The sequence below is a fragment of the Microchirus variegatus genome (genome assembly GCF_963457635.1).
Source record: "Microchirus variegatus genome assembly, chromosome: 5".
NCBI classification, from domain to species: Eukaryota; Metazoa; Chordata; class Actinopteri; order Pleuronectiformes; family Soleidae; genus Microchirus; species Microchirus variegatus.
The window spans coordinates 32,475,332-32,606,772 of record NC_139806.1 but is presented as its reverse complement, the minus strand read 5'-3'; the positions used below and the strand labels follow the sequence as shown (position 1 = coordinate 32,606,772).

Below are 131,441 nucleotides of genomic sequence, written 5' to 3'. Positions count from 1 at the left end.
AACGCAGACTGTGTTTAGTGTCCACATCTCCACTTCAGCATATGATGCAGACTCTGTCCTGATGCAGTAGAGAAAGAACAGGTGTTTGTGGAATTGTATATTGATCGACTTCTAAAGGTACAGTTTGACATTATTGGTTAATGATTTCTAAATATCCATTCAGCATAATGCATATCAGGTCATCTTGGAGCGACAATGACACTAATGGTAGGGGTTTTTGCTATGAGTGATGCAGACCTTGTAGCTTATTTGTTGTTTCTGCATAAAAATGTATGAACTAAATATTAAATACATGAAATATGTCATCAACAGTTGTTTTAATCAACTTACTGAGAACATAAAGATGCATCTTGTAGAGCTGAAACGATTAATCGATGAATGGATTATTAATCGATTACTAAATTAATCGGCAACTATTTTGATAATCGGTTTGAAGCTTTTTCCATGATTAAAACAAGATTTCTGACCGTTTTAGCTTCTTAAATGTGAATATTTTCTCAGTTTCTTTGCTCCACATAACAAAGAAATCATTAAAACTGAATCATTTTGGTTTGTGGACAAAACAAGACATTCAAGAACATCGTCATTTCCAGGTTTGACGAATACTGATCAACGTTTTTTTGACATTTTATGGACCAACCGATTCATCGATTAATCGAGAAAATAATCGACAGATTAATCGATTACGAAAATAATTGTTAGTTGCAGCTCTAGCATCGTGTAATTGTCTGATACCAGTTTTGTTTTTTTTTAAATGTCAAATATTGGCCTGAGAGTGAACACTGCAGTCTGACCTAAAAATAGTAAAGAATGATGGAAAGTCCAACAAAAAAATGCATGTAAACATTTTCAGAGAGCTTCAGAGATAGAGAGGTTGTCTTGGGACATCTGTCATGTGGAGCAAGTGCATTTCCATCATGGTTCGGTTTGGTACAGTACAGTACAGTACAGTAAAGCCTATAGGGCTCGGGCATGTGATGTCATTACTTGGCGTGGCCGCCATGTTGGAGGCTTTCTTTACTTCCTGTACTTCACTACTACTACTTGGACCACTGCGCACTGTAGACGTACTCTTCTCAGTCGTCGTTTGCTTAATTTGGCGTTACTTACCAATCTCGACCATGGTAAACCGTAAATGTGCATTAAATACAGCCATAAGTGTCTGTTGCGTCCTGTGAGCTTCCCACTCGCAGTTCGTTCCGGAAGGACGGAGATACGTGTTGTTTTGGGTAAATAGTCCGTTTATTGTTGGCGATAACGAAAACAAATGAACACGGCTGTTTCTGCCGCAGTCTGCGCTCCGTTTCTCTCTCTGTCTCTCTCTCTCCACACATCCATACCCACAATCTGGTAAATTATTTCAATACTATAAATAAAAAGGTATCTATACAATATATAATATATGTATTATGTGTATATATATGTAGTACTTGTGAGTAGAGCTGCAACTAACGAATATTTTTGTAATCGATTAATCGGTCGATTATTTTCTCGATTAATCGATTAACCGTTTGGTCCATAAAATGTCAGAAAATGTTAAAAAACGTTGATCAGTATTTGTCAAAGCTGGAAATGATGATGTTCTAGAAAGTCTGATTTTGTTCACAAACCAAAATGATTCACTTTTAATGATTTCTTTGTTTATGTGGAGCAAAGAAACCAAGACAATATTCACATTTAAGAAGCTGAAACAATCAGAAATCTGGTTTTAATAATGAAAAAACTGATTATCAAAATAGTTGGCGATTAATTAAGTAATCGATAAATGATCGATTCATCGATTAATCATCGATTCATCGATTAATCATCGATTAATCGCTTCAGCTCTACTTGTGAGACTGTTACAATGTGAGGAGATTTAACAGCCATAACTGTTGAGGGCTGCGGTTTGGAGGCATCTTATGTTTAGTGGCGGCAAATAAACTCAGGGAGTGCCAATTTTGTCTACATACCTGTCGCTGGCTTCCTTATATATGTCCCGGTAAATTCCACAGCCTTGCAGCCTTTTCCTATTGCAGCTTTAAGTCAAACCCGATCATAAAAAGTACCCTGTGTTTGTTAAACCCTCTCTATATTACAATTATACTGTAGCACAGGTTCCTTGTAAGCCATGACAACTAGCATCCAATTTACCATTACAGTTGTGTCTAACAACAACACTTTCCCGTTGTGTCCCACTGCCCTGTTTGTGGTACAGAGCAGTGGCTAAAAAAGATGAGAATCCTTAAAACATTTGACTCGTGCTCTTGAAGGAGTGTTAATGTCTCGTTCATGTCCCTGCAGCTGATTGGAAAACTAGAGGAAAAGTGCCAACTGCTGCCACTGAGCTACAAGAAGGCGCTGTCTGCAGACCATGATGACATCATGTACACGACACCAGGAGATGTGGGAATCTACTACGATGATAATGGTCTCTGTGACTCTTTATTAACTTGGTAATATTATGAGTAGGGCTGCAGCTACCGAATATTTTTGTTATTTTTGAGTATTCAACCAATTATTTTTCCATTAATCGAGGACGCGAAACGCAAAATTATTATTATTATTATTATTTAAATGTTTTATTTTTTTCGATTACTTGATTCATCGGTAGAATACTACTACTGAAAAATATTTGATAGCTGCAGCCCTAGTAAGTTGCATCACATCAGCTAACATCAGTGTTTACGTTAGCATGTGCCGGAAGCATTAGCAGCTGGATGCTTCAGATGCTGAATAATTGGACTTTTTCTGCCTTTTTACGTTCTGTTTCACTCTCCGTCTCCACAAATCGCGGCAGTTGAAATCCGGATGTGCGTCTGCTAAAACGGTCCGTGTGGAAGAATGATCCCTGTGCTGAACAGGCCACGCAAGATAGGAATTAAACGAATACTTGAGGCAGAGTTTTTGCCTCGAGGAATTTTTATAATCGAGTTAATCGAATCACTCGAGTAATCGTTGCAGCCCTAATTATGAGTAGAGAGTCTGCACTAAATTAGTGAGTACCAAAATATGGATAAAATATGGACAAACGGTGCTGCTATCAATATTTTTTGTTACGTTTATGCAATTTTCCAATTCCCAACAATCCTGATGATCAAGCTACCAGGGGCCCGTTTCAGAAAGCAGGTTCAACAAACTCTGACTTAAAACCAGCTCTGAGCTGTCAAACTCTGAGTTTTCAATTCCAGAACAGGTGATGAAACGTAGTTCAACTCTGAGTGAAGCCTGTGCACGAGGATATAAAAAGCCCTCATCAATAGAACACAGATAACATGATAATCACTATGGCAAAAAGTGATAAGAAGGCTCGATCCTCCTACTTCTCCCCGGTGGAGTTGGAGATAATGAATGCATATGCAGAAAGTCAGCATATATGTATTTAAAATCAATCTGTGAGTATTAACTGGAGCAAAAAGAGAAATGTTTTTCCTTGAATGTTTCTCTGTCACGTAAGTGACAACAAACAGTGACTGTCAAGTGTTTCTGCTGCTCATAGCAGAATGACATCATAGTGTAACCTCCCAGCTGTGATGCTGAGAGACATTTGACCATCACTGTGTTGAGATGTGTAGCTGCTCACGTAAATCTCTGCTACATCACTTGTACCTACATCCAGAGAAAGCAGGGATTAAAATATCATGTCTTAATTTTGGCTTATAAAGGTTAATACGGAGAAGTATCTGTATTACTCATTAGAAGTAGTGATAAAATCCTCATACCCGTCCCTAATTATAAAAACAGTGTCAGTATTGATTGTGTTTGTTTCTCATCAGGGAGGAAGTTTGTCAGTATTCTGATGCGCTTCTGGTATCTGACCAGTGCAAACCTTCCTGATGAATCTATAGAGGGAGCTCGACTCTTCAAGGTTGCCATTGGTGGAGAGGGAGAAACAGAAAAAAAAAGACTGCTAACTGCAAACTATGAGTGAGTATATCTGTGCACGTCTAACAGTGAGAGAGCAAACGATCAGGTTTATGTGACTAACTAACGTGTGTTGTCTGCTCGTCGTCCTGGCAGATTCCAGAGGGAGTTTACTAAAGGGGTGCTACCAGACTGGACCATTACGAAGATAGAGCACTCGAAGCTTTTGGATTAAGCTGTGCTTTTTTGTTTTATTTAAGGCACATGTGCCAGTGAAAACTGGTCAAAGACATTTAATTCTCTTCAGTATTTGGTTTCATTGGAGAAGTCAGAAGAAAACACCTAAATAGACTTTGATTCATCTTCTACGTGCTCTCTTAGATGCTCTCCAGACACTTCTGCAGTGTGCCAGTGGTTCTGATTGTTTATCACACACGGACACTAATATTAATAGTTGGACTGGTTTGTGATAACAGTTGCTGCTTTTCTTTCTTTGATTAAATCTATTTCCCTTATATATAAAGGATAAATCACCACAGAAGCTAATGTCTCAGGACACTTTGCAGTCATGTACTGTATGTGGTTTGTAATGGTTAAGGCAGCTGTGAACAGTGACTGTTTTATTAAAGCTTTGAGAATCAAAGTGGTGTTTAGACGTGCTCTACTTCTTTGGGCTTCTCCCTTTAGGGGTCACCACAGCGGATCATCTGCCTCCATCTGGTCCTCGCTCTTGTGTCCTCTTCTGTTGCACATGGTTCATGTACTCTATGTGTAAATATGATGTTTTATTTGTAAATCTGCTGAAATTGTCCTCTGTAAAACTACAGCACATCTGTCCTGTTCGTCCCATGTCTCCCCTTTTTGTTTTGTGGAGTTTTTCCTCCAGGGTGAGGGTCTAAGGCACATGAGTTTAACTCGGTGGCCTGCCACGTCATTTTATGAGTGATTAATTGGTCTTAAAAATCAGTGTTAGAATAGGTCTATGCTGCTTTAAGGCATGCGTTGACCATAAACTACATTTCCCACAATGCATGGTGATTGTGTTACCCACAAAGTGACGGCACCGCCACTAGATCGCAGGGTATCATTGTATATGCATCATGCGACGAGTGACATTGAATAAGTAATAAATACAGAAAGTAATTTTGCAATATTTTACAGAGTAGTTACCTTTATATTACATTATATTTGGTTACATTTAGTTACATTTATTCTGTATGACAGTTACATCTGGCCCTTTGAGGGTAACCATTATGCTGATGTGGCTCTCAGTAAACATTAGTTTGACACCCCTGCTCTAAGGATGGAGGATGTCACCTGCGAGGTAAACTGCGTTGTTGTGCTATAAATAAAATTGACGTGACTTAATTTTGTACAAAAGAGAAATGTGGCCTCATCCCTGGAGATCTGCCAACTCTGTCGCTTTCTAAAAAACATACATTGCGTCAGTACCGCTTCCACACCGCTACGGGGCAGCAATGCACCGGACGTGCCCAGTTTGCCGGAAAGCACTTCTCGGTACCATGGATGTAATAATATGAACTGGATAGAGCTCCGCCCCTTCGCTTCCGTTCATTCCTATGAAGCTGCTCACCCAGCGCATATGCCAAAAAAGTTTTTGACTTCCGCGTTTATTTCCGGGTTACGGGGCCCATAGAGCATGCGCAGTAGTGTCCCTACCATCATTCCTCTCGGCTATGTGAACGAGCCGTCCGCGTTATCGACTTGCTCGGCGCGTACATGAACAGCGAAAGGCATGATGGGAGTACGCTAATGACGTGAGCTAGCGGATTTCATGAATACCGCCGTCACGTTAACTTCGGCTTTAAACCATGGATTTGTAAATAAATGCAAAATCAACGATATCGAAGTGAATATAGTGAAGCTGAAAAGTACAATGACGGAGTTAAAGATTAAAACGATCTATAAACATGGTTTATTTGGGTTAGGACCGTGACTATTACTTTATATGTGTTACAGGAATCGTGTTGTTTTTATCTGATTTCCCTTATATACTTATATAATTATTATTAGGAACAATAACAACGTGTTAAAGTAGGTTTATAACTCCCGATTCTTTCACTCAACACGTTTGTATTCAACTATAATTCGCGTGTTCATTACATTTAACAGTAACTTCATGATCCGATAGTGACGATAAGACTAACATCCTCCCCGGGAATCAGTGGTGAAGTGACCGCAGGTCTCAGTGCATCACACGGTCACACCTCCGTAGTCCACACCGTCATCAGAGTCACGATGTCCGGGACTGAACACAGTGATAAAGTGCAGCATGTCAGTCTCCTCTCCTCAATGAACCCACAAAGCAGCTCGTTAATACATCGATAATACGTTATAAAATAAATGTTAATGAGCGCCGAATAAACAACTAAAACCTGCTTTGTCATAATATTTAAAAAATGTAAACGAAACCCCCTCATTGTCTTCATTTATTCACATTTCTCATGAAGTTTTCATATCGTACGGTTCACTGACAGCAGCGCTGTTCCCGAGACGCCACATGAACGCGCTTGGCTGTGCCTGTACACAGCTGTGACGTCACTCTGAGAAATACGATTTGTCTGTGCTTTTTATGGCCTTTAGGAATGTTTTTCAAACATGAAACTCCATGAATTAAAAAAAATAGAATATAAAGATTTATAAAAGCCCGTGTCCATGTCTCGAGGTGTCCTGTGGACACTTTTACAGGCGTCTCTTTTACTATTGCGGTCAATGGGAAAATTGCTTTTTGGGCGCCATGGGATTTTTTGTTGCAGTACCCACAGTGGCCACCATGCAAAAATTGTCTTCAAGGCAGAGGGGGCGGTGCTCTATCCAGTTCATATTATACATCCATGCTCGGTACTTCCTGGATTTTCAGTACTTCCTGGATTTTCAGTACTTCCTGAACTAACCCTCATTTCGACTGACTGAAGTCCACGGTCCACCGTCTTCGATTCATCCGCAAAAATGTCCAGAACCAAAGTTTTCTTCGACATCACTGCTGACGGCAAAGCCATTGGCCGGATCGTGATGGAGCTTCGTGACGACGTGGTGCCCAAAACTGCCGAGAACTTCCGCGCCCTCTGCACCGGAGAAAAGGGCTTTGGCTTCAAAGCTTCTGGCTTCCACCGCATAATTCCTGGCTTCATGTGCCAGGGCGGTGACTTCACCAGGCACAACGGAACCGGTGGAAAGTCGATCTACGGCGAAAAGTTCGCGGATGAGAACTTCACCCTGAAGCACCTTGAAGCCGGTACTCTGTCCATGGCCAACGCCGGACCGAATACCAACGGATCCCAGTTCTTTATCTGCACAGCAAAAACATCATGGCTCGACGGGAAACATGTGGTGTTCGGCACCGTGGTGGAGGGAATGGATGTGGTTAAGAAGATGGAGAGTTATGGCTCATCAAGTGGAAAACCCTCAAAAGAAATTAAGATCGCCGACTGTGGGCAGCTCTAAGTCCCTGCAACTGAGCTGATCTGCGGCTGCATTTGTGCCTTTTGCCTCTGAAAGTTTCTTTTGCGTCGATTTCCTCTCTTCAGACCTCTCTCCATTTTTTTACGAATACAAATCGTTTTTTTGTTTGTTTTTTTGAATTGAATCGTAAGTGGAACTTTGGCAGAAAAGCGAATTAAAAGACCCCTGAAGAATTGAAAGAAGAAAAAAAAAAAGTGCACGCTCATCCCGGAAATCCACATTCCACAAGAAGCTCCTTCTAACTTCACTTCATGTTCGCCTGAATAGAAATCTAGCTAAAATGTTGTATACACTGTAAAAACATTCAGTAAATTGTACTGCACATGTATTTTGTATTTCTGTGGAGTTTGTCCTTTAAATATTTTTGATTTAGTATCATTTTGATTTATTTACCTCGAGGAATTTTTATAATCGAGCTAATCGAATCACTCGAGTAATCGTTGCAGCCCTAATTATGAGTAGAGAGTCTGCACTAAATTAGTGAGTACCAAAATATGGATAAAATATGGACAAACGGTGCTGCTATCAATATTTTTTGTTACGTTTATGCAATTTTCCAATTCCCAACAATCCTGATGATCAAGCTACCAGGGGCCTGTTTCAGAAAGCAGGTTCAACAATCTCTGACTTAAAACCAACTCTGAGCTGTCAAACTCTGAGTTTTCAGTTTCAGAACAGGTGATAAAACGTAGTTCAACTCTGAGTGAAGCCTGTGCACGAGGATATAAAAAGCCCTCATCAATAGAACACAGATAACATGATAATCACTATGGCAAAAAGTGATAAGAAGGCTCGATCCTCCTACTTCTCCCCGGTGGAGTTGGAGATAATGAATGCATATGCAGAAAGTCAGCATATATGTATTTAAAATCAATCTGTGAGCATTAACTGGAGCAAAAAGAGAAATGTTTTTCCTTGAATGTTCCACTTATTCATGAATTCTATTCCACACGTGTGTTTCTCTGTCACGTAAGTGACAACAAACAGTGACTGTCAAGTGTTTCTGCTGCTCATAGCAGAATGACAACATAGTGTAACCTCCCAGCTGTGAAGCTGAGAGTCATTTGACCATCACTATGTTGAGATGTGTAGCTGCTCACGTAAATCTCTGCTACATCACTTGTACCTACATCCAGAGAAAGCAGGGATTAAAATATCATGTCTTAATTTTGGCGTATAAAGGTTAGTACAGATAAGTATCTGTATTACTCATTATAAGTAGTGATAAAATCCTCATACCCATCCCTAATTCTAAAAACAGTGTCAGTATTGATTGGGTTTGTTTCTCATCAGGGAGGAAGTTTGTCAGTATTCTGATGCGCTTCTGGTATCTGACCAGTGCAAACCTTCCCGATGAATCTATAGAGGGAGCTCGACTCTTCAAGGTTGCCATTGGTGGAGAGGGAGAAACAGAAAAAAAAAGACTGCTAACTGCAAACTATGAGTGAGTATATCTGTGCACGTCTAACGGTGAGAGAGCAAACGATCAGGTTTATGTGACTAACTAACGTGTGTTGTCTGCTCGTCGTCCCGGCAGATTCCAGAGGGAGTTTACTAAAGGGGTGCTACCAGACTGGACCATTACGAGGATAGAGCACTCTAAGCTTTTGGATTAAGCTGTGTTTTTTTGTTTTATTTTAGGCACATGTACCAGTGAAAACTGGTCAAAGACATTTAATTCTCTTCAGTATTTGGTTTCATTGGAGAAGTCAGAAGAAAACACCTAAATAGACTTTGATTCATCTTCTACGTGCTCTCTTAGATGCTCTCCAGACACTTCTGCAGTGTGCCAGTGGTTCTGATTGTTTATCACACACGGACACTAATATTAATAGTTGGACTGGTTTGTGAACACTTCAGACAAAAACTGTAACAGTTGCTGCTTTTGTTTCTTTGATTAAATCTATTTCCCTTATATATAAAGGATAAATCACCACAGAAGCTAATGTCTCAGGACACTTTGCAGTCATGTACTGTATGTGGTTTGTAATGGTTAAGGCAGCTGTGAACAGTGACTGTTTTATTAAAGCTTTGAGAATCAAAGTGGTGTTTAGACGTGCTCTACTTCTTTGGGCTTCTCCCTTTAGGGGTCACCACAGCGGATCATCTGCCTCCATCTGGTCCTCGCTCTCGTGTCCTCTTCCGTTGCACATGGTTCATGTACTCTATGTGTAAATATGATGTTTTATTTGTAAATCTGCTGAAATTGCCCTCTGTAAAACTACAGCACATCTGTCCTGTTCGTCCCATGTCTCCCCTTTTTGTTTTGTGGAGTTTTTCCTCCAGGGTGAGGGTCTAAGGCACATGTGTCAAACTCAGTGGCCTGCCACGTCATTTTATGAGTGATTAATTGGTCTTAAAAATCAGTGTTAGAATAGGTCTATGCTGCTTTAAGGCGTGCGTTGACCATAAACTACATTTCCCACAATTCATGGTGATTGTGTTACCCACAAAGTGACGGCACCGCCACTAGATCGCAGGGTATCATTGTATATGCATCATGCGACGAGTGACATTGAATAAGTAATAAATACAGAAAGTAATTTTGCAATATTTAACAGAGTAGTTACATTTATATTACATTATATTTGGTTACATTTATTCTGTATGACAGTTACATCTGGTCCCTTGAGGGTAACCATTATGCTAATGTGGCTCTCAGTGAAAATGACTTTGACACCCCTGCTCTAAGGATGGAGGATGTCACCTGCGAGGTAAACTGCGTTGTTGTGCTATAAATAAAAATTGACGTGACCTTAATTTTGTACAAAAGAGAAATGTGGCCTCATCCCTGGAGATCTGCCAACTCTGTCTTTTTTAAAAAACATACATTGCGTCAGTACCGCTTCCACACCGCTACGGGGCAGCAATGCACCGGACGTGCCCAGTTTGCCGGAAAGCACTTCTCGGTCCCATGGATGTATAATATGAACTGGATAGAGCTCCGCCCCTTCGCTTCCGTTCATTCCTATGAAGCTGCTCACCCAGCGCATATGCCAAAAAAGTTTTTGACTTCCGCGTTTATTTCCGGGTTACGGGGCCCATAGAGCATGCGCAGTAGTGTCCCTACCATCATTCCTCTCGGCTATGTGAACGAGCCGTCCGCGTTATCGACTTGCTCGGCGCGTACATGAACAGCGAAAGGCATGATGGGAGTACGCTAATGACGTGAGCTAGCGGATTTCATGAATACCGCCGTCACGTTAACTTCGGCTTTAAACCATGGATTTGTAAATAAATGCAAAATCAACGATATCGAAGTGAATATAGTGAAGCTGAAAAGTACAATGACGGAGTTAAAGATTAAAACGATCTATAAACATGGTTTATTTGGGTTAGGACCGTGACTATTACTTTATATGTGTTACAGGAATCGTGTTGTTTTTATCTGATTTCCCTTATATACTTACCTTACCTATATAATTATTATTAGGAACAATAACAACGTGTTAAAGTAGGTTTATAACTCCCGATTCTTTCACTCAACACGTTTGTATTCAACTATAATTCGCGTGTTCATCACATTTAACAGTAACTTCATGATCCGATAGTGACGATAAGACAAACATCCTCCCCGGGAATCAGTGGTGAAGTGACCGCAGGTCTCAGTGCATCACACGGTCACAGCTCCGCAGTCCACACCGTCATCAGTGTCACGATGTCCGGGACTGAACACAGTGATAAAGTGCAGCATGTCAGTCTCCTCTCCTCAATGAACCCACAAAGCAGCTCGTTAATACATCGATAATACGTTATAAAATAAATGTTAATGAGCGCCGAATAAACAACTAAAACCTGCTTTGTCATAATATTTAAAAAATGTAAACGAAACCCCCTCATTGTCTTCATTTATTCACATTTCTCATGAAGTTTTCATATCGTACGGTTCACTGACAGCAGCGCTGTTCCCGAGACGCCACATGAACGCGCTTGGCTGTGCCTGTACACAGCTGTGACGTCACTCTGAGAAATACGATTTGTCTGTGCTTTTTATGGCCTTTAGGAATGTTTTTCAAACATGAAACTCCATGAATTAAAAAAAATAGAATATAAAGATTTATAAAAGCCCGTGTCCATGTCTCGAGGTGTCCTGTGGACACTTTTACAGGCGTCTCTTTTACTATTGCGGTCAATGGGAAAATTGCTTTTTGGGCGCCATGGGATTTTTTGTTGCAGTACCCACAGTGGCCACCATGCAAAAATTGTCTTCAAGGCAGAGGGGGCGGTGCTCTATCCAGGTCATATTATACATCCATGCTCGGTACTTCCTGTATTTTCAGTACTTCCTGGATTTTCAGTACTTCCTGAACTAACCCTCATTTCGACTGACTGAAGTTCACGGTCCACCGTCTTCGATTCATCCGCAAAAATGTCCAGAACCAAAGTTTTCTTCGACATCACTGCTGACGGCAAAGCCATTGGCCGGATCGTGATGGAGCTTCGTAACGACGTGGTGCCCAAAACTGCCGAGAACTTCCGCGCCCTCTGCACCGGAGAAAAGGGCTTTGGCTTCAAAGCTTCTGGCTTCCACCGCATAATTCCTGGCTTCATGTGCCAGGGCGGTGACTTCACCAGGCACAACGGAACCGGTGGAAAGTCGATCTACGGCGAAAAGTTCGCGGATGAGAACTTCACCCTGAAGCACCTTAAAGCCGGTACTCTGTCCATGGCCAACGCCGGACCGAATACCAACGGATCCCAGTTCTTTATCTGCACAGCAAAAACATCATGGCTCGACGGGAAACATGTGGTGTTCGGCGAGGTGGTGGAGGGAATGGATGTGGTTAAGAAGATGGAGGGTAATGGCTCATCAAGTGGAAAAACCAAAGAAAAAATTACGATCGCCGACTGTGGGCAGCTCTAAGTCCCTGCAACTGAGCTGATCTGCGGCTGCATTTGTGACTTTGCCTCTGAAAGTTTCTTTTGCGTCGATTTCCTCTCTTCAGACCTCTCTCCATTTTTTTACGAATACAAATCGTTTTTTTGTTTGTTTTTTGGAATTGAATCGTAAGTGGAACTTTGGCAGAAAAGCGAATTAAAAGACCCCTGAAGAATTGAAAGAAGAAAAAAAAAAAGTGCACGCTCATCCCGGAAATCCACATTCCACAAGAAGCTCCTTCTAACGTCACATGTTCGACTGAATAGAAATGTAGCTAAAATGTTGTATACACTGTAAAAACATTCAGTAAATTGTACTGCACATGTATTTTGTATTTCTGTGGAGTTTGTCCTTTAAATATTTTTTGATTTAGTGTCATTTTGATTTAGTATCATTTTGATTTATTTACCTCGAGGAATTTTTATAATCGAGCTAATCGAATCACTCGAGTAATCGTTGCAGCCCTAATTATGAGTAGAGAGTCTGCACTAAATTAGTGAGTACCAAAATATGGATAAAATATGGACAAACGGTGCTGCTATCAATATTTTTTGTTATGTTTATGCACTTTTCCAATTCCCAACAATCCTGATGATCAAGCTACCAGGGGCCTGTTTCATAAAGCAGGTTCAACAAACTCTGACTTAAAACCAACTCTGAGCTGTCAAACTCTGAGTTTTCAGTTTCAGAACAGGTGATAAAACGTAGTTCAACTCTGAGTGAAGCCTGTGCACGAGGATATAAAAAGCCCTCATCAATAGAACACAGATAACATGATAATCACTATGGCAAAAAGTGATAAGAAGACTTCTATTCCTCCTACTTCTCCCCGGTGGAGTTGGAGATAATGAATGCATATGCAGAAAGTCAGCATATATGTATTTAAAATCAATCTGTGAGTATAAACTGGAGCAAAAAGAGAAATGTTTTTCCTTGAATGTTTCTCTGTCACGTAAGTGACAACAAACAGTGACTGTCAAGTGTTTCTGCTGTTCATAGCAGAATGACATCATAGTGTAACCTCCCAGCTGTGATGCTGAGAGACATGCTGAGAGACATTTGACCATACATCCCCTACATCCAGAGAAAGCAGGGATTAAAATATCATGTCTTAATTTTGGCGTATAAAGGTTAGTACAGATAAGTATCTGTATTACTCATTAGAAGTAATGATAAAATCCTCATACCCATCCCTAATTATAAAAACAGTGTCAGTATTGATTGTGTTTGTTTCTCATCAGGGAGGAAGTTTGTCAGTATTCTGATGCGCTTCTGGTATCTGACCAGTGCAAACCTTCCCGATGAATCTATAGAGGGAGCTCGACTCTTCAAGGTTGCCATCGGTGGAGAGGGAGAAACAGAAAAAAAAAGACTGCTAACTGCAAACTATGAGTGAGTATATCTGTGCACGTCTAACGGTGAGAGAGCAGACGATCAGGTTTATGTGACTAACTAACGTGTGTTAAATGTGTGTCGTCCTGGCAGATTCCAGAGGGAGTTTACTAAAGGGGTGCTACCAGACTGGACCATTACGAGGATAGAGCACTCTAAGCTTTTGGATTAAGCTGTGTTTTTTTGTTTTATTTTAGGTACATGTGCCAGTGAAAACTGGTCAAAGACATTTAATTCTCTTCAGTATTTGGTTTCATGAACAGACCCAAAATGAGCCTCTCATGGGGAAGTCAGAAGAAAACACCTAAATAGACTTTGATTCATCTTCTACGTGCTCTCTTAGATGCTCTCCAGACACTTCTGCAGTGTGCCAGTGGTTCTGATTGTTTATCACACACGGACACTAATATTAATAGTTGGGCTGGTTTGTGATAACAGTTGCTGCTTTTGTTTCTTTGATTAAATCTATTTCCCTTATATAAAGGATAAATCACCACAGAAGCTAATGTCTCAGGACACTTTGCAGTCATGTACTGTATGTGGTTTGTAATGGTTAAGGCAGCTGTGAACAGTGACTGTTTTATTAAAGCTTTGAGAATCAAAGTGGTGTTTAGACGTGCTCCACTTCTTTGGGCTTCTCCCTTTAGGGGTCACCACAGCGGATCATCTGCCTCCATCTGTGTCCTCTTCCGTTGCACATGGTTCATGTACTCTATGTGTAAATATGATGTTTTATTTGTAAATCTGCTGAAATTGTCCTCTGTAAAACTACAGCACATCTGTCCTGTCCGTCCCATGTCTCCCCTTTTTGTTTTGTGGAGTTTTTCCTCCAGGGTGAGGGTCTAAGGCACATGTGTCAAACTCAGTGGCCCGCCACGTCATTTTATGAGTGATTAATTGGTCTTAAAAATCAGTGTTAGAATAGGTCTATGCTGCTTTAAGGCGTGCGTTGACCATAAACTACATTTCCCACAATGCATGGTGATTGTGTTACCCACAAAGTGACGGCACCGCCACTAGATCGCAGGGTATCGTTGTATGTGCATCATGCGACGAGTGACATTGAATAAGTAATAAATACAGAAAGTAATTTTGCAATATTTTACAGAGTAGTCACCTTTATTCTACATTATATTTGGTTACATTTAGTTACATTTATTCTGTATGACAGTTACATCTGGCCCTTTGAGGGTAACCATTATGCTGATGTGGCTCTCAATAAACATTAGTTTGACACCCCTGCTCTAAGGATGGAGGATGTCACCTGCGAGGTAAACTGCGTTGTTGTGCTATAAATAAAATTGACGTGACTTAATTTTGTACAAAAGAGAAATGTGGCCTCATCCCTGGAGATCTGCCAACTCTGTCGCTTTCTAAAAAACATACATTGCGTCAGTACCGCTTCCACACCGCTACGGGGCAGCAATGCACCGGACGTGCCCAGTTTGCCGGAAAGCACTTCTCGGTACTTCCTGGATTTTCAGTACTTCCTGAACTAACCCTCATTTCGACTGACTGAAGTCCACGGTCCACCGTCTTCGATTCATCCGCAAAAATGTCCAGAACCAAAGTTTTCTTCGACATCACTGCTGACGGCCAAACCCTTGGCCGGATCGTGATGGAGCTTCGTGACGACGTGGTGCCCAAAACTGCCGAGAACTTCCGCGCCCTCTGCACTGGAGAAAAGGGCTTTGGCTTCAAAGCTTCTGGCTTCCACCGCATAATTCCTGAATTCATGTGCCAGGGCGGTGACTTCACCAGGCACAACGGAACCGGTGGAAAGTCGATCTACGGCGAAAAGTTCGCGGATGAGAACTTCTCCCTGAAGCACCTTAAACCCGGTACTCTGTCCATGGCCAACGCCGGACCGAATACCAACGGATCCCAGTTCTTTATCTGCACAGAAAAAACATCATGGCTCGACGGGAAACATGTGGTGTTCGGCGAGGTGGTGGAGGGAATGGATGTGGTTAGGAAGATGGAGAGTTATGGCTCATCAGGTGGAAAAACCAAAAAGAAAATTACGATCGCCGACTGTGGGCAGCTCTAAGTCCCTGCAACTGAGCTGATCTGCGGCTGCATTTGTGACTTTGCCTCTGAAAGTTTCTTTTGCGTCGATTTCCTCTCTTCAGACCTCTCTCCATTTTTTTTACTAATACAAATCGTTTTTTTGTTTGTTTTTTGGAATTGAATCGTAAGTGGAACTTTGGCAGAAAAGCGAATTAAAAGACCCCTGAAGAATTGAAAGAAGAAAAAAAAAAAGTGCACGCTCATCCCGGAAATCCACATTCCACAAGAAGCTCCTTCTAACGTCACATGTTCGACTGAATAGAAATCTAGCTAAAATGTTGTATACCCTGTAAAAACATTCAGTAAATTGTACTGCACATGTATTTTGTATTTCTGTGGAGTTTGTCCTTTAAATATTTTTGATTTAGTATCATTTTGATTTATTTACCTCGAGGAATTTTTATAATCGAGCTAATCGAATCACTCGAGTAATCGTTGCAGCCCTAATTATGAGTAGAGAGTCTGCACTAAATTAGTGAGTACCAAAATATGGATCAAATATGGACAAACGGTGCTGCTATCAATATTTTTTGTTATGTTTATGCACTTTTCCAATTCCCAACAATCCTGATGATCAAGCTACCAGGGGCCTGTTTCATAAAGCAGGTTCAACAAACTCTGACTTAAAACCAACTCTGAGCTGTCAAACTCTGAGTTTTCAGTTTCAGAACAGGTGATAAAACGTAGTTCAACTCTGAGTGAAGCCTGTGCACGAGGATATAAAAAGCCCTCATCAATAGAACACAGATAACATGATAATCACTATGGCAAAAAGTGATAAGAAGACTTCTATTCCTCCTACTTCTCCCCGGTGGAGTTGGAGATAATGAATGCATATGCAGAAAGTCAGCATATATGTATTTAAAATCAATCTGTGAGTATTAACTGGAGCAAAAAGAGAAATGTTTTTCCTTGAATGTTTCTCTGTCACGTAAGTGACAACAAACAGTGACTGTCAAGTGTTTCTGCTGCTCATAGCAGAATGACATCATAGTGTAACCTCCCAGCTGTGATGCTGAGAGACATTTGACCATACATCCCCTACATCCAGAGAAAGCAGGGATTAAAATATCATGTCTTAATTTTGGCGTATAAAGGTTAGTACAGATAAGTATCTGTATTACTCATTAGAAGTAGTGATAAAATCCTCATACCCATCCCTAATTATAAAAACAGTGTCAGTATTAATTGTGTTTGTTTCTCATCAGGGAGGAAGTTTGTCAGTATTTTGATGCGCTTCTGGTATCTGACCAGTGCAAACCTTCCTGATGAATCTATAGAGGGAGCTCGACTCTTCAAGGTTGCCATTGGTGGAGAGGGAGAAACAGAAAAAAAGAGACTGCTAACTGCAAACTATGAGTGAGTATATCTGTGCACGTCTAACGGTGAGAGAGCAGACGATCAGGTTTATGTGACTAACTAACGTGTGTTGTCTGCTCGTCGTCCTGGCAGATTCCAGAGGGAGTTTACTAAAGGGGTGCTACCAGACTGGACCATTACGAGGATAGAGCACTCTAAGCTTTTGGATTAAGCTGTTTTGTTTTGTTTTATTTTTGTTTTGTTTTATTTTAGGCACATGTGCCAGTGAAAACTGGTCAAAGACATTTAATTCTCTTCAGTATTTGGTTTCATGAACAGACCCAAAATGAGCCTCTCATGGGGAAGTCAGAAGAAAACACCTAAATAGACTTTGATTCATCTTCTACGTGCTCTCTTAGATGCTCTCCAGACACTTCTGCAGTGTGCCAGTGGTTCTGATTGTTTATCATACACGGACACTAATATTAATAGTTGGACTGGTTTGTGATAACAGTTGCTGCTTTTGTTTCTTTGATTAAATCTATTTCCCTTATATATAAAGGATAAATCACCACAGAAGCTAATGTCTCAGGACACTTTGCAGTCATGTACTGTATGTGGTTTGTAATGGTTAAGGCAGCTGTGAACAGTGACTGTTTTATTAAAGCTTTGAGAATCAAAGTGGTGTTTAGACGTGCTCTACTTCTTTGGGCTTCTCCCTTTAGGGGTCACCACAGCGGATCATCTGCCTCCATCTGTGTCCTCTTCCGTTGCACATGGTTCATGTACTCTATGTGTAAATATGATGTTTTGTTTGTAAATCTGCTGAAATTGTCCTCTGTAAAACTACAGCACATCTGTCCTGTTCGTCCCATGTCTCCCCTTTTTGTTTTGTGGAGTTTTTCCTCCAGGGTGAGGGTCTAAGGCACATGTGTTTAACTTGAGGCCCGGGGGCCAGATGTGGCCCGCCACGTCATTTTATGAGTGATTAATTGGTCTTAAAAAGCAGTGTTAAAATAGGTCTATGCTGCTTTAAAGGGGAAATAAGTAGTTTATAGTGCCATCTAGAGGAGAGGCTGAAATTTACAACAAAGACCTGCTCCTCTGCTCACCCCCTCCCTTCCCTGAGCGCTACGGTATCCTCAGCTGGTCAAATGTCGTCCTCGTCGTCTTTCTCCGTGTCAGCAGATGAGGTTCGTGAGGCGAGGGAGAGGGCGGAGCTACCGCGGCCGTAGCAGACGAAGCGGAGAGAGAGAGGAGGCGGGACTTCCTGCTACAAGTAAAGAGACGCTTGTTTTGTTCTCTCGCGTTTGTCCTTACAGGCTCCGGTAGAAACATGGCGTCTCGCTGCTAACAGTGGCTATGCAACCGCGGTCCGCGGTCATGTTATTTAACATGACTTTTTGAAACACTACGAAAATGAAACAAAAACTATTATACAGCGACTAGACAATGCAGGAGCACATAATATGTATAAAAAAGTGGATTTTGGGTTATATAAACCCATAAATACTACATATTGTACCTTTAAGGCGTGCGTTGACCATAAACTACATTTCCCACAATGCATGGTGTTTGTGTTATCCACAAAGTGACGGCACTAGATCGCAGTGTATCATGCGACGAGTGAAATTGAATAAGTAATAAATACAGAAAGTAATTTAGAAATATTTTACAGAGTAGTCACCTTTATTCTACATTATATTTGGTTACATTTAGTTACATTTATTCTGTATGACAGTTACATCTGACCCCTTGAGGGTAACCATTATGCTGATGTGGCTCTCAGTAAACATTAGTTTGACACCCCTGCTCTAAGGATGGAGGATGTCACCTGCGAGGTAAACTGCGTTGTTGTGCTATAAATAAAATTGACGTGACTTAATTTTGTACAAAAGAGAAATGTGGCCTCATCCCTGGAGATCTGCCAACTCTGTCGCTTTCTAAAAAACATACATTGCGTCAGTACCGCTTCCACACCGCTACGGGGCAGCAATGCACCGGACGTGCCCAGTTTGCCGGAAAGCACTTCTCGGTACTTCCTGGATTTTCAGTACTTCCTGGATTTTCAGTACTTCCTGAACTAACCCTCATTTCGACTGACTGAAGTCCACGGTCCACCGTCTTCGATTCATCCGCAAAAATGTCCAGAACCAAAGTTTTCTTCGACATCACTGCTGACGGCCAAACCCTTGGCCGGATCGTGATGGAGCTTCGTGACGACGTGGTGCCCAAAACTGCCGAGAACTTCCGCGCCCTCTGCACCGGAGAAAAGGGCTTTGGCTTCAAAGCTTCTGGCTTCCACCGGGTCATCCCTCAGTTCATGTGCCAGGGCGGTGACTTCACCATGCACAACGGAACCGGTGGAAAGTCGATCTACGGCGAAAAGTTCGCGGATGAGAACTTCACCCTGAAGCACCTTGTCCCCGGTACTCTGTCCATGGCCAACGCCGGACCGAATACCAACGGATCCCAGTTCTTTATCTGCACAGAAAAAACATCATGGCTCGACGGGAAACATGTGGTGTTCGGCGAGGTGGTGGAGGGAATGGATGTGGTTAGGAAGATGGAGAGTTATGGCTCATCAAGTGGAAAAACCAAAAAGAAAATTACGATCGCCGACTGTGGGCAGCTCTAAGTCCCTGCAACTGAGCTGATCTGCGGCTGCATTTGTGACTTTGCCTCTGAAAGTTTCTTTTGCGTCGATTTCCTCTCTTCAGACCTCTCTCCATTTTTTTTACGAATACAAATCGTTTTTTTGTTTGTTTTTTGGAATTGAATCGTAAGTGGAACTTTGGCAGAAAAGCGAATTAAAAGACCCCTGAAGAATTGAAAGAAGAAAAAAAAAAAGTGCACGCTCATCCCGGAAATCCACATTCCACAAGAAGCTCCTTCTAACGTCACATGTTCGACTGAATAGAAATCTAGCTAAAATGTTGTATACCCTGTAAAAACATTCAGTTAATTGTACTGCACATGTATTTTGTATTTCGGTGGAGTTTGTCCTTTACATATTTTTGATTTATTCGAAATTACATTCCGTTCCTTATGTTTGCACCACGTGGAGAATGTTCCCCTGAAGCGCTTTTTTAAATTTCCTTCTATTCTCACTTGGATCTGCTGTGATCAGGATCATTATGTACAGATCCTGTTTTTCTTTTGTGCATCTGGTTTATTTTTTTTCAATGGGAAATGAAGTTATACACTCTTCATAATAGATCTTTTTGCTTGCAAAATAAAAGTCACAAATGCAAAGGAAATTGTTGAATCCATTATTTCTAAGGAATCTAAGTCAGGGGTCTCAAAATGGCGGCCCGGGGGCCACATGCGACCCCTTAGTCGATTACTTGCGGCCCCCCCACTCTATATCATTTTATAGTGAAAACATGGCCCACAACCTCAGCGTCTTTTAAACACGGTGAGTAGCTGATGCCCAGCTGCCAGCGAGGCGATATAATATAATATGTTTGCTAGCAATTTTATTTATAACAGTAATAAGACATTTGGTCATAATTATCCCATTATTAAATGTATCATATATAACATTCAATTACATATCTAAATACGCTTGTTAGGGCCCGAGACACGAATGGCAGTGGCCGAATCGGCTTCTGGCACAAATATTAATTACAGTTGTCCACACTATTATTGATGTAATTTAAAATAAATGTCTGTTTTTGATATTAATACACTGATTTTGCAGCATAAATAGTATTATTAAAGGGGAAATAAGTAGTTTATAGTGCCATCTAGAGGAGAGGCTGAAATTTACAACTAAGACCTGCTCCTCTGCTCACCCCCTCCCTTCCCTGAGCGCTACGGTATCCGCAGCCGGTCAAATGTCGTCCTCGTCGTCTTTCTCCGTGTCAGCAGATGAGGTTCATGAGGCGAGGGAGAGGGCGGAGCTACCGCGGCCGTAGCAGACGAAGCGGAGAGAGAGGAGGCGGGACTTCCTGCTACAAGTAAAGAGACGCTTGTTTTGTTCTCTCGCGTTTATCCTTACAGGCTCCGGTAGAAACATGGCGTCTCGCTGCTAACAGTGGCTATGCAACCGCGGTCCGCGGTCATGTTATTTTACATGACTTTTTGAAACACTACGAAAATGAAACAAAAACTATTATACAGCGACTAGACAATGCAGGAGCACATAATATGTATAAAAAAAAGTGGATTTTGGGTTATATAAACCCATAAATACTACACATTGTACCTTTAAGTATACGTGCAATATCATGATGCAATATTGTGCACATTTGGTTTTTTTTCCCCCACTTTTTGTTCTCTAGGCCTGCTCCCTCTTGACCACAATAGATGTGCATTGGCCCCCAGGTCATTTGAGTTAGAGACCCCGATCTAAGTGAATATATAGATGCGATAAGCATCCCAATACATCCAAAGCTTTGAAAACTAAGTCATGATAAACAACCTCACCTTCACCACGGTAGTTTTGTGACGATGTTGTTTGAATCGTCATGACAGCATCATGCTTTCTGCAGAATTCAGGTAAAAAAAACAACAACAACAAGTGAGCTCATAGAGAGGCCAATATTTGTATTTTATTTTGAAAGAAGCGGCACATGTTCAGCTGCATAAGAACATGGAAGGAATAAAACAAAGCCATGGCACTTAAATAGTGTGTTTTTTCTCTTATCTGACCTAGTGTAGAAATTAATATGTCGAAATAAATATCCAGTGTCAGCTGGTCAGCACACAGGCCTAATATTTCAGTATTTTAAGTCATACATTTTTTGTTTTTGTTTTTTTTAATGTTGAGGAATAATTACAGACTTTGAGATTGAGCACTTGTTGTGAAGCCAAACCTTTCAAATATATAACATGGCGCTCCAGCTGTAATGCCCACATGCATGTGTTGAAAGACAGACAAGTTCAAAAATAAAGTGACGTAGACTGATTATTAATCTGCACAGAGTGTTTGTGTATTAGAATTATTGATCCGAGCCTTGTTTTTGTTTAGAGTCACGATTCAACGTTTGAGTGGACCCTGGCGTTCTTAAGTCTGGGAATGTCTGCTCTACAGTTTCCACGCAGCTTGCCCATCACTGATAATAGCTTATAATAGCTGATAAAAGCATAACTCCATAATGTCCTTGAAAAATAAAAACCAGTAACCATGGCAACCATTCTACCTGAATTCATAAATTGCTCTATCTGGAAAAGTGAATGTGTTACGCATCAGATCGACCACAGAGCATTTATATTATTAGTTATTCACCGACTGATCTAACACCGTCAAGGATGCCAAGTGCCCCACAACACCGAGGAGAAACAAAAAAGAACTTCTGACTTTTTTGAAAAATGACCACAACGCAAATGTTAAGGAAGAGTTGAGAAATGTATCAAAGCATCGGAGAAAAAGGGCGGAGCTTTGCCGCGATGATGCTCTAAAGTCCGAATCGCTCGACACCAAAGTCCTTTCTTCCAAAAGCACAAACGGCAGAGAGTCACGAGGGACGGCGTACTCGGCCATGTTGGGGATCCCGGACACCACGCAGCAGCTCAGCTTGCTGCTGGGTTTCTCGATGTTGCAGGCCTGGATCCACTGATCCACCGTCCGGTCGTAGTACTCCACTCTCCTGGTGCTTCTGAGGAGGCTGCGGCCACCGACCGCATAGATCCGCTCGTTGATCACTCCGAGGCCGAAGCTGCTGCGGATGGTCCACATGGAGGACAACAACTGCCACCTGTTGTTTTTGGGGTCGTAGAACTCGGCACTGCTGAGAAAGGTGTAGTAGTCCACGTGGCCGCCGACCTGTGGTAGAAAAGGAATTACATCAAGGCGTTAACTGGACATGAAACATGTTGATTTAGATGGTGTACTCGCAGGAACACGAGTCATTGTGATGGATGGATGTTACCACCACTGTGAGGAATTAGGTGCAGACATTGCTAATCGAACCCAATCTTTTCCTGTAATGATGTTAAAATCTATGATTGTGACTGAATGGTCTTAGTAAATAATAATTACCATGAGATTTGATGCTCCCAGAAAGGATTATAATGATTTAGGATTATTAGCATGCTTACATGATAATCTGAGATCACTGGAGCCAAGTCCAGCTGACACAGGGCGAAAGGCGCGGTACAAACTGGACAGTTCGCCAGTCCATCGCAGGGCCATCACAGAGACAAACATACATCCATTCACATTCAAATCTATGGGTAATTTACAGTGCTCAATGAACCTCTGCATGTTTTTGGACCTTAGAAAACCCATGCACACACAGGGACGACATGCAACCCATGTAAGGCTGATACTGCATATGACTACTTTTTGGGGGGGGGATAATGAAAAACGTGCATCACTAATGACTAGTTCGGTTAACAGATAACACATGTTCAGTGGTTAAAATGTACAGTAAGTCTTGTCATCAATATTCCAGGTCCGTGTTGTCGTGTCACTAAGTCAGTCTGACCAGCTTCAAACCACTGTGCACCACATCTGTGTGTGTGTGTATGTGTGCAGGCGTCAGAAGTGTTTCAGATACTCACTGCGTAGACACAGCCTGCATGTGCGATGACTCCGTGTCCACAGCGTCTTTGGATCATGGGTGCGATCATTGTCCATTGGTTGCTCTCTGGGTCGTAGCATTCAGCCGTCTGCAGGATCTCTCGACCATCATATCCACCACAAATGTAAATCTAAAGAAAGAACGATCAGACTAAATCAAATGGGAGACTGTGTTTTTAGACTATATCTATATTATATATTATGCATTATTGTGTTGCATCATACACAATAATAATTCACCCTTCCGAACCTCTTTGTTTCACTCACCTTTTTGTGCAGGGTTGTGCAGCTGGCCTGGCTCCTGGGCTGACACATGGGCGCGATGCCTTCCCACTCGTCATCTGTGGGCCTGTAGCGCTCTGCACTGCTGAGTTTGATGAGGCCGTCGAAGCCTCCGATGGCATAGATGCACCCGTTCAGCACCGTCGCGCTCAGGTCCCCGCGACGGTGACACATCGGCGACACTTCGTGCCAGGTGTGCGTGCTCAGATTGAACCTGGTCACGGTGTTGTGACACAGCAAACCCTCAAAGCCCCCGACAGTGTAGACGTTCCCGCCGAGGAAAGCGGTGCTGTGGCTTTTCCAAGGATGCCCCAGGGTGTTGGCCACTTTGATCCAACGGTCGACGCCGGCGTCGTAAGCCACGATTCCTCCGGACTGATTCTTGTGCGTGCAGCCCACGATGGCCAACAGGATGGCACTGGGCAGGCGTGGGCGGGCGAGAGGGTTGCGCAGAGCACAAGAGGGTTCTTCTTTCATGTACTGGATGAGTTGGAGGGCGTTGCCGATCATTTTCTGGCACTCGGTGTTCTTCACCAGCTCGTTGGTCATCACGTCCATGTAGATGTACGCAGTGCTCGTCAGGGCCATCCGGAACTGAACAAAAGACGAGAGGAGGGAATGCGTTAACTTGTGTTTTCAGACGTTGACTCAGAGACGTCTGGGGATTAGGGTTGGGGAGATTCTGCGGAGAGTCTGCCATTCACACAAATGGAGATTATCAGGGTTTACCCTGATAATAACAAGGCATTCACAAGCAGATGGCAACTGGCATGCACGAGGCATAATACATTGTGGAGTTTCTCCTGCGCTCACTCAGACATCCACTGGAGATTGCACCAGGGAGCTTGAAGGGCAATCTCCAAAGCAACTTCTGTGGATATTTGTGTTCACACATACAGAATTTCCAGAGGATCTTCAGAATTTAGTGCACGTCTACATTGGTAGTAAATCAGCCTAAACCCAAACTGGACTAGAATTGAAGTTTACAGATTATGTGGGGTTTTGGTTTCCCAAATGAACCAAATGAAGCACTGCAGCAATCGGGAAACATAATCTGCTCAATGCTAAATATGCACAGTAAACCACATGGACTCAACATGAAGTAACAAATGTGTACCTTGGAAAAAAGCACAGTAATGTGTTTCTCTCTCTCTTTGTGTTTGTGGGAGATCCAGCGAAGGATGGCCTCAAACACATTGCTCTCATTCCTCACGTTGAGCTCGTCCCTACCGAGGATGTCAGCGAGCTCCTGCGGAGAGAGCTGCAGAAACTCCTCGCAGGGAACCACCTCGTCAAAGTGATCAGTGATGTAATGACAGACCTTGCGCTGCAGATCGGGGTGGAAGAAGACATGTGTGAACTGCCAGATGCCGATGCAGTTCTCTGGGCAGAGCTGCTCACCAAAGAAGTCGGAGCAGGCGTGCACTACACCCTGCACATCGAGCATGTCGGCTGCTAGCGTTACCTCCTCTGCGTTGTCCTTCGTCACCAGAACAGAGCCAGAGTACGCAAACTCTATGATGAGCTGCATGATGTCGGCAGACAGGCCGTGGATGACAAAAACCATTGCGTTTGCGTTCCACCGGGGACTGAAGAATGGGCTGAGGGTCAAGAGAGAGAAAATCAATTTAACTCACACTGATAACATCGTTCACTTCTTCTCAAGCAGACGTTCCCCAGTGAACACAAACTCCAGGTAGGCTCACCTACTGGACTATGTACTGGAGCTAAGACGCCAACCAGAGCCAGCATACAGATCCCTCCTCAACAACAACCTCATGAGATACTTTAGGGGCACAAGGGACAGCAGATTTGAAGGAAAAGAGGCTCCAGAGGAAGGATATGAAACAGATTAAAGAGTAGAGGACCTGTATTACCCTGTCAAACGTCTGATTGATAAGACGTTTGACAAGTCTGTGATCTAGTCCAAACATTCTGTGGAGCTCAACATCCCAAAGACCAAGTAGCTAAACTGTGGGGCAGAGATAAAACAGCTGGTGGAACAGGTTCAGAGTTTTAAATACCTAGGAAGACAACCTTCCAGGTCAACAAGGACATCTTAATCTCGGTCTACTTCTAAATTGAATCTGTTCTCACCTTCAACATTTGCTCCTGGTACAAACCTGCTCACCATCAAACACAAAACTAAACTCTAACACAGGGGTTCTCAAAGTTGTGATACCTGAGGGCCAATTTAGGAACCCAACATTGGACTGAGGGCCGCCAAAGGGAAAAAACTGAAAGAAATCCCATTTGTAATAACTATGGCGTCCAAAATTTGACAAAAACGTCATACTATACTATGTCGTTAAAAGTTTTACAATTTTTTGGGGAAAAAGTTTTTGGTCCAAAATTTGACAAAAACGTTGCACAATACTATGTCGTCCCATATTTTAAAAAGAAAAATCAAAAAAAAATTGGTCCAAAATTTGACAAAAATTACATATGCCGTCCCAAATTTGGTCCAAAATTTGACAAAAACGTTGTACAATAATATGTCGTCCCAAATTTGACAAATTAAAAAAAAAAAAAATTGGTCCAAAATTTGACAAAAAAGTCATACTATACTATGTCTTTCAAAATTTTAAAAATTTTTGGGGAAAAAGTTTTTGGTCCAAAATTTGACAAAAACGCTGTACAATACTATGTCGTCCCATATTAAAAAAAAATAATCAAAAAAAAATTGGTCCAAAATTTGACAAAAATTACATATGCCGTCCCAAATTTGGTCCAAAATTTGACAAAAACGTTGTACATCGTCCCAAATTTGACAATTTTTTTCAAAAAAAAATTTGGTCCAAAATTTGACAAAAATGACATATATGCTGTCCCAAATTTGACAATTTTTTTCCAAAAATATTTGGTACAAAATTTGACAAAAACGTCATACTATACTGTGTCACTATGTCATCCAAAATTTGATGACATAGTAAATACAGTTGTACAGTTTACACTTATTGGTCTGTATCCAGTAATGTCCAATAAACATTTAATAAGTTTAGTAGCTGCTGGATTAAAACTATCAACTGTAATTCATTGCGGGCCGCCAGAAATGTTTCTGTGGGCCGCCATTGGCCCCCAGGCCGCACTTTGAGAACCAATGCTCTAACACAATAAATCATTCTAGCAAAATAATTGGCTCACCTCAGCCCCCTTATCTGACTCTGACGCTCAGTGATACCACAAACACCTGTGTGTAGTATATTCTATTTCTGCCAATAAACCCTCCTCAATGTTACACACTGGACCGTTACATTGCTTCAGTTATTCTTTGAGTCACAAAATCAATTAAATAACTTGTCGGATAACGGTTTTTTTATGTATGTCATACAAAAACAGGTTTATGTCATACATACTGGGTTGCGGCTCATCTCGGTAGGTGGTGATTCTTTTGGGGGGTTGCTCAAATAATCGTTTATTATTTCCTCTTTCAATAACAAGCATAACACGAGGTTGTGATTGTGAAAATGGCTGAAAATTATCTGTTCAAACGTGTATTTTGTTACTGAAATGGCAGTAACTTGCGAAGATGAATGCATTTTGAAGTGGGTCACCAGGATTTGTCATCTTTAAAAAGTAGGTCCCCAAACAGAGTGATGTGGGTAACACTGACATGTTCTCATGTGGGTTTTTCTCCAGGTTCTCCCGTTTCTTCCCACAGTCCAAAAACATGCAGATGTTAACTGGACAATCTAAATTGACCATGGGTGTGAATGTGAGAGTTAAACTGCTGCTCATCTCTGCAGTGGACCAGTGACCTGTGTGCACCTCGTGCTTTTGTCAGCTGGGATTGACTCCAGCATCGCCCTCATGTGGAGGCTCATAGCAATGACTGCGTTCAACTGAGATCACGTGATAAACTCACCTGAAGTAAGGGCTGCTGTCACACAGGACAAACTTGTGAATTTTATAGTCCACATCCTCAACTCTGACAACTGCATCACAATATTTCCCCTGCAGACAGAGCTCAGTAAACCGTGAGCTTGTTCTGTAAGACGCGTGCAGGCCACTCAGCTTGAATTTAGGGATTTTACGCATTTGACACGTGCCATGTTGCATTCTTGTCGATTTCATGTTGTCTAGGTTTGTGTGGTGAACAGAGAGGACTGACCATACCATCTTCATTACATCATCAACCACAGGTGAAACCTTTGATGTTCATTTGCTATTAGTTAGGTTAATAGTGTTGTTCTAATTGTTTGTGTGTTAATACACACAGAGGCCGTTCTAGGGTCTGTCGGGGCCCCAAGCAACAATTCCCAGGGGGCCCATTTGACCAGTGTTCATCACCATTATGCTAATATATAATCTGACAAAGGGTTTTTTATTCCAAATGTGAAAATATAAATGTAAAGAACAATAAAATACTGTAAATAACTTTTAAAAAACTATATACTTAGTTAAAAAAATATATATTATATATATATATATATATATATATATTACACTGTAAATAACTGACATTATATACTTATGAACAAAATATAAAGTATAGAAGTTAAATTATTTCTTGGGGGTACTAAACCCACAGCAGACAATTCTTCATCAGCACCTTTGAAGCATTGCTTCTACTAGTTAGCGTTAGCATTAGCGTCAGCTAGCATTCTGACGCTAATGTTAGCTGCTGTTCAAGTCTGTGTCCCCTCATATTCACTCCCCCCTCTATGGCAAAGGGAACTGGTGCCAGTGATTCCAGTTTTTATCGTTATGCTAATGCTAAATAAGTCACCTGCCAAATGTGAAGCCTTTCAGGCAAACCTTTGCGTGTTTTGTGTTTTAGCATTTGAGAAAAACTGTAAATGTCTATGTTGTCAACCGCCATTAAGCAAGAAGAAGAAGAAAACCGGACACACGTGACCAATTCGCCCAACGGGAAGCGCTGCATCATGGGAAATGGAGCAAACATTTGATAAGCAGGTCAGGTGTGGCGGCGGCCAGGTATAGGAAGAAGACCGTGCTACACGATGTCTGAGAGGGCAGAGATGTCGGGGAACTGTCGGCCGTGTCGAGCCAAAGCGAAGAGTTCCAGAATGTTCTGTTGGAGAAGAAGACGATGGATGAAGACACCGAGCCGCCATGAAGACACCGAAGACCCGGTCCACGGTCCGCGGTCAGCCGCCATGAAGACACTGAAGACCCGGTCCACGGTCCGCGGTCAGCCGCCATGAAGACCCGGTCCTCCGCTTCTTCTCCCCCTCTGACACGAGGAGAAAACAGTTTGTCCATTTTGTTTCTAATCATTTATTTTGACCAATTCTATACAAAAAACAGAGTGTATATTAAGTAGACGTATTATTGTGACAACACTGATTAGAAAAAGAAATTCATTTAAATGTAATTTAAGTCTAATTTCAGCTCTTCAATGTAATGTGATGATGATTTTGGTCCATTTTAAGAAGATTATAGACCAGTGTCTTCTCATGATTTGTCAAATTTAACAGAATTGTCCACTTTTTAAATATACTTTCTGTGGGGAAAAAACAACAAAAATATTATCTCTATTTATTTGCTCTTTTAACAGTGACATGTCGATAGAATTACCATTAAGTGTTAACTTCTAACGCCATTAAAGATATGACTCAAACAATCTCCTCAAAGAAACATTAAATTCCTGTTTTTATTAACAGCTAAAACAAAATGATCAATTCTCCTGCCGAACCTGACAAATCACATAATTAAACTAATATTTCTGTATAGCATCTCCTTTATATTTTAAATAACTGAATTGTCACTTTTTTTACAATCTGTGACAAAATATAAAATCTATAAAATCTTAATTTTACAATGTATTTTATAACATTATTTTTGTTGTATAATTTTGCAACAATCAAACATAATAATCTTTGTGCAGTTGCCAGATTTTACAATAAATTTAATCCAATAATCCTCAAAGAAACATTAAATTCCTGTTTTTATTAACATTAAAAACAAAATGATGTAACTTTGAATTCTCCTGCTTAATCTGGCAAATCAAATTATTAAACTAATCTTTCAATATAGCATCTCCTTTAATTTCATTTTAATAATTTTGCAACAATTGAACATAATCTCGTCTTTTGCAAATCATGCTGCCTTTTATAATAAATTTAACCCAGTATTCATAAAATACATGTCAAACTTCGATAATCCTGGGTTAGGAGTTTTTCCTGTGCAGAACAGGTGTCTGTCTAATCTAATCTAATCCAGTCCAACTTAAAAACAACAAGAGCTGAAACATAGCACTGTACATCAGAGATAAATAAATAAAACATACAAACGTGTGACCTAATAGACCTCTAAAACAATAAAAATGGGTTGTTTAATGAAAAAGTGAAGGCTTATGTTAAATCTAAATAAACTGATTCATTATATTCAATGTGTGCCTCTAAACTATGACACAGTAGATGTAGACAAACTGATGTGGAGCCTGTTCTGATCTTTTGTACTTGACTTGTGAAAAACCCCGAGTTAAACCATGTCCCGTCTTCTCTTCTGCAGAAACTGGAGACGTCCATCATCTTCTCCATGATGTCGGCTGCTTCTTCCACCGCTCTGAGACAATGAGTATTCACGTCCATTTGTATTCACCAGAGTGTGTTTAGTCTGCTCCATGAGCGTGGACATGTAGTCAAACAGTGGAGAAGAAACTCTGTTCTTCCTCGCTTCACTACATCTCCATAAACTAATGCCCATTTTTACTGTTGTAGTGTCATTTGTTTTTCTAAATAAAGCTAAAAAGTAATGACAAACATTTCCCATTGGTAATATTTTGTGCCAAAAGTCCATTTCTATTTTCTTAGATATATTGATTTGGTTTAGTGAACTTGTGTCTGTCAGCAGGTGAACACAGATTATCAGCTGAGACGACAAAGTTTAATCTCAAACTAACAGTTGTGAACTTTCAGTGATTGTAGTGACACAACTTCAGAGGTGGTGTAGTCTCACACTTATCACTGAAAGTTTACAACTGTTAGTTTGAGATTAAACTTTGTTGTCTCAGCTGATAATCTGTGTTCTGTTGACTGACACTAGCTGTTTTGTTTTATTGAGTCTGTACTTAGTCTTTTTTTTTTTAACTCAGTCATTGTCACTTTGAATGTACTTGTTATAGCATTTCCACTTCATTGTTTGTAATGTTTCAACTTTGTTGTGTTTAACTTTACTTCATTCAGCAGCTCCTCTGGTTGTTGTACTTTATTATAATTTATTTTTTGTCCTTAGCTCCAGTGTTCATTGAATGTACTTATGTAAATGTTTTACTTCTTCTGTTTCTTATAATATATAGTTTGTCTTTATATAAATTTCCTCATGAATAAAGAAAATTGTATGTTTGAAAAACAATTTGAAACAAAGTATAGTTCAAGTTTTTATTTTGAAACACAACAATCCCTGCATTGCACTATCTAAACGCATGTTTCTCTCTGGAAAATGAGCGCTCGAGGGATCTGTGGCAGCAAACAACGGTGCAGACCAACTGCAAGTGAAAGAGGGGTTGGCCAGATCTCTTACTACTTTGTAGTACAGGTTGGAAACAATTGTTGAAAGAGTCCATTTCCATTCTGGAAGACAAAGCACAACAACTTCAACACAAACACCACTGAAGTGGTGACATGCTGCAACACAACATACTCACATGATAGTGCACAGTTGTCTCTTCAAGGAGCTTCTGGTTCTTCAGCCAAGTGGAGCATCATCTCAACAGCATCCTGCAGAAGACAACTGAACTGTTGTTTAGCAGTAAACCAATAAAGACATTGCAATTTAAACCCAGTCCATGTGAGACACAATGACAGTCAACATAGGGCTGAGTGTTCACAATAAGTCTGCATTCACACAACTTTAACTTTCTTCAGATGTTAGCCAGCAACATTAGCACAAGTATTTAAAGATCAAGGTCTTCCTCATTAGCAGCTAGTTGCATGAATGACTCAAAGCTAAAAGCATTGTGGGTAACAGGAAGGACAATTTCTAAAGCACTTAAATTACACAGGAGTCAAGGAAATGCAACACAACTAAAGCTCAATACACCTTGAGGCAATTTTCACCAAACTTTTAGTCAGTTACTCTAAATGTAGCAAGGGGACAGTGGAAGACACTTAAAAATGACATCTTCAGATGTTATCTTACAGCATTAGAACAAGTATTCAAAGCTCAATGTCTTCCAGATTAGCAGCATGAATGTGGCTAACAGGAAGCACTATGGTAGTGAGTGGAAAATGGAGACCAGATTGAATAAAAGCAAAACGCTTGACCTCAAATCAAACACCAACAAGTAACAAGTAACTTTGTTTAAATGCCTTTGAGCATACGTTTATTCAACACAACTGCAAACAGTTTCCATGAAATGTACCTGTGCAGATTACTTGAGGGTTCACTTCCTGCATGACTCCTTCAGACATCCCCAGAGTCTGAAATGAAGACAAGAAAAAAAAAGTTAAAGCCTGTCCTCTGGCTCCACCTTGTGGTCAAACAGTAGATGGGAATTTACCAGCTTCTCTGGCAGATTGTTGTCCAAGTTTCAACTGCTGCAGGAAAAGTCAGCACACAGGTCAGGAATCCTGAAGAAGAAATGCACATTAAAGAAAGTGCAAGAGGAGAATGTGACATTAAAAAAAAAAAAGCTACGTGTTGCAGCTCGTACCTCAAGCTGCATGGACTTGAATAAATGTACTTCCTGCATCACAGCCATTGGCCTGGATTTTCTCTCTTGAGGATCATTTTTAAGCACCTGAATGAGAGAAAGACAAATACATAGAGGAAATGTAGCTTTGCCTGTATTAACCTGAACATTATTAAATGGTGATTTAATTATGCTAAGGGAATCCCAAACATTTAAGTCACTATTCAAGGCAGCAGTGGCTTAACACTCCTGTGCCATGATGTAAAAACAACCATTTCTCTGTGGAAAATGGTGCAGGGAGCAAGTTTTGCTACCATTGCTGTGAACAAGTGAGCACATGGGAAAAACAAAAATAAAACCTGTTGAAAGTCTGTTGCAGTGACTCAGGATGGAGCTTCTGAAACCTGTGAGAGATTAAAAAAGAAAATGGTCAGAGAACACTCCATTATGACAGCGAACATGTGATTAGAACGAAGGAAACACGCAGACAACGCTGTGATTACCTGGAGCTTGAGGTGAATGGTGGACTTTGTGCATCACTGTTTTCAGTTTAACCAGGATTCTGAAACAGAGCAAAGAGAAGACGTTTAACAAAGACACTAAGCTTTACAAGTATTATAATACAAAGAATAAATCAACAGAAGCAAAGTATGTGCCGTGTAGAGTCTGTTCCTTGTTCAAGCGACTCTGAACAGGAAGTGACGTTGCTCCGGGCGGAAGCGGAATAAAAAAAAAGAACAGGAAGTGAAGAGGCTGGATTCAGGCCGTCTGTGGCGTCTTCTTTCACCTGGTGAAGAATAATGATGCAAGTTAATGGCAAAAAAAAACACACGTACACAAAAGGAATTCCACTAGTTTTCTATCAAAAGTCATCATTTACACACCTCCTTCGTGGGTCTCGGTGTTACCGCTGGAGTTTGGACTAGTTTGTCACGCTCACGGAACCTGTTAAGAGATGAAAGTAATAAAAGTTAAAATGTTCGTAAAAAGGTGGGATTGTTTCGCAAATGTCGATGAGACGAATTGTTCAGCTTGATCCAACGGAGCCTGAACAAGTCCTAGATACGAGGTTTTTGGAAAGAAAAATCACTTATTAAAGTGTTATTTCACAAAAAAAATTTTGTTTCTGGCTCTCACCGAACAGACATCACGCCTGGTGGATGAGCAGTATTTCAGTCGCTGAGTCTGTAAAAAGGAGAAACAACAAAGACACGTTAGAAAGAAACAACACGTTTAAATGTGAACAAGATTAAAGACAAAAGGATCGACTGAATTTTTTTTACTTTACCTTCAGTTCAGGCTCAGCTGCTCAGGTGATGGTTCACTGAGGTTCAGCGGAGAATGAAGCATTTGAAGGAGTTGGCTTATATACAGCAGGTGTCACAGGTGTGAGTGGTTTGGCCTAATCACCTGCTCATTTATGTCACCTGTGATACCTGGCTGGGGGGGGGGGGGCGTGGCCTCCGCTCCACGTGACCTCACGTGCTTCTCTTTTTAAACGTCATTTTTGTCATAGTAAAATCTTTCATAGTAAAACTACTTCTAATCAACAATGTTAAGTAATATTGAGATTCCATAAAATTTAAAAGGAAAAGGGAAAGATATCATTTGTAAAATCAAGATAATAGTGGAAAAACAATAAACACTGTGTTGTGATCTCCCCAAGTAAATATGAGAGTTTCTTTGTGCCTGTAGTGTGTTCAAATTCAGGGTGTATTTGTATTATTTTGGGAAAGTGTTCATTTCTCAGAGCCTGGTATTTGGTATCTCTCTCTGTATATGAATTATATATATTTAAATTTTCTCTGATATATACCGTGTGTGTATGTGTGTATGTGTATATATATATGTATGTATATATATATATGTGTGTGTATATACATATATGTGTGTGTATATATATACATACACACACACACACACACATATATATACACACATTTATATATGATTACTCTATGATTTCTAATGCTGTGTTAATATTTATAGTGTATAAAGTGTTTGCAAAATACCTACATATCACATATATCATATATCAGAATATTCTATTACTGTTAATCCGCCTGCCTGCAGGTGTGGAGACGGGTGTGCATCACTTTCAAGTGTCCCCTGGAAACACTTCCGTTGTGATTTGATGTTTGCACCGCGTTTTTCTTAACGTGTTGTATTGCGATGCGTGTAGATTGCACAAACTGACAGAGACGAATGAATTATTACAGAGTTTACAGTTTATTACCAAGATGTAGAAAACTTACAAACAAGTTCACAGCTTAAGGTCATCAGGCACAAGCCAGTTTAGAGAAGACACGGCTGGCCGAGTTTCGCTCGTGGCCATTCCCTTCTGAAAAGATACGAGAGGTGAAGAGAAATAATGTCTTCTTGAAAACGAGTGGAGACTTGCACATTATGAATTACATTCATTTCAACAAGTAAAAAAACAAACAAACATGGCAGCCTGATTTGGTTTGCATATAGGGAGACCGTTTTAAGGAAACTTTGCAAACACACACGTCGCGTCTCGCATTCTGATCACCAACAAGTTCATTTTACATGTCACACATGACATGTCACTCAACCGCTTCCAGCATGAGTGCACATGATGGTTTCCAGGGTTAAAATAAAGAAAAGAAATCACACTTTGTGTCCCTATGCAAACTCAGCATTATTTTAAACATTCAGATCTATGAAAACAAGCTGGAATATTGACTAAGTACAAAGTTTGTATGAAATATTACATTATCTTGAAGGGACATCTTATTGTTCGTGAAGATGCATAGGCTACCATCCTCTGTAGTCAGAGTGCTACTGAGAATCAACAGTTAACCTCCCGTGAAGTGCTTTGGCCAGCCTTTGATTTCCATGTTGGAACATGTACAAACAGTTAAAGATTTATAGTTTAAAGACAGTTACTAAGAATTCACTACATGTAAACAATACAAGAGGTAAGACCTCTACATACACATTTTCTTCTTTCTCAAACAAGAATTAACATTAGAAAAACATTACTTACATATTATAACAGGTTCTGGCACTTTTTTTGCAAGAAACAAGAAAAACTTGCTACTGTATGAACCGGACTTTTCTTAAAAGTCTGATTTGTAGTAGATATTTCACAGGTCAGTGCGAGTGGCATGGGACACCAAAATATCAACCAATATAAAATGTTCTTCCGGCTTTTCTGAGATAATCATGTGTTTAATGTCTGAATGCGACAAAACTCACTCATTCAAAAATGAGTAAAATATGATTGCGTTGTTAAACATGATTCTATTTACCTAGTTATTAATACTTGGGAGAAATAAGGGAAGTTATGTCAGATGGACAGCGCTCAGGAAAAGAAAGAGACGACTACTGGCATTATTTGGCAAAAAGAACATCGTGCTCAACATGATCATTGTCCAAAAAGCTGCAATAATTGCTTCTACAGTTTGTTACTTAGCTCTGAAGAGCACGTGCAGACAGTTCTGTACTGCACATGCTCTCATGAAATACTGCTATGGGTCTCGTGCTCTCAACGTTCTTATCATTTCACTTGTGTGTGTGGCAGTGGCGTCACACTGGAGATGGACACGTCGTCACTTCCTTTGCAGATGATCTCGTCAAAGTAGCAAATCAAAATGTGTTCAAAGAAACGGTGATAAACCGCATCCCCCCCCCCCCCCGTTCCTCATACTATCTTCAGAGTGCTGCCGTAAGTCTGCTGCACGACCACCTGTACGTTGTCGACGATGAAGTCAAACGCCATACTCCAGACGGACTCGATCGACTGCTGCATGAGCCTGCAAACAGAAGATCCGTATGCAACATTAGGAGGAAGGAAAACAACACAAATGAACATGACGGGACCGGAGGAGGACAGGAGATGAGAAGACGGTATATGATGAGTTTTCTGACTCCAGAACGTGGCAGAAATGCAACAACATGGATGCAAGCTGCCGTTAGAAGACGAGGAAGAAGAACATGGCAAGAACATTTATCTACCAGGCTCCTCTCCTGTGGAACCAACTCCCACTTTCAGTCCGACAGTCTGACTCGGTCTCCGCCTTTAAGACTGAAAACCTACCTCTTTAACATAGCCTATAGTCGAAGCTAGATCAGGTATGTCCTGATTAGAATAGTCTATCTTATGCTGCCATAGGCTTAGACTGCTGGGGGAATTTCCCATCATGCACTTAGAATGAGCACACAGACTTTGCACGAGCCGCACTTTCTCTACCCCGTCCTCGTCCTCGTAGCAACAAGCACCAACATCCACATGTAGCACATCTCTAACTGATTTTTAATCTCTTCCAGTTCTGCTGACACCAGTGAACGACATGAGGTCAGGACAGGAAAGAGGACTCCGTCATCCCCAAGTCTCTGACCACAACAGCCTTCGCTACAGGCTGTGACAAACCCAGTGATCCAGATGGATCCTGGCATTTAAAGACTTTTTACTTTTGAGTCTTTGTTATTGTGTATTGTATGTTTTGGGTAACATCTACTGCACGTCTGTCCGTCCAGGGAGTGGATCCCTCACATGTGGTTCTCCCTAAGGTTTCTAACTTTTTCCCTGTTACAAGGGTTTTTTCCCTGGTAGTTTTTCCTGGTCGAAGGTCTAAGGACAGAGGATGTTACCAACCCTGTGAAGTCTGTGAGACAAACTATGTTTTGTAAACCGTGGGCTATACAAATAAAGATTGATTGATTGATTGATTAATTGAAGCAGAGAAACTGAGAGGGCTTAAGTGCACAACTTTTACCTTTTCATACATTTTAAGACCAAATCCAACTTTTCCAGATCTTTGTCCTCAATCAGATCAGTGCAGTATTTCACCACTTGCAGGATGTCCTCCTCCATGGGTTCTACAAAAAAAATTAGAGACATCAACATTAACATTAATATACTGTGTAGAATACACACACACACACACATATATATACATAAGTTTGTTGAGTGTTTCACTTACAGTTGTCCACGTTGTTATTTACTTATTATTTTGGATTTATTTCTGTCTGTTTTTGTTTATTAAAAACCTCTTGAGCCTGAAGCAGATGTGCCACAGACATCAGATGTCATGTGTCCCTGATAAAGTGCTCAGTGGGTTCAGAGGTAAACTGTGCTGTATGCTCACCTGATATGGAGGTGACCCATTCCCGTAGTAAAGCTTTAATGTCCGTCAGGTCGCAGGCTCCAGCTAATGCTGGAGCAGGACGAGGGGTGAATTTGGACAAGGACTCTGGTTGGTCTGGTTTCGAGGAGGATGTGGAGGGGCCGTTTTCAGACTGGGAAGGGAAAAACAGGTGTGAACCGGGGAGATAAATAATCTTCACCATCTTCATTTATGGAACCATGAATGGGCTCACCTTTACTATGTTTGATGACTCCCGCGATGTTATTGGAGGTGGTGCAGTTTTGGCAGGGCTGTTTGTTTTGTGACGCCTCTTCAAAGGTGAAGGTCCTTTTTTAACGGGACTCGCAGCATTTTTTCTCTTGTAGCGGCGCTTTACGCGACCAACGCCGATTCCTGCTCCTGACTGCTTGAGCTGCAGCAGAGGATTATTCTGCTCCACTGCAGAGACACAGAGAGGACAAATATTAGGTGCATGGTATTATTAGACATTAGCAGTATAGCTAAGGAATAAAGGCCTTTCTTTCCACGTTATTCATGTGGGGACTTACACATATTTAACTGAGGTTGGACAGTTACGCGGTTGTAGGCAGACTTCAGTTCTTCCTGTAGCTCTTTGGGAAGGGCAGCAAAAACATCAGGGTCGACCTACATTCAGAGAGTAAAGAGCACAGGTAAAGCTGATTGTCGTGTCACGCAAATAGAAAAGGGTTTCCTCTCTTCTCTCTATGATACTTTAATACTACATGTAAAGTGCCTGGAGATGTTGAAATTAGAGGTGTCACGATCTCATTTGCAAATCGAATATTGATCGAAACGTCACGATCTCGACCTTCAAAAGTAAATGTGGAATCGACGATTTAACCACGCCCCCATTGTAACATCCTGCAGACGTGCCAGACGGGAAAAAAACAACGCTATGTTATGTGCATGTAGCAAAGCACAGGACACCTCCACAGGACGTAAATATTGATGTAAATGTCCTCAAAGTTCAACTCTGCACTAAAGTGATGACTAGTGCTATAGGCGTGTTTGTAGCATCAGACCTTAGACCATGTGACCTTATTCTGTGGTGGAAAACCCTGGATTTAAACATTTACTGGAACCACGCTACGAAATGACAAGCAGATTTAGTGGCCTTAACAACAGTTTTCTGGACCTTCAGAGAAACACCGGGCTACACAGCAGACATCTCCTCTGTTTTACAGTTAGTTTCCAATTGACTTGTTATTGTATTGTTATTAAAAAAGATTTAAAGTTGACAATAAGGATGGATATCATATCACTCATAAAACCATGTAGACAATCGAAATGGGAATTAATTTAAGTAGTTTAAGTTTAAGTAGTTTATCATGACATAAAACCAATGATCCTAGACTAGTCTAGGACTCCTAGTCTAAAAATGGCAGACCCCTCTGCAAAAAAAGATTGAGAATCATGACATTAAAGACGAACGTTAAATGGAATCGTGACGCCCCTAGTTGAAATGTATGTTTTGATTTGGGTGCTATAGAAATAACATTTGATTTGATTTGACAAGAAAGATACAGAGGTGAAGTCACAATGACCTTGTCCTTAATCAGTGAACATGCTATACACATTCTATACAGCATTTGTCATCTACTTAAAATCTAAAACAAAAAGGGATTGAAAGAGATAAAATACAGCGTTGTAAATACCCCTCAAAACAGGCCAAAATCTAAATAAAGGGAAGATAAAAAACAAATTAGGAAAGTTGGCCTGTTTCAAAAATATCAACACTATGTACTTCCCTTTTCATTCTATATCAGCTGGGATTGGCCCTGCGACCCTCATGTGGAGGATAAAGCAGTAGAAGATGATTGAATGAATGAATGAATGAATGAATGAATGCTCTTCCCTCACCAGATAACATTAAGAAAACTTCCCTACCTGTGAGAAGTGTGGTAGTTCCAATACAATTCCCAGACCGTCTGGCTGGTTTGGGATCTGTAGAACTAATGTCCCGACATGTGGAGTGTTCAGTGCAGGCCCAGACGAAGGAGGAGGACACAGAGGTGAGGACGGACGAGACTTTAGAGAGGCAGACGGAGGGAAAGGGGCAGAAGTCTGCGGACTGGGTGAGCAATGGTTATTTGGTCTCGTGTCCCGATGAGTCCACGACTGCTCCACCTGTTCTCTCAGCTCTGGGGGCAGGGCCTCCAACACAGAACGATCAACCTTGAAAATGGTCAAAAAAAAAAAGGTTTTGAAACTATTTTTTTCCCCTGATTGACTCAGTCTGAAATATTCTTCAAGCACATACCTGCGAAGGGGAAGGGATTTCAATACTGAAGTTGAGACATGCTCGACAGTGTTTGGGCGTTCTTCTGCATGGCTGCTGCTCTTCGCTGGTTCCTGGGACAGGCTCAGGAGGGGACGGAGGATGTGGATGTGCGGCACCAGGTGAAGGTGATGTGGTCGAGAGAGTCTTTTCCTGGTCTGTGCTGTTGTTTGCAGCGGCTGTAACATTAACCATACAACCAAATGATTTTATAGTAGAGGTCAACCGACAGCTGATTTTAGATGAAGCATTTAAAAGCAACAGATATGAAAAAATATAATTCAGTGTCATATTTCAAACAATATCTTGACTAGCAGGCATTTAGTTAGGTCCAGGTTCCAGGTTACCAGGTTCACTGAATGCACCTCTAACCCTTAACACAATGTGAACTGCCTTTAAATGAAGCAAACATATCCATTGACCCGTCATTTGTGCTACTAGCCAGTAGCACAATGGATAGCTGTGATCTGCGTGGAGCCTGACACTACATATTGATAACCAACCTTGTATCAAAACTACAACTGAAGCTCAGCTACTTTTTTGTGAATAAATCCTGCTTTTCCCCTCAGAAGTGGATATATTTGCACTTTTCTGCCACTAATGGACAATGGTGATTTACTTTTCATGAACACAACTGATCAATACCTCAAAAAGCTGGATACTTTATATCACCGTTCCCTCTGTTTTATCACTGGTCATAGGAATCACATTCATATACATATTCATATATACACTCTAGGACTGCGACTGCTCCCCTCGTACCTCTGTGAACTCTTTGTTTCGTAATCAAACTCACTGTGCTCTTTGTTCTCCAAGTGCTCTTCTGATGCTGATGCTGATCCTATTTCACAGTCATCAGCCAAAATCTAAACCTATGTCCATGGATGCGATTACTTTGCTAAAAACGATAAATCGCTCGACCGCAAAAATATACAAAGTGAAACAAAAGCCTCAGACTAACCTCTGTTGTGGTTTTGGGTACCGTGTGTCTGGCCTAGTAACATCTGTTTGATGGACCGTGTCCCTTTTCCTGTAGCATCCTGATGGACAGAGTGATTTCCCTCCAGAAGCTGAACCTGGATGCCGACTCCTCTCAGGTCCTGAACCTGCAACTTCATGGCATGGAACAGCTTGATGACTGCCGAGGCAATCAGCTGACCACTGTCAGTGGACTGAGCGAGCATCACAGTCCTGGCAGAAAGCAAACGCGGATAAAAAATGAGCCTCTAGTGTAACGCAGAGCTGAATAAACAATGGAATCTCTTCAATCCCTCATAACATTCAGCGGTGACAGTCTCTTACTTGGCTAGGTTATCACATACGCCGTGACCACCGTATTTAGCAGTCTCCACAGGAGCTCCGACTTTGCGAACCATGACCTTAAGGGTGACTCTGCGACCCCGCAGCCCTGCGTCTTGTAAACGTCTTTGAACCTCCATGGACAAGTTAGTCAGGAAACACTCTGCCTCATCAATCTGGTGAGCGGCAGAACAAAAAGGTCAGTGAGAGAGGAATAAGGGAGAACTACACATTCCACATTGCTAAATACAATATTTGCATCCAGCTATGAGAGTTTGTGTCCAGCCTTGGTGAAATAAATACTAAAGGCTTGGTTTGGGGGCAGATGACATTGCTAATTAACAAGCTAACATCAGCTACTTGTGACCAACCAAGTCTAAACCAGAAAGAAGTCGGCCCAGCGCAAACCGAGTAAACGAAGTACATAAAAAATGAGGGATTTAGTTATTTTCAAAATTGTGCGAGTTGAAATTTCGAAAAAAGCCACTACATGCTTCAAATCACAGTACTGTGGGTCTTAAAACCATAAACGTTGTGTTTGAATTAGGGTTGTTTGATTCCAAGTTAGGGTGTGGTGATATCACATTCCAGTGCTTTTGTTGTTTTTTCGGTTAACCAAAAAATTATTATTAAGTGGCCAAAAGAGAGCAGGACATGAGAAGAACTGGACACAGAGGTGTAAATCTACATTAATCTACATTACGTTAGTGTTAATTCGAAGTCACAAACAGGGATTAAAAATGTTTTTTTGATGCTAGTTCCTGTGTTTTAATAATCTACCGTGCGTTGTTTTAAAATGCAAATGTTACGCACATTGTGTTGGATCAGATGCTCTTATTATGAGCTGTAACGGCAGCATGTGAGCGTCTGCTATTAATATGAATAACAAACAGACCTGATGTGCTTGAACAATGTGTGAATGACACAGCTTTGTATATGAAGTATTGACTGTGATGCTAATGATTTAGCGACTATAAGAGTTAGCACATCATCAGCTCATTCAGCAACAGACCGATCCATTCATTTTATTTGATATTAGAAATATGTATCTATCTTTGATCCTTCTAACTCTTATTTATATACATATATGTATGTTAATAACTCAAAATGTCCCTCGGGCTACTTGTTGCCAGTTTTGCCATGGCTGGGCACATACTGTATATGCCTGATAACTGTTTGTCACTTTCTGCCAACAAACAGCATTTTGAGTTCAATGGCCCAAGATTTTCTGTGGCGCTGTAGAATTTCATAATCATCTTCAATCATAATCTTTATTTAGGTTTTCCCCCCCCATTGTGTACTTCTGTAAAAATGATGACACATGTTTAAACAGCCTCTATTACTTGGTCTGATTGATTTTTTGTTTTGTTTGCAGATATAATATTATGAAACTAATACAATCTTAACAACGCTTAAGATGATCACACGCTCATACGAAGTGATAACACAGGAAGTGGCGTGCGGGTCTCACCCTCGTAAAGCGAATGTTGTAGTTCATCTCCGCAGAGACAGATTTCCTCTCCTTTTCGTAGCGGACCGGCCGGTCGTCCAGTCCTCTGCAAAAACGGAACAGCGTTTGTCCAGTTCTGGGTCCAAACTTCTTCTGCAGCTGATTAAGAGACACCTGTTGAAGGTCCCCACACGACCTCACAGACATAGCAGCCAGCTTTCTGCCCATAACAGGCCCAACACCTGGAGAAAAAAATGACATTATTACATATAGATAAAACACACAAAAGCGTAGATTGACGCTATAACCAGCAGGTGGTGCTGTATATCTACCTGGTAAGCTGGTCACTGGCAAGTCCCTGATAAAATCATCAACTTCCTCAGACTTTAAGAAATGGTGGCCATCTGGCTTGGCCTTTCGTGTTGCCAGCCGAGCCAGCAGGATGTTGGAGCCTGTAAAAAAAAAAGAAAAGTCAGTTTGAATCTGCAAACTGCAAATGCTGTTTTCATCTTCTTTTCTTCTTTTCTCAGTATAAAGACAAACTAACCCATGCCCACTGAGGCACAGCATCCTGTTTTCTCCTTGATGTCTGCTCTGATAGCTTTGGCAAGATCTTCTGCATTCACGTCCAACTCGGCCAGCAGAGCAGACGCATCTATCAATACTTCGTCACAGCTCAGAGCTTCGATGTCATGGGTGTAACTGCAGAGAACAAATAAGTCAGGGGTGATATAGGGTTATTTTTCAAGATTGAATGGGGGATCAAATGGGGGAAAGACAAGCAGGTGAAAACAAACCAAGGAGTTGTTCTTACCTTGCCAGAATCTCATACATGGCGAGAGCGACCTCTTTGTAAGCCTCAAAATCGTATGGGACGGACTGCAGTGAGGGACACAACTGTTTTGCTTTGCCAAAAAACATCCCATTCTTCACCCCTGCCTGTCTGTGAGAGAATAATGAATTATTAACATGAGGCTTAGTCAAAAATCTAAGAAAATCAGTCCTGACGATATCAAAATGTCATTTTTGTATTGGTCTGAATATAAGACGATGTTTTTTTTTTCTTTGAAATACACCTGAAAAAAGGGGTCTAGACATGTCAATAAATCTGCAACAATAGGTGGCGCCAAATCTCCATTTAACGAGTTTGTCCTGGAGGACCGTGACCACGGATGTATACTGTGACCCGTTTCAGTACGCCAGTGCTGAACGACTGCTGCAGGATGGAGAGTGACTGTCTAGAGAGGAGTGGCTCTAAAGTTGGGCAAGTGAACCAGCAACTGAGGAGAGGTTATGACACAAACTTTAAGCAAACGGTCATTGATGCGGCCGAGACATCAAACAACTTTCAGCCAGTGTGACAGAGTGTCATGTTAGAAGATGACGGCGAATCCAAAAAGAAGAATTGCTCTGTGAATTGAAGTGGATCCTGCAGGCATGGGCTGCCGTGTCCTCAGAGAGCATCTGTCAACAGACTCAAAAAGTGCTGCATCTCAAATTCATTTCTCTTTTTCAAACTGCGATTTTGATTTGAAAATTCATTGTTCAGTCGACAGAAACTTGGAGATTTGACCGAAGCAATAACTTGATTAGCTGAGAAGTTCACTCCACTCCAGAGTGGTACAATTCGATCCATTTCAATAAATACAAAAATGCAGGATAAATACATAAAATAAAATAATAAAACACTTTGTGACATACGTGGAAAATCTAGATTTTGAATGGACTTTTTATTGTGCATCTGTCAAGTTGCAAGTGGGACTTCTAATGAGACCTGAGGCCTGTTCCTCTATAATTATGATATTGTTTTGAGGCAGAGGCTAGTGGTCATAAACCTGTGAATCAAATAATTTCATGAGTAAGTCGCTGGTTTTTAGCCAGTCTTCAAGGACAAGTCTACTGACATGTCAATTGTCAATATGATGTTGCAAATCATGTAAAAATATAAATATTTGTGTTTGCCTCATTAGTTCCCTGTTTACCTGTCAAACAGTCCCTTCAGAGGGCTGTTTCTTAAAAGCAGAATGAACAAAAGGGTCAGCTTGACCTGTCCATCCTGGCTTTACATGTTTCATGTAGGTCCAGCCAGGATTAGGAGGTGCAGCTAGGTCAAGTCAGGCTGAAGTGATTCAGATACGTTGAACCCTCACATCTATACCAAAACATGCGTTCTCGTTGGAGAACATGCATGCTGCATATTTTACACCAGACAGCAACAGCAGCAACTGATGGAGGTGTGTGAGGAAGTGAAGCTTTTGATATGATCAGATAAGAGACACCGGGATTACTTCAGCCTGACTGTTTGCCTAGTCTGAGGTAGACGAGTAAATCTCCATGGCAACGTATGGGGGCACTGCTTTCGTGAAACATAGTCGAGGCTTATTAAGGATGAATGTAAGGATGACTGGAAAGTCTCCACTTAATTCGCTGTGTGGGACTGACCTTCAGATCAACCATCATCTCATAAAGGTCCTCTCTTGAACCCAATCAATAACAGGCAGTTGAGAACGTAAGTCCCTCTGTTCAAAATACACAAATCTGATCTCTACGAGTGTGTGTTTATACCTTACCTAGCCTCATAGCTGCAAGATGCGATCTCTGCCATCGATAACACAACAGGATCATGGTCCACTCCGTTGGTGTGGGATTCGGGACTTTCTTGCGAAGGAGTTCTGTATAGATCCTCATCATTCCTCTCTGAGAGTCCAAACAAGGGCACGATTAGTCCAGCAGGTTTTTTAATAAAGTGCAGGAAATATGCACAAGAAAATGGGAGGAAATACACCAGGCCATGCCAGTGATAATCGAGTTAGCGAGACAAACACGTGGGTATGATGACGGTCTGACCTGACTGATGGTGAGAGTGTTTCCTCTGGTAGTACTGCTGCTCCAGCTGAGGGTTGGCTCCAGGTCTGAGGGGCACTCTGCCCTGTCCACGGTTACTGGTCACAGCTACAGGCTTCCCTGCACGAAAAACCAGTCATACCGTCTGGACTATTCTATGTGTGACAAGCGCATGTGCTACATACTGTACGAGTAATGCTGGGCGGTATGACTAAAAATGAACTGTATATCAAGGCATTTGGAAAAAATTTGCTTGCTGCATTTTCAATGTATTTTTAATGCATGAGCATGAATGAGTGCTCCAGCAAGAGAGAGGCACAGTGCAGAGTGTGTGTGTATGTAACTGCTTAATTATTGGGAGTCAAATACGTGTTATCTGCTGAATTGGTGGAGTAAAGTGCTCATTGCTGCAGTTACTAATTCAGCTAAGCCCTTAGCATGTGTGGTGCAGCACTGAAAATGGTCCCCCGTCAAACAGTGTTTTGCTGCGCCACATTCCGTTTTTCATATACCAGTTTTGTAAGTTTATATTATAAAAAAGAAATACCAGTTTTCGTTATGAACCGGTATATCACGCAGTACTATGTATGACACTTCACTGATATGACATCAATTTAAATAAAAGAGAAACGTTGCTTTACCTTTGAGGTCTGGTCGATTTCTGATCCCCACCGACACAAAGAAGCAGTCCATGTCCACGTGAAAAATACAAGACTTAACGCCTGTCGATGATGATGCACCTGAAACACAGAGACACAGAACATCACTATCAGTCAACCTCTACTCACCATATCAATTAAGGCATTTTACCACTTACCACCACACTGTGAGAATGAAATGGGTTCTTTTGGAGTGGGGAATTCACTTTGTTCAGTTTTTAGACCTGCGCATCAACACAACACGCATAGTGGTTTGCATATTTATTCCGTTCTGTTCAGTACGTTGGGTTCTGTTTCCAAAATGTAAACTTTAATCAGCAGTAGAGCTGCAACTAACGATTATTTTAGTAATCGATTAATCTGTCGATTATTTTCTCGTTTAATCGATGAATCGGTTGGTCCATAAAATGTAGAAAAAAACGTTGATCCGTGTTTGTCAAACCTGGAAATTACAACGTTCTTGAATGTCTTGTTTTGTCCACAAACCAAAATGATTTAGTTTTAATGATTTCTTTGTTATGTGGAGCAAAGAAACAAAGAAAATATTCACATTTAAGAAGCTAAAACAATCAGAAATCTTGTTTTAATCATGAAAAAAGCTTCAAACCGATTATCGATTATCAAAATAGTTGCCGATTAATTTAGTAATCGATTAATAATCGATTCATCGATTAATAATCGATGAATCGATTAATCGTTTCAGCTCTAATCAGCAGAAAAGTACAGCATGGACCTTTTTTTCCTTGCCGTCATCATATTTTTGCATACCAATGTTAACTGAACCACATCTCCCACTCCAAAAAACTAAAACAAATGAGGGACCCTTCATTTCCTTACCATGAGATACTGACGGGTGCTGTGCTACAGATTTCCTCAGTCGTTCTTTCCCAGCAAAGGAGGCGCCCACTGTTGCTTTTCTTTTGCCGTGTAGTTCATTGACATACTCAGAAAAGCTGGTCCTCCACGTGGAGATCTGGTGCAAACGCGAGTGGGAGTAGTACTCAGAAATCAGATCACCCGTGTGTGCCAGCAGATGTGCTGAGGACTTGGACAACGAAGATGGCTTGTCGGTGGGATGATCCGGTTTGGCTGGTGTGTTGGTTGAATTGAATGAGGCAGGATCTGATGAAAAGGCTTTTTGGTGACTTCCATTGAGTCGAACTGGAGAATATGAAAGAGAGTGAGATGCAAGAGGAGTCTTTTCAGGGTTTGAGTCAACCTGAAGGGGTGGTTGGAACTGTTTTGGGAGTAAATGTGCGTCGGTGGCTTTCATAGACTCCTGGTAACTGGGTGGAGATTTAGCTCTCTGCTCAGTTGCTGCTTGCGAGCAGGACTCCAAAAAGACAGAGGAATGCTCAGGTTGCTTTGGAGGACTGTGGGGAAACTCGTACGGGTCGGGTTTGGTCTGAAAATGTACCGAAGGACTCTGAGGTTTGTTTTCTGGACGCTTACTGCTGCATTCCGGCAGTTTGCTGTAAACAGAGGATTCATCTGTAACAGGAGACTGGTCCTCTGGCTTTAAGGCACCATTAACAAGATGAACATGTCCATTGGTCAGAGGGGCTTCCTTCAACACAGCTGGGTAAAGCGCTTCTTGTGTTTTGTTCACATTCGAAAGGCCCGTCTTCAAACCACTCTGCAGTAATCCATTTCTGTGGGGCAAACAGATGATGATGAAGTGTGAAACTTTAGTACGATGTTGAAATTATCATAGAAAAATGTTTTTAATTGAACAATAATTACACATTAAATATACTCATTCTCACAGTTGTAATTCCATTTCTTTGCAGCCATTTGGTGCAGACTGTGGGGGCTTTGTAGAGCTTGTATTAGATGGCAGGTGGGTGTGTAAAGGGCCTCTGTGTCTGGCATCTATATTGGGGTGACCAGACGCTGAGTGACTAGGCTGAGGTTTAATGAAGCAAGCTGCAGAGGTGTGTTGTGTGGACTGAGGTTGAACGTTGCCTTGGTAACATAGACTGTGGCTGGGGGTAAGTTTGGCGTTATTCTGGTAGCTGGACGTCGACTGCGGAACACTGCGCTGTGGCAAGTGGAGTGTTTGATGGACACTCAGCTGCAGCTGCCCATGGCTCGGTCCAGCGATGGCTGAGGCCTGGCGCCGAGTCACGCCAGGGAAGAGTGGGCCTTTCTGTTTCGCATACAGCTGGTACTGTAGGTTCGGCAGGAGATGCCCGGCCTTGACACTGTTTTCAAAAAATGAGGAAATACCGAACAGAGCTCTTTATCTTATATACACTGTGTGTAAAATACATTACAGTGGATAATATAAGACTCACCTGTCCGTGATCCACTCTGGCCTCATGATCTTCTCCCCCTTGAGCTCTTGAATTTTGTTGTTGGGCAAGTTATTGGCGATGATGTGGGTGGTCTTGGAGCGAGAGTAGTAGATGTGGAACTGACCGCCGTGCAGCATCATCAGTCTGCGAAGTTCGTCTGCACTTGGTTCTGCTCACAAACAAGGAAGGCAAACACGAGCAAAAGACAAAATGCTAATGTTAGGTGACTCGACACCCAGAACTTAGGCCCCACACCTGCAGCATCTTGACACATACATCATAGCATGACATTGACGTATGCCCAATTGTCAAAGTGCATCAATTCTGAAGAAAAACAGCAGTTTCATTAGCGTGCCACCCTGTAGCAGCACAAACAGGAGACCACATCTTCTTCCAGATAAGTGCAGTGTGTGCTACGCATGCCAAGTCACCTCAACTCTATGGGTTGTGTATTTATACGGTGGTTATGCTACTATCAAAGTTAAAACAACAATCTGTACATCCTCAACAATGAATGTCAGTGATGGTTCTCATTCATCCAGGTCATAGTCATCAGAACTCCTGAAGATCACAAATTAATTGTTATTAATAAAAGCATTAAAAACTTCACTGAAATTCAAAATAAAGCTTCTTTATCAGGGTTCACAAAGTGTAAGGATTAACACAGATGGACAAAACTGAATGTAGAATACTTATTTTTCTCTAGATATAGCATGGTGATTACCTGTGTATCCATTGACATAAATGGCCACCCCGCTGAAGATGTTGGAGCAAAGGCCTTGCTTCTGTTTTTCCATGGGGGCGTCAAGTTTAAACTGCTCATCCAGCTTGGACACTTTGGCAGCCATGTAGCCGCCCTGCACACAGAAGATCAGATTTAGATCACTCACACACCTGCACAAGTGCAGAACCTCAGTGGTCTGCTGTTGATGATTATGTCGGAACCGAGTCGCACTCACCCTCTCAGCCCAACCATTGTCACCACCCGCATTGGCTCTTTTCTTTGCCCACCCATCTCGACTCATACTGAGTTTCCTGAAAGCACAAGAGAAGCACAAAAATCACATTACACCAAACATACAGTGCTAATTTCTCTGAATTTAACACTTCACTACAAACATGGACCAAAAATCAATTATCTGCCTACCAGAATTATTCTGAATAAGGCACTAATCAGGATTATGTTTTACGCGAGTTGCTACTTGAATATCCCATTTATATTCCTGTCTACATGTTACAGTCCACAGTCTGATTATGACTCCAATAGGACTGAATACATGTCCGTGTCATCACAGAATGATAAGAGGATGCATCTTGACGATGCCAATAGACCAACAGTGGCTGTTGATATCTGGTGGTGTTTTTTTCACTGCTGCTTCCTTCTACGACCATGTATTGTCGATTTAAAGATTCAGTAAGAACTTCCAATGGTGTGACTGCAGACTGCCACAAAAGGAGGACTCGACTCTCTCTGCCATTTATTCCTTTGTTGGTATATATACACAACAGGTTTATTCATCACTTTCCACTTCAAAAAGGCATAATTCCGGCTGGTTTGTTCGTCGGGCTGCTGTAGAAACACGATGGCGTCCTCTGTAAAGCAAGGCCAAAGGTTATGAAAACTCAAATTCTTATTATTTTGAAGCTTGTATGCACTTCTTGAAACATCTACCAACTCAAGGCATCTGGTCATCAGGTCTGTCTGTTAATCTCATAACTGTCAATCAAACACTTTGCTCCACAGGGAACCAAATATGTGCAGAGCTGACTTTTTAGTGTGTTTGGATGACAAATGCAAGAGGTATCGGTGGAAATGTGTCCAGTGTCTGCATGCTGTTTTAGTAGCAATTATGAGATATGCATGTTCAACATCTGCCAATGAGTCCTACCTGTGATAGGCCAGAAGGTTGTTGGCCTATATGACCTACATATACATACAGTTCAAGCAATATTTGTTGTGCTTTTTGGATTAATGTTGATGGTGATGCAGCAGCTGTAGGACACCATCGCAATGCCTCCTCTAACCAGCTGTGAAAACGATGAAATCAATGAAATAAATATACAATAAACGCACTGACATTGTTCTTATGTACCATTTTATGACACTGTTGTTACTGGGCACTGACGCGGGGGGGGTGTCCAAGGGCATGCCCGGGCAGCTCCTGCTCTCGCCACTGACAGGTTTGCTAATGTTGTGCTACAACAGAGCCAGGAGAGGAGGACCATGTGTTACTTTATGTCACTTCTCTGTGCATGCTAACGTTAGCATGAGGCTACTCTGCGGCGGGTTCTTGCCACACTTCACATAAACGTTAGCAACAGCAGCGTCCGCACGTCAAATCAATGCAAAGGAAAAAAAAGCAACAACACGAGTGCGCGAGCGTGGTGCCTTCACTGTCCCAAAAATGCTGGGGGAAAAATTAGCTGCCAAACAATGGCTGAGCTATTATAATGTCACTGTTTGACTTCGCCGCAGTCTCGTTTGTAATCAAACCGCGGTGTTAGGCGACTGTTCGCGGGGCACAAAGCACTTGTTTATTTTACCTTTTTTTTTTAATCCTGTCACAACTGGGCTTGCTGTCCACAGACTTCTCTCCGCAGTCCCCCAACCAGCACCAGCACAGACGTCGCTATGCGCTCCGGTTAGACGAGGTGAGAGAACCAACAAAAGCCGAGCAGAAATAGAGCAACAACAAACAAAAATAAACCCCAGGCAGCTCGACTCCTCAGCCCGGACCTGTTTTCTGACAACTCCGTCAAACGCTCCGAGAGCCCCTCACTGTGTCAGGCTGCCACGCCATGTCTTTTCAACGTTTTCACTCGCCCTCCCCGTCCTCTTGTTCTCCATTTCTACCGCCTCATCTGATCCCTCTGCTGCTGTCTCCTCCGTGTGCGTCAAGGGGGAGCAGAGCGAAACGCAGCGTTTCCGGGTTGATTTTCAAAATAAAACACTCGACTTCGTCTTCTCTAAGGACTTTGTTGAGTTGGTTGCCACGGAACAGTGTGGGAGGATTTAGAAAGTGTCGTTTTAACACACTAACTGTTCTAATCTGACTTTTGTCAGAAAATATTGCCTAATCAGGTTGGTTCAATCCACAGACACAGAAACCCCAGAGGAAGGTAATCAAACCAGCAATTATCTTCATTAATAATAATATTACAGTTATTCTAATAAATAACAGTTATTATTATGTTATTATTGTGTTATTATAAAATGCCAAAAAAAACTGGCAATATAGTTTATTTGACGAAGTTAAAAAAGAAATATAATAATAATAATAATAATAATAATAAACACTGCACACTGAAATGCGCCACATGACGCCAAAACATGATTTCAAAACATAAACATGATTTGCAGTCTGCAAAAATATATTTTTTTAATGCAAATATTTTGTCTGTATTGTTGTTGGTGAGTTCAGTTTGTTATATGAACATTATTCCTGAGTCTCTTTGACATATTAGGAGGATTTTATGATTTATTACATAATGCACCTTTAAAGCTGGCGAAATAAATACGCATTGTCTTTCCAACTATCCCAACTTGTTTCTTGTTTTTAACTGGTCTGTTAAGTTATTGTTTACAGTTTTGTTCCTTGTCTTTAGCTGGTCTGTTTAGTTATTGTTTACAGTTGTTGTCTTGTTTGCCTATATTTGTCTTATTTTTTACCTTAACCCAATACGCACCTTATTTACATTCACTCTTATCTTATTTCTTTCCATGTACAGTTTTTTATAATATTGTGTAATTGTTTATCTGTATACAGAGCTGCTGAAACCCTGTTCTCTCCCCCACTGTGGGATAAATAAAGCTATCTTATCTTATCTTATCTTATCTTATCTTATCTTATATGGAACCAAAATCTGCAAATCCAAACATTTTATTTTTCACATTCCAACTTCCGGTTTCCTTACAGCCCCCTTTAGTTAGCTTGACTGAGCTCCAGCCCGGCTCCTTGATTTTTTAGCCCTAACTTGTGTTATGATTCTCCGCCACTGTGTGTGTGCGGGGGGGCATCTGAGTCCGTTTGAACACAGCCTGTTGGATAAAAAAGCACATTGCAGTTAAAAAAACACACATATTCTTTAAACTTTCCTACTGGTTTGATGTCTATAAGACATGGACATGTTCGCTGTTCTGTGTTGCAGAAGTCGGCGAACACTGTTACTGTTACTGTGTGTTATGGTGCAGTGTGGTGTGAAGCTGACACACACACACACACACACGCTCAGACAGTCTATAAGCACCGCTCCAGTTTTCTTCTTTGTTGAATGTATTCCATGTTCCTCGGTGTGTGTGTGTGTGTGTGTGTGTGTGTGTGTGTGTGTGTGTTGTCTGGCTCTGGGCTCCAAGCTCGTGTCCTCAGACGGCCCGGCGCAGGCAGGCAGCTGAGGGGCTGTGACGCAGAGACACGTGCCGGAGCGAACGCAGCTGAACCACCTTCATCACAACTGTTGTGCAACTGTTCCACAGTCAGCTTTAAATGTCAACCTCATCCACAACAGACAGACGTCATGTTAGAATATGTGTGTCTGTGTGTGTTTAAATGAATGTCTGCTGTCACTGACACCCTTAAAGCTGCAGTGCGTAACTGTTGGTGATTTTGAGCCACAGGACTCATTGTATTATTATTATTATTTATTTTTATTTTTTGCTGATTGTGCATTGAACATTATTTGTTTGTATTTGTAAACAATACTATAGCAGTGACCATGCATTACATTCTCTGGCATCCTTTCCTTGGGGGCACCAGAGTCAAATAGAACGTAGCCACAAATGAAGTCGGGCTGCAGCATGTCTGGGCGTTATATCGATTTTATCGATTAATTCGGGTTTTTTGTTCCGGACGATTTTAAAAAGAAAACCCTTCTTTATTTTGATCTGGCTCATCTATCAGCCTTATTGTGCCTCCTGCCCGTCTGACCACCATGGGGGCCAGAGCGTTCAGCCGATCTGCCCCCCGCCTCTGGAACTCCCTCCCTCCCGGCATCAGGAACATTGTTTCATTTGCCATCTTCAAATCCCACCTGAAAACCCACCTTTTTAAACAGGCCTACTCTCTCTAACTCTCTAACTCTCTACCCGTTGCTCTTACCTTTTGTTATTTTTATTTTGTTGTTGTACGGCGACCTTGAGTGTCTTGAAAGGCGCCTTAAATATAGTGCATTATTATTATTATTATTATTATTATTATTTTCTCCTCTTACTACGGTGCACCCTTTGCCCCCGTGGGGAACCCCACCCCCCCTTATTGTTTCCCCTCCCCTGGACACGGATGCACACATAGCGACAACATTGCCACCGCAAACGAGTGCGAGAATGTTGTTGTTACCAAGACATTACATGTATCTTCAGTGATTTGGAACTGGTTTGGGTTTTGTTTAGTTTGTTAAAAGTGTGTTTAAAGGTGAAGTAAGTAGTTTATCGTGCCATCTAGAGGAGAGGCTGAAATTTACAACAAAGAACTGCTCCTCTGCTCACCCCCCTCCCTTCCCCGAGCGCTACGGTATCCTCAGATGGTCAAATGTCGTCCTCGTCGTCTTTCTCCGTGTCAGCAGTTGAGGTTCGTGAGGCGAGGGAGAGGGCGGAGCTACCGCGGCCGTAGCAGACGAAGCGGAGAGAGAGGAGGCGGGACTTCAGCTACAAGTAAAGAGACGCTTGATTTGTTCTCTCGCGTTTGTCTTTACAGGCTCCGGTAGAAACATGGCGTCTCTGCTAACAGTGGTCTATGCGACCGCGGCCCGCGACCATGTTATTTTACATGACTTTTTGAAACACTACGAAAATGAAACAAAAACTATTATACAGCGACTAGACAATGCAGGAGCACATAATATGTATAAAAAAGTGGATTTTGGGTTATATAAACCCATAAATACTACACAGTGTCCCTTTAAAGCCCATTTCAACAGAGAACACAGAGAACCATGGAGAGGTGAGCCGTGATGCCCATCACTACTCTTTACAGCCAATCTGCTCTTTTTAAATATGTTGTCATGCCTGCAGTGCATTATGATGTCACATGGCTGCTGTGAATGGATTCTGGAGGGAAAATGGCACAATCGGAGCGTCAGTGTGCTCAGTGTTTTCATGCCTTTGTCATATCTGATCTGATTTTGATTTGACACCTGATTTATCTGTTCTTTTTTCAATCGATCAAGGTAGCAGGAGGGCTGAAGGATACATTTATTCATTTATATTATAATCCTGGAAAATAAAAAAAAAATATTTTATAAAAGCCTAGCAACCAGGATGCTATTGACTCAAGGCTTGTTGTGTCCTGAAGAGCCTCCCTATTGGCTGTTCTCTGTTGCTATGGTACCAGACACCGGATGCTGAAGTTTCATGTGTGACTTCTGCGGCGGTACAGCAGACAGAACGATTGCAGTGATGGAGAGTGAATGAGAGTGAGATCTCTGCACAACTGGTCTCTGCACACAGTTCCACCGGTGTCAGTGTGAGTTAGTTATTAGTTAGCGATAGCGAGGAAACTTATTCTTAAAGGGCCAGTGTGTGAGTGGCAATATCATTTCTTAGATTCCCTTAAATTAAACGGGTGGACCGAAGCATCGCAGATAGATACGTGTTATTTTTGTGGGGGGAAAAAAAATCATTTAATAAGATCCTCGTAAGTTGTGAGGAAAAATGCAGATCCCCATTGTAGATTTGAAGAATGTTTTGGACCCTGTTAGGACCAGGCCCGGGGCAAAACCTGATCACAGTGGACCCTGGACATCACTGGGCCAACATACAGAGACTCTCCAGCCTGTGATCAATTTAGACCATTGGGTCTCAAAGTGCGGCCCGGGGGCCAAAGGCGGCCCGCAGAAACATTTCTGGCGGCCCCGCAATGAATTACAGTTGATAGTTTTAATCCAGGAGCTACTAAGCTTGTTAAATGTTTATTGGACATTACTGGATACAGACCAATAAGTGTAAACAAAAATACTGGGTATTTACCTGGTTTCTATATGGTGAATTTTAGTGTATTATTGGGTTATAAGCTGGTAATAAGCAGGTAGCTACAGCCCCCAATTACTAGCTATTTACCCAGTAAATATATGGTAACAGAAATGTGTTACTTGGTATTAACCTGTAATTAGAAGGTAAGAACAATGGCCAAAATACTGGGTAATTACCCAGTAAATTATAAAGCGTTATTATATTAACACTTAATGACATTAAATTAACGCTTATATCACTTAACGCTAAACTGTAGAACTGCAATCTGGTCATTAAAATGATTACAAATGGGATTTCTTTCTGGGTTTTTTTTCTTTTTTTTTTCCTTTGGCGGCCCTCAGTCCAATGTTGGGTTCCTAAATTGGCCCTCGGGTATCAAAACTTTGAGAACCCCTGATTTAGACCGTCCAACTAACCCCAGAGGAAACCAATGTGCACTTGGGGGAGCACATGTAAACTCCACACAGAAAGTCAGACTGGCTCATGTGCTAGCTACTATTCCACTGTGTGGCTCCCAACACCTTTTTATTTTGCCTTTGTCACTGTTTGTACTGCCTAAAAGAAGGTTCATTTTTATCACACACTCAAAAACGGACAACTTTCAACCTTTAATGTTAGCAACTGGACTTACCAAATGTGTATTCTTCTGTTTTTTTGTTTTGTTTTTAACTAAAAAACTGACACTCCATCAAATATTGCACAGTAAAACCACATGAAAATGAAAACATCAACACTTTAAAAAAAAAAAAATCATTTAAAACTTCATTAGCAAAAGATGCAGAACTGTGTTTTATTCTTAAAAAAGTGGTTCATGATTGGCTGGGGTTTTTCCTTTGTCTGCACCTTCTCCTCTTTTTTGGCTCCACAGAAACAGTCCGCTGGGTAAGGAAATACAAAGTTTGACAAAAGCTTTGTATGCAAGTTCTTTTTGATCCATGGTACATTTGGCAAGTAACAAGACACTGCATTTCACACTGCAACACCTCTGATTAATCCACTGATGAGGAAGAAGCTGCATTTAGAGACTTCACACCTTCAGAGGGTGTTCCACACGCACAGTAAGGCCCCGGGCGACCAGCATCCCAACATGCTATGACGATGACAAACTTCAACTCCTTTTCACGCTAAAAGTGTCAGTGTTTTCTTGTCATTTGTACAGACGTCCACAGTCTCAGGACACCGGGCCTGGAGATCCAGAGGAACATTCTTAAGCCTTCATCTTAAGCCTTCATCAGACACGAGACATCCAGGCGAGGTGCTGGCCCTGGGCTTGAGCATGCAGGAGACCCCCGTTCACCCATTCAGTTGAGTTTTCACACGAGCTCCCTCGCAGATTAGACTGGGCAGCTCGCAGGAGGCTCTCCACAGCCGACTTCCCCTTCACACAATCTCCGGGGGGAATCTCTAGAGTCGAGTGCACGTCTGAAAGCGTCCTCTGAAAGCAGCTTTAGTTAAGTTTGGCACTAATTCGTATCCACTGAAGAGCTTGTCTGGTGTACTGGACTGTGTGAGCAATGCTGCTGTGAAGAGTCAATGGCCCAGATAACGTGTTCAGATAGTTGAAGAACTCTGTCATGATAAAGGAAAAATACATATTTTGTATCAGTTTGTTTGTAAGAGGACAGCGAGCAACTGGCACCAGAGTTAGCTTGTAGCTAATGTGAATTCTGTTGTCCTTGAATCGGTAAAAATTAGAATACTATAACAACAACGTTATAAAGCATGCATAATAAATAGAGACCATCGGCGTAAATGTAACTTTACATAAGTCATCACTGAACTTGGATGCTGATTTTCACCAGAGCTTGAGCTGCAAATGTCCTGAATTGAGAAAGCAAACTGACCAAAAGCAGTCTTCCTGCACTGGTCACCAGTCTCCTTTAGTACATGCAACAAGAATGTCACCCTAACCATAACCAAGTAAATGCCTAACCCAACTCTAACCTAATTCTAACCCCAACCCAAAAAACAAATCTTAACCCATAAACATCCCTTTTAAGGTGGGACAGCCAAATTGTCCTCACTTTCACAAAATGTCCTCACTTCCTGTGGTTTTTTGAGTTTTTTTGGTCCACTAAAATATATATGTACAAGTACACACAAACACACACACACACACATATGTATGCAGTTGAACTTCTGGAGACACTGCATTGATTTCCATTCATTTGGACAGCCTAAACAAAGCCTCATCCCTAACCTTTACCATAACCACTTAATGACCAACCCTTAACCTCACCATAGATCAAATTTTAGTCCTAAACTAAACCAGTTCCCCAGGAATGAGGTTCTGCCTCATTACGACCAGGATCACCATAAAGAACCTGCATACCTTTATTCTCCTTTGCCAGGTTGTCTGCCACCTCCCAATACTCGTAGCTGAACAGGACACTGTTGGTGATGTTCAGGTGATTTGCCGCCATCTGGTGGATACGTTGAGGGATGCTTATGAAGGAGGGGGAGGCGCTGCCCCCGTGTGAACTCCTTCCAAGGTTTTTGGCGTTGGGTGAGAGCGAGGGAAGAGGTCCTCCCACATTCCTAGAAGGGAAAGCACATGCACAGCAGAGCGATGGCATCAGTGGAGCTTCAGCGGCTGTTAATGGAAGCAAAGGGATCGAAACTGAGTCTGTGATTTTTGTTATTATCCACTTACTTCCCATGGTCATTCCAGCAGGGTGGTGTAGTAGGCACTTTGGGAGAGCTCTGAAAACACACCTCAATGTCAGCCTGATGCTTATTTTACACTTTATTAGGTTCACCTATTCAAATTGACCATTTGTTAACGCACATTTCTAATCAGCCAATCACAAATCAGCACATTTAGGCATGTAGATATCGTTAATATGACCCACTGAAGTTGAAGTGATTTAATCAACTTTGTGGCATGGTTGATGGGCTGAATATTTAAGAAACTGCTGATCTACTGGGATTTTCACACACAACCATCTCATAAATAAAAGCAGAGTTGATGCCAGAGGTCAGAGTATAGTGGAAAGACTGAATTAAAAACTCAAATATCCACTAGTTACAACCAATAAGGAGACCATATCTGAACCCACAACATCGCGTCAAATGTGTAAATATACCTTAAAATAGTCCAGAAGCACTTTGGAGTATTTCAGGGCATGGTCCTTCTTGAGACGAAACATCTGCCAGTAAAGCAGCGCGAGGCATCGGAAACTGTGGACGAACACAATGAGCAAATCAAAAGGTTGTTTCCACACAATGATAGACGTGGCATAAACGCAGGAGATGACACACGCACCACAGAACGGCCAGCTGTTTGTCTTCCTGCCTCGCCCCGGGGCCAGAGTGGCTCTTCAGCCTCATAGCGTACCTTAAGAAACGTCACTGTTACAACCGGGCCGTTCGTATGCTCTATGTGTCCCTGTCTTCTAGGTTCAAATCCAAATAAGATGTTTCTGTTGCTGCATTGTTGTCTAATTCACCTGATAAGCTCCACGGTCTCTGAGTACATGGTGTATGGTGATTTCGCCTCCAGGGGCCCTTCCTCCATCGCTTTGCCACATTCCATGAAGGACAGAGCTGCGTCGACATAGTTCACAGCCTTCCCTAACTTGTCAACCTAAAAAAAAAACACAAGACAAACAAACATTCAACAAAATGCAGAGACCGATGTTAACTCAAACGTGACAGGGTCCAGGGTCTGGGACAGGTCTAAGCATCAAAGGTTAAACGTGTGCTCTAAGTCTGTAACGGACTGAGAAGATGATGAGGATGGCACGGTGGAAAATACTAGGCTTTGAATGTTCAAATATTTACCCCAAAAATTGTTTACAACATATAACACACATGCTGTTTCTATCAATATATGTCTTGCATTGACTTCCATTCATTTGGACAACCTATCCAAGGCCTTATCACGAGCCATAACCAGTTAATGCATAACCATAACCTTAATGTAACCACAGTTTACATCCTAACCCTACACTAAACCATCCATCCATCCATTTTCCACGGCTCTATCCTCCACAGGAGGGTCACGGGAGGAGCTGTGCCAATCTCAGCTGACATAGGGCGATAGGCGGGGTACACCCTGGACAGTTCACCGGTCCATCACAGGGCCACACATAGTCAATTTAGAGTGACCAATTTACCTAATCCATGAATTGCATGTTGTAGGTTTTGCCTCATTAGGACCAGGTTTTGGTCTCCATGGTCCTGACAAGGTCAGTGTTTATGCCAAAAAAAGGTCCTTAAGAGGCAACAAATACGCACACACACACACACAATACTATTATAGAATGTACTTTGCATGTTTTTAATTGTTGGATTATTGATACAGTATGTATAGTTTATAATAGTAATTATATTATATAGTAAATACATATTTCAACTCTCTTGCTGTTTTCTTCCAGTCATTATGCTAAGCTAACACCTAAAAAAATGCTCCTGTTATGTAAATTGTTATTTTTTCATAATTACTGGCAGTTTAAGGGCCCACGGTTGGTGTAGTGGTTAGCACTCTTGCCGTTGCAGCAAGAAGACCCGGGTTCCTGGGTTCGAGTCCCGTTTGGAACAACTTTGGAACAAGGGCCTTATTTTTGCATGTTCTCCCCGTGTGTGCGTGGGTTTTCTCCGGGTTCTCCGGCTTCCTCCCACAGTCCAAAAACATGCAATATGGGGATTAGGTGAATTGGCCACTCTAAGTTGACCATAGGTGTGAGAGTGTGAGTGAATGGTTGTTTGTCTCTATGTGGCCCTGGACTGGCGAACTGTCCAGGGTGAACCCCGCCTATCGCCCAATGTCAGCTGAGATAGGCACAGCACCCCCAGCGACCCTCTGGTGGAGGATAAATCGGTAGATAATGGATGGATGGGCTGACAGTTTAAATATATCAAAGTGATTCATCTTATCATAGTTGTTGTTGTTTATTTTGTAAATAAAAAAAGTTGATCGACTCACCATTGCATCTGCACGGTGCTTCATCCTCTTAGCTTCGTGCAAATAGTACTCAGCGTGGTGTGGACTAGAAGAGAGAATGGAGAGCGATGAAGAAAGTGCCATGACATCTGTTTCATTCTGTGCCATTTCCTGTTTTATTTTGATAACTAACATTATTCTTTATTTTTTTGCACTTCCTGTCATTATTGCACACCCATGAGCTTGATGACATGTCTGTACTCTTCATTACTGTCACCTGTGTTCTATTATATTACAGTAGTCACTTCATCTTGCACTGTTTCCTGTTTCTCTAAGTACAACCTGCATCTCAGTGTCCTGCTTCTGAGTCCACTGTGTTTTTTTATGTAGCTCAGAAAGTCACAATAAACGAGTCTTTATCTGCCTGATGCCATGCAGGGTTAGAATGTGTGGCAGTGGAGGCTATTTAGAGGATGTAGCATCGCTCACGTTTCGTGGTTAGCTGCGGTCCCCATGTGTCCAGCAGGGCCCCAGGACTCAGGCGGGGGCTGGGCCTGTCTCGACACTTTAACGCATTCCACCTCCGTTTTGGGCTGAGTCTACAGGTAAAAAAAAAGAATTATTAAACCAACGTGTCGTAAGAAACTCAGCACTGAGGCTGTTTTGTCACATCACAACATACACTGCACGTCCAATTTATTAGGTACACTTGTTCAACTGCTTTTTAATGCAAAACTGCAATCAGCAAAATCACACAGCAGCAACTCAATGTCAACATGCATTTAAGTGACTTTGAATGTGACATGGGCAACGCGGCAGACAGTGTTGCCTCACGGCAAGTGGGTTGCCAGTTCGGATCCTGGTTCGACCAAGGGCCTTTCTATAGACCATGTTTATATGTGAAAATGTCTTCATTCCAAAAAGATAAGATAAGATAAGATAAGATAGTCCTTTATTCGTCCCGCAGTGGGGAAATTTCCAGTGTTACAGCAGCAACACAAAAAAGATAAGGATAATAAATAATAAACATGCATTACCAAAAAGAGATAGAATATATAAAGTACAATATATAAAGATATTAACACTGACTATAAAAATAGGTTTCAAAATAGAATGTAGAATGTACATTACAACCGGTCTGCAGAATATACACAGTATGCACATGGTATTTATAGTGTAAGGAAACAAGGTTGAGCTATTAAATAAGGATATTAAATAAGGATATGGATATTGCACTGATGAGAAAACTACAGTATAAAAAACTTGACAGTATGAAATATGACAATATATTGCCCTTGGATAAGCAAAATTCAATGATCCAATTGTGACATCCATCAAATGTTCAGTCAGAATATACTATTTTCATGTGCAGTGTTGTCTAACTCTCAGGAAATAGAAGCAGAAGAAGAAGCTTCACTTCCACAGAGAACAAACGCTGTCTACTATCCATCTCATTTCCCTCCTCCTCTGCGCCTGTGACTTTAGTGTCTGTTCATTTTTCTTTTGTAGAATGGAAACACACAGTGTTCTCCAAACAGATCATCGGTTCAATACACCATGTTTACATGGAACAGACACATGACAGCACCAAAGTAGGAAGTCATGATCACATGATCACACCGATCAGAATGACCATCGGCATATCGCAGCCCTCTTGTTCAGAATGAAAAGTGTTTCTGAATGGGCAGTATCAGATCAGAGTTTTTGGACATACTTTTAGTCTGTTCAGACTCTTATTTCAATTACTTGTGTCCATGTAAACATAGCCTGTGTGCAGGGGTTTTCTCCCACAGCCCCAAAACATGTTAGTTGACAGGTTTGGAGCAACAAGTTAGCTGCGATGTCCCTGCGACCCTCATGTGGAGGATAAAGCAGTAGACAATGAATGATTGAATGGATGGATTACTTAATTAAAGGTCACATAGGGTGGTCCTGTTGCACATATATGTTAGTTATGGAGGTCTACTTACATATATTAACTTTTTTTTATGGTCAAAAACCTCCTAGTTGCTGTAAACGAGCCGATTGAAATCCTCTTTTCTGATGCTGTTCGTCAGCCGCAATATTTCAGAGTGAACTTTCACCCCCAGAAGACAGAGTCTTGTGATTGGCCAGTACTATTCAGCACATCAGCTCTCAGAAGCACAGCTCCCCCCTCTGGAACGGTGGATGCACTGCTCCTCATTATCAAAACATTGATTTAACAATGTTTAAAAATAGCTTCTTCACGACTCCGCGCCACAGTCCCTTTGACGACCTTTGACCCGGAGTCAGACCCAGAGTCAGAAGACACTGTCGCTCGTGAAACACCTCCACAACGGACGTTATTCTTCTTCTGCGGTTCAATGTACGCAACCGGATGTGTCCGGAGTAGTGCCCGGAGCAGGACGATCGGCTGTTCAGGAGAACCGCTGCTTACGTAACTATTACGGGATTTTCAGTGATCTCGCTGAGCCCCGAGATTACAATAAACACAGCGTTCTCAGCAATGGTTGAACTGTTTGTTTAGAACCTTCAGGGCTTCATGAACAAGTAAATGACGCAGATACACACTAAAAAACAGCGTTAATAGGAACTTCCGATCTAGGTCCGCTTTAATGTCACAGGTTTGTTAATTCCAGATGTAGTATTTTAGAAAAAACTGCCGATCTATTGGGATTTTCATTCACAACCAACTCTAGGGTTTACAAATGAAAGATATCCATGGCCTTGTTGATGCCACAGGGTGTGGAATGATGGAAAGGAATAGCTGAAATAACCACCTGTTACAACTAAGGTATACACACTTTTCAGGGACCTTATAACGCTGTTACCTTCACAGAAGAATCTCTATTCTTGTCTCTGTTCTTGTGGGTGTGGATGTGATGCTGCTCTAAGGCCTTGGTTTTGGGGGGAGGCTTTGCAGGCTCAGGACTGTTGGACAGCGGAGACAGAGGAGACAGCGGCCTCTTGCTGTCCAAGTACTCCTCCAAATACCTACAAGCACACACACGTGCAAAGACGACACAATGAAATTGCACATACTGTGTGAGCCAAAATGGCGTCCGTGTTGTTTACTCACCCGTTGTGCGTGGTCTCAGTCAAAAAGTCATTCGCCGCCGTGCGAGTCGATGACTCCGTGTGACCGGAGAGGTCGTCTGTTTGAGGATGAGTCCTCTTGCTGTCTCTATGGGACACGCCATTCTCCAACTGGTCACATAAACACACATGGAACATGCCTCAGACACATGCTGCTGTAGATGCGCGGAAACGTCTACAATCTTTTTGATTGAAAACATTTGACTTTGGTTTGAATCTAACAAAAAACTGTGGATTTTAAATGGTTATAAATCTCCTTCCTTGTGATATGTATTAAAAAGATTTTACATGTTTAGGGAAATATATTAAAGGGGAAATAAGTAGTTTATAGTGCCATCTAAAGGAGAGGCTGAAATTTACAACAAAGACCTGCTGCTCTGCTCACCCCCTCCCTTCCCTGAGCGATACGGTATCCGCAGCTGGTCAAATGTCGTCCTCGTCGTCTTTCTCCGTGTCAGCAGATGAGGTTCGTGAGGTGAGGGAGAGGGCGGAGCTACCGCGGCCGTAGCAGACGAAGCGGTGAGAGAGAGAGGAGGCGGGACTTCCGCTACAAGTAAAGAGACGCTTGTTTTGTTCTCTCGCGTTTGTCCTTACAGGCTCCGGTAGAAACATGGCGTCTCGCTGCTAACAGTGGCTATGCAACCGCGGTCCGCGGTCATGTTATTTAACATGACTTTTTGAAACACTACGAAAATGAAACAAAAACTATTATACAGCGACTAGACAATGCAGGAGCACATAATATATATAAAAAAGTGGATTTTGGGTTATATAAACCCATAAATACTACATATTGTACCTTTAAAACACATTTCAGTAAGCTTGCGTCCTACAGGTTTTAAGGACATTTCTGCTTTACAGATAAACATCCCATTCAACAGAGCAGAAAAGTACATAGATAGTACATGGCCGTTATTTACCTTGCGCTTTCTTTTGCTGTCGGGTTCATACAGGTGTTTCATTGCCTCTCTTTGTTTGTCCTTGTTTAACAAAGAGGAGGAGGAGGGAGAGGATGGCGGCTTTTTGACGGGGGAACTCGTCGTGCTGTCTGGAACCCTTTTGAGCAGGCAGAGGTCGATCTGCACCACCAGATTTCGAAGCCCTCGATGGGAGGAAACAGTGGCCTGATCACCTCGCCCAAAAGGGACTAGTGTGTAGAGCTTTTGCTTCCCGTCTCCCTGCTGCCCCTCACTTGACTTAGTGGAGATGGGGCCTCTGATGAGCCCTGCCTTAGGCCTGCTGGTATCAGGTCTCTTTGGGCCTTGTTGCCCTCCCCTCCTGAGTCTCTCGTGAGAGGTGGAGTCTGCTGGAACTTTGGTGATCGGAGCCTGATATTCTGAATCTGAGTTTGTAGAGTGGGAGGAAGAAGAAGAAGAAGTAGAAGAAGATGAGGATGGCGATGGTGGTCTCTGAGGAGTTGGTGAGCGTGACGGAGGAGGTGAAGGGTCCGGTTGTGGCTCTCGCTCCCGCTCACTTCTCCCTCCCTTTTTTGTCGCCCCCTGGAGGTGTGAGTTGTCTTTAATGCGGTGTTGCTTGGCGTCGGTGTGCGGTCTCTGTTTGGCCTCGACTGTTTGCCATTCGCGTCTATGTTGCTGCTCCCTCCTCCTGTTTTCACCTTTTGATTCCTCCTCTCTCCTCCTCTGCCTCTCTATCACCTCCTCCTGCTCCTCCTCCTCCTCCTCTTCTTCTGCTGAGCTCTGGATCCAGGGGCGTCTCAGCAGCTGCTCCTCCGCCAGCCTCCTCTCTTCCTTTCTCTCCTGTGTTTTTTTCGGTTTTTCCCGAATATGTCCGTCCTCCTTTCTCTCGCGTCTTCTCGCCTCTGCTTGGCTTGGATGCTCTCTTCTGTGATCCACCTCCTGGTCCTTGGCGTGGGGTTTCCTCTGCGATGCTTTTGTGTGATTAACATGCACAGCAGTTGGTGCTGTCGCCTCCCACAACTTAGCCCTCGGTTTAAGGCTGAGACTAGCCCTAGAGTTTGACCCACTACCAGAGTTACTGACAGTTTTAGAGGTAGATTGTGAACTATGACTAGCGTTGGCTTCACGACTAGCAGGAACTAAGTGCTTTGCTCTTGTGGGGCTAAGTTGTGAGCTGGGTTGAAACTGAGGCCTGAGCTTGTGGTTGGAGCTGCTACTCTGGATTTGCTCAAAATGTAATGAGTGTTTGGCTTTGGGGGCATCTGAGAGCTGCTTGAGATTTGGATGACAGCTAGATTTGGGTCTAGATTTGTGGCTGTGATTCCGGTCAGAGTGCAAAGCAGCGGAAGCCTTGGATTTGCTTTGGTGTTGGTCTTGGTCCTGTGCGGGTCGAGTCCTGGGCCTGTGCTGATGAGTCGGGTGAGGATAACTTTTATTTGTGAGCTTGTTCCTGTTGTCACTGTTAGGCAATGGGCCAGTCCATGACCTAACGTTTGTCCTGTGAGAATTGGAAGTTTGGTCAGGTTGACTCTCAGGATAGTGGCGCAGCCTCGTAGGAGAAGGTAAGCTTGGACTCGGGCTTTTCGGAGGACCTCTAGTTGCAGGACTTGGGCTTCTGCTGCCTCTTGGACTCCCACACGGACTGGGACAAACACTTAGAGCCGGACTGAGGATTGAACTGTGCCTCGGGCTCGGACTTGCACAGGTGCTGGTGAACGGGCTGGGGCTCGGGCAGTAGCTGTAACCAGGACTAGGAAGGGGGGTGTCGTCGTGGTTGTAATTGAACTGCGGGCTGGGAATAGGGCTTTGGCTGGGGCTGTATTCCTGATTGCTGTCCCACGCCCTGAGTGGAGATGGGGCGTGCTGGGTGTGAGGAGAGGGCGGTCGTCCTGTAGTGCTCTGGGAAGAATCCTGCTGCTGTTCACTGCTGGCAGATTTTTTGCGGGACTTTTTTAGCCATTTATCCAACTGCCACTGGGCAGCAGAGGGACGATCTGAATGGGAAGTCTTCCAAAAACAAAGAAAGAGACGAAATTAATCATTAAGTAAATCCATTTAAAATGAAACATGCTAATACAGAGGCTAAGCACACATGCAATGGTGGAAGAAGCTTAGATCCTTTGCAAAAGTCTTCCAAAATCCAACTTTAAGTATTGAGAGTAAAATCAAATCAAATAAATGTACAGAACAATGTATTCCTTATCATATTATGCAATTGTTTGTATTATTTATTACCGATGCATTGATTCTGTCTTTAAAAGGTTATATTGTGGTTTGTTGGAGACTGGATTTGACTGCATTTTAATGTAATAATTAAATTTAATAAGGATAAGATTCCTTTATTGCCATTATATAAAACATACAATAAAATGCATGATCTGAAGACAATATACTTGTGACAAACCACACACCGGCCATTCACAAACAAACAGCACCCACATACTCAGCTGCATGGCAAACAGGGCAAAATAAAGTTATTGCACAGCTTTGCCTATAAGGTGAGTCATTTCAGTGCAGAGGTCATTGTGGTCCTAGTTTAAAACTAATCATCAGTCTTGTGGTATGTGCTCTGATGTGTCTCTGATTAAAGTTCAGGATACCTTCCTGGCAAAATTCATGGTTTTTTTCCCCTCAAAAATAAAGGGTTGAAAAAGACTTAAAGTTGAAAGTAGCCAAGTAACTGCTAAGTATATTTAGTGAACTATTTCTGGCTTGCAGAAGTGCAAATCCTCAAAATGGCACTTAAGTAAAGCATGCGAGTCATTGCACAGTTGAACTGTAAATGTCTTGTCATGCACTATTGCAGATGCAAACAGAGAGTGAAGGGTTACTCGGCATTGTGTTTGACAACCACACGAGGACTGACAGTGTGTGCTCATGGCTCAGCTGGAATGTGCAAATGTTGTATTTTGCACATTCCAACGGAGCCGTCCTAGACGCAAGACATTTACTGCACCGAACTGACCAAAACAGCCAATTTTGAACTATTTGAATCGTGACTGGTGCCTTAAAAATTGCAATAAAGAGTTCAGCTGACACAAATACATCCTTTTAAATGGCTCACTCACAAAACGATCACTTGCTTACAGTAGCTCAACCCCACCATTCACTTATGTCAAATGACTCCGTTTGATGTTTGCTCAACAACGAGCCTGGTATCTGCAAGAATGACCAGAGAGAAGCAGGAATCCTCACGCTGATTTAAAAAACAACAAGAACGGGATACTCACGCCTGGAGAGCAAAATTCTTTCTTTCCTTCCCTCTTTCTCCTTCTCCTTTTGCGCTCTTAGCTGACCAGGAGCTAAATTAAACCTTTGCTCCTCAAGTCAAACAGTGACCCCCCCACCCCCCCAAACATCCCTCGCCCTCTTTCCAGAGAAGACACTGCATCTCTTGTACCGTCTTGGGTGCCCTCCCTCCCTCTGTTTTCTGTCCCTCCCTCTTTCTCTCACTACCTGGAACTCTTGATTTTGTACTGCTTGCAGAAACTCCAACCCCCATCTCTTCTCCGGGAGACACTCAAACGCTCCACGCAAATGAAAAACACATGGTGTGCAGCTCCCCTCCTCTTCCCCTCCTCTTCCCCTCCCACTCCCCGTCAAAAACACACCCTCACTCCACTGCCTCCCTCCCTCCCTCCCTCCCTCACTCTAAATATCGGCCCACTGTAGTGCATGTTTAGTGATACAGACTGCTATGTTGTACAGGGCCTTCCATTCATAAAAGTGGAGCAGGTTTCCCCTTCATTCCCCACGTAGCACAAGCCTCACACCATCCCCCACAATGCCCTTCACCTCCAAAAGCCCATCTTTCCGAGCATGCCCTACACCCCAAGACGTAAAAAGCGGAACTATCCAGGATTATTACCCTAATTGAACAGCTTCATCGACATTGTGATGGCTAAATGACTTGCTGCGGGGAGAGTGGGGGGCTGTCTCCACTCCCATAACTGTCTGTTAGCAGAAAACCAGTCTTGCAAGATCAGGACTGCTGACCCGGAGTCCTCAGGATCAGGAGGTCTCGCAAGAAAACAAATTGCTTTACGGCACTACACACATGCCGCCCCCAGCCAGAAATGAGATATGAGATCAAAGCAGCAATAGTGTTATTTTAGGCATTCATCATGGCAGAGCCTGAGAAAAATAAGCAGAGACAATTGTAGTGGAGGGATTGTAGCAAGGAAAAGAATAACTCACTGATCGAAGGGCTACACACGAGTAATCAGACTGACTTTTCTAAAATGGCCAGAAGCATGCAAGAGAGAATGGGGGGCATCTGTCACTGGTGAGTTTTTACAACAAGGATAAAGTAGACAACGGATGGATGGAAGTTGGTGGTGTCGTAAAAATATGTACACCAAAACTGTACAGGGGAGCTTTAAGTTCCGCTTTAAAGAGGTCCAGTGGTAATACAACCATAACAACCTTCTTTATTTGCATAGTAATCGTCTACAAATACAAAATGCACGGTCTGGCTGGTCTTTCCATTCGGGCTGTTGCAGAAACATGGTGACACAAGATGGTGGCTCCTGTAAAGCAAGGCTCTTTGCTAACATGCATAAAAAAGGCTTATTCTAAAACTTTAAAAGCAAAGTGATTCGTATTAAATAGCCCCAGTGTGTGATTATGCATCCCTAATAAAAGGCTTATTCTAAGGCTACAAACACCAAACTCTTTTCATTTTATATACTGTAGATGATACACTGATACAAACATCCATCCATCCATCATCTACCACTTTATCCTCGCGGGGGTGCTGTGCCTAACTCAGCTGACACAGGGCGATAGGCGGGGTTCACCGTGGACAGTTTGCTTGTACGAACATATTGATGGATAATAGCAATTTCTGAACATTTCCCAAATTGTTCATAATTCATTATTTATCTTTAATAAATCAATGTAAACTGGCTGCATTTTCAAGTGGGATTTTTTACTGTTGAAGAGGATTTAAATGATTTTATTTAAATCACTTCCACCTCCTGATTGCGAAGCCTATTGATTTGACACCCAGGCATTCATTTCCCCTCCTGCCTCGACCCTACATCCTACTCCTCCTACTCTTCTCCAGCTCAAATGCATTCTTCTGTCTCCCCCCCCCCCCCCCCCCCACACTTGCCATCAACTGCCCTGTGGTCACCACTCCCTGCAGAAAATCCACCTGAAGGCGCACAGACACAGGAGGAGACAGACGGAGGAGATATAGAGCTGTGGATCAGCATTGCTACCTCCTTGTTGTTGTTGTTGCAGGGCGGATGTCTGTTGGCAGGCGATGCAGGATCTGGGTGAACGTCTGGACTCTGGCTCCGGGAATGAAGGCCGCTACTGACCGACTCCACCGTGGAGTCGGAGCCTGAAGAGTCGGAACTGGAATGTCTCACCCGTCTGCCATGTGTGTGCCCGTGCTGTGCTGACTGGCTGTCAGTCAACACACACACACAGAGAGAGAGAGGTCAGCATAGGTACACACACACACACATATAGGTGCTGTTGTTTTTCACACAAACAATAGAACAAACAAACAAACACGGACATTATGTAAGCAAATACCTGTGTCTATCCCAGGAAGTTGACTCGTGAGTGGCCTTCAGGGACAGAAAGAAAAAAGAAAGCACAGATATGTCATCCAAGCGAACAACTTGCTCAACCCGATATGTCACTTCTGCTACTTCCTGTTTGATAATTAGAAGCAAGGCGAATTAAGTGTACAGTATCGGTGCGTTGTGCTGTGTATGGTCGTGTGATCACATACTGATCTGCCAAACACTGGAGTCGCACCACAGACTGAACACACACGTCTAGTTTGAAAGTATCAGAAAACAATTATGAAAGTGATTGAAGGAAACACGTTACCCACCCTATGAGTGTCTTCATCATCACTGCTCAGCTTCAGGTCATCAGCGAGCATACTGTAAACAAACAGTTGGACAAAGCGCGTGTATGTCTATTATTTATACCACATAAATAAGATAAGATTTACAAAATTTCCCTCACTTATTTGTAGTTTTTATTTTAGCAAAATTATGGAAACTTGAAAGACTTTTCCCCATATTTTCCCCAAATGATAAGCGTTATCATTTTACATGTTACATAATGGAGGCTGTAATCATTTGCAGTCGGCTGCGCTGCTGCCGAACATCTGCTTCGCATTGCAGAGAGGATGCGAGGAGTTAGCAAACAGGAGCACATCGCTCTCCGCTGACAGTTTTCAGGACCGTGGCCTGACCTTTGACCTGACTTATGTTACATAGCCTGAAACACTGGCACTGTCAGCTGACTGATCACTATTTATCTACCACACATCACTGTCTTTTTCAACCATTAACGCATTTCCTGGTGGCAGCGTGGACACAGAGTGCAGAGTGATTATTTTTTTAGGGGCTGGTATAAATGTTATTTTATATTTTTTTCCACAGTTTCCGCAGTTCAGGTTCGATGACCTGTGGCGGATCACGTTGCCTCTTGCCTCACTTACGATTTGTGAGGTGCCATGTGAGGGCGGCGGGTCATTCGCAGCTGAACATCCCCCCGGCCTGTCAGAGAGAACGAGACAGAGAATGACCATCGCTAGATATTTATTCAAAATAAAAACTGCAGTATTGCTGCAAAAAGAAACAGAGAGATGCAGTTCCACCTGTTGTTACACTGTGTTTGTGCATATCCACATCCGCATCCATGACTGTTCCAACTTCTGATTTATGTTTATAAGCTTTTGATCTACTTCGGTCAATTTTAGTGGGTCAGCAGCATGCAGAGATTCAAAGTAAAAGGTCGGCTGCAATATATGTAATATATTTTATCCACAGACAAAGTGTAATGCCAGGATCAGACAATCGGACAACTATGAATGTTGGGAAAGATGAACAGACGTGTAATACAACATAACTGGAAAAACAGAGATTTGGTGTCTAGTGAGAAGTCGAGTATGTTAGAATTTTTCCTGCCTGGCCTGATCTCCTACAACATGCTCCTGGACGTTGACCAATAGGATAACAGTGTGCTCTGACGCGACTGAACATACAGACATAAACACGGTGAAGAGGAAGAGGGATGCTGCTGTTTCTGTTAGTTGGAAAAGAGACTCCGAAGAACGTATCTTTGAGCTTTGACAACAGTACAACCTTCCACTTTTGTCATCTCCTCAGAGGACGACCACAACAAGACCACATCATCAACCACAGCACTTCGGTAAACATGCTTGACAACTCCTGGCTCCCGCCTCCCCGATGACCTATGAACTTCCACAGTGCCATGAACGATGATTGGTCAGGGTCATATTTGTAGTGTTTCCAGAATCTGAAGAATCTGCACCACTTTGATTGATAAACTGACATAGTGACCATCATGAAGGACAGAAACATTGTGTATGGGAGAGAAAAATCACTAGTTTTGCTTCCCTGTCCGGAAGAAAAGTCTATATTTTAATGGTTGACACATTTTTGAGAGGGGTACTACGCTTTTAAATTAAGTAGCATTTAGCATTTCTGATGCATAGCAGTTAGCTGCTATCTGCTGGCAACCTGTGTGTTGAATTGCTACAGGCTTATTCAATTTGTGGCCCTCAAATGAAAATGTAACTTTTCATAATTGTGAAGCCTGTTCAATTTAATGTTATTTCCGATGATTAATATAATACATTTCTTACACAACAAAACTTACCTTGCCTTTGTTGTGCGGTCGCTTGTTTTGCATCCTGTAGACAGAAAATGAACAGACAAATAGTGCATCAAAATCTTTGCTTTACATAATTTCTCAACAGACAAAAAAAGGATGAGAATCAATAAAACAGAAGAAAGGATACAGGTGTTATGCTAATGGAGGCTAATGTAGCCTTGAGCTGCTCACACAGATGAAGACTGGGCTGCAGAGGTGAGATCACATTCTAACTGCAACATGTTTTTGTCTATTAAACGTCTGTTGTGTTGCACTGAGGGTTGCATATGAGCAGAAATGTATATTTTTTTTATTTAACCAGAAAAACAACTACATTTGTTATGAATAACCTATTTTCAATCAGGGACTGGGACTTCATAAGTAATAAATAAAGTATCTCAACTAAAAACAGTTAAATTACACCTTTCACTCTTAGTTTTAAAAGCACAATTATTAACTCCCTAGACTACACACGTTTCTGCAGCTCATGTTGCAGGTGCAGTAAACGCAAAGAGCCCCTTCTCTCATTTTCCATGTAGAACAAGTAAAATATCATCTCCAGACCGCAGAGTATTTAGCAGTACCTTTCTGCATATCACAGACACAATACTAATCTTAATCCCAGTTGTCGTCATCATCAAATCATCAGAAACTTAATGATCTGGTCTCGTTCTTCAAAGACTTGGAGTTAGTTCAAATTTAAACAGCAGAAGAAGCAGCAGCACTTGTATGGTGGCAGCCATCTTGGAACCCTAAACTCAGGGTATGTGAGGTTGCTCCAAGTTTCTGTGTTTGAAATCCGTTCTCATATAAAAGACACATTGGGACAGCATCAGGCTGACCTGTGTCACAGATTACAAACTTAACCTAAGCTGACAAAAATATACACATCTGGATTTTGTCTTATTTTCTCACCAATTCTTCCACAGAGAGCCTTGGCCAGCATTGTCTGGTTTTGTTTGTCCAACATGGAGAAATTCAGTATAATATATATATAAAGGCAGTTTATCAGACTTCCCTCCCATCTGTTCACACACACTTATACAACATCAACACACACATACCTTAGGGCTGTAGAGGATTCGCTGAGCCTGGTCACCTCCTAAGGCTTGCTGGGACGGCCAGGACTGAGTCATGTCCTGCACAACAACAGAGAGTTGGTCAGAAGGTGATGGTCCTCACACACTCTGACCACCAAGCATCCTGAATCTGTGGTTAGACAGTTCTTCAATTCTCCTCTGATTTAAGAGGAGCTTTCCTCTTCCATTTACAAACATACAGTAAAGGTCAGTATCAGAGCACAGCTGACTCTTTCTCTCCACCAGGGGGAGTGTGAATGAGCAGTGATTTGGAGACTTCTGTGTTATCGTCACTGCTCGTGACGTTTCATATTCGAGTGAGCACAAAGGTTGTTTATTTTTTAATTGATATGTAACGATCTACAGCATTCCACGTACCGTATGAAAAAAATTGACAGTGGTTTGAGTAGCAGACGTTTTTATATTTAAAAGTTACACACTACGGCTTTAAATTGAGATTCAGTTTAGGTAATGTATTATTTCATGTAAAACCATACACTGTACTAGCATTCCTTTTGTGTTTCGGCTCCATGGTTTTTGGCGATTTGTCGATGGACGTAGGTCTAAGCGGCACACACGCTGTGAGATGAATTTATTAAATAATTATTTTCTTGATAAACTGTTGTTTGGTCCATAAAATATTGAAAAATATTGAGCACAGAATTTCCAAACCTGCAAATGATGATGTTCTTAGATGTAAAGTTTCATCCACAGGCCAAAAATATTCAGTTTGAATTATGTCTTTGTTATATGGAGCAAAGTATCCGAAAGATATTCACATATTAGAGGCTGAACAATCTGAGATTAGTCATTGTTGCAGCCCTAAATTAGACAATTACAAGTTTCCACTAGCCATGAAGCTTAGCATGACCGCTGTAAAGGAGATGACAGCCATCTGAACTCCATCTTCATCTGGCATGTTTCCTTACCTCCTGTCTTTATACTAGTACAGAAAATATCAATTGTCTTGCCTATGCATACGATATATAATATAGCAGAGACAAACCATCTGTTTGATTTATTGGGATTGGAAGCTGCTGTGGGGGCATTTGTTCATTCACGAGAGAAGACATTTTAATGAATATGCCAGGTGACTCCAAATCTTTCCTCTTCTCTCTCCACAGTGCAGTAAACCCCCAGAGAGCCAGTGTTTCCTCTCTCAGTTATCCTCTCACTACATTATCTCTCCTCCCTTAGTCACCAAGGACACAGCACCTCATCGCTTCCCTCCTACAACAACAACACGACTCCCAGGTGGAGCAATATGTGTTGCTATCTGCTCCCACCCCTCCCTCACCTGATGTATCTGTATTCATATTCTTCTGTTATCGTAAAAAAAAAACCTCCAAACAAAACTAAAGTCCACTGAGCACAGACTAAAAGGTATATGTGAGCTGAAATTAGCTGTCAATTAACTGATTAGTTGATTAACAGGTATTCACAATATACTGTATTGTACTGTATATATACAGTATATCTGTATTGTATACTGACAGGGGCGTAGCAGTGAATTATAGGGACTTTAAAACTCTTTTCTTCCTTTTCTACTTTGAGGGTTTGCTGTATTTTTCTGTTTTATCCAATCCAGCTAAATGTATTTATAATACACGTTCAAAAACAACAGCATTTTTCCAAAGTGCTGGATGTTAGTAATTAAATAAATAATAAGGAGCCATGATCAGTAATGAGTAGAGTTGAGCCTCGCCAAGTGCCATTAGTTGGGTGTCAGAATAACATAACTAACTTCCATATTTCCTGTCATTTCCTCAAGAAGTTTAATGCCATCCATGCCTTAAAGGTGAAGTAAGTAGTTTATAGTGCCATCTAGAGGAGAGGCTGAAATGTACAACAAAGAACTGCTCCTCTGCTCACCCCCTCCCTTCCCTGAGCGCTACGGTATCCGCAGCTGGTCAAATGTCGTCCTCGTCGTCTTTCTCCGTGTCAGCAGATGAGGTTCGTGAGGCGAGGGAGAGGGCGGAGCTACCGCGGCCGTAGCAGACGAAGCGGAGAGAGAGGAGGCGGGACTTCCGCTACAAGTAAAGAGACGCTAGATTTGTTCTCTCGTGTTTGTCCTTACAGGCTCCGGTAGAAACATGGCGTCTCGCTGCTAACAGTGGCTATGCAACCACGGCCCGCGACCATCTTATTTTACATGACTTTTTGAAACACTACGAAAATGAAACAAAAACTATTATACAGCGACTAGACAATGCAGGAGCACATAATATGTATAAAAAGTGGATTTTGGGTTATATAAACCCATAAATACTACACATTGTCCCTTTAATGTCGGCAACACATTTCAACAGTGACCCCACAGTGGCCGCTGCGTTTCCCCTGGCTTCTGCGATGCTGCCTTCAGACAGAAAAAGCCACAGCTCAGGTGAGTCGGGGGACAGTTTTGTACTCATTGTGATCAAATGTTCAGATTTCAGAGGTGCCCTAGCGCCGCGCCACCATTTGGAGCTGATATGACATCACTTTTGGCGTGCGCCCGGCACACTACGGCGAGTATGAACAAGGCTTTGGCATTCATACACCAGCAGTGAGATGACAGTGTCCACAACAAGAGGCACAAATATGAACAGCACGAGTTGACTGTGCATTAGCATAGCATTTTAACCCTTTAAGCTGTAGCTCATAACTTCCAAATATGAATGAATGAATGTCTGCTACCATGCTGCACTCAGGAAGTGATGTCGGTTGTACTAGTAAAGCAAGACAGGTTATGTATGACTGAAAACACAAAGAAGCACCCACGGAAACTTTCAAACGTGACTGCTCAAAAAACCTGGTTATTTAGCAGTTTTACAATTCCGCCCACACCTGTGCTGATAGTTTTGCTTGATCGGGCCTGTTTTTAGACAATGGACACAGCAAACAAACAATTTTACATCCTTTCTGTTAACATGGACTAAACTGGGGCTGAATAAATGATAAAAAAAAATGTAATCAACAACAAGCAAAAACAAACAACCAATTGCAGCTTTAAGCTGGAGAGCTCTGCTCTAAGCCAATCAGCTTCAAGCTCTCAATCATTTTGAATCTATGTCAAGACTGATTGATGGAACGAGCAAGCACAACAAAAGCACAACAAAAAAAGTGGATTCTACTGCTGAAAAAAATGACCGGCTACAATAAAATATTTAATGTGCTAATAATTGGCCTCTGCATATTTGAATTAAAGACATTACATCAAATATTTTCAACTATATTCTCACATTTATCTCAAATCACACGCGTTGAAAATGAAAATAATGGACAGTGACTTTGTGAGATGCTGCCGCTGTTTCCTGCTCTGAGTAATAACATGCAGTCAGTCAATGAAACTAAAGACATCAGTGACTCAAACCCACAGACTCTTCATGATTTGTGACGATGACACATTTTGTCTGTTTGGTCATAGTACATTTAATCAGAAACTGAACTCCTCATTGCATAGATTCAAGGTCAATTCTGCCAGTGGACATAAAAAAACAAAAAAAAAAACAAGATTGAAGTTGAGTAAAGTCAGTTCTTACCTCCAGAATATCTTTGGCACAGCTGTTGTGTTGACTTCTTGTTACCTTTGGTAAAGAGACGACGATAAATGAGTCACAGGAAGTTGAAACTGACGGCTAATGAGGGGGAGTTTTTTTTTGTTCTGTTCTACGCTTCACATGAGTTAATTTATCAGCTGTATGTTGTTGACTGTGCATGTTAAAAACTATATTTTAACATCTGAATTACATTTAAGTTGGCACAGTGCGTAAAAACTCAATTTGTGTTGTGAGGCAAATAAAGCAAAATACACACATTCTGTATATACACTCACATGTACAGTACAGTAGAGTACAGGAACTCATTTGTTTCACAAGCCTTTTGAGTGACGTGTGAACTTTCAGTCTCTGTCTCACACACACACACACACACACACACACACACACACACACACACACACACACACACACACACACACACACACACACACACACACTCACACACACTTTGAGTTCAGTGCTTCCCGCCTTTTTCTTGCACCATTTACCCTGCAGTGAAGCACTTCACTGTAAACCTCACACACGCACACACGGGCCCACATTTAATTGTGAGAGTTAAGAGGACGTTGATGACTCATATCTTAGAAATCACAGCTGCAGATGATCAGTCAGATACTGATACTGTCGCAAGCAACTAGCTGTTTGCATCCTTGATAGGTTACCCCATTATCTGTGTGTGTATGTGTGTGTGTGTGTGTGACTCCCACTCTTATCCCCCCCACGTTTCTTTCATTTTTACAATTCAACTCACAATTCAAATTCACTTCATTGAGCACGAAAAACCAAGAACCGAGCTGCTCAAGCTTTAATTCAGATTAGACTTTTTTACTTTTAAAGTCTTTTTTGTCATCTGTGCATGCACATTAGAAGCTGTGTGTGTAGTGCAGAGTGCATGCATGCATGTGTGTGTTTGTGTGTGTAACGGTCTCTTCTTGCAGGCATGACTCACTAAGGTCTCTGTCTGTCTGGCTGAGTTGGTGCATTTAAATGGAGAACACTGTGTGGGGAATGGGTCTGATCATTTCAGCCACATGGCAGTTGTGAGGCTGCAAGCGCTGAATGAAAAAACATAAATAGCCACACACACAGTAATCGATCACCCTGTAGCAGTGCTCAGGCAAAGGTCAGGCCTGCTTTTGCCCTAACAGACCCATTAGTCGTTAGTTATCATGTGCAGTCAGTGTGTTTCACACAGCCATACTCACTGTAGCATCACAGCTCTGGTGCAATACCCAGATGAGTGAAACCCCTCAGGACCAAAACAAACCACAACCCATCATAACACCTGCAGAGAGCAGCATGCAAACCAACTACACTGCCAACCACCTGTTGCATTCTTAAACTATGTGAAATTACTGGAGTTATGCATGTTTTCAGGTCGCATTTGGCATTTCCATCTGTGTTGGGCTCCGTTCATAGAAAGTGTGAAGAATTTTAATTTGCAAAATGAATTTGAATAAGGTCTAGAGCACAGCGTGTGCCACTCATGTCACTGAACCCAGCGTTGAGTTAAGAGAGAGGTGATTCCTCACAGTTCACTTGAAGCTACTTTACAAACTGTGCAAATGTTGACTTCAAATATGCACTGGAATGGTGCAAAGACAACGTGTGATTTGCAAAAAAAAAAAAAAGTCACATTTGTGTCACTGAACAAACCATAACAAAGACACAAATAATAACCACAACTTTCCATTCCGTAGTGTAATATATTAATTCTACATAACAGTTTATATTCTCTTACCTGAGAATATGCGCATCGGAGCAGAAAACAGACAATGGAAAGTTTCCCTTTGCCACCGAGCACAGTAGGCATGGTTCCTGGCTGGTCAACGCTCTCCTCCGGCGTCCATACCAGTGAGGACCCGCGTCAGGAGCAGCGGCTGCGGTGTCGGTGCGAACGGAGCGGAGGCTGCTGGAGAGTATGTGTGTGTGTATGTGTGTGTGTGTGTGTCATCCCTGACGTTACCGGCCCGCCTACATCACCCTCTGCCTCCCTCAGTGACACACACACACACACACACACACATGGAGATCACGACTCACCAGTCCTCTGACTGTGTGATGATGATAATGACCAAAACCTCTCTCTCACACTGTTAAACATAGCTTCCCAGAGACACAACTGTGATTTTTTTCCCCCATTAACATTCTACATATATAGGGAACAGCCTGGTTAATCGACAGGGGCGTAGCAATTAATTATGGGGACTAATCTGCACTAATTGTTTTTTCGTTTGCCACTGGAGCGCAGTTAAACCTTATACAGTGTGCATGACAATCACAAAGTTGCTGATATAAATATCAAAGAGACAGTGAAGATACCATATCAACAACATTCCAGCGACTGCCTGTTCCTTTGAGACATTCCCTTGTTTTTATGTCAAAACAGACATTATATGATAACTTCGATTTAATCTTTATTTTGGTCTCAGCAACCAAAACAAGTGACTTTTCAGCTTTTGACTTGTCCACATGTTGTTGATTTACTTATGTACTTACTACATTCTAGTTTTTGGTTGATTTGTTGTTTTTATTCTCAAGTATCACGCACCACAAGGTGTCCAGCACCACAAGGACTTATGAGACAAAAATACAGCAAGTCATAGTGAAAATAAAATAAATGTTGAAATGTCACAAGCACAAGCTGAGACACAGTGAAGGCTTCATAATCATTTTAGCGCAGGTAAAAATCACAGTGTCCAGTTACTGAGGTTAATTAAGATCTATTTCCATTTAAATACAAATGAGAAACTTTTTTAATATATTGCAGTCCAGGTGAAGACCAGCGCCAACCCACTAACCTCTGGGCTAATTGCTTAAATTTAATTATCACTTTGTCGTGGAACAGTTGGACTGCATTAGACTACATAGAACAGGTGCATTCCTTAATTATAAAGTGGCCACTAAGTTTATTTGGCTGAATATCTCTTCAGTCGTCTAAACTGTAGCTTGACTCAAACATTTGGTCCATGATATTATAGAACATGGATCTTTCCACTTTCCTACACTTGCTCACAAACACGAGGAGCAAACACAAGAAGAAGAAGAACGGAAGGTTCTGAGAAGCCTGGGGCCATCCAAACAGTAGCACCCTTGGTTACAAACCCATGGTGACAAGACCTCCAAGGCGCAACCGCATCCCTCGACGCTGCCTGTTTGGAACATGGCCGTCCTCAAGAGTCAGCCTTTCCTGACAACAGACACTCACACACAAACAGCCTCAGTCGTCCCTCACACACACAGGCAAAAGCACAGACAGAGGTGAGAAAATGACTGGACCTGAGCTGCTTTGATGAAAAGATTATTCAGGATCCCTGCACGTGGAGAAGAAGAGATTTATTAATACTATGCACACAGTAATAACATGTAGATCAGTAATGATCAGAATAATAAAAGTATAATATTATGCAATTTATAGTGTTACATTTTTTATCAATAACAGTCAAGCACAGGCAACTCCAAAGTGGTGGAAGGGGCGAATTCAGCCTCGGGCCCAATGAAGGCTTGGTAATAACTGTCGTAGATATAAGCTACGATTGAGGTTGTAAACAGTCCCTTCAACTGGTCCTTAAAGGGAAACAAAAGCACAAATAAACACTCATGAGCATTAATGAATTATTCCGAATTTTAATGTTCATAAATCAATACCCAATATTTGTTTACACTGAAAAGGAAATGATAAAAGTTTTAAAATCATGTTTCAGTTCCAGTGTTTTTGCATTTTCCCCAGTATAGTGTACATCGCTACAGGTCATTCTTTGAGTTTGAGTCTAACTAATCATATAACTGACATTTCATTACATAAGACTGAATATATGTACATGTGTTATGTGCATATAGAGTCTATATTTTTGTATTATGTTACTTTATTTTCATATGAAAACAAATAATAATCATCTCTGGGCCACAGAGAGTGTGTTTATCAGAAATGAAAGAGGTTGTTTCTTTTTTGTTTTCTGTGTCATTTTAAATGTTATATCTTTTCCATGTATGTTCTAATGAAATAAAGGAGAAACAAGAGGAAGTGGTCTGCTCGAGCAGGATAACACACAACCTGGCAACATACAAATAGCCTAGTTTTGGGAGTAATGATACATTGATCATAGGCTGCTAGGATCATACTATTGCTGAATGAAGCAGCTAAGCAGTGTGTTTACATGTGCAATGTGGTGAGTAAAGAGCGCCACCCTGTGGCCAAAGTTAGTAGTAATCTATCTATCTATCTATCTATCTATCTATCTATCTATCTATCTATCTATCTATCTATCTATCTATCTATCTATCTATCTATCTATCTATCTATCTATCTATCTATCTATCTATCTATCTATCTATCTATCCTCATTATTGACATGTTATGTTGTATAAATGATTATTATGGACAGTTTATGAATAATGTATTATATTAACAGAAATATAGTCGAAGGTTTCTGGCCTTCTCAAGTTTAGGAATGGCTGCGATAATCTTTGTTATCGTTATTGATGATATTCATGACTAAGTTTTGCTTTTATCTTAACACAAATCCACATAGATACACACGATTCATCCCTTAATCGGGGTCTCAGGGTCTCTTATGTTATATTGAAGCTTTTTGGATCATAATGTATTTGATGTATTTCTGTGTGCTATGTGTTAAAGCTGCTCTTGATTGATCGCATTAGATATCAGCAGACAGTCTGTGTCGTGGTCATCAAAAGCCTCGCAGCAGAGAGAGCAGCCCATTCATGTCAGGCTGATGAGGGAAGCGTCCTAACAACTGGTTGGACTGGCTTGTCCCTCTGGGTGTGATGTCATCCAATGGCTGGGTGCCTGGCGGCTGCGATGCGCATGCATGCAGTGCGCTGCCTCCACGCATTACAGCGAAGCGCACTTGACAGCTTGCCAGGTTAGAGGGAAAACACGCGCACATACACACACACACACACACACGCGTCGTTCAAGAAAGGAAACCAGACCTGCTGAATTTCTACCATCCATCTATCATCCATCCTCCAGCAGAGGCAGATGCTTTTCCTGTAAGCCTCTCCATCTCTCCGCGTCGTTTTCTCTCTGGATCAGTGATGTTTCTGCTCTAACGCACGCGCGATGACGGCGTGAGCAGCGGTGCTGAAGCTGTTTGTGAGACGCACGAAACACCGCGCGGCCGCTTTTGTTGCGATCGGATATCTCGTGAATTGGACATGAATTCGGCGGAACAGACGGTGACATGGCTGATCACGCTCGGGGTGCTGGAGTCGCCGAAGAAGACCATCTCGGATCCCGAAGCGTTTCTGCAGAGCTCGCTAAAGGATGGCGTGGTGCTGTGCAGGCTGCTGGAGCGGCTCAGCCCGGGCTCCACGGAGAAAGTAAGAGCAAATACACCCACTCACCCCCTCCACTGCCCTGCATTATTAAAGCAGACAAACCCGCCCCGCCGTCGCGCGGCTGCTGCTGCTGCTGCTGCTCCCTGAGATCCGCGCAATCGACGCGGGTTGTTGTCTGGCTTGTCTCTCTGCCCACTGGTCCATGAGCTGATGCCTTTTGTAGGTCACGACAGCCCGGGGTATTGTCTGCGAAAACAACGCCAGGATGGGTTTGCAGTGTGTCAGCTTGTTTACAAAAAAAAAAAGGCCGTTGCACCCCCCCACTGCGCATTGATCTGCTCAAACGAAGGCAACATCCATATGAAAAATGATTGATCACATGTATCAATCCGCTGGTGTTTTGTGGCCTTACGAATGGCTCGTTTAATATGTTTCAATGTGTGTTATTTGTATATCATCACATCTGCCATATGTTTCGCTGTAATCTTCATTTATGTCAATGTATTAGAATCAGTGTACACAGTGTTATTATGACCAGTGAGGGATGATGACTGGCTATCTAACACACACACACACACACACACACACACACACACACACACACACACACACACACACACACACACACACACACACACACACACACACACACACACACACACACACACACACACACACACAGAGAGAGAGAGAGAGAGACTAGGTCGCCATTGACTGACAAAGAAGGCGCACTGACAGAGAGAGACGAACCCTCTAGCTCCATTTAAAGGAACAGCGCAGTGTTTGTGTCCTCCAACGTATAGGCAGCAGCCAGGCTTAAAGGGAAAGTCTGTGTTTTTTTTTTTTTTGAAGTGGGGATGTAGGCTCAATCGACCATTTTTGGACATTTACACAGGTAAATAAAGTGGCTGGTGTGATTTTCATGCTGCTGTAGCCCATGTGTGTCAAGGAAGAGGTAACAGTAGTAGTGCTAGTTGTAGAAGTGCTTTTTATTCTGTCACACTAACAGAGAAATAACAATGTAAAATGTAACTCAGTTACACTCAACAGTGAATAGGTGCAGATGGAGGCAAAGTGCTTATGGTGCCATCTATTTATACTCCATCCATCCTGCTGGGTGCTGTGCCCTATCTCAGCTGACATAGGGCGATAGGTGGGGGTGCACCCTGGACAGCTCGCCAGTCCATCGCAGGGCCACACATAGAGACAAACAATCACCCACTCTCACAGCTATGGTCAATTTAGAGTGTCCAATTTACCTAATCCCCATATTGCATGGTTTTGGACTGTGGGAGGAAGCCACACACACACGGGGAGAACATGCAACCTCCATGCTGAAAGGCCCTTGTTCCGACCGGGTCACAAACCGGGTCTTCTTGCTGCACAGGCAAGAGTCTATTTATACTTGCAGCTCGGGAATTTCTGAGGTCAGGAGGTGCTCCTGAATTTGGATTTCATGTTGCCGCGCTGTTTGACCGGTGTTGCTAAAAATGGCTAATCAATCGATTTCACATTGTACACCGATCACATTAGACCTGTGTTCATACAGACCTAATGTGAATATAATGCATAACTGTCTCTCCTGGTTAAGTGTTAAGAATAGATTTAATGCCTCATTGCTTAATTTTTTAGAAATATTTCAGTGACTAAATTTCAGAGGGTATTGTATAAATGTTTTTGTTTCAGTTCTGAATGAACATGATTACAATACCACGCATGCCTCGGAATGCAAAGTCACACTACCCAAGGTGAAAACAAACAGAGCAAAACGTACTGTAGTATATAGAGCCATGTGTAAATGGAACACCATGCCTGGACAGATCATTCAAGAATGTAGCAAAAATCAATTCAAAATATAACTTAAAAACATCTCCGAGCTGAGCAGTTCTCTGCATTTGTTAACATTTAACAGATGCTGCCACTGCCATTGATACATGTCATGTTTTTATATACATCTACCTGTACATTCTGTGAATAATATAGGTCCTGTGTTGTTTTTGGGTTTTCTATTGTTGTGGTGTTATAATAATAATAATAATAATACTAATAATTATGATTATTTTTGTTACCACTGTTTTGTTATTGTGATGGTTGTTTAATGTAATTATGCACTGCAATGCATAGAAGCACAGGTGTTGTTTGGACTCCAGGAAGAATAGCTGTGGCTCTGGCCCCAAGCTAATGGAGATCCCAATAAATCAAATCAAATCAAACATACTTTAAATTAACTTATATCACCCCCAAAATAGCACCCATAGACATACAAAACGTTCACAGATCAAAATGGCCATAAAATAATGATGGTATAAAAATCATAATGAAGTGAAATCTAATGGTGTGACTGTTGAGTGCAACAGAGTTCTTTCTTAAGCTAGTCAGAGAACTATGGTGGCCCTCACAGACCAGAATGGATGTAAACACTCTTTCATAACACTCTCTCTCCCACTGACATTTCATCTTTCTGTTGTTATCATATTCATTTGCATAGGAAGCCCCTGCTTCAAAGTTGGTTTGGGCCACTTCTGTAAAGCCAGCCCCTTAGCTTAAGCACATATAAGCAGCTTATTCTTCTGCTTCAAAAAACCCTAAACACTATTTAATAAAGTGATTATTCACCTTTACAAACATATGTATTGGTAGTATATTAACTTGCTTGCCGACGAACCTCCTAAACATCTTTTTTCTTTCTTTGTTTCTTTTCTTTCCCCCAACTCTGCTTCTTCTCCTCGTTCACTTGCTGTTTGTTTACATTCGCGTTACCATCAACATGGCCGCCACGTCCCAAAATGCAACGCGGTTGCCCAAGCCCTATTTAGCTAACTTTACCTGCTGCAAGGATGCTAAAAACGTCGTTGGACAATATCACTATACTGTATATAATAGGAGTGTTATGTGATATGTCGCGATATTTCACGACGTGATACGGTATCAACTCTTTGTTATGTTTAATATGAACAAACCAGTGCAGTCATAGGCTGTAATCTTTAGATATCTATGGCTATAACGCTGTACCGTCAGTGGGAGATCCTTCCTTATTTGTCTACGTCATTTCCCTCGACGAGCGCTGAAGCTCCTCCACTTCCCTGCGCTGCGGGATTCACAGCCTCCCCTCAATGTCAGGCCATTCTCCGCTGTGTGTAGAATGAGAAATGACGTGTTTTGGGACCGACACACACACGCAGATAACAGCAGCCTGAGGACAAAGACACACACGGCCGTCGCCGGGAGCTGTTTTATTCTAACCTGAGCTTTCGCACTTCCAGATTTACCAAGAACCAAAGAACGACGGCGAGTGCTTGAGCAACATAAAGGAGTTTCTCAAAGGCTGCACATCGTTCCGCGTCGAGGTGAGTGTCCCCCCCCCTCTTTATTGTGCTCATTGTGCGGACCCTCTTTTTTGCTGTTAAAGAGCTTAGCTGCAACTTTAACTTAGCTTCACGTTGAAGAGGAAAACTCACCGTAGCGCAAACAATGGGTTTGTGGAGTGGAGGCTCCAGAGAGAGAGGGCAGAGGAGTGCAGCGAAGCAGCCGAGAACAATCACATCTCGCTCGGATAACACATCTTTATTTGTCCGCCCAGTGTTGGAAACACATTTTTTCAAGTGACACGAATTGACTGTAGGTCAATGTTGTTGTGACAGGAAAAATGCAAACGATTACGTTTGATTACGATGTAAACAATGCTACGCATAAAACAGAGCTTCAACAAAGAATCGAATAATTATCGAAAATATTTTTTTTATTGTACAAATAAAAACAAGATCTGATTAGACAGATGAATCAGTTGGATCGATTCATTTGGCCAAATAATCTGCATTGTGATTAATTTATCAGCAGGTTATTTCTCATAAAATATGATATATTTTATTTCTCATTCAGTCATTATACGCAATGATTTGAAGCTTGAAGAGTCAGATGATAAGTGTTCAATAAATTCTTATTTTTAAACAAGTGTATGACATGTTGTTATCAAAGCTGCACTGATTTCTTTGGCGTTGGCAAACTCATATTGACCTCAACTTGACATAGCAGCTTCTGTGATGTGACTATTCTCTGTTTTGTTTTCTGTGACACTACACTGAATGCATTTGATTTGCGTACATCGCCATTTTGAGGTTTTACATTATAACTAATTTTTTTTGCATTTTATGCATGAAACAACTAAAATAATGAATGCAAAGCCGTCAGAAACTGACAAACACCATCATCACTGCAGCTGTGGACAATATAGGACCACAGTTATCTAAGTAGGTCTGGTACTTGCATCGTAATTACAGTATTATTATAAAAAACTGGTAATGTCTTCATGTCCCCAGGTGAAGTCTTCACCCATATTTAGAAATATGAGTCGTTGGGTTAAGGAGAATACCTCCATAATCTTGCAAATTGCAGGCAGCATGTTGTGCAGTTGAAGGCTGGGAATAGAGGGGTCATTGAACGCGCCCTGTCGCCTGACAATGAAAGTCACTGTTCCTCATCTTTGCCTCGCTCCTCTGGCTCTCCAGCCACTGAACGAGAGGTGGAGATGGGACAAGATGCAGCTCTGTGAAACATGGCATTTAGTATTTGCAGGCAGCTGAGACGCCAGTGAGGGAGATGACATCCATTACCATCAAAATCATGCTGTCATTATTTTTTGACAGATTTTGTGTTCGCGATATGATTCGTAATTGGAAGACTGATCATATTTGCATCTTAATGACAATATTCATGATGAACAAATTCAAATGATTTGACATTTTTTTGTTATATCTTCAGGCCAGAATTTCACCTTAATGCTGTTTTGTCACACATTTTAGCTTAATCGTACAACTGCAGTGTCTTTTGTTGTAATTGTGCAGCTCTAACATTGCGTAATAATCAGTTTTATTATGTGTCCTCCTGTGATTAGTGTTAGGGTTAGTCTCCAAATGTGCCAAGAAGTCAGTGAATATAACTGAACATTGGTGAACATTTATTCTTCGTCGTCGTCGTCGTCTTCTTCTACTTCTTTTGGGTCGCCACAGAGAATCATCTGCCCAAAAGATATTGTTGTTGTTCGACAATAAAAATAACAACTCCAGACTCTCACTAGAATGGGTGAACATCACATAGTGCATCCCCGAGAAGTTATTATTCAGGTCCATAATAATCAGTTAACTTAAACAGAGTAACAGCATCTTGTAAGAAGTGCCAATATGCAAATAAAAGTAGTTGTACTCAAAATAGTACGATTTAGACTATTTTCATGGACCAGACTCCTCTGTTAAATATTTAACACCGGTAATTGTTGGATATTAACCCACATTTTTAGGATTGTTAAGTCTTTTTAACTGATTTACAGTTCGGCACCGTTTGGCTTGGTTCCTTGTGTCGCACAGCACGCTGCCATGTTTATATTGTCAGAGAACTAGTGGGGGGAAGGGAAGGGGAAAGGAACGGAGAGGAGAGGAGATTTTCATTTTTCTTCCAAACAAATAAACCTGATTTCTATTTAAAATCAATTAATCGCCCGGCCCGAGCTACATGTAACACATTTTTTATGTAAGCCTTAAAAGGACCATGATCGTTCCTAAGAAAGAATATTTCAACTGAAATACTTGCTTCACTGGTGGTGCAGCCATTTTATTCACAGCTTAACTATTGATTTGTGAGCTCCAAACTCCACCCACTGCCAGTTACGCAGCAGCTCATAGGTTACCAGCGCACAGGTCGTTAGAAAAGTTTGTCAAACACAGTGATCTGCAGCTATAGATCAGCAATGCCGTATTTCGCGGAACCTAAAAGACCTCGCTTACCGCTTTCAAACACGTCTCGTCCAGAGGTGGAAGTAAAATGCGGGTAGGGATGTGTTAAAATATAGTGTCATACACGTACAAGTTGTTGGTGGATATTTAACGTATACTGTGTTAAAATATAGACGGAGCTAGACTGGCTCCACCCAAAACAGTCAGCTGATGGGTGACAGAAAAACGTCACTCCCTTGTGATCGGTGTAGATTTCCCATGGAAGTCAAGGCAAACGCCCTCAGCCGATTCTCGTGCAAAGCTTGATGTCTTGTTGAGACAAACGGCCACAAACTGAGCAGGAAAAAAAGAGCTGCTGATTCCCTGCATTGTTGTCTGTTGTGTTGTCTGTTGTGTCACGTTCGATGTTGTCGCACCAGTGCGGTGTCGAGCTACGGTGTCATACGTCCACACGGCGTTATGGACGTGGACGTAGAGCACAGCCCACATCCCGCCTACCAAGTGCTATTCTATACTGTTAGTCGAAATGTGGGCTTTATCATTCCAAACTATGCCGTACTGTACCAAACTGAACTGTACCATGAGGGAAACGCAGCACACTGTAAGTGCATGTCGTGTGTGCATGAACTCAAGAATAATGCCGGGTATAAGTCCAGCTCCTTCAATGTTTCATAAATTTGATGACCAGTGCTTTACAGTAGTTTTAATTGGGATGGCAGTAACTGCTTTAAATGCTAGATATTGCTGTTGTACATATATTTATCCTCTTCAGAAAAACCACTGAATTGTGGTGTTAAGCTTCTTTGTTAACAGAAAATGACATATGTTCGTTAAAATCTGAGGGAACGACACTATTTATGTGTGCGTATTTGAGCAAAGCATAAACATTTCAATAGTGAACATTTGTTGTATTGCTATTGAAGTAGATAGTATCGTCCGCATTTGAATGGAAATTGAGAGAAATGTTGCAGAAGTGGGAGCAAAAACTGTTTTGGAGCCGACAGAGTTGTCTAATTAAAGACTTCTTCTTAGAGATGTTAGAATAAGTCTGTAGATGGATCTTCTCCAGAGCTCAGAGCATTGCTGGCTCTGACCCCAGGTGTAGCTGTGGCTGCAGATTAGCGCAGTGACCCGCTTTACATGTGAAAGAGACACAGATGCTGTTTTTTGGCACTTGACACTCTTGACCTTCCTCGTTTTGAGTTAAGATGGATGTTTGATTCTGCTGTATTTCAACTCTGCTGAGCTCACTTTAGATCGAAATGCTCCTGCAGTTAAAAACCTTTGTCTTACACTTAGGCAGCTGCAGGCGCTGACCCTTAACCTCTAATGCCTTTGACCACAGGAAGTGAACATTAGAATCCCCATGACTCCTCTGGTCCTCTAGAACAATAACCTCACCCTTTTGTCTTATTTGACAGTAGTTACAGATCCATCTGTCTCGACTAACTGGAGACCAAATTTGTTGTGTTGTATAATTACAAGGGATTCAACGATATTCGGTATTTTAGCGAACCGCTCGGTACACCCAGTGCCGTTCACGCAACGACAAACAATGGTATTTTGTAAGTTTCAGCCCGTCAAAATGTATTAAAATACACAATGCTGTGTGATTAGATCCTCAGGAGCAGAGCCTTCAGAGCCAATCAGCGCAGCAATTATATCTGTGCTTTTAATTATTTTTACAATGTAATATTGCCTTTGCTAGTCTGAGCAGTTTTATATTAAGATATTGAAAACGAGTAGTGGAGGAAATACTGAATCTCAGTACTTAAGTAAAAATACAAATAACCAGAGAAATACTTAAGTAAAAGTAGGAGTACCAAAATGACAACCCTACTTAAGTAAGAGTAAAAAGTACCTGATTTTAAATGTACTTTAAGTATTAAAGCGGACCTAGATCGGAAGTTCCAATTAACGTTGTTTTTTGGTGTGTATCTGCGTCATTACCTTGTTTAAGAAGCCCTGAAGGTTCAAAACAAACAGTTAAGCAACTGCTCAGAACGCTGTGTTTTATTGTAATCTCCGGCTCAGCGAGATCTCTGAAAAAACCTGGTCCGGTTACGTAAACAACGGTTCTCCTGAACAGCAGATCCTCCTGCTCCGGGCACTAGTCCGGGTACATCCGGTTGCGTACATTGAACCGCAGAAGAAGAAGAATAATGTCCGTTGTGGAGGTGTTTCATGAGCGACAGTGTCTTCTGACTCTGGGTCAGACTTCCGGGTCAAAGGTCGTCAAAGGGACTGCGAGTTCCGCTTTAAGTTAAAGACAATTGAACAATGGACAAGTCAGTGGATTCAAGACGAAAGTTGCATTTCATTAATGGACATTTTATTGACACAAAAAGCACAAGCTCTATGGTGGTAAAGTACATGTAAAAGGTAAAAAACGTAATTCTAAAAAATTGAATTGGAATTTGGTGTGGTGGACACATAAGGCCCTGTTACATTCACTTCAAGCATTTTTGAATTTAATTTAATTGAATTCAAGGTATTCACTGAACAAACTGTCAAAAAAAATCTAAGCTATTTAGAGGTTAGGGTAAGTGTATTTCAGTTGCTTTCTTTATCTTGGTCATGTTTAGACAAAAATGAATGAATTTGAAGTTAGATTTGAGCTGTCAGTCAGACAAAGCAAATATGGCTTCATTTTAAAAGTAAAACAATGAACTGATCAATTGAAAGAAAGAAATAATGGATGAACAAATCAAAAAGGACTATAAAGAACTAGCCTGCTCACATTTCCATAAATGAACCATGAACAGAGAGACTTCCCAAGCACATCATGCCCCAGTTGTGTCACAGTCAAAGTGAGCTTAAGTCAGTTCCATGCATGTCAAATGTTTCTTGCAGTTAGTGATTGACTCATAGACATCATTATAATTCAGCAGCAGCATTTGTAGCTGTCCTCACCACAACAAGACGTCTGATTCGTTCACGCTGATCCGTCAAATCAAATAAAAACATTCTCCAGCCGGCTTATAATCACTCATTTCCTGCTCGCCTGGAGCACTTTTCCTCTTCACCCCCGTCTTAGAGAGTTGAGACACATGATTAGTTGGGTTGAGGTCAGGTGACTTGGCCTGTGGAGAAGAATATCGTGCTGTTGCTCGACTGCCTTGTCTGTACGTCTGCGACTATATGTACCCCCCTTTAGGTTAGTTAGGGATGCGATGATTTAATAATTATTAATCAGTCACTAAATTAATATTATCTTTGATCATTTATTGATAGAATATTTTCCGGTTTATTTGCTTTATATGACAAAGAAATTCTTGAAACTGAAGACATTTGAGAACATCATCATTTTGAGGTTTGGGGAAATCTGTTATGTTAATTATTCGGTTATTTAAAATAACCATCTGTTGCAGCCCTAGAATTAATATATCGAGAGGTCCAAAAAGATTGTTATGGTTAAGTGTAGGCGTAAAATTCAATATTCAGTACACGTTTGGATGTGTCCTGTCCATCTTTGGATCCACATACCGTTTTCTCGAGCACAAATAACATACAATCCAAATATTTGCTTCATTTATTTCAAAGTGGGTTCATTTGAATTTCTTTAATTTGCCACAAACAATGAAACAATGGAAGAACCAGGTCTACGGGGTCTAGAGGTTGGGTATAAACTGAACATGTTGTAGTTCTTAAATGTCATAAATGAAAGATACTATTACTATTGTATATAATTTGTCTGTATAAAAACCTTTATACGTGTTATTATCTTCATTTTGTGAGTTTTTTTTGCGGCTCCAAATTAATTTTATTTGGGTGGAGATGCAACAAAAATGGCTCTTTTCATCCTAAAGGTTGCAGACCCCTGGTCTAAACCAAGGCTATTCAACTTAAGGCTCGGGGGCCAGATCAGGCCCTTTTAGCAATTTGGACTGGCCCGTGGCCCATAAATAATTAATGTATTATTAAAAACCCAATAAAACCATAGCTTTGCCTATTTCTGGCACTTTGCGACTCTTTGCGACACTTTGTGACACTTTGCGTCCCTTTTTGGCAAATACTAGCACAGCTGTAATTGTAGGTAGCCTATGTATGTACCAGAATATTTTGCACTATGAGCCAACTGTAGCAGTACCTGTGTCTTGTTGGTACTTTCACTTTTATTTTTTGCACCAAGAGCCACCTGTAGTAATTTTACCTTAATATTATTGGTACTGTTACTTATATTTCTGCAAAAAAAGCCTTTTGTGGCCATTGCAATGCTGTTTATATTGTTACCTCGAATTTTGTAAGAGCCAATTGTGACTGTTATACCCAAATGTTGATGGTACTGTAACTACTATACACACTACACTATACGCAAATTAGATTAAGAACCCTTGTATTGTAAATTATTATAATTATTGAAATTGTATTGTACCCGACTGTTGTTGCAGTTACTTACCTTTTTAGCACAAAACTAGCAGCCATTTCAATAAATAAGTGCTAAATAATCTATAACATTTTGTATCTATTTGTATCCATTTACTGTACATGCAACACAAAATAGTAGTACAGGGGTTGACCGGCCCACTGGCTGGACAGCCTTCAGAAAAGCTGGCCCTCCGGAAATTTTAGTTGAATAGCCCTGGTCTAAACTGTACACTCAAAAATACAAATACATTTTTAGTTAAAAAACATATTTAGGGTGTTTTTTTACTCAGCTGTGAGTTTTTATGACGGCTACAGAGTTGAGCTCCATAGAGAAAAAGCGTCCAGGCCTGCATTAATTTCATATCCTTCTAACATGTTAATCGTCAACTACTGCCTCTGTTTATATGATGAAGTGAAATTACCCTGTCAATTTACATCTGCTGCAGGGTACTGGAAAATTGAATTTGATAGTGATAGGTAATTTCCATCTATAGACCCCGGGATAGAGCATACACACAAATGAGCAACACTACTCAAACACGCACATGTCGTTGTTGGTTGTGAAACCCTGGGCAGGTAAACACTAATTTTCCTCAATTGTGAAAAGTGTGGGAGCAAATAGCATTAGCAGTGTGCTGAGTCACAGAGGGGAGTTGCACCATTGTGCTCTGAGGGATCATTACCTGGCTGTGATGCCAAGGCCTAGCAATCATGTCTGAGCCTGTCATGTTAGTCATGTTCATTATCTCCCTGCATGAATGTTTTATGTGTACTGTTAAGAGATGTGTCAAGTCTCTAATAGGGATCCAATTGAAGTGATATTTAGCATGTATCATGAGAAAGTGGCAAAAGAGCCAATAGACAACTTCCATGTACCCAAGCAGATTTTGAATCATAATACATTTGGAGGTAATTTTGAAATGCGATGGGTTATATGCATGGAGCGTCTCTCACTATGAGCCAGCTCCTTTACTTCTGGTCAGTTATTATTGAGGGGAAACTTGTACCTTTTAATGTAATATAGAATATAGATGTATAGATAGAAAATGATAATGATAAGTAGTTGTTTTTGTAATAAGTAGGGATGTAACGATACACTCGACTCACGACTCGATACAGTTCACAATTTATTTATTTTTTAATCAAAATGAGCTACAGACAAATTATGACCAAATAAAATGATCTTTTATTCGTAGGAAAAAAAATCTTAGAGGTGCTTTCTTTACAGAAACTCTGTAAAACAGTTTGTGTCCTCTTATAAAAAGTGCAACTTACATGGTCATCTTAAACAACAAAATACATGAAAAATATCCCCTTTCTTTAGAAACACTCTCACGAGTAAAGGCCATATTATACTTCTCTGACTGTGTAGCCACGGAGACCCCTCCAGCCTTCATACTTCTCCGTCGTGGTGACAGATACGCACTGCAATTTCCCGCACGATCAGTAGGGGTCGCTGCGCAAGGTTGTTGTGCTTTTGGCTACAGTGAGCAATGGCGTCTGAGAGAGAAAGACTGTGGAAGTGGAATAACATTGAAACGGTGGCCGTTTCTTACTTTTCTGTGTCACGGAACGCAGTTTTAAGATAATTTGAGGCGAGAAATCGGTCATTTAGAGTCTAAACATGTGCTGTGTGTGTTAAGATATGACGTATTTATAGTTTGGCAGCTCACGAGGTGGCGTAACGTTGCTTTGCTTCTCACTGTGGTGGCGGCTAATATGCTGCTGCACGTTGCTCGTGTTGTTAGCAGTCTCTTGCGATATTTACATGCTGTTTTGGTTTTGTCTGTCCATTTCTCACCGGTTGTATTTGTGTATATAGGGAATTCAAAATGCCGTCACACAGGTGATTTTAAACAACTGGGTGCATCCTCTGTCTCAAAGTTATTGCCTACCGTCGCCATGTCTTCTCTCGTTCTGTGCCCCGTAAGATATAAGATAAGATTTAAGATAACATAACCTATTTCTAAAGAAATACTATTGCAAATATTTTCAACAGTTGGTGTCTGCAGAAGTTACAATGAGGACAATAGAATTCAGCAGAGGCTGTACACGGTACAACTGTTCTCCGCTTCTGTCCCCTCACAACACTGACATTTTAGGCCATGTTGAAGCCCTCAGGGCTAATTACTAGGGATGTAACGATGCATCGTGACTAGGGCTGTAACGATACACAAACTCACGATTCGATTCGTATCACGATTTTTGACCCACGATTCGATACATTCCACGATTTTTTTTAATTTAAAAAACATTTTATTTAAACAACATTTACTTATTTAGCAACTTTCTTGTCACAACGCTGTGAACAGATTTGAACATAAATAAATAAATAACCAAAGATTTCTCTCTTTTCTGTAACAAAACAATACTGTTGAAAAATACAAAGTAAATGATAAATCAGACTGGGATTTGTCCCCAAAGCATGCTGGGAAGTGTAGTTTTGTTCCAGTGGAAATAACTTGTTTTGATAAACAGCAAAGGAAAGACAACATTTCCGCTTGTATTTCTTGAAAGTCAGTTGTTGTTTTGCTCTTATTTTGGGGCTGGAATCTGTGAATCTTGTTCGTAGAGTGATAAAAAGCTGTGAATTCTCCGCTGTTTACATAATCACGCTGACGCTCCGGTGCCGCTTTTCAATGTGTGCGCTGGAACGGGTTTTTTCCGCTCCTGCTGGTTTGATCCATCGGTGTTTTAACTGTGTTTGGCGAACATAAGAATGGTTTATATGAGCTTTTAGCTGAGTTTCTGACCTTTCTGTGGGTATGCATCATGTCTGTGTTTGTTTAAGTAAGACATGGTTTTATGACGCTTTTGTCGCTGCGTCTGTCGCTGCCCATGGTGGCGGGGACATCAGTAAAGAAGAGATTAACTTGATTAAAAAACATAATGCGTTAATGATGACTGTAATTAATTAATCACAAATAACGCGATAATTTGACACCCCTAATAAAAATAAGTTTGGTAGCACTAACAGCTCATATCATGTGGCTGACTGGAAAAATAACTGGGAGTTAGAAAGGGCGTGTCGCGATTCTGTTTTCTCACGCCACGAGACGGGTCCGTGGCTCTGAGTATCGCGATTTCGATTTCGATGCGCTTATCGTTACAGCCCTACTCTTTGGAATTAGAGGTGAAACACTAAGCAAATCCACTTGCCTAATCCCTACAGCTCCTGAAAATTTATTTTATGCTGTTTTGTATTAGAAATATTATTATTTCTGCTTTTTAGGTTTATGTCTATGTCTATAGTATACTATACAGTATACTATTACAAACAAGTGTTTTTAATGACATTAGCTCTCACCAGAACAGTAGTACAGTAGGTTGGAAGGTTCTGGGTCCATCCCCAGCTTGGTCCAAACACTTAAACCCAAGTTGCTCCTGACAGCTGTGTTAGCAGCGTCTAAATAACTATAATAGATGTGTGATGGAAAATGTGCGCTCTATGAATGTGTGGGTGAATGAGAAAACTGTGTAAAGCAGTTTTGTCATCAAGACTAGCCCATGTGGCCAAGCCCATGAGAAAGTGGAAGGGAATTGGGCTTGTAGCTGGAGGGGTTGCTGGTTTAAATCTCAAAACTGTTCAAGGGCTGGGGTGTCACTGAACAAGGTACCATCACCCATCGCTCCCCCAAGCACAGATATGTCCCAGTTTGTGTGTGTTCACCACTGGTGTGTAAAAAGGATGGCTTTATCGCTCACTGGTGTGAGCGCAAATAAAAACTAATTCAAATTCTAGAAAAGCCAAATGCGGCCATACGTACAGGTCATTGCCACTCATTGTGCTCTTCACTAAGTGAACACATGAGCTCATTGTGTCAATGACCTATTTAATACGAAGTAAATCAGGTGGTTTTGTAGAGAGCTGCAAATGGAGGCTGTAATTATGTGTGTTTCTGCTGAAATTGTGCGATTCACCAGCTACTTCTGTCAAGACGTATTGATTTACTGCTCAGCTTTTGCAGAAATTATCAATTGGCTCTAAAAGGAAAATGGCTGATGGATCTCCCCTTGCTGTCTCTCTATGTCCTCTCACCCACAGCCATTCGAGGCCAGTGACCTGCTGCTGGGACTCAACTTCTCAAAGGTGCTGAGCAGTCTGGTTACGCTGAACAAAGTGACTGCAGGTTAGTGAAAAATGTTTGCAGTGTGAGTTTTGTTTTATGAAAGACATGTAAATAGTCGTCACAGGCGTGTGGGCGCTGACTGCGAATATCAGGTCTGGTGTATTTATATTTTGGCCTCTCTGTCCAGATATCGGCGTGGGCAGCGATTCGGTGTGTGCCCGACACTCTTCAGCCCACCGCATCAAGTCCTTTGAGTCACTGTCTTCTCAGGCTTCACTGGGCCGATCCTCCAAGCTGCTGCTGCAGAACCAGTTTCGCAGTCTGGTGAGGCCAACTCTTACTGCCACTAACTATAAACACAAAACACACGAACCGGCTTCATTTATATGTCCTCTTCACATCATCTCATGTTTTTATGGTAAGACTCTTCTTCGCTGTCTCTTTTGACCAAAAAAGGGCGCACACACATAAATTGGGCTGGGAAGTGTTGCGTTACAGGGAGCATGTGCATTATGCGCGTAGGTCTGTGTAGATTCAAAGTGTCTTTCATCTTTCATCATGCATACACTTGTGGACCTCTATGTACCAGCAGACCTGCATAGTATGACCTGGGCCTTAGTTAGAGAGGCTATTAGCATTAAGAGCTATTCACTTGCTAGATGTAGAAACACTGTGAGTTTCTTCCTCTCCATTCCACTGGTGGAAAGCACAGCTGATGTAAACTCTTTTTCCATCACTTCTTTGCTTAGAGTAAAGTTTGCATGCTAACTAGGTACCTGTAGGGTCGCTTTGGGTGTATACTAACCTCTTATACCTTTTATAAGCTCTATTTGTGACCTAGTTGGATATAAACACAACAACTGCATTGAGCTCCTGACACCACTTCTAGGCAAAAACAGATTGATTGAACAGATTTCCTACTTTAGCTTTGCCTTTTTGTTGGGCTTCGTAAAGACACTGGTGCAGCAATCGGTGCAGCACGGTCTCACTATTATTACAATAAATAGCAAATGAATGAAACTATCTATCCACTCTATCCAAGAGGTGAAGCAATTAATGTTTGAATATGACTCAAGGAGGTGTCTTTATTCTCCATGTTCTTCTAAAATTAAATCCACAATTTCAAGAAGGCGTGCCCCATCTCCTGCATGTCTTCTGCAGGTTTCCCCAAACTCTAATAGTTATATGTCACATATTATAGATTGATGAAATATTTGGAGGCAAGAGGCCAAAAGTGTAGTCACAGCATAACTGTACCTTAGAAATTAGATTTTGCAACATATTAAACCCTCTGGTGGATGTGAATAATGAACACAAGAAAGCATGATGAATGATAAATGTTGCACAATGTGGTTTCACAAAATAGATAAAGCCTAAACTGAGTCATAACAGAGCCACGCCATCTGCCGATTGTTGCTTACATTTCCTTCCGATAACGCCCCTCCCTCCCTTGTCCATGGCAGGACATGTCAGAAAACAGTGGACAGCAGCAGCAGCTGGTGAGGGCACGCTTCAACTTCCAGCAGACCAACGAGGATGAGCTCAGCTTTAACAAGGGTGACCTGATCGGTGTGACTCGTCAGGAGGATGGTGGATGGTGGGAGGGGACGCTCAATGGCAACACCGGGTGGTTTCCTAGCAACTATGTCCGTGAGGTCAAAGGCTCTGGTAGGTTCTCCACCAACTTGTAAGCAGGTCCCATATGATGGCTGACTCTAAGTCCTCCCGCTTACAAAAATTAAGCCACATAATGACATTTCACTTTGTTTGCATAGCATCAAACAGCTAATCAAAGCATAATTTGAACATGAAAATACATCAGTGTTATAAAGTGCAGTGGTTGGTGGACCTGCTGAAATCTAAATTGCAATATGATGAAATGCAATATCTAGTATTTGATAGATAAAACGTGTCATTAAAGAGCCTAATGAGGAAATTCTGCAGTGTTCCATGAATTCAATGGTTCAAAAGTGTTGAAAAAATGTTTTATTTGTTGACAGACTCAAAAAAATGTCAAATCTTAATGTTTTTGTTTTTTTCAACTTTGCGGGCTATGATGTCATCCATCTTTATTTACAATACATTCTCAAAAACTGTCAGCTGGCCCTCTGTTCCTCTGTTCCCCTGTGAATTAACACAGAGCAGTTTTACAGCTTAGATAATATTCTACACAGATGTTTTTACATCTCTCAGACTGAAAAATTCTGGACAACATGACAGTTTTGTTGCTGCCATTCCATCTGGCCTCACCACAGTAACAAAGCATCACATATGCTGCCTCTTAAGGCCTTGCTGTGGTCTGTTGTTTTGACACTTGTTGGAAAGACATGAGGCAGTCCCTCGAAATCCGATCTGAAATGTCTTTGACATTTATTTTTCTACTTTCTGGTTGGAATCTAAAATATAAAAACACATGAGGACATGTTTTTTAAGCTGTTGTCATTCTAATTGAAAATAATTTTAAATGCAAATGGTAGATAAGTCCATAATACTGTTTATAAAATGATATTTAGGGTCCGTGTTTGTTGAAATGGTTGTCTTAGTGTATACATTACAATTTACTGATTTGGCACATGTGCCATATTTCATTTATTTTCTTTCTGATCACAGAGAAGCAAGTGTCTCCCAAGTCTGCTACCCTCAAGAGTCCACCGAAAGGCTTCGACACGTCTGCAATCAGCAAGACGTACTACAACTTGGTAAGAAGACATTTGAGCAGGCTGCTTTGTAACCTTTGGTTTATTGATACTGATTTTTATGAAAGATGAGTCTCCACCTCTGATTTGATAGATCTGATGCAAGTATATTTAACTGCAGTTTCATTGTTAACTGTAGTTGTCACATACGTATACAGTAAAGTCAGATTTTAGTCAGGTTAGATTTTTAAAAGTTATTTCTGTTGGGCCAAATTTTATGAGTATTTTACTCAATTATTAATATTACAGTAAATGTCATATGTCAAAAGAGTGTGGCTCACATGAAAGAAAGCAAATCTTTGTAACTGTCAACTGTCAACATTGTCCAACTTCTAAAACCAAATGTTTTTCAGACTTAATTCAAATTCATATTGTCCTCTTCTAATGCAGGTGTTGCAAAACATTTTAGAAACTGAGACAGAATATTCCAAGGACCTTCAGAGCCTCCTGACAAACTACCTGCGACCTCTTCAGTGCATTGACAAGTATGAGATCTTTACACGTCAAGACATTGATCCAACCAGAATTGAGCTATTCTCACATAATTATTGTTAAACAGGAAGACGGATCTGTCAGATATTGTACCTTTCCATAATAAAAGTGTTGTCGCCATTTTTCTTTTCCTGTTGTTATTATTAGACTGAGCTTCTCGGATGTGGCTCTCATTCTGGGAAACCTGGAGGAGATCAGCACCTTCCAGCAGATGCTTGTCCAATCACTGGAGGAGTGCACCAAGTTAGTCCCTCCCTGCACACACAGCCCCACTGCAGCAGCATCTGCACTGGTTCATAATAATCAGAGGGACATCTAGTGTTACATTAATAGTACTACAGCTATGTGAAACACACAAGTACAGCATTATATCTGAGACCACCCTTTCCATACACTCCTGCTCCTCTGTGTTTTCCTACTGGTGTAGAAGAGTTTGTGCGGATATATTTTTTTTATCAGTGTGTGTGATATTTATTTTCCCTCAGGCTCCCAGAAAGCCAGCAGAGGGTCGGCAGCTTCTTCCTCAACCTCATGCCACAGATGAAAGCTCTGTATGTCAGTTACTGCTCCAACCACCCATGTGCAGTAAATGTGCTCACCCAGCACAGGTATGTTTACTCATGAGCTACATTTAGTGTTTCAAATGTATTTAAAGTCTGAGTCAAGTGATGAAAAAGATCTCATCTGACCCACAGCAGGCTTGCTAAATTTGAATGAGTAAAACTGTTGCTCAGAGTTTAAAAAAATAAGGTTCCAAATCATGTACACACACACACACACACACACACACACACACACACACACACACACACACACACACACACACACACACACACATTCTTGTACTTGCCACATACTGAGGACCAGCATTTCCACTTTATAAATAAACACAATTACAAATATCTACTTCATGAATGACATCTACAAAGAACTACTGGTTGCAGTACCATAAAATGTCTGCAGGTGGAGCCCCAGAGCAAAAAGGGCTCGAAAACTTTTTCGATGTTTTTTTTTCTTTTGTAATTTTTGGTCCAAAATTTGACAAAAACGTCATACTATACTATGTCGTCCAAAATGTGAAAAAAAACCCGACATGCTATACTATGTTATGCTACCAAAAAAAATTTTGGTAAAAAATTTGAAAAAAAAAATTGGGTCCAAAATTTGGAAAAGAATTGTTGGTCCAAAATTCTAAAAAAAAAAATGTGGTCCAAAATTCTAAAAAAAAAAATTTGGTCCAAAATTTGAAAAAAAAAATTGAAAAAAAAAATGTGGACCAAAATTTGAAAAAAAAAAAATGTGGACCAAAATTTGAAAAAAAAAAATTGGTCCAATATTTGAAAAAAAAAATTTGGTCCAAAATTCCACAAAAAAAAGTCATACTATATAATGTCGTCCAAAATTTTTTTTTCTGATGAATTGAGTATAGCATGTTACAGCAACCTAAGGAAGTGATTTCAATGAAAACAAAGTGAGGACCGGCCAAAATGTCCTCACTCCGTAAAAATGACCTCAATTTGTTGGTTAAAAACCCTCACTGGTCCTCAGTATGTCGCAAGTACAAGAACACACACACACACACACACCAAAGCAGCGTCTGAGCCTCTGTTTTCTTACATACAATGGTAGGCACATGCCTAATTTTGTTTGAATAATTCTTGCAGACTTTCTGTAAATCATATAATCTTTATTTCACTTCTCAAATATCACTGTGTTTGTCTCCTATGTGATATATTTAACTGAAATTTCTTATCCAAACAACCAATGATTTATAAAGGAAAATCATCATTTACAGGGGTGCCCAAACTTGTGCATACCACTGTATACTGGATAATGTGTGAAGAGGAGAAAACTCTATGTTTATAAATGACGGTGTGTCCAGTGCTGGGCGCTGTACCGGTTCATGCCGAAAACCGGTATTTATTTTTTTATGATATTCATTTTCTCTACACCACAAGACTGGTATATAAAAATGGAATGTAGTTGGAGGGGGGGACTCTTTTCACTGCTGCACCACACATGCTAAGGGTTTAGCTGAGGAATTAACTGTGGTAGTAATTACTCCACCAAACTGAGTGCCAAGAATGCATGCAGTCATATTCACACACACGCATGCAAAACTGCACTGTTCCCTCTCTGGCTCAACCACTCGCTCAACGTGCACACACACTCAACATGTGCACACGCACTCAACATGTGCACACACACTCAACATGTGCACACACACTCATGCATCCAATACCGTTGTAGACTGTGAAACCTTTGAAATTTTGAAAAATACAGTAATATACAATTTTGGTCGTACCGCTCAGCACCACATTAGGTCACCTGATTTGTTAGGTGACCTAGAATGTTAAGAAAGGTGCCCATAAATAAAATGAATTCTTCTTCTTATTATTATTATTATTATTATTATTACTGTAGCATTCGTCTCACTCAACTCTCCGTTTGAATTCTCACAGAGAGTGAGTGTGTGAATGTGTGAGATCCTCTGACGTGACATGACAGTCTTATGTCGAGTCTGAGGTATCGTCCATGAACGCATCACAACCACCACTTCCAGACATTGATAGAGGCGTTCTCGCTCTGTGGGCGTAGGTTTATCCTTATCTGAGCTATTTGTCAGTGTACTCCAACTTGAACAAAAATCATTTAAATTCAAATTGTTCATTTTCATTGTTCACATCTGCTACTTATTCAACCATTTAAAAAAAAGAAGTGAATAATTCTTTCCAGCGTTTACTTTTAGTAGACTCCAAATTATTCTCTCCAGCTCTCCACTTGCATTTTGTCTCTCAGATCTGTTTATTGTTTATTCTTGGACATGAACTGCGGAAAATCTTTAGGAGTTAGATACAGTATAGGCAACTGGACTATATCTCGCTATATTGCCTGTATTTATTAGTCCAGGAGATACAATGACCTGGGATGACTGAGAACTGTCATATACATGTACAGTGCAGCACTTTGTAACCATTTTAAAGAAATGCTGAATAAATAAAGCTTTATTTACTTGATGACTAATAATTGAGCTGAGAGCTTTGGCAGTGAAATACTGAAAACTGTTATTTTATGATCATTTGTGAAACATTTATTGTTTTACAGACTTACAGATAGAATATATTGTTATATACTGTTAATCAGACAAAATACTTTTAAAATGTGTTACATTGTGCTTCTCATCTGCCCTGTAAATGCCATTTGGCCAATTAGTATCATTACCTAACCTAACCTTAAAGATATTTGAAACCAGTGAAGGAGAAATAGTGAGGAAAAGTAGAGGGAAACTAGTTCAGGGAGCTGCTGCAGCTTTGAAACCTACCAGGATACTATTAATGATGTAGAGAACATAGTCAAATTCATTGCAGGGCATCAAGGTAGCATGATAACCTACGTGAATTATTCATCGTGTCTCTTTGTTTCCCTCGTTGTGCAGTGAGGTGTTGGGAGAGTTCATGGAGGGGAGAGGTGCAGTCACTCCAGGGATCCTCACCTTGACCACAGGCCTCAGTAAACCCTTCATGAGAATCGACAAATACCCCACCTTGCTCAAAGAACTGGAGAGGCACATGGAGGTGTCCGTCATTTCTATTTATCTGGATAGGATATGATGTGGCTGTGATGTTTTTAATTAACCGCAGTTCTTGTTTTCTTTCAGGAGTCTTTTCCCGACAGGCCAGACATTCAGAAGTGCATGGCATCTTTCAAAAATCTCTCCGTAAGCTGAAAATACTTCCTGTCTTGTCAGACTTTATAGGGAATTAATTAATAGCGGACTTCTTAGCAGATGTCTTTTCCCCATTTTGCCAGGCTCAGTGCCAGGAGGTGCGAAAGCGCAAGGAGCTGGAGTTGCAGATTCTCACTGAGACCATCCGGCTGTGGGAGGGGGATGACATCAAGACCCTGGGCTCTGTGCTCTACATGAGTCAGGTCTTGGTCCAAAGTCCTGGCTCTGAGGTACATGCATTATACACTCACTTTGCTGTTGACAGCTACAAATAATATCAATATCACAATTCATAAATCATGCCTTTTTTTGGTCAAGTAATGTATTTAGTCGTTGAATGCGTCATATTTAGTATTTTTATGTAGTACTTATTTCTGATGAGAGCTAATGTTTGCTTACCAACCAAGAGCATGCTGTTAACGTTAAGGCCACATTATACTTCTCCGACTGCGTATATGTTATCCGACTGTGTCACCACGGAGACGACTCGAGCCTTTATACTTCTGCGTCGTGGTGACGGATATGCGCTGTAATTTCCCGCCCGAACAGTAGGGGTCGCTGCGCAAGTTTTTTGTGCTTCTGGCTACAGTGAGCAATGGCGTCGAGAAAGAAAGAGAGAGAAAGACTGTTGTTGTTGAAACAGCGGCCGTTTCTCACTTTTCTGTGTCACGGAACGCAGTTTTAAGATAATTTGAGGCGAGAAATTGGCCATTTAGAGTCTAAACATGTGCTGTGTGTATTAAGATATGACGTATTTATAGTTTGGCAGCGACGTTCTCGGCGGGGATCAGCTCCGCGTCTGTGGCCGCTCGGTGCGCACAGTGGCCGGCACAGAGCAGCCTTATCTTGGCCTGTCCTGAGGACCAATCGCAGCTCTTGCCGTCTCTGTTGTCCCTTGACGGAGTGACGGACACTTAAAAAATATTTCGTGCAGTCGGAGACGACGCCGAGGCTCTTCGACAGGCTCTGCGTCGACGCAGAGTCTCTGCGTAACCTACGCAGAGCACTTTACGCAGGAGTATAAATTGGGCTATAAGCGTTAAGGACTTTGTTCAGTGTATAATTAGGATTTCCTGTTACAGAAAAGGACAGGCTGACAACATGGTAGATCACTGATAATAATTACAATAGGGTGGATACAACGGCGTCGTGGCGAGCACTGTTGCCTCACCGCAAACATGCAGAGGTTAATAGGACACTCTGAACCAAACCTGTGGCCCTCAAAGCGATTTCATTTGGCCCTCCAAACATTATCATGGTAAAATGACTAATTTCTGAATGTTTTTCAATTTAATTTTGCATAAATACGTTTGTTTTATTGTTATATCGTTGCATGTTAAATCGCTTGTATTTCTCCTATCAAACTTTATTCGTAAAGTACAGTAAACCAAGGTGCTGTACAGAATAATAGATAAAACGACATAAAAGCTCACACAAGTCAATAAAACAACTTCTGTGAAATATTCTTATTGAAATATCATGATGGCATATTGATGAAGAGTTTTTTTTCACTTAACCGGCCCCCTCTTGACTAGACCAGACGCATGCTCTAAACCAGGGATATTCAACTTAAATCCAAATAGGTCCACTTGGAGAAAAGGTCCGGAGCATTATTATTTAGTAGTGGGATATACTGAAGTAGCCTAGTAGTCTGCATGTAATATAGAATGAACAATTCAAAAACATTTGGACAGTATTTATTGTCACTTATATACAATTATATCTATATGTAACACTGAACATATGTATTATTGTCTCTTAAAGGAAAAGAAGAAGGGCTGCATATAAAAATAAAATGGTGAAAATAAATAATAATAATCTAAAGTTTTGAGAAATAAAGTATATCAGCAGCTTGAGTTTCACCTTTTTTCGTTTTAACGGTCTCAACACATCCGGGTCCGGGTGGATTGCTCATGTCGGGCTCTGAGAGTGCTTATTTTCTGTGACCTAAATTCAGATTTGAGTAGGTGTGTTTGGTCAAAAACGTGCCACTGTTCTCTGAGCATATGAGACAGATGAGTTTTGTGCTTACAGGGGGAAAACATGAATGAGTCTGTCCATTCTGGGTTGAAAGCTCCTCTTAGAGAGCACCATGTTAATTCTTTTTCTCCGGCCCACTCTTCTCTACTTGTATCGCTCACTCGTCTCTGTCTTCTCTCGCTGTAACGCTCTTTTCTTTGTGTCTTCTCTCTCGTCTCCCCGTCTGTCACTCGCTCCTCACTGCCTTCGTCTGTATGTATTCAGGGTCGCAATATTTAGCGGGAATCTCAGATTTGATTGGCTTTTAGTGGCGTCACGTGGGATGGCTTAACTTGGTCAGTGGATTTCCTGATTCGCTCAACCAGTACCGTAAAGTCTAGAGAAGCTGCGCCGGTCAAAATAGAAGCACCCCGTCAACATTTAAAATACTTCAATAATTTATTCACTGTAGGTCCAGGTCTGTACATGACGGCTTCTGGGTCTGGACTCATGTTTACCCTTCAATGGACTGATGACCTGTCCCCACTATTTCCCCTATGCCAGCTGAGATTAGCTCCAGCTCCCCGCAATCCTCATGAGGGTAAAGCATCAGAGTCAGCATACATTTTTTAGTTGGGCCTTGGTTCATATACAACACGTTTCTCTGCCTTCTCAGTTGTGCTGAGATGTACAGTGTACCGTATAAATCATGTTCTGCTCTCTCGTCTCCCTTCCCAAACAGTCAGCGTCTACTTTATGTGATACATTGGCTGTGCATTAGTACCTCATACCTTCTCAGACTTTGAAATATCTTCAGTGTCAGCAAATACTTTTCCACAGATTAAATGTTGTGACACCGTATGGCAGCTCAGAATGGACAAACCAGACACTTGCTAGTATGAAGAAGACATTGTGTGTTTTTCTGCCATCCGATGGCCACACTAGATTTTCCTACACACTTGGAAGGAGAAGCATGAGGCAAAGGTTATTCAGTTTATTGCTTGTGTTTAGATCTCTTATTGCCCAGGGACATTCCTGCTTTGTGAACAGGAAGTGATTTATTTTATGCCATGACAGACGGAGGCACCGGCGCTAGTATTGCAAGACGACTGTAAACAGGTCGGAGTATGAATAAAAAAACAAAGGCACAACCACAGAAAGTTTCAGAAGTGAATTTTACCGCCCCACACGTGCAGCTATATACACACAAACAGTCTGATAGTATTGTTTCACAGAACCTATGTTTAGATCCGTTACGCACAACAACTTTAAATTTAACCTAGTAACTTATTGTGAATTGATTACACGCTGTTTTTCATACACTAATCTTCTTGTATCTACTCTCTTCACTTCCACCTCTCTGTCCTGATCTTCCTCCTGTCATCCAGGAGAAGAATGAGCGTTACCTCATGCTCTTCCCTCATGTGCTCCTCATGTTGTCTGCCAGCCCCAGGATGAGTGGCTTCATATTCCAGGTCAGTAATTAACACTTCATTTGCACTCGGACTTGATGTCGGGACATAATATGGTGGATGCAGCTTCATTTTTCTGATATCTTGTGTCTGACGTAATGATTTCTTTCTGCAGGGAAAACTGCCTCTGACCAGTATGACCGTGAACAAACTAGATGACTGTGAAGCCCACAAAAATGCGTTTGAGCTTAATGGTGAGACAACATGACTTAAGGTAGAAGCAGACTTGATTTATTTATTTACAGCTTCATCTTCAGCAAAATGGTCTCTGTCCCCTCAGGCCCATTGTTTGACCGTCTCCATGTGGCGTGCACCAACCAGCAGGACCTGCATGACTGGGTGGAACACCTGACCAGACAGATCAAACACACCACAGCTACAGCACCCAGCCACAAACCCCTCACTGTTCCCTGCCACACGGTCAGCAGCTAACGATCACACACACACACACACACACACACACACACACACACACACACACACACACACACACACACACACACACTTGCTGCATACTGAGGACCAGCATTTCCACTTAATAAATCAACACAATTACAAATATCTACTTCATGAATGACATCTATAAAGAACTACTGGTTGCAGTACCATGAAATGTCTGCAGGTGGAGCCCCAGAGCAAAAAGGGCTGGAAAACTTTTTCTTTTTTTTTTTTAATTTTTGGTCCAACATTTTACAAAAACGTCATACTATACTATGTCGACCAAAATTTGAAATAAAAATTTGACCCAAAATTTAAAAAAAAAAATTTGGTTCAAAATTTGAAAAAAAAAATTTGGTCCAAAATTTGAAAAAAAAAATTTGGTCCAAAATTTGAAAAAAAAAATTTGGTCCAAAATTTGAAAAAAAAAGGTCAAAAATTTGAAACAAAAAATGATGGTCCAAAATTTGAGAAAAAGTCGTCCAAAATTAACATTTTTGACAAATTGAGTATAGCATGTTATAGCAACCTAAGGAAGTGATTTCAATGAAAACAAAGTGAGGACCGGCCAAAATGTCCTCACTCCGTAAAAATTACCTCACTTTGTTGGTTTAAAACCCTCACTGGTCCTCAGTATGCCACAAGTACAAGAACACACACACACACACACACACATAAAAATAAGGATAAAAATAGATAAGTAAATAATTTTTTTTTTTGCTGTATATAGACTATACGGCTGTGTTGGAACAACTTTATGTTTTTAACTGGAATGGCTGTCCAGCAAATACAGCATTAAAAGTTATTTAATTAAATTAATATTTAATAATGAATAATCCAGCATGCAAAAATAATAATTGCATCCAGATAGATCCCAATTGAAAAGAATTATTAAAAGGTTGCATTTCAATTTTGGATAAACTGACCTCACTTGTATGTGGACAGTGACTATTATAAAACACAATTGTGGTCCCTTCTCTTTTTTTGACAATGCATATATTCATTCATTATAATCTACCACAACTGCAAGGTGCTGGTGTAAAGTGCTTCCATTTGACCTTGGAAAAGTTGAATGAACCATGAGCTTTTCTTTCACAGCAGTTAATTTGAGATCTGGTCAATAAAAACATTCAGGAAGTGAATGTAGATAACTTCAGTCCTGTAATAACAGCGTGGCTGTGGGGTCCTAAAAAGTATTAAAAGTTGATAATTAAATCGAAAATGAAGTTTGACTGCAAAAAGTATGCATGAATGTATTTATTTTCCTCCCCGCGTCCTGTATATACCCTGAATAAAACACTGGGGTAATGCTGAAGGCAGAGGGATGTGAAGCTGAATTAAGGTGTTTTTCAAAAACTAGAATTGTCTCATGTATGTAGCCTCTGTGATATTCTGATGTCCTGTCCAGATCGTAATCGATCTAGTCTTTGTGTGTGTCTCCTGCTGCACAGAACAAAGATGCTTTTGGTTTGTTTACATATTTTTGGGTTTCTAAAAAAACACTGTTAATCGGTGGAGTAGCAGAACTGTCCATCATGTAATAAACAGCCTTGTTTTGTCTCGCAGCTCCCATCTCACCCCCTAACTCCATCCCGTCATGCTGAGAGCAGGGCCATGACTGTGGCCCCCACCTACCACACCCTGCCTCACCCCTCCTCCCATGGATCATCCCTCAGCACCATGATGTGGGGTCCACTGGAACAGCCCAACACCCCGAAACCCTGGAGCCTAAGCTGCCTACGACCTGCACCCCCACTACGGCCCTCTGCCGCCCTCTGCTACAAGGAGGTGAGCAGGGCCATACTCTTGGGAAGTCTTAGTGTGTGTTGGTATTTTTTTTTTTACACATTCAGGTTTTCCAATAAAGTAAAAACAATATCTCTCATTTACAGGATCTTAGTAAAAGTCCTAAGAGTGTGAAGAAACTCCTTCCCAAACGAAAGCCTGAGAGAAAACAGTCTGAGGAGGAATTTGCTTTGAGGAAGAGTATGTTTTCTTTTTTTCTTTTCTATGAATCATATCAATATACAATATACATCATATGGAATATCTTCTTTAAAAAAAGTTTTAATGAATACCTTGACATAAACTGTTCCAGAAACCACAAGGTGTGTGTGTGTGTGTGTGTGTGTGTGTGTGTGTGTGTGTGTGTGTGTGTGTGTGTGTTCTTGTAGTTGCGGCATACCGAGGACCAGTGAGGGTTTTAACCAACAAAGTGAGGTCATTTTTACCGTGTGAGGACATTTTGGCCGGTCCTCACTTTGTTTTCATTGATATCACTTTCTTAGGTAGATTGCTATAACATGCTATACTCAATTTGTAAAAAAAAATGTTTTGGACCAACATTTTTTTGTCAAACATTTTTTTCAAACATTTTTTGTCAAAATTTTTTGTCAAACATTTTTTGTCAAAATTTTTTGTCAAACATTTTTTTTCAAATTTTTGGTCAAACAATTTTTTTCAAATTTTTTGTCAAACATTTTTTTCAAATTTTGAACCAATTTTTTTTTTTTTGTCAAACATTTTTTTTCAAATTTTGGACCAAAAATTTTGGGTTCTTTTTTTTTTTTTTTTTTTTTTGTACGACATAGTATAGTATGCCGTTTTTGTCAAATTTTGGACCAAAAATAATAATAATAAAAAAAAAAAAAAATTCCAGCCCTTTTTGCTCTTGGGCTCCACCTGCAGACATGTTATTGTACTTCAACCAGTAGTTCTTTGTAGATATCATTCATGAAGTAGATATTTGTTATTGTGTTGATTTATAAATTGGAAATGCTGGTCCTCACTTTGTCAGCACTTTTACCTGGTCCTCAGTATGCAGCAAGTACAAGAATGTGTGTGTGTGTGTGTGTGTGTGTGTGTGTGTGTGGTGATCACACACTGTGATGTTGTTGTAATTATTATGATTTTTTTTTCTCTCAGGTACAGCTGCTCTGGAAGAAGATGCCCAGATTCTCAAAGTTATTGAGGCGTACTGCACCAGTGCCAAAACCAGGCAGACTCTGAACTCCAGTAAGAAAACACACATCTTACTCATGCCTGTGCATGTACAAAGAGAGAAAGGCTCACACATGTTAATACTAAATCTCTATTTCTGTGACTCCTTGTCTTTCTTTTAAAGTGTAACTAAACCCCCAAACCACCTGTTTTTTTAGGTGAAAACCAGTGTATCTAGGTATCTAGTAATGTTCTCTGCTCTTCTAGGTGCAAATCTTCAGTTTAGTGTAAAGTACTGAAATTATACATGTAATTATACAAGGAACTACTGCATTCAGATTTCACCATTGGCTATTTTACTCCATGCTTGCATTGGTGGTCCACTCATCACTTCATTACTCCCAGACTCCTCCCCCTTTTTAAACCATTGGAGCCGTTGCTCCGTCACCTTTAATCTCCGCCATGTGAGACACGACGTGAGCAGTACCTTGTTAGACAGCTGCAACTTGGTGTTAGATTCTGCAGCCAGACCACGCCCTCTCACTTCTCTCACTAAGCTCTCAGCCCACTTCTTTGGCATTAAACAAGAATTATAATAAAAAAAAAAATATGGCATTGCAGAAGAGAGGGTTTAGTTACACTTAAACACTGGTATTCTGAACTGATCATTCCTAACAGTATCTTTTCTTCTTTCTGTCTCTCCTCTACTCTTTGCTGTTGTTGACCTCATCATCCCTCTTTTTTTTTATATTTTTTATTTGACATACTTTTGTTCACTTCATACTGTTCTATAATTTTCTCCATATATCCTGATTTGCTTCGTCATCTCACCCTCCACACGCCCTGGTTTTTTTATGATTCTTTTTTTACCATTTGTTGCGTATGTTGCGTCCGCACCGTCATTCCTCCTCTTCCTTCGCTCCCACCATTTCTTCCCCTTGACATCTCACATCCACCTCGGCGCGCCTCGTCCAGCCTGGCAGGGCACGGACCTGATGCACAACCACGTCTTGGCCGACGTCGACCGGTCCTGCGCGGACTCGTCGGGCCGCCGCAGCAGCGTCTCGCGGCCGGAACTGTCCTCTGACCTTTCGGAGGACTCTGACTATGACTCCATCTGGACCAGCCACAGTTACAGGATGGGCTCGGTGCCGCGCAAGAGCTGCATCTCTCACCAGAACTGAAGATTGCTGCGTTGCCGTGCTGTAATGTAACATACGGCACATTTACCTCTTTTACCTTCAAGGAAATGAGATTTTAATTTATTTATTTATTTATTTATTTATCTATTTTCTATTAGTTAAATCTCTTTTGTTAAGTTATTTCGTTTTATTTATTTTCTCGACGGTTTGTTTGAAGATGTTCGACGCATCTCCCTATTGCCTTTGCCACTTTCCCCTTTTTTTGTGCCTCCCCTCTTTCTGTAGCTGACATGCAGTAAGTGTTTAGTACTTTGTGTGTTAATTTATCTTGAATGTGACCACTCCCCCTTTGTGTGACCATAAACACGGTGCACTCTCGCAGCAGAGAGTAAAGGGAAGTCGTGGAGTGGAATATTGTAGGGGGGGGGGAGGGAGAGAGATGGGGACTGAGCTTTTCCTGTCTGATATTCAGATGCAATTCAGGAACGAGTGTATTCTCTTTACCATGTACTACTTCTCTCCAGTATGTGATTTTGTGAGTATGTATGCTCAAACATAGCACAGGTGCGACACATGCGTGTGCGCGCACACACACACACACACACACACATACACACACACAGGTTGAGGCACATGTGCCCCTGCTGCCTGATACTATAGCAGCATGCAAATGTAATATCCAAATTATTAGCATTTTATATTATTGCCGTTTTCATAATGTTCCAGTTTTATTCATGTTCCCGCCCTCCGAAACTGAATAACACTCAACCTGACCGCTGCTGAATGATGGATGTTCTGCCCGACTTTAACTGTTTGTGAGGTTCAGTCAGTCTTTGTTGCAGCTGCTACAGAAAGGGGAGATCATCACACATACTCCACTCTCAAGTCCAGTGTCAAGCTTTTTTTTTTTTTTTTTTTTTACAAACTGGATAAAAGCTCATGAATTGACAGTTGTGAATTTCAGGGTCCTATTCACTCACATTACAAAGGTTTTTATTTTAAAACATACTTCTCATAGTGCCTGGCCTTTTTGGATTTATTTGTCCGACGTTATTTATAACTTCTCGGGAAGATAGTCTGCGCTGATGCAGGTTTTTATTTAGAAAACAATGTTCTCTTAAGCCGGATAATCTCACCTAATTGTCTGCAGGTTTGGGAAGCAATGGTTATATTGAATGTTTCTTTTACATTTTGTGAAAGAAGGAATATAACTGTATACGTTTGGAGGCAAAATGACCATACAAGCTATCTCCATGACCAGATATCAACACTTAAGTGAAGCGTGACTCTATATTCTTTTGTATTTTTAGTGAACCGGCCCTTTTTTGATAATTAACTGTGTTGTCTCGTCTCCGAAGCATCATCCTTTAAACCAAACAGTAATGTTGCTCTGCATCAGTGGTTCCACAGGGTTAGATTTCCAGTACATCATCCTATATCAACCTCACTAGTTACTTTATTAATGAAATAAACCTTACTAATAAACATTCTCGTAACTGAACCAGGCAGATACTAATACATGGTGAACTACAACCGTATACAGCTACAATAGTTAAAGGAATAGTTTGACATGTTGGGAACATGGATGTAGATTTTCTTGAGTTAGAGGTGAAGATGCTGCTCTCATGTCTGGATCTATACTGTACATACAGTGTGTAGGGTTTAGGGTGATCTAGCAACAGCATTTATAATTAAGTTTTTATTAATTTATTATCACTTGCAAAAAAAAAAGTGTTTTCATAGTTTCTTTATATTACACATACTGTGAATTCTCCTCAATGGGAATGGGATTCAGTATGAAATTGTGAAAAATATGGAGGCTGTAAATAAAACATGAGACAAAAAAGAGAGCTGATGAGCTTGATCTAAAACATTTTACTGAAAAGACAAAGGAAATGAAAACCTGGACACAGACTTGACGTGTCTATCAGTTGACAGTTTGAAGATTTCGGTTGTTATTTGTTAACAGTCCCAGATTTACAGGTTAGATCCAGATTAAAGGCGTGTACGGTCTCCACAAGAACAGAGAAATGTGTTCTCTCTCCCAGAGAAAAGAACGGCGTCATCATTTTCTTGCAGTCCTCCTTTGAGAGTTCCTGCAGCTTGTTCTTGACACATCGTCGATGGCAGAACTTTTTCTGCTTCTAGTGTGCAAAGTATGCCCTTGCACAATGGCTAGCATTATGGAAAAAAAGTATTCAGTTGTTTGCAATATTCATTGTCATCCCTAGATGTCACTGAATCCTACACACTGGTCCTTAAATCTCATGTTTTAAAGGGGTCGTACCTATGTTCCCCGGTTCCTATGTTCCCCGTTTTTCCCAAAAAGGTCCACTTTGTATGTGACAGGGGAACATAGGACCCTTTTTTTGAAAAAGGGTAGGGTTAGGATGGGACCGTACCTATGTTCCCCGGGTCCTATGTTCCCCGCTTTGTATGTGACCGGGGAACATAGGACCCTTTCTCTAACCCTAACCCTAACCCTACCCTTTTTCCAAAAAAGGGTCCCATGTTCCCCTGTCATATACAAAGTGGGGAACATAGGACCTTTTTTGAAAAAACGGGGAACATAGGACCCAGGGAACATAGGTACGACCCCGGTTAGGATTAGGGTTAGAGAAAGGGTCCTATGTTCCCCGGTCACTAACAAAGCGGGGAACATAGGACCCGGGGAACATAGATACGGTCCCGTTTTAAACTTGGAAGTTATGGGGAACAGAAAACAATAAAAAACGTTTTAGCAAAGTCTTGAGCAAAGCTAAGCTAAATGCTTCTGGCCCATCCATGCTCTAGCTTTGTCATTAGCATACAGACATTTGAGTGGTATCCGTTTACCTGTTTAACCCTCGAGAAGAAGCTGAAAAAGTGTTTTGAAACCAGAAGTTTAACTATTTATTATAAGTGTAGCTGCTTGTTGACTTTGACACTTTGGCATGGTTAGCATAATGTCAAAAAGAAAGACTCCTGGTGTCACACAAACTAGCACCTACGCTACTAGCCTCATAATCCAGACATTGCCTTTGTGTGGTCTGGCTTGCGAGGTTTTCTACACTTATCTTGCATTAATAACTATTTTTATGAAGAAGTATTTTTCCAGTAATGGTATTAAAAGTACAGTTTGGCATCCACTAAGAGTCTATCCTCCTCCTATAGCGAGCAATGCAAGTGACATGTGGAATATGTCGGTCTATGGTACACTGCAATTCATTTTTTTGTACACAGGCATTTTTCTTTTTTTTTAATGTATTGTTTTTCTGTACGTCAATGTTTACAAAATGATCCCTGGGCGATCCATCTCTTCCTTTTTTTTTTTTTTTTTTTTACATTTTATTGTTCTGTTTAAGTTAACTCTGAAACGATCCTTTATTTGAATTATTTTTGCACAATCACGTAAAGGGGTCAGTGGGTGTGTGGTGTTAGAATCTGTTCAATTCTGTACTGTTTGTCGTCTGCCTAGAGTGTGTATGATGTAGTCCCTAAAGGTAGATTTAAGTATTCAGTGTTACTGTAAAAAATAAATGCTCATTCGTAGTGTAAATGCTTACCTTCGGTGAAAGCATTGAGGGTAAAAAAAATAAAATAAAACTCAATAATAACGAGAGAGAGAGCTTTGATTATATGTGAATATTTTTATGTGAACTACTCTCTCGACCTCCGAATACTGTCAGAGTGAACAGTTGTAATATGAAGAGCACATAGACTCCCTTTTTCTGTAAATACTAGTCATCATGGAACAAGGAAAGAGAAACAAAAAAAAATCCACCCTACCTTCTATGAGTATTTGAGCTAAAAGAGTATCACTGTCTCTACATCTCGTGCTATACTTTGTGACAGGTGTATTCTGTGATTTAAGAAACGTGAGTCAAACTATGGGACAGGCAGGGTAACTGTTCACACACGTGACCGTGTCTTATCTGCAAACGTCCCAAAACACTGTATTATGAGTTTTGAATAAATCTGTCATTTCGTAGAGACACGCGCATTGTGGTGATTCGTTAGCATGTTAGATATGATTGTGTTGACGGAGTTCTGCAGAATTATAATGTGAATGAATGAAGTGGTTTTTGTTTTTTTCTCTCTCTTTCTCCCAGATATCGTCACAGCCTCTCATTTCCTTTCACTTTACTATCTGATTTCCTCTGTGCACGACTAACACACTACTACTACTACCAACTGTGTTGTATATTTCATAACAGGAAGATGGTAATGTACTGATGAAGGTTAGGCAAAAAAAAAAAGAAAAAACGACAAAGTGCAGTAAGTGCTGAGTGCTCTTCTGTTTTTGAAACAGGACCGCGAACGGAAACCGGGCTTCACGTGATCATCCCCGGTACGGAGAAAGTGCTGGTGGAGGATCCCAATCGCAACGGAAGTGCAGCGGAAGAGAAGTAGGTGTCTAAAAATAATTGTTTTTCATCATTTAAGTCCCAAGGAGAGACCATTTTTAGTACACTTTAGGCATTGGTTCTCAAAGTGCGGCCCGGGGGCCTATGGCGGCCCCCAGAAACATTTCTGGCGGCCCCCGCAATGAATTACAGTTGATAGTTTTAATCCAGGAGCTACGGAGCTTGTTAAATGTTTATTGGACATTACTGGATACAGACCAATAAGTGTAAACAAAATTACTGGGTATTTACCTGGTTTCTATATGGTGAATTTTAGTGTATTATTGGGTTATAAGCTGGTAATAAGCAGGAAGCTACATCCTCCAATTACTAGCTATTTACCCAGTAAATATATGGTAAAAGAAATGTGTTACTTGGTATTAAATTGTAATTAGAAGGTAAGAACAATGGCCAAAATACTGGGTTATTACCCAGTAAATTATAAAGCGTTATTATATTAACGCTTAAATTACATTATATTAACGCTAAACTGTAGAACTGCAATCTGGTCATTAAAATTATTACAAATGGGATTTCTTTCTGTTTTTTTTCCCTTTGGCGGCCCTCAGTCCAATGTTCGGTTCCTAAATTGGCCCTCAGGTATCAAAACTTTGAGAACCCCTGACTTAAGGGCTGGATATTGAGTCAAGCATTTCAATACGGTATTCCTGGGAAACACTTTTTTTCTAATTGTTAAATGGCTTGTTGTGGGGAGATTATTATTCGTTATTTTTTTTTTTTTTTCCAACTGTCTGAACGAGCAAGGGGCCACACACAAGTAAACAACGCACCATCTTTTTTTGAATATCGGGCACAGGGAAGGGGGGGGGGCATCATCTGTGAGGATAAAGTGGTAGACGATGGACGGATGTTCAAGGTAGTGCCGTAAAAGTATGTACTCCAAACTATACGACACAGGGAGTTCTATAGAGAGACTATAAGATTAAAACTCAGTTAGATATGTGGCACATGTGGTTTTATGGGCTACACCGATTTATTTTAGGAATAACCAGTAGACCCGAGTTCAGGGAGCGCAGCGGTCTATTGGGTCGATATAAAGTGATTAAATCGCAAATATCTCAGTCCAACAGTGCGCTTCATGCTCGGCTCACCGACGATGATGAGATGAACTCCTCAGGTGTGGAAATTTAATATCAAATGACAATGTATTTTCATTATTGGGTGATACAGAGGAAGTTTGATACCCAGCCCTAGTCCACTCCTCTCACAACCTGCACAAAGGTGCAAAGCCCATGTGTTTTTCCTCATGAGGAAAGGTTTAGTTCTTTGCAGTTTAGTGACATATAATTAAAGGCACAGACATTAGGGAAATGTTAATGTTAATGTCAACAAACAAATTCAGCAACCTTCGATTTGAGCGGTGTATACAAACCTTAGGCATAAGTTATGTTTAAAGATAAAACCTCGTTTTGTGTGTAATACTGATGTGCTGAACCCGTATTGTCTTATAGGAGCCTGGTGGATGTGGTGTATGCCCTGAGAGATGAGGTTCAGGAGCTAAAACAGGTAAATATTTGGGATGTTTTATGATGGAACATAGTTTGGAATGGTAAAGCGCTGGATCAGGCTTGTGTTTTGACTGAGAAAAGTACCTTTACTTGGATGGCGGGGTGTGGGCGGTGGCCGACGGTTGTGTCGACAAGATATTAAACGTGATGCCTCACCGGTTCGACAATATCAAATGTGACACAGCAGCCAACGATAGAGGACGTCCACCAGCAAATCCACCTTTTCCTCCTCCGTTTGTGGCTGTTTGTCTCAACAAGACGTTAAAGGTCACACAGAGTGGTCCTGTTGCACATAAATGTTAGTTATGGAGGTCTACTTACATGTATTAACTTGTTTTTATGGTCAAAAACCTCCTAGTTGATGTAAACGAGCCGATAGAAATCCTCTTTTCTGACGGTGTTTTTCTGCTGCGAGATTTCAGAGTGAACTTTCACCCCCAGAAGACAGAGTCTTGTGATTGGCCAGTACTATCCAGCACATCCGTTCTCAGAAGCGCAGCGCCCCCCTCTGGAACGGTGGATGCACTGCTCCTCATTATCAAAACATTGTTTTAACAGTGTTTAAAAATAGCTTCTTCACGACTCCCCGCCGCAGTCCCTTTTATGACTTTAAACCGGAGTCAGAAGACACTGTCGCTCATGAAACACCTCCACAACGGACGTTATTCTTCTTCTGCGGTTCAATGTACGCAACCGGATGTGCCCGGACTAGTGCCCGGAGCAGGGCGATCGGTTGTTCAGGAGAACCGCTGCTTACGTAACTATTACGGGATTTTCAGTGATCTCGTTGAGCCCCGAGATTACAATAAAACACAACGTTCTCAGCAATGGCTGAACTGTTTGTTTCGAACCGTCAGGGCTTCATAAACAAGGTAATGACGCAGATACACACCAAAAAAAAACAGCGTTAATAGGAACTTCCGGTCTAGTTCCGCTTTAAGCTCCGTATGAGAATAGACTGAGAGCGTACCATACCATTTTACTCTGGTACCCCACCCCAAAGGATAGGGTGCCATAAAATGGAACGCCTGGGGCTGGTTGTTGTGGGGACCGTACGGTACCAAACCGCGCCACTTGGCGGAACCATGGCTTATGACTTCAAGTGACACATTATCTGGGTTGATCAAACATTTTGACCGCAAATACCTTCCTCCAAATGTGCTCCAAACCGTGATCGTTTTCTCTCAACAGGACACCAAGAAGATGAAGCGCTCCCTGGAGGAGGAGCACAGAGCGCGGAAGGATCTCGAAAAGGTTGTGCGGAGGGTTTTAAAGAGCATGAACGACCCGACGTGGGACGAGACCAACCTGTGAGGTCTGCGCGGCTGAAACCCTTGTGAAGAGACAGACACTCATGCACATTTTTATTTACTGATGTGTCTGTGTTTGCCCGCAGCAGGATGTTATTACAGCCCTCTTTTTGTAAGACAGGGATCACTGGGATGTAATGCTGAACTATTGATTCCATCATAACATTCCTTGAACAGCAAGCAAGAATATAGAGGAAATCGCACACTTTTCATCACTTCATCATCCACTTGTGGATAACTAGAGAGAGATCTCCTCTCACTGTGTTTACAATCATTTATCAGGAGGTTTTCCAGTGGTACATAAATGCTACAAAAACTGCGGAACTTGAACCATGCATTTCATAACCTCTCCTATGTTATTTAATATTTTTTATGAATTTGTTTTCTTTGAATCTCTTTCCCCGACACAGGCTCAGAATGGTGTTTTTTTTAGCCTGAAGTGGTACCCGTGGCACTAATCCTTTCTTTCCTCTTTTTTTTTTTGACCACTTTGCGGTATGACTGTATTTCTGGGCGTCCTAAGGGAACTGTACAGATATTAAATTGTACTGTATATTGTAAATACTGCAAAAAGATGAGCCTTTGTCCCGTGGGAGAAAATACATGTGTTTTAGAAACTTTGCTTTGAGTTGATCGATGATTTGAGACACACGACACACTCTACACAGTCCATTCTCCATGACATCAGAGGGAGTCATAAAGGTCCAGTGTGTAACATTTAAGAGGTTTTATAAACTGTCCACAGGACACCTCAAGACATGGACATGGGCTATATCTATATTATGTTTAATTCATGGAGTTTCATATTTGTAAAACCTTCCTAAACGCCATAAAAACCCCAGAAAAAGCTTATTTCCCACAGTGACATCAATGAAACTACTGGGATTCTATTATCTCTTACACAAATATACAGGACTTAATGATTCCTACATGAGTCTTAATGGTTCCTACAGGCATTTCTATACCAGTCTAAAGGTCACTGTACACTGGTCTCTAATGGTTCCTAATGTGTGTGGCCTAATGTGGTGATCACATCTGTGCGATTTCTACTGTGTTCTTTTACATACATTCCAAGATCACCTTTGACCCTTTTGCAATTAAATCATAATTGGCCTTTAGCGATTAAATCATTGTTCATGTCTCATCCAGCCAAGAGAAGGGCAAAGAACACAACCTGATGGAGGTGCTAACTATGGTAAGGGAAAAATACTATCACACACAACCCTGAGAAATCATGTTTCAAAATGTTGTACGTGTTTACTTAATTTTCTGGATCGTTTCCAGTAAAGGGATTGAAAGTAATTCTACAGAACGTTCAATATATAAATGTGTTTTTATTTTTATTTTGTAATTGTTATTTAATTTTCGTATTTTAATTGTGCTAAACATTGGAATTGAACATCACATTTTGACATGTTTTGCAGTTAAACAGTGTTTCATTCACTGTTATATAAATTCAGTATTATGTTTCACTGACTCTTGGGAATTTGTCTAAAACAGGTTTTAATTTTGAAAAAAAAAAAAGTTTCGTGCACTATGTGCATTACAGGTAATATTGTGATCTACAATTATATTCTAGCCTCCTTTGAGGACCATTTGGAGGTTTTTGTTGCCACCTTCAGACAGAAAACCTGATGGTGGAGAGAAAATAGCAAACCTACAGGAGCTTGAGTGACCTTGAAGAATGCAGTAGAGCTGAAGGTTTGAAAATGGGGTCCTCAGGAATATAGTTGACCTTTTAGTTACCTGATTTTATTGCTTTTTATAAATATCTGACGGTGGTGAAGAATACGTGGGACACATTTTGAGCAACCACAAAATAATAGTAGATATTGTTCAAAACTCACTGTTTGTAGTTTTTAATACTACAATGTACTCTTTAATGTGGTAAATACATTATTCAGTTTTTTAATGATTACTTTTTGTTTTTCTAATCAAGTTGAAATGATTATCTCCTATCCAAGGACAACTGATTATTATCAGTGATGATTATTATTATTATTATATTCATTAATAAAAATTAAAAATAAACCTATATGTGTAGAATATTAGCTACAACTAACCGTGTTTACACACGGTTTAAAGCAGATAAGAGTCATTTAACCCTGTAAGGCAGCCTAATGTATAGTCAGCCACTGCTAAACTGCTGTAATGCAAATTTGGACATCCAGTATGTGGTTGATGCATATGCCTGCATTGTGTACATCATTTCTTACATTTGGTGGGATTGTTGCCCAGAAAGAAGCTACTAACTAATGTTACCTAATGGTGTTAAACTCAGACCTGACATCACTGCCAGCTCCGAGTGATGATTTCATTGGACTGCAGCTCAAAAGCCCTTATGAGGAAATCAGGTTTGAGGCCATTTTTTTTTCTTCTGTTTTTCCATTAGCTCACCATCCTATTGGGCTCCAGCTGCAAGTCTCTCCTGGTACTGCATTCAGTGGAACAACTGTGAAGTTGGTTTTGCAAAAAAAATATAATTAGGCAAAGGGGTGTGTTCAAAGCAGGAGGAAGTTGCAGTTGATTGGGTCGAGGTAAGAAACAGGTGCAGCAGCTGATTTGGCTGACTATGCAGACTGGCAGCATGCTGAGCAACAATGGTGGGTCAAACAAAACACATACCTGAGTAACTTACAGGTGACGTATCAGTCACAATTCTACTTATATATCTTGAATGACTTATCCAACCAAAGTCAAAGTTGACATTGGTTAAAGTGAGAAGTTTCAGACATTTTCCGACATTCCTTGTCACTAAGTACCTGAACTACGCATGTCAGTGTTGTTTTTTTGCTACATCATTTGAATTGTTGTGGATTTCATGGCCTGGACTAAATGTTTATTGTCTTTATTCTCATTCATTTTTAACCAAGTTTCGTTAGTTTCGACCACAACTCACTTGTATGACAATATGCTGATATGTGACATGAGGCTGCTGCTACTTTGCTGCCTCCCACTGACTATTACAGGTCAACAGGTGTGCCATGTGTGCTCTTTAGCGGTTATTAGCATTGTTGGTACTTCTTCAGTGGACACATTAGGTCATTGCACTGGAAGTTCAATTCTGTTGGATTGTATTTTGGGCTTTTTGCAAAACAGCAAAACAAAAACGACAACACTGGGACACTGGGTATAACTTCTCCTGGACAAGGTAAGTCTTGATTTCTAGAGTCAACACTACTTGCTCATCAATAGTGCTTCATAGGAAGGGATATTTTCTTAATTATTTTCATATCACAGCAGAAAAAAACCATAAACACAAGTGTATCATTTGCATAAGTGATTTACATCAATGATGCATTTAGGATACTCAGTTGCAGGTGTATTGTTTTGCAGTTTTTGAATTTTGTTTTACAGTACAAGTGAAACAGACATTGTTTGTATCTTTAATTACACATGTGCAAGTTCAAGTTGTTTTAATACTGGTATAGTTTGGGGTTTTGTGGTCATTGTGCATGATGTTTGCAAGACAGCACTACCTCTGGCTTGTAAATAATATCATGTTATTTATGTCTTTATATATGCAGCATGTCTTGATAAAGCTGGTCTGAACTAATGAAAACATTTTAGAGATATGTGCTTCTCACAGGACAGTAACAATTATACGTTATATTACATTATGGTTTTTAGATGATATCTGGTTTATATCTTTGGCTTTTTAATGTTTACTAACCATAATACCACATATTGGCAAATCCTGCTCTGACACAAATAATTAGGCTGAATTAAAGAATAATAACTGACTTTTCTTGTACAGTTTTATGCCAATTCCATGTATTTTTTAATCAATATGTTCAATTTAACATATTTTATCATATTTGAATGCCTTCATGTACTGCAACAGACTTTAAAAGGAAGAAAAACCATCACAGATACCAGATTAAAACATGGCAATGTAAGTCTGACATTATATCTTCTTGTCTCATGATGTTAATATAATATCGATATTGTGTCTACGGCCCATTGTTTGTTTACAAATTACTAGAATGTTTCCTCGTGCTATTGCTGTTCATAATTACCATATCTCAGCATAAAAACAAGCAGAATCTTATAATTGTGGGTTCACTGTGTACTTTTGAACCAGTGAAGGCATGAGGGAGGCCATGGAACGTTATTACGACTCAAAACAAAGTTTTAAATCACATCACCTGTGATTCAGAGTCGCTCACACATGATCGGATCAGATGTATGTGTTTATATTTATTGCATTTCTTCCATCTCTGACCTTATACAAAAACAATCGCTTCTCATGAATGTGTATGATTGTGTGTGTTGCTGCCACAATGGAACCTATTGTGTCCCTATAGTGACAGTCTTTTGTGACAGGGGGGTGATGATGATGATGATAATCCCGTTTCGCCGCAGGTGTCGACCTTTTCACTGTGACACTCACCTTGTCCCACTCATTAGCAATGAAAGCAGTTTTGCAGCCTTTTGTTTCAATGTTGAATATCGTTTTGTAGGAACAAAAGCACAATACTCATTCAATCCCGTTCTGATGAAGCCAGGCCACCGTGATCACGCTGCCGTGACCGCGCTGACTGTCGCTGGATGCGTGCCGATTGGTCAAGGACATCTCAGTCCAGTTTACCTGTCCATGTGGTCATGTTGCACAAGAACACGCGTGGACTGCACGCTCTATGGGAACGTTCCTGTCTTTCTTCTTCATGTCGAGTGTCTGCTGGTTGAGAGACCTGTGAACTTGTGAGGCTGATGGTGTTTTTTATCAAGGTTGTGACCTGCATGGCCCCAGTTCCCTCTTCACTCTCCCTGCCCTCTTTCTTCACTGTAACCAGGATGGAGTGACAGCTTGTCAGTGTGGCTGCTCCACAATACTGGCCCAGACCCTGTGACTATTGTGGAGCTCGGAAAAAACATCAAGGTCTTTTCTCTTTCGCTCACTCTTTTTCTCTCTCTTTTCAAAGCAGGGAATCAATCAGATGCACACACACACACACACACACACAGACACACACACACACACACACAGACGTGCATACACACGACTCACTTCTCCCTCTGTCTATTCAGCAGCCAGTGATCATTTAGACTTGACATGTATTGTGAAAAACTGAGCTGCTCTGCCTCTTTCTTCTTCTCTTTCTTTCACTCCCTTTCTCTTTCAACTGTCTGTCATTAATGTCCAGGTCTTACAATATACGAACAGAGGAGAGGAAGAAAGCAAAGAGTGAGGGATGAATTGATGGATGGGAGGATAAGCACTCAGTGTCTTTTCTTTAAAGATTTGTTATTGTACAGTACTGTCTCCCAGTCATTTTTGGTTGGTGTTTCAGTCTGAAAGCCCGTCCACGTGCTCTTTTGTATGGGAAAGCAATAAGGCCCCATTGAATGAAGCTGAATGGACCTGCCATCCTTAGGGGCTGAGGCCTGAGGACTCCTATTCTTTAGCCCCCAATCTAATTGGAGCTGAAATGAAATGGAGGTTTCTTATGAAAATAGGCTTTGTTTGGCCGCAAGGCTGGTAATTCATAAACAATAAGCAGGGCCCCATTGTGTAGATAATAATATATTCATGCCGCTGGAGATGGGGAGAAGGCAAAGCGAAGGCTGAGGATATATAAGGAGGATAGGCAGAGACAGGGATGGAGAGTGGAGGGATAAGAGGAAGGGGAGGAGGAAGACAAGGGGCTAATAACAAATAGTGGGTCAGGGAAAATTGGTAATGGTTGGGTAGAGGCAGAGGACTTATTAGAGGAAGTCAAAGGAATAAAAGTGGGCAGGAAAAAGTGAGTGGGAGTGAGCGAGGTGGAAATGACAGAAGTGCCACTGATAGACAAGATAAGAGTGAGGCGAGCAGCGGAGAGCCTGGGAAATGGGTTCGAGCACCTCTCCGAGTCCACAGGTGACCGCTTTTTTTTTTTTTGGGCAGGAGTGGGTGGAGAAGGTGAGTGTGAGTGTGTGCGAGACCAACCATCATAAAGACGAAACAGGGTCGGACAGTGCAAAAGCTGTGGAGCACAGAGCCGTGCAGCTGCTGGAGTGGGCCGGTCAAGTGCACATGGGGAGCCGAGCGAAGCAGGAGGAGGAGGAGGGAGGAGAGAGGAGAGTCTGGAGCAGGAGACTGTTGTAGAACTGACAGAGGGACTTTCACTGCAGGCTAACAGGTGTCCTCTGCTGTACGAAAGACCGATATTCAGCCTTTTCGATAAGAAGTTTTACTCTTTCTCTCTCAGCAGGACTCGCTGACTGAAGGGATTTCACTTCATTGGAGACTTAACAAACTGGACAAAACGGCATTGCTCCTGACGCCTGGTGCTGCGGTCGGTCCTGACCTCTAGTTTTTGACTGCACCGTCAAACAGCTTTGTGACAGCAGAGGTCGAGGATATCGAGGACTATCTGATTCGAGAGAAAGGCTCTGGTGAGTAAATCTGAAATGGCTGGGGGAGGAGAGGGGAGGGGAGGGGGTGGTTGTGTGAGGGGTGTCTGCATGCTGCTGTCAGGAGGAGTTTGCATAAGCACAGAGTGGGCAGGGAAAATACGTAGATGCATGCTGTGTGAAGGAATCCACATAACTGAGCTGTCCCAAACAAAAAAAAAAACAAAGTTATTCTGTTAACACAATCTGTTGGCAGATAATATGCTAATAGTAAAAGTTCCTCTAGTAGAAGTGTCTTAATCTTCACCTGCCTGTGCTGACACTGACACTGTCTTCAGCCTCTAAATACATTTGTTATTGTACGTTAACAATGGTTTTACTGGACGTTTAATTTTGCAAAAACGTGTTTGTCTGCCAAGAGGTGGTGGTGTTTACTTACATCCCAAACGTGTGATCCCTGTACCCCTACCACTCTCAGTTTCAGCCACTAGATGTCAGTATTTATCAACATATGTACCAGACTTGCATCACCCCCTGGCATTAAAATTCAGCATTAAGCTTAACGTATGCATACTGGCATTTTCTCTTTCCTTATTATTTGTTTGTGTGCATGCAAATGATTGTAGATGTGTACAATATGAGGATGTGACTGAACACCAATGTATCATGCACAAATCAGTGAAAGCTGTAGCAGTGTTGTTCATGTTTTACCTCTTGTTCTGGACTTTTTAAAATATCACTGACTGTACTAATCTGGGAGAAATCTATAAAAGAGAAATACATTTTTTGTTTTGGTTATAGGAATAGATTTGACAGAGCAGTAATAGAATATTTGATTACATGTCACAGTCAAAGTAAAGGTCATGTATTTATTCTTAATTGCGTGGTTACTTCTACCACGAGATGGCAATCGCACATAATACAAATCCTCTTACTTGTGTGTGTGTAATGGGGGTGTGTGGGGGGGGGGTGAAGTAGAGGGTGGGTGTGTATGTACTCCATGTACATGTGCATGTATGTCATTGACACTGTGCCTTAAAGTGTGATATGTTCGCGTGTCTTTTAGTGAAATAGTTTTTTTCATGTAGTATTTTAGTAAACATGTGTACACAGTGAGCTGGATGTTTCCCCTGCTGGAGGTGCTTGATATTTCTCTTTTTGTTTGTTTGTTTGTTTGTTTGTTTGTTTATTTGCATGCAGCATGAGTGGCTGCTGGCGGTGCCCGGTCACTACAAGTGGCTGGCATTCGCTGCCTGGTAATCAGGTTGCAGGCAAACCCGGGTGGCAGCGCTCCGAATGGTTTCCTGGAGATTATCCCAAAATTATCCACGAATTATCCCCCAGAATTACGCCATTCCACAGTCAGTCAGTCAGGCCCTGTCCATTGATGGGAATGGGAAGAGGGGATGTGTGTGGTGTGTGTGTGTGTGTGTGTGTGTGCAGGACGAAGACTTGTGCGCAGTGTTGACGTCGTTGTGGTGGAGATTTGGATGGAGCGGTGCTGGTGTCTGTCATGGAGCGTGGGTTTTCTGTCTGGGTGTGTGTGTGCTCTGTAATGATTCTGGCAGTGTTGGTACATTGGGGTAATGGAGCATGTTAATCCACATCAAACAGCTATTAGCAGCAGATTTTGCTCATAAAAGTCACTCGTTTACAGGGAGAGGAAGGACACGGAATTAACATACAGACAACCTGGGTACTCTCTCTCGCTCTCTCTTCGTTTGGCCAGTGTTTTGTTTCCAAGAGGCATTTTTTGTGCAGCCAAAAGAACCACAGTTGTGCTCGAATGCAACAGAAGTTTGGCACTTAGCCCGCTCACTAATCAAATCCCTGAAATCTGCTGTGTAAATGTTGTGTGTGTGTGTGTACATCGCCATTGTCGTGAAAAAGGTGTTTATTCCCAGAGCTACAACTTTTCCAGCACATTTGGCGCGTTTGTAATGAATTCATTTCTGCGTGGCTGTTGTCGCTTGCACACTGTGCTGTCATTAAAGTGCTGCTAGATAGGGGACTCGTGTGTGTGTGTGTGTGTGTGTGTGTGTGTGTGGCTGCTGGAGCCCCAGGAGGATGAATAGTGGTGAACCTCTCTGCGATAAGTGTTTGGTAAACAGGTCAGTGGATTGTCCTCCGAGGCTCAATCTGAGCTATTTTCCCTGACTGAGGACACAAATTATCCTCCGCATTCATCCCATAAACAGGCCACCACTGGAGCAGCAAAACCATACACTTTTTCTCTTTTCACTGTGGTTTTGTGCTAATTCACAATTCGGTTTACTTTTTGTCTGTGGCTGAAAATAAGAGGAGGATGTACACTTCTCAGGCACTCAGTCTCAAAGTGTAAAAAATGCAACACTGGTGAAAACGTAACCGCTAAATATGAAACAAAAACACAATGAGATGGAAAAGCAAACGCACTGAGGAAGAGGAAGATGCAGGAGGCAGAGAGGGGAAAAGACAGGAAGAGCCCGAGGTGACGAAAGGTTAAGTACTGCTTTTTTTGGATGCTGTCGGCTACTTCCTGCAGGGCCTTGTTGCTTGACCCACTGGTTAGAGGAGAGAGGTAAAAAAAAAAAAAAAAAAAATCAAATGGTAGGGAGGGAAGACGAAAGCTGCATGTGAGGTTGCAAGGTGAGAGGTGGAAGAGCTAAAATGGGAGGAGTGTTTGCCTCCGACTGATGGGGAACAATTGGTTTCACAAGGACACACACACATATACACACACACACACACACACACACACACGCGCACACTTGAACCAGAAGCAAAAAATGGACACACACATACATGCACACACAAACCAGACACACTAAGAACCATGGTCCCAGCAGGCATATGAACTTCAGTGCAGTTGTTGCCATGGTAATATACTGAGTTGCTGACCCCCCGACTCCATTTTTCCTGCCGCTTTGCTATTGAAAGAGATGATTGACAAGTGTCCAAATGTCAGCCGACCCAGCCGGCCACACAGATCGGGGGGGGGGGGGGGGGGGGCAGCCATTTTATGGCACTTTCACTCACAGGGAGGAGGTGTGTGTGTGTGTGTGTGTGTTTGCACCGAGTGTCTGTTAAGGCAGTAGCAATATCTACATCCATAAAGAATACATGGAGCACTCGCACGTTGTAAACACATGTAAACACAGATACCTCGGCCTGCAAATTAAAAAAACGAGCTTCTCAGTGAAGCTCTTTTGTCTGCGAGGCAGGGTCATATATTCTGTTTTGCCTTTTTGAGCTGCACTGATAACTCGTTCAGTGACAGGCCGGGGATTTGTTGGTGGTGGTTGTTCAGTTGTTAGTGTTCACAGAGCACTGAAGCTGAACCCGCAGTTTACGTACATTGACGCATGTTCTTTCTGTTTCTGCTTCTGTGTATTTTTATTTATTTTTTTTGCTTTGTGTTCTTTTATCCATACGCCCATTTTCACTCTTATTGTCTGCAGGTTAGAAGGGATCGGTCTTATCTTGATCACCCACAGCAACACATTAACCTCTTCTCTCTTATCTTACACTGGTCATTAGCGCCCAAAACCCTTAACGTCCTATTGACAAGGGCTACAGAACCCTCTCTCCCTGTGTGTGTGTGTGTGTGTGTGTTATCTTGGGTGACATGCGGTTGAGATCTGTTGAGTTGGTGATCTGAACAGATAAGATTATTAGCCTGGTGTACATATATATACACATATATATGTATATATACATATATTTACACATATATATGTATATATACATAGGGTTAGCGTTAGAATTAGGCTTATAGTAGGCTTAGGTTTGGGGTTAGAATTAGGCTTATAGGAGGCTTAGGTTTAGGGTTAGGTTTAGGGTTAGGGTTAGAATTAGGCTTATAGTAGGCTTAGGTTTAGGTTTAGGGTTATAATTAGGCTTATAGTAGGTTTAGGGTTAGGGTTAGAATTAGGCTTATAGTAGGTTTAGGTTTAGGGTTAGGGTTAGAATTAGGCTTATAGTAGGTTTAGGTTTAGGGTTAGAATTAGGCTTATATTAGGGTTAGGGTTAGAATTAGGCTTATCGTAGGTTTAGGGTTAGGTTTAGGTTAAAGGTTATAATTAGGCTTATAGTAGGTTTAGGGTTAGGGTTAGGGTTAGAATTAGGCTTATAGTAGGCTTAGGTTTAGGGTTAGAATTAGAATTAGGCTTATAGTAGGCTTAGGTTTAGGGTTAGGTTTAGGGTTAGGGTTAGCTTAAGGAGCAAGGGAATGCATGATGTCTATGATGTATCTCCATAGATGGGGTTAAGGTTAGTCAGGACCAGTCGTCCCCATGAAGACCACAACCTGGTGCTAATATGGCAGAACATCATTTCTGAGGTGGCCAGTTTAGCTGTGGGTTAGGGTTAGGGTCACAAATGAATGGTGGACAATGTAAATATTGGATGGATAGAAATATGAGAGAGAGAGAGAGAGAGAGAGAGTGTGTGTGTGTTAGATAAAGCAAGAGAAATGAGGAGAGGAAATGCACTAACAGTTCTTCAGAGACAATTTGATATTCTCAGACATCACACCAAAAACTGAACATTTGACAAAGCTCTAAATGTGCTTTTCTCATAACAAATTAACCAACCTTTCTAATTCATTGACTGAACACAATGTAATGTGCTAAACGCAGTGGGTACAATTTCAAAAGAAACGTGAAATCACGCTCTCCTCCCACTTGATATCTTTGCAGGAAAATGCAATGATTTTTATTTTTTTTTCAAAAGCCGGAGTCATCAGTTTGGCTACGAGGCCATTTAGAAAGTAGTGAGGGAGAATAAAGTGAAGCTCGTGCCTAATGCTACAGATGGAGCGATGCTCTTCAGCTCTGTCAAATGGCTGCAAACGGAGTGAATGGCAAATTAAATCAAGTCGACGCGCGGCAATCAAATCACTTACAACAGTAAGTTTAGCACGTGACAAAATAAACATTCAAAAAATAAATCCATTCATTAACGTGTTATTTTTAAGTTGGGTTGGCTTTTCAGGGTCAACACGCTATGATTACAATAAAAAACACCTCAGAATATCCAATTACATATTCTTTACTGTTCGTTCTTGGCTTACGGTTAAAAGTGAAATCCCATTCCAATTTCAATTTTTTTTATCACAACTTAAATGTACATGCGGCAATTGTACATTTGTCGACTCAACTGTAAACGTATGATTCTACGTTTCTCAACATAATCAGTTATTCATAACACACATATATTTATCAGGTGTTAGAGACCACTATTAAAATTTTCATGTACTTTCTTATCCCAATTTGTCTTCTATACTAATACCAATATTTTACTGTGACTGCAATATTTTGTTCCTCAAACGTATCTACCTCATAGATGATTTGTATACAATATTTAATTTTTTTTTTTCTGCTTGAGCAGCGGTGTCAAACATATGGTCAGCGGGGCCAAAAACCGGCCCACCAGAGGAATGGATTTGTTAAAATGATTAGAAACTAATCAGAATGTGGAATATATTATTATATTATAATATTGTTCAGTTCCAGATACCTGTGACTAAATGTCGTGTGCCTTTGTAGATCTACTGTGATCTGTAATATGTGGATATGGTAAACTGAAAGTTCATGTTTTGTAAAAAATATATTTTGTTAAACGTAAAACAAAGGAGTTCTTGTTGCTAATGGGTTATTATGGTCTATTTTACTGGTCCAGGTGTTGTATGAGGCCCCTGAACTAAAATGAGTTTGCCACTCGTGTACTCGAGCACTGTGGGCACTTTGCTGTCAGGTAATTGTGTTGGTTCTGTGGTTAATGAGTTGTGAACTCTATAATTTATTTGTTTGCTCTTTTAAGAATGACAGTCTAGTTGTTCTTCTCCTACTGTATAATATATATATATATATATATATATATGTAAGAGAATCATTTAAGTGGCATTTAACTAAACATTTCTGTCAATTTTTCTCCTGTTTTATGTCTCTTCCTGGACCTGCGTGTTGGTAGGGCTGACAATCTAACAGGTTAAAAGAATAATTGCAACACTATTTACCCCAAACAGCCCTCTCCTCTCGCACATAATTACATCGGCTCACACACATGTGCAAAGACACACTTATCACATACAGAGGCACACTCAGTGTGAGTGAGCGAGAGAGACACAGAGAGACACAGAGAGAGAGAGAGAGAGAGAGAGAAGCCCTGCACTAATATTTAGGTAGTGACAGTCGTGTGTTTGAGTGAACCCTCTTCACCGTTAACCACAGGCATTTACCGAGAGGAGACGGATACGTCGACTGTACCCGCATCGTGCTTTTTGTGTGTGTATGAGTGTGTGGCGTGTAAACACTGACCTTGTCAGGACCGGTAGTCTTCACGGAGACCAAAACCTGGTCCTAATGAGGCACAACCTCATTTTCGAGGAACAGCTTAAGTTCGGGGCTTATATATATAATGTGGTTATGAGGGATAGTGCTTTGTTTAGACTGCTCAAATGCAGCATGGCTGCACAAACCTGTCTGTGTGTGTGTGTGGGTGTGTGTGTGCGTGAGCTGTGTCAGTGAATGACAGGAGTGTGTGTGTGTGACAATATTATGACATCATCCTCTCAGCCAAGGGGCTCTATAGTACGTGAAGGTCCGTCATTTACTAAACATGTAGAAAAATGACCTCCACAACAAGAACACATTTTTCAGATAGAAAAACAACTTCTACAGGATAAAGTATGAATTATAAAAACCTTATAGACATTATTGTCTATGTGTCTTTTTGTAATTAACTACTACTACTTGCCACTATATGCCACGCTTTGTCTGACAAAAAGCGCAAAAGTTGGTTTCAATCTTTAAAAAAAAGCACAATATACACATTTTATGAAAACAGCATAGCAGATGAATCACCAGCTCAGATATCATCTGTCGTTTCAACTGAATCAGGACCCTTTTGCAGCGCTGAATTCAAACATGACAGGTTTTTTATGCTCATTTGATTTTGAAAAATCCGATTTTCTGACTTTTTTGTGACATTATCAGTTGATTTTCGTTAATATTTCTCATCCAAAAAAGGGTTTTAGGTGAAAAAACAGATTCCTGTTAGGAACAATGGTGCATTCACTGCAGATGAAGCAGAAGACGTCAGGATTATTTTTT

General features: G+C 41.3%; 8 protein-coding genes and 1 long non-coding RNA gene across 10 annotated transcripts in view; 6 read left to right on the top strand and 3 right to left on the bottom strand.

Moving 5' to 3' along the window:
* Positions 1–4,320, top strand: part of maip1 (matrix AAA peptidase interacting protein 1) — a gene marked incomplete at its 5' end in the record, with an annotated part of 4,840 nt that extends 520 nt beyond the window's left edge. The window contains 3 exons of the mRNA XM_083889044.1: positions 2,284–2,410; positions 3,756–3,906; positions 4,000–4,320. Of these exons, the coding sequence (XP_083745170.1) occupies positions 2,284–2,410; positions 3,756–3,906; positions 4,000–4,078 (357 nt within the window). The 3' untranslated portion in view covers positions 4,079–4,320. The remainder of the gene's footprint in view (positions 1–2,283; positions 2,411–3,755; positions 3,907–3,999) is intronic.
* A 2,445-nt stretch (positions 4,321–6,765) lies between these two features.
* Positions 6,766–7,596, top strand: LOC310927855 (peptidyl-prolyl cis-trans isomerase-like). Its single transcript, XM_083890260.1, has one exon. The coding sequence runs from the start codon at positions 6,814–6,816 to the stop codon at positions 7,306–7,308; it is 495 nt and encodes a 164-aa protein (XP_083746386.1). The 5' UTR covers positions 6,766–6,813; the 3' UTR covers positions 7,309–7,596.
* A 4,065-nt stretch (positions 7,597–11,661) lies between these two features.
* On the top strand, positions 11,662–12,492 carry LOC310927989 (peptidyl-prolyl cis-trans isomerase-like). The gene has a single exon (XM_083890449.1). The coding sequence runs from the start codon at positions 11,696–11,698 to the stop codon at positions 12,188–12,190; it is 495 nt and encodes a 164-aa protein (XP_083746575.1). The 5' UTR covers positions 11,662–11,695; the 3' UTR covers positions 12,191–12,492.
* Positions 12,493–15,080: 2,588 nt separating this feature from the next.
* On the top strand, positions 15,081–15,986 carry LOC310926858 (peptidyl-prolyl cis-trans isomerase-like). The gene has a single exon (XM_083889064.1). It carries the CDS (start codon positions 15,153–15,155, stop codon positions 15,645–15,647), a length of 495 nt encoding a protein of 164 aa, XP_083745190.1. The 5' UTR covers positions 15,081–15,152; the 3' UTR covers positions 15,648–15,986.
* A 3,055-nt stretch (positions 15,987–19,041) lies between these two features.
* LOC310927980 (peptidyl-prolyl cis-trans isomerase-like) lies at positions 19,042–20,207 on the top strand. The gene has a single exon (XM_083890440.1). The coding sequence runs from the start codon at positions 19,110–19,112 to the stop codon at positions 19,602–19,604; it is 495 nt and encodes a 164-aa protein (XP_083746566.1). The 5' UTR covers positions 19,042–19,109; the 3' UTR covers positions 19,605–20,207.
* An 11,917-nt stretch (positions 20,208–32,124) lies between these two features.
* LOC310926691 lies at positions 32,125–33,008 on the bottom strand. Its single transcript, XR_014592813.1, has 5 exons — positions 32,880–33,008; positions 32,736–32,780; positions 32,398–32,484; positions 32,245–32,314; positions 32,125–32,164 (listed from the first exon to the last, which is right to left on the bottom strand). It is a non-coding gene; the product is annotated as an uncharacterized lncRNA (long non-coding RNA).
* A 1,636-nt stretch (positions 33,009–34,644) lies between these two features.
* Positions 34,645–49,395, bottom strand: rev1 (REV1 DNA directed polymerase). The gene is made up of 21 exons (XM_083890340.1): positions 49,298–49,395; positions 49,063–49,195; positions 48,339–48,507; positions 47,808–48,245; positions 46,879–47,693; positions 46,024–46,122; positions 45,386–45,502; positions 45,109–45,235; positions 43,353–43,481; positions 43,086–43,240; positions 42,871–42,990; positions 42,560–42,780; positions 41,092–41,264; positions 40,751–40,980; positions 39,772–39,968; positions 39,399–39,686; positions 38,039–38,135; positions 37,723–37,928; positions 37,491–37,641; positions 37,119–37,221; positions 34,645–36,155 (listed from the first exon to the last, which is right to left on the bottom strand). Exons 1-21 carry the CDS (start codon positions 49,361–49,363, stop codon positions 36,044–36,046), a joined length of 4,146 nt encoding a protein of 1,381 aa, XP_083746466.1. The 5' UTR covers positions 49,364–49,395; the 3' UTR covers positions 34,645–36,043.
* A 6,723-nt stretch (positions 49,396–56,118) lies between these two features.
* Positions 56,119–78,263, bottom strand: aff3 (AF4/FMR2 family, member 3; the record flags this gene model as incomplete). Its single annotated transcript, XM_083890048.1, has 19 exons — positions 56,119–56,871; positions 57,635–57,840; positions 57,956–58,005; positions 58,389–58,482; positions 58,568–58,639; positions 58,752–58,888; positions 60,230–60,293; positions 60,677–60,780; positions 63,001–63,163; positions 63,249–63,376; positions 64,186–66,189; positions 69,408–69,597; positions 69,730–69,764; positions 70,037–70,088; positions 70,655–70,712; positions 71,839–71,872; positions 72,897–72,971; positions 76,433–76,477; positions 78,192–78,263. 19 exons carry the CDS (start codon positions 78,261–78,263, stop codon positions 56,750–56,752), a joined length of 3,705 nt encoding a protein of 1,234 aa, XP_083746174.1. The 3' UTR covers positions 56,119–56,749.
* Positions 78,264–81,631: 3,368 nt separating this feature from the next.
* arhgef7a (Rho guanine nucleotide exchange factor (GEF) 7a) lies at positions 81,632–118,012 on the top strand (the record flags this gene model as incomplete). Of its 2 annotated transcripts, XM_083890178.1 has the most annotated exons (21): positions 81,632–81,796; positions 85,018–85,101; positions 95,894–95,978; positions 96,106–96,242; positions 97,382–97,586; positions 98,529–98,617; positions 99,005–99,099; positions 99,254–99,349; positions 99,592–99,714; positions 102,543–102,681; positions 102,765–102,824; positions 102,917–103,063; positions 106,181–106,267; positions 106,380–106,458; positions 106,545–106,684; positions 108,269–108,490; positions 108,595–108,688; positions 109,628–109,717; positions 115,076–115,172; positions 116,642–116,696; positions 117,890–118,012. In XM_083890178.1, 21 exons carry the CDS (start codon positions 81,632–81,634, stop codon positions 118,010–118,012), a joined length of 2,412 nt encoding a protein of 803 aa, XP_083746304.1. The 2 variants fall into 2 exon arrangements, with proteins under 2 accessions (XP_083746304.1, XP_083746305.1); XM_083890179.1 differs by lacking the exons at positions 115,076–115,172; positions 116,642–116,696; positions 117,890–118,012 and adding an exon at positions 110,618–110,826 and having other exon boundaries at positions 85,018–85,098.
* Between the last annotated feature and the right edge of the window lie 13,429 nt (positions 118,013–131,441).

What these genes read in the sequence shown, in the direction of transcription:
- LOC310927855 (XM_083890260.1), top strand. Translation starts at nt 6,814, where the DNA reads ATGTCCAGAACCAAAGTTTTCTTCGACATCACTGCTGACGGCAAAGCC.
- LOC310927989 (XM_083890449.1), top strand. Translation starts at nt 11,696, where the DNA reads ATGTCCAGAACCAAAGTTTTCTTCGACATCACTGCTGACGGCAAAGCC.
- LOC310926858 (XM_083889064.1), top strand. Translation starts at nt 15,153, where the DNA reads ATGTCCAGAACCAAAGTTTTCTTCGACATCACTGCTGACGGCCAAACC.
- LOC310927980 (XM_083890440.1), top strand. Translation starts at nt 19,110, where the DNA reads ATGTCCAGAACCAAAGTTTTCTTCGACATCACTGCTGACGGCCAAACC.
- rev1 (XM_083890340.1), bottom strand. Translation starts at nt 49,363, where the DNA reads ATGAGTCGAGATGGGTGGGCAAAGAAAAGAGCCAATGCGGGTGGTGAC. An exon ending in AAAGAAATGGAATTACAACT is followed by an intron (nt 47,694 to 47,807) that starts GTGAGAATGAGT and finishes TTTGCCCCACAG; the next exon opens with AAATGGATTACTGCAGAGTG. An exon ending in ATGTATGAGATTCTGGCAAG is followed by an intron (nt 43,241 to 43,352) that starts GTAAGAACAACT and finishes TGTTCTCTGCAG; the next exon opens with TTACACCCATGACATCGAAG.